Genomic DNA, 144,179 nt, shown 5'->3' with positions numbered 1-144,179 from the left:
GGCTTTGTGAGTCATGCCTCGTCTCGTTCTCTTACCTGGCAAGCAAAGGCAGCACATACCTACCTAGCACGGCAGATAAAATTAAGGTCATTGTGCTCATTTTCAGCTCTTTTACTTTGTTGATCTAATCTTGAGGTTGTGGTTATGGGAGCTGATGGCAACGTTTGACGGATGGTGTGTCAAATGCACAGAAATGTATGTTTAAAAAGCTGAGTTCAGCACCTCGCCGTACATTACACAGGCCAACCACAGCTGCTTACTCTGATAGTTTGCCATAAACTCCAGATGGATACTTAAATATGAGACATCAGGTACTAAAGACGTATCTATTCAGTCATAGATAGAGAGATATGGGAGTCTTGAGATGCAAGCCAGTGTACACACACGGCTGCAGGGCTGTCGAGCGTTTACACTTTCTAATTTACGTCTTAAGTTCGTCGGGTGCTGACAGCGTGTCCAGTTTGGGGAGGGGAGGGGGGTGTTGTGTTAGCAGATAGCCTGTCACTGGATTGAATATGAAGACCACGAGCAGGTGAAGTCTGTTGGATCTTGACTTTCTCACCCCGACTCATTAAGAGCTTTTGGTCTCTCAAAGGGCTGAGACAGATGAAACATGAGAGTCTGGGACTAATGTTTTCTTTGATGATGGATCCTGTGTGATTTGGCTTTTAGTCTGTGTTCTCTTTTTTTCCCCCGTGTCACCCTGTTTGCATGGCTCCTATGCACTTGCATAGCCTTTCTTTGCGTGTGTGTAAGACAGGCAGCACAGGGTCAGTTTGCAGTTTGATTGATTATTATATCAGAGGTGATTATTATTGCTTGGTGGTGGGAATGAATAGCCAGCAGTGCACCCTGCCAGAGGGCTGTATCACTTATCACTGGGCTCTCTTCCAGCCATGCTGTAATGTTTTGGCAACCTGATATTGTTGCCATAATGTTCTCACAATATTATTCTGTCACTTTGTTGTGTGCTCAGTCATGATCAAGGGCCCTATTGCATAGTGAAAACCATGTACTCAGACAGTATACCTCCTGTATCTGTATATGCATGTTACTGTAGTTGCATCTTTATCCTGACAGGAAGCCACTTTTTAGGGAGTCGTGTTCAAACAACATCAAGTGTCTAAGACACACGAATGCTTCATGGAGTTTCTGTATCTGTTGGTGGTCCACGCTTCTCCTCGCAAATAGATTATTGCCCCATAAATATTTAGAGGTGTGAATGATGTGTAGTTCTTCACATGCAAGGATACACTACTGTATTCCCACTTAGTCATGAGAGAGGCTTGTTTTGGCGCTTTAATCTTTACGTTGCAGATTTTGAGCGGGTTGACAGCGACAGGAAGGAGTTTGGTCGTTACAGAGAGAATGCAAATGCAAATGCGACAGCTACCTCTCTTAAAAGTTAATATGCAATAGGGCGTCTCTTATCGCTCTCTCTCTCTCGCTCTCTCTTATTTTCGTTCTATTCTTTCTTTTTCCACTTGCTCCCACTTGCACAGTGTGCTTTGTTTGAGCTCAACTCCATCGATGGTGCAAGCCGAAGTATTTACAGCGTAAATATTAGCAGTGAAAGTCTATACTGATTTACAACTGCTGTGCTGGAAAAGGTGACTAAATCATTCCTAAAGACTCTCCCTCCTTTTCTTCCCCTCCCCTGTTGTCCCTCTGTTCTTGTCCTCCTCTCTTTTGGATTTGTTGCCCTTGTTTTTTTTTATGTTTCTGAACCGAGCGTCTCCTTTTTCTTGTGTTTCAGGCTTACAGAAAATTACAATGGCGGACACTTTTGACTGTGACAACTGCAAGGAGTCCTTGTATGGCCGCAAGTACATCCAGTCGGATGACCGTCCCTACTGCATCCCCTGTTACGACAATCTGTTCTCAAACACATGTGATGAGTGCAAAGAGCTGATCGGCCATGACGCCAGAGTAAGGCATTCATTTTGACATGATCAGACGTGCGATTATCTATCTGCTGCAAAACAGTAACAAGTAGAGTACATACACAAGTTCAATTGAAACATCAGAATTGTTTTGCCTGCGACAGCCGAGGCCAGAGGCGTTATGCTTTTAAGTTGTCCGTCCGTCCCATTCTTGTGAACGCATTAACTTAGGAACGCCCGGAGGGAATTTCTTTTAAATTTGGACTCAAGGACGAACTGATTTAGATTTTTGGGGGTCAAAGGTCAAGGTCACCGTGACCTCTCAAAACACGTTTTGGACCATAACTCTTTCGTGGGGGTTTAAATTTGAATAAAAAGACATTGAGACCTAAATAGTTCTGGTAGCGTTGAATCTTTGTAAACCATGCGCTGGAATATTTAGTCTTTCCGCTCTGTGAGGTAAATATTAATAGTTTAAATAAATATAAAGCACATCAAAGATCTGCCCTAATTAGGTTAAAGCCATTTTACCATGTTTTGACATGGTCTTGGATAACGAAAACAGAAGTTATGTCATGTTAATGACTCATAATTCTTGCTAAATGAGGCTTGTTCTATGTATTTTGTCTGGCAAGACACGGAAAAGGCCAATTTAACGTGCAATTACACAAGCAATTTCCACTAAGTCCACATAGGCCAACAGGCTAATTTTGTCTATGATTGTAAAAATGCAGCATGAGGGAACGTCTCTCTCTTCCCCACAATCAAGTTAATGGAAAAAACTAACATGAAGTGGATCATTTAAGACTGACTTACGCTACTTAGTGGAATTTACAGAATGGGGCATGCTACAGTGTTTGGTAGTTTGCTTAGCTATGGAGGCCAATGAGTTATCAACACCCTCATGGGCAGTGGGTGATAAATAAAGCCAGCACTTTCTTGGCTCAGTGCCCTTCACACTATCAATTTAACTTCCTTGTGAGACTTTTTTTTCAAACAGAAGCATGCTCACAAGCACAGTACAGTCTGCACACGTACGCACAGACGAACCACATACTTGTTGCTGCCTGTGCAGACCTTACATGTGTATGTTTGACTTTGTCTTGCCGTCTTTTCCTTATTTGCCTCCTTTTAGATCATTTATCATTGTGATGTATTTATGAAACGACGTCCAATTCCTTGTTGTCTCCTCTTGTTCTGCTGACAGGAGCTCTTCTATGAGGACCGGCACTATCATGAGCACTGCTTCCGCTGTTTCCGCTGTGATCACTCGCTGGCAGATGAGCCTTTCACCAGCCAGGATGACGCGCTGCTCTGCAACGACTGCTACTGTAATGAGTTCTCCTCCAAGTGTGTCGCCTGCGACAAGGTCGTCATGCCAGGTAAAGACATTTGTGCATGGAGAAATGTGGGAGTTGACATTTAAGGGACTTTCCATCTGTGCTCTCTAAATTATTTTTACATTAACTATCTTAGCTTAAAGTCCAGGAAGAGAGAGTTGATTAAAATGAAATCAAATGAAAGATGGAGTGACACGTGAAATACCTTCCGCATAATTCATTCGACAGTGCCGTATATTATGGCGCTTCACTCGCCCGCTGAGCATTAGTCTTGACGTCCCACATTTTATTTTCCATGAAGTACACAAATTCAAATTTCAAGATGAATAGGCAAATGACTTTGGAAAATTATGACATGACAAATTCCAGGAAGCGAGGACAAATGAAAAGCATAAAGTAACAGATCAAGGAGATATGCAACGAAAGGGGTTTTAGAAAAAAAGAGGGAGAAGAAAAAGAGACGAAGGCGAGGGTCCACCATCGAGCAGCAGCCGCTGCTGGATGTGACAGAGTAATTGTCAGTCTGCTTGACTTGTTGTCTGTAAGCCAGATCCCCAGGGCTGGTGGTCTGCCAGCAGACTGATGATAACAAGAGATAAGCAAGTTAGTTATTCCAGCGCCCCTGTAGCAGCTTACACAGCCCTCACAAAGCAGCAAATGATTCCAGGAAAAGTACAACATTCCCCTTTATTTCCACTGTAGCTAATCTCATGTTATTTTATGAGGATCATACATTTGCATTACAGAGTATAGTGTAATTTACGCTCAAATGCCTTGATAAGGAAAATTTAGAGTATTAAGATTAAAAACAGCTTTCACCTTTTATACTTTATAAAAATGTGTACAACTTTTAAAAAAACAGGCGCACACACTTGTCGTTGTTTGATTGGATGCTTGGCTGAAGTTGTTTATGTTGGCGACAGAAGGAGAAGAAACTTTATACCGACACAGTGTAAATGTGTAAATGTATTTCTCACAAGATGATTTGGTTAAAAAGATTTCTCTGATAAAACTGCTGCAACTGTTCTCCCAATGCATGACCACCATTGGTCACACAGGAAGTTGCATGTCTCCCAGACAACGGTCCTCTTCTCGTCTCTCAGTTTATTCTTTGGAAAATCCTCCTCCTCCTCCTCCTCCTCCTCCTCCTCCTCCTCCTCCTCCTCCTCCGACAGACAGACAGACAGACAGACAGACAGACAGACAGTAAAATTTACATAGAATATGTATATATATATATATATATATATATATATATATATATAGTATGTATAATAATATACAAAGGAAATCCATTGATGAAAGGTCACACTAAAAAACCTACATACTTAAGCAACAAAGTAGCATGTGGGGAAGGACAAGCGGGTACTGAGGTACTTAAATTGAGTATATGAATTTGATAAAATACTTTGAGCATTATAAAATGTAGGCTGTTTTATGAGCCTAAATGTTGTGTCGGCGTCCTACTGTATACTACACCCATTCCATCATTTCAAATAGTTTTTTAAAGCTCTTTAAAAGTGTTGGCATGCTTGTGAAATTGCCCTCCGATATTCAGCTTGTTCACTTTTATTCCATTTGTCAAATACTCCTACTTAACTTCTAATATTTTCGTTGTTGAGCCGCTATAATTCCTGTAAGATTATAACCTAGAGTGTTTTTTCATGGGGCTTTTACAGTAACTGCTGCAGCTCCACAGCACGCAGCCGGAGGCAGTTGGTGTAAAATGTAAAACGTCAGCCCCACACAACCACTGCGTCACCATAGAATAAACCCAACCAGTATAATAAAAAACTCAACAGCCAAGGGATAGAAGATGGATTGGTTGGGGACACGGTGGGGAAAATGGCATTATCCTCTTTCTATACGGCCTGCCGCCAGTTTCCAGCAGTAGGAAAGAAGTGTGGGGCCTGTGGTATTATGATTTAAAATGAAATAAATCTTATTGAAACAAAATGAGTTTTATATGCCTTCAAGCAATTGAAGTGTATCATTTCATAGTTCAATAAAATTACCACCAAAAATACCGTAACAATCCCATGAAGGAGGGTAAAATATGCATTCTACACAGAAAAAGTTACACTAAGTCATTCTTTCCATCCTTCTTTCTCTTTTTCTTCCTCCGCCTCCTGTCATCGCTCTTTCTCTTTGCTAGGTACGAAGAAGTTGGAGTATTCAGGCTCTACATGGCACGAGGGCTGCTTCATCTGTCACAGCTGCGAACAGCCGATTGGCTCGAAGTCCTTCATCCCTGACAAAGATGAACACTACTGCGTGTCCTGCTATGAGGACAAGTTCGCGCCGCGCTGCACACGTTGTAAAAAGGTCAGTAAAGTTATCAAAGAATTCCCACGGACACTTGCACGGTAATTCAAAAAAACAATGGAAACATGGGAAACGTGTGTGGAAGTTATGCGTAGTTATGCAGAAACGTGCACGGGAATATATATTTTAGTTTGTGAATTAAAAGGATCTCCACGTGACCTTTTGACCCCTCACTCATTTCCAGACCCTGGCTAAAGGTGGCGTGACCTATCGGGACGAGCCGTGGCACAAGGAGTGTTTTGTGTGCACCAGCTGCAAGACACAGCTGGCGGGTCAACACTTCACCTCACGGGACGAGAGCCCTTACTGTCTCAAGTGCTTTGGCAGCCTGTACGCCAAGAAGTGCGAGGCCTGCAGCAAACCAATCACAGGCAAGATTACATCACTGTGTTCGACATGATAATATTCATTTGTGCTACTTTTGATTGATTGATTGGATGAGGGTTAAGCACTAAAAACAATATTAATACTTAGATTGACTCTAAAATAGTTTCTGCATTTTGCAATGTGTGCAACCTGGTTTAATGATCTCAAACTCTTAAATAATGATACATACCTGTTCCATTCCAGGAAGCAATATATGTATGGAGAACTCTTCTTTGTAGAAGTGATAGAATAAGCTTCTTTCCCGCATTTGCTTTGTTTTGAAGTATGCATGATCAGGCCCTCAAAGCTCGACATACAGATTAATCTCATTGCTCTTTCTGTCCTAGGTTTTGGAGGAGGAAAGTACATCTCATTTGAGGAACGCCAGTGGCATCAGCCATGTTTCACCTGTTCCCAGTGCTCTGCTTCACTGGTGGGCGCCGGCTTTTTCCCTGACGGCGACAGGATCTTGTGCCGCGACTGCAACACCAACCTATAGAGCCGTCAATCACCACATTCTCGCCCTTTTCTCCCTTGACTTACCGGTCACCCTTCGTCACAGCATTTACAAGAACTCCAAGTTATTACCGAGGAAAGTAACGCAGGCTAACAAATGCTGCCTCTCAGGTTGTTTTTATATAGAGATAAGTTCCTTGTGGTCCCTGTCCGGGTTCGATGTTCATCCAGGAGCTAGTGCTGCATTGTTTGAAATGAACCAACACAAAGATTAACTCTTTAACCAAAAAAAGTTAATGAATTTTGTGAAATAAAGTTTATGGAGTGCCTTTTTAAAAAAAATAATATTGCTAATATGTTATGTACTATTGAACCAAAGAAATGCAAAATGCTCGTCACTTTGCTAAAAGAATCGTTCATATTTTCTATTAAGAAGTTGCCACTTGAGGTAGAGGTCAGGCTCTGAAGAGAAGACACAGAACACTGATGCAGTCGAGTATGTAAACCTCACAATCTATATTTCAAAGTATGGTGGAGGTTCTGTTCCAATGCTCTTATAACTACACTTTTAAGAAATTTAAATTAAAGTATGAACAGAAAGTAAAAACAAGAAGAAAATGTATAAACACTTTGCTGATTATACTTTCAGTAAAATAGTCAGATGATGGTAGTTGTGATCAATAAAGTCATTTGCACTTTTGATAAGATATTCTCTTCAAGTTATGTGCACATAAAGACGCAACTTAAAACACATGGAACACAGAACACTTTTTTTGTCATGTACAGTATTTGCTTTGCAACAACACTTACATAAAGTTCAATCTTATTTCTGTCTTTTTCATTTGTTGTTATGAATCTTTTTTTTTTGTCTTTCTTTTTTTTTATCACCGTTGCTCAAAGAGCCAGCATTTATAACCCAAAAGAAGCTGAAATAAAATGCAATACCGTTCTTGTTTATTGCAGGAGTATGCATGTCTGCTGTTGACGCTGTTACTGTTTTTTGTTTATCATTGTTAGTTTTTAACATGTATGTGAAAAAAATACCTATATTTCATTATTTCAGCTTTGATGCTGGTGAGTCAGAGTTGCCTGATATACATTTAAAAATGGAAAACATGTCATTGAGGCGATAACAGTATGAACTTACTGTAAAAATAAAAAAAGATGATAATTGACACAGCCAAATGCTACATGTTTAGTTTTATTTGTAAAGTCTTATTAAATAAATGTACACTGACTGATCTTTGCTGTGCAGTTTTTTTGTATTATGTGTGTATTTGTGGTTACAGTGAAATATCCATCACTGGTTTATGAGGTCATAGCTTTCTGTTGACTTGTGTTTACTGTCTAAGTCGGAGAAAACCCTTCTGGTGTGCGTGCACCAGGGGAAGGGCATAAAAGTTTGTGAGAAAGTGTTAGAGAGAGAAACCATGTGTGTGTAATAAAAGACAGTGAAAAGTGTTTGTGTGTGTCTGTAGGTTTAAGATCATTTTGTGTGTGAGTGTGTGTGTGTTTGCGATAGAGATAGACCGAGTCAAAGGGAGAGTGACTGCACACTGTGTGTGTGCCCGAAAGTGTGTGTATATATAAATATACACCGTTGTTTATGCTGAGTCGACTGTTTCATCGCCTTGATGAAGCACACATACACACACACTCTCCTGTCGACATTGGTGAAATGTCCTCCTCCCTGCCTGCGTTTGAGATTTTTTCACCAAAAAAGGAAATGGAAAACTCGTAGCTGCATGGGGGAGGAGGGGGGGGGGTGACTGGTGGTGGAAGCGGGAGAGAAAAGAGTGTGGGAGAGAGAGTGGGAGAGGATGTTCACATCTGGAGTTGCTCCATGGCACTTTCACTATGTGTGTGTGTGTGTGTGTGTGTGTGTGTGTGTGTGTGTGTGTGTGTGAGAGTGTGGGGGTCAGCTCCACACACGGCTCCCTTTGGGTTTATTGGAAGTAGGAGGCGGTCGGGGAGGTGGCGGTTAGCAGGAAGGGTCAGAGAAAGAGCTGGAGATGTTAACTGTATCATATGCTACATGCACTCTATAAACAGGTTCAACTTTAAAGGTCTTACTATGAATTTGAAAGCTGCCTCCCCTCTCATAGTCTGCTATATCTTCTCACAAACTCTTTATCCTTGAGTTTGTCTCATGTATTTCTTATCGCTGTCACCCAGAATCAAGTTTACCCGACAGAAGTTCCTGAAAAACAGGACATGTCTGAGAAAGTGTGACCTTTCATTTGGCTTGAAGTGTGCAAACAGAAACATAGCTGGTTTCTCACACTCGCTCACAAGAGGTTGGTCTCTTCACACAAAAGATATTAAGCTCACAATTTTAACATTTCACTAAAACTTTAACCCTTCATGCAAAAAACAAACGGCTTTGAACACGATCTAGCCGGACACTCAGCCATCTATAGTTAACATGCTAGGCTGTCGACCTGTAATGTCCTTTCCAGTTTCACCCAAAAGAGACGTGTGTAATTGAACTTATCTTATCAGCCTTTAAGTGGAACTCCACTACTGAAGGACTCTTAGCTTCCTAATCGCGAGCTCAACAACCTTTGCCCCTCTCTAAGATTATTTAAAGAACTGGAGAAGGAAAACACAAAAATTGGCATTTATCTATTTATAGCCATTAATGGCTCCTGTATTACATAACTAATCAGATTGCTGTTTAGATTTAAATTCATTTATGTTTACAAGTTTAGATTACATTTAAATAAATAGATTTGTGCGTTTGTGACAAACCGTTTGGAGCCTGTTGAACTGATGCCTAATGCGATATGGGAACAATTGTTTGGTTAATCCACGTCTCACATTCTCTTGGTTAGCCTATGCTATTTAATTTAATTAAACTGGATCCATGTGTATGTGTGCAGATTCACCAGATACAGTGCAAATAGATAATGTCCAGTCCATGTAGTTTGGCAGCAGCAGACGAGGTTTGCCACTTTCAAACTTAACATTTCAACCAACAACTGGTGTAGGAGCCATTTTGCATTATTGTTGGCATTTGGTATTGTTTGGTTTAAGCCCGGCAATATTATTTTGGACACTTGGTTTTGGTGATCAAATACACTTGACTGTCTGTATATAAGGGGGCACAGGTGACAGGAAATGGGTGATAGGACACAGGTAGAGGGAGCATACAGTTCTCACCAGCTATAGGCTACAGCTATAAGCTACAACTATAAGCTACAACTATAGATCATGTGCATGTGACGTCACGCTTATGTCCCAACCTCAGCCATGTTGGTTGGAATACACAACCAAGACTGCGCCCGTTCACGTGTGAGTTGCTGCAACGCTTCATAATTTTCTTTGTATTTAAACGTCTAAGATTGAAAGAAAATGCCAATCGTGTGCGCGGTGTATAAATGTGGTAATAACGCTACTCGTGACCCAGAGAAACGGTTCTTTAGATTTCCTTAAATCATCAAAAACAACGATCCACAAAAGAGATATGATTACTGTCTACCGAACGCCGTAAGCTGTGGTTTAGCAACATAACTCGTGAGGATTTAACAGAAGAAAAAGCACAATTCACCCGGCGTCCACTTTATATCTGGTAAGAGCTCATGCTAAAGCTATGTTTTCAATGTTTACATTAAACATTTGTGCTTATGATATACCCGAACACTGTAAGACCTTACTTCTCCATATCGCTATCTCAAGCTCTTTGCAAGTGATTTACACGGGCATGGACGAGCACCCTGTCATCTTTCAGTGGTTTGGTAAGAAGACTACCAACCCAGCCAGAAACAAAGAAATTATAAGCATCTAAGCTCTTGTATGCCTTCATTTGTGCGTTGGTTGTCTACGACGTTTGTAACACAAGGTAGTTCACAATATCCGGATATTCAATCGGCGGTAATGAATCCAAATCCTCAATATAATCCAACGGCTTTAGCGTGTACGGGTCAAGGCCGCAAATTTGGACTTTTTCTCTTTTTTTCTCTTGCCTTTGCAGAGGACTCGAGAGAGTCAAAATACTTTGAAGAAGTCGGAGTTGTATTGCTGTTGTTGTTCGCTTTAGACGCCATTGTTGATTTGTTATCCAACCAACATGGAGTCGCACGCATACGTCACACAGTTTTGTCACGTGTTTGCACACTACCTATAGGCTACAGCTATAAGCTACAGCTATAAGCTACAGCTATAAGCTACAGCTATAAGCTACAGCTATAAGCTACAGCTATAAGCTACAGCTATAGGCTACATCTATAGGCTACATCTAGCTACAGCTAGCTACAGCTATAGGCTACAGCTATAAGTTACAGCTATAGGCTACATCTATAGGCTACAGCTAGCTATACAGCTATTGTGAAGTAAATAAACTCCTGATTGTATTGTGTCACATTTAATGATTATCACATGTACTCGTACACCTCAATCAAAATGTATTGTGTATTGTGTCACATTTAATGATTATCACATGCACTCGTCCACCTCAATCTAAATGTATTATTGCACAACATGTATTTCTGCACAAATGTATAATGAGCACTATATTAGTTATGAATGAAGCACTGTAGGTTCTCTTCAAAGAGTTTCAGGTCCACCTCCATCTCGCCACCTACAAGACGGCCCACCAAGGGGCATAACCGCGCCAACATGGACCAATGAGGGACGACGACACCCTTCTGTAGAGAATATAGCAAAATGATTATGATGTTTTTGTAACACTTTCACTTGTACCAACAGACAGCTAACTGGCTCTTTATTGATTCGGACTGTGGACTTGGTGTGTGAAAGTGTCCTCGGCTGAGGGTATTTTTTGACATTGCTGTCATCATCACTTTAAATAAATAAGTATCTTGATCAACTAGAAGTTTACTGGATTCAATTGAAAGACTATCTCAGCGCCCTTTGGGCCTCAAAACCCAACACTATACAGCTATAGGCTACAGCTATAAGCTACATCTATAGGCTACATCTATAGGCTACAGCTAGCTATACAGCTATACAGCTATAAGCTACAGCTATAGGCTACATCTATAGGCTACAGCTAGCTATACAGCTATAGAGCTATAGGCTACAGCTATAGGCTACAGCTATATGCTACATCTATACGCTACAGCTAGCTATACAGCTATACAGCTATAGGCCTACAGCTAGCTATAGCCTACAGCTATACAGCTATAGCCTACAACTATACAGACTACAACCGAACCAGCTATAGGCCTACAGCTCGACCTCGCCCTCGAACAGATTGTGGACAGACATCCATCGAACTGCAAACCATCCATATCTACAACCGGAACGGCAACAGCTACAACTACGCTACAGCACTGGGAAACCCGGTAGCCTACGTTCACCACCTTTTTTCATTTGCAATAGACCTACAAAAACAACTTCATAGGCTCAAAATCGACCGTAAACTCTATATCTGCGTAAGAACACACACACACACACACACACACACACCTACCTGTGTAGATGGAATAAGAACATTGGAACATTGAAACATTGCCTTTTACAACTAGTGTCAAAATATGCAGCAAACTGTGAGGAAATGTACAAAGTCTAACTTCCTGGGTGGCCATTCTATTAAGAGCTGTGATTATTTACATGTATGGGCATATTGGCAAGAGCCACTGACAGGGTAGTAGCAGTAGGCTAAAGCCTTTTCAAAATTGAGAGGTTAACTGACATATTTTTGCAACTCTTTCTCGTGCCCTCACAGTTGTATTGAGCATGTTTGGACAGGACCAAATTGTTATTATAATTAGTTCATGAAGTTTTGTGACCTCAGATAATTCCCAGCACAGCTTCACCCAGCAGCAAACTGAGCAGAGGTCTAATTAGCAACAGGAAGTGAAAACACCTGTGAGGGTGTGCAGGGCTTTGTGTCTGAATAAGCCTTCTGTTGCAACAAACCTGAATCCTACCTACAAACTTATGTATGTACTAATTGGACTACATTCTGGGTAGGCTATACTATTACCTTAGTACCACCAAATCTCAGATCATTTTCACAACTATCAAACTGAGCTCTAATTTTAGGCCGTTTTTGCTTCACTGCAACATACATCAAATTACATAGTGTCTTTGTTTTGTACTGCATCAGCGTTGACTAGGATTTCTAGTCTGCTTGTGAATTTAGACTTTAATAAAAACCTACTGTATCTTGATTGTCTGGCGAGATAGTCCATTGATTACAAATATAAGTATTTTGTAGTGGTGAGTGTTGCAGCAAGTTGAGGTTATGTACAATGTCTAGACAAGCACACGGTAGCATGAGTCAGTTATACAATGTTATCATCACAGCCTACTGTATCCCATGAACTCCATGCACTGCAGACAACACACCTCATCCGTTTCATTTATCAGGATGAGGGCATAGACAAGAAATTAGTATGATCCCTTTGCATTCGTTGTGCATGGAAAATCTTAAATGCACAATATGCAATTGTTAGTGTCATGAAGTAGCGTGGGATCATGGGAGTTTGTCATAGCAGTTAGCTTCTAGTTAAGATTGTTCATCGTTCAGGGGGTTCTTATCAGAAGACAAATTACCAGCAAAAGGTCTCTTCCTCTTCAAAACAAACGGACACAGTGATTAAAATGGCAGTTTCACGTTAAAAATGTGTGTTTTGTCAAACCTGTTTCGGTGGACATAAGAGGAAGGGGCTCTGAGCTGAGTTGCCACTAATGTTTGCTCAGCTTGTTTCTCTGATAGCTGTTTTTTTGGTTGTTGTTGCTGTTTTAGTTCTTGCCCCATTACTGCAGATACATCCTCTAGTTTATCTTTTAAGTTATTGTTGCTGCTGATTTCCAAACTGAAGATTCAACCAACAGTTTTGCAACTTAAGTTATTTAATTTAGTCCAGAGTTACACATGATTTATTGTTGTGTGCCAATGCTGGTGAATGTTCTATTTTATTGCGAGTCTACCTCAGTGCTGCATTTGATACCGTGACCATAACATTCTTACTCATAGACAAATCAGTGTGTTCTTCAATGGTTTGAGTCTCAAAAAACTCAATAAAACTAATTTTCAGTTTCCATGGGTAATTATGTTTCATCTTCAGCTCCACTGATGGTGGTGTACCACAGGGATCTATTATTGGTCCCATTTTGTTTTCCCCTTTTATATGCTGCAATTAGGAAACATTATCAATCATTTTAATTGGGTCTCCTCTCACTGCCACTCGGACTATACGCAAATCTACTTCTCCTTTTAAGCCAGATAATGTTGGCTGTCTTGGAAGTCTAATGGAGTGCTTATGACTTGCAATGACTTGTAACTAGCTAAACTCAGACAAGACAGAAGCAATAATGTTTGACCCTGATCACCTAGCAAGCAAATTACAACCATTGGTCCACTGGCAAACAATATAAAATCCACATCCAAAGATCTTTGTATGACATTTGATTCTAAACTTAACTTTGAACAGCATTTCAACAATCCCATTAAGTCTTGCTAAGTTGTTTCCTGATTTAGAAAGGATTATTCGTGCCTTTGTCTTTTTACGCCTGTCCTATTGCGGTGCACTATTTGCATGCCACTATATATAGTGCAGAGTGTGTGGCATTGAGGAAGTTCAGTGGAATCAAAACATGTGAATAGATTATTGTCTGAACAAAACATTTTTAGTTGCTCCCGTCCTCCATGTGGTGTTGATGGAGGATATTGAGCAGTACCTGGGAGTTTCCACCAGCGATCAACACCTCAAAGTGTGGTGTGTCGTTAGAACTGTTGAAACTTGGATTCCTTGTGCAAGATTAAAGTCTGGGGCGTGTAGACAAATTGAACATTCAATATTTTAGACCCCAGATGATTTATTGTTGAAAACACATCAACGTCCAAATATGTCATCAATATGTAATTTCCCTCGAACGACAATACACATTTTTATGGTCCTTACCAGAGTTCAAACTTTTATTTTTGTGTTTAACCAACCTTGAATTCCTAAAACAATATTTAATCACTGAAGGTCACTCCCAGAGGAACCATACTTTTCATTCTCACACCTATAAATAAGGAGATTCATATAATCTCTTTGATATTTCCACCACAAATGTGTCTCTACAGCCCAGTTATCAGCAGTGATATCACAAAAGCTGAAAATAGGCAGTGAGGGGGGGGGCAAGATGATCTCCTTTTAAACCAGACACATTGTTTCTGTTTGAGTAGAGACATTGTATGATTTCCACTGTGTTGTTAAATGGATCACCTTCATATCACAATCAAATATTGTCCATAGGATTAAAGAAAGTCATTTTGTGACTATAAGGGGAAAGAACTGTGATTTTATTCAACAAGCAACAGAGGCAGTCAAAAAGTACAGTTTAAATATCAGATCATATTCATTCATGAGATGCATTTAATATATGTAGTGTTCACTGTATGCTGTTTGAGAGACAGAGTATTGACGTTAAATCACTTTTAGAATATTTCCATATTTGAACACGGAGGCTCCCACTGCTGTCAAAAGACAGAAAGTTAAACCCTCTGCCCTCTGGTTTCTTCCTGCTCTCCCCTGGCCTGTGTCATTACTCAGTTTAGCGTTAGGTGTCCACTTGACAAAGTGCACTGGTCCACCGCAGTCATGTCTGTAGTATGTAACCTCAGCAGACGTGGGTTAACCCCAAATGTCTGAAAGATTATACTCTCATTGGTAATGCAGCATACCTCAGTGACTATACTTAACTGCATGTTTGCTACTGGAGAAGCTGGAGGATTGGGTGATGCTGAGTCAGAATGAAATTACGTTACAAAGCATGTCAATTTACAGTTGAACTCAAATACTGAAATGTCTCTGAAATGGCGATTGTTTCTGTATGTTGCACTTTTGTTTGGCTTATTTGAAGCTGTTGTTCTGCACTTAAAGGATTGCACCTATTTGAAGCTAATGTACCTGCAAGATTCTTGCTGTTCGGAATTGTATCCTCATGATTGTTTGCACTTTTTGTAAATTGCTTTGGACAAAAGCGTCAGCTAAATGAACTGTAATGTAATGCAAAACACCAGTTTAAAGAAATATATTGATGTCTGCTTACTGAATGTCTCAGCTTTACTTTCGGTTTGGTGTTAATTTGTAAATGTTCGATGACTAACTTGCTAAACTAAGATGGTAAACATGCATTATATGGGTGGAGGACTTCTTGTTTATCTTAATAATTCCCTTAATAAACATAATTCCCACTGCTAGTTACATATATTTTCTAAATGTGTTCTGTTTCTTCGGCTGAAGTGCCGTACCCCAGCAGAGCAGCTGTAGCAGCTCCCTGCGTACTGAAGGCCTTATGTACTGTGAGATGGAGATAGAAAAGAAACAACATGTGTCCCAAATTGACATTCGCGGGGCTGGTGCTTGTTGGCGAGGTTTGGGAGTCTGTCTCTGTGGCTTGGCCCTATCTATCGTCCTCTCCATTCACTCCCAGCTGAGGTCAAGGAGTTGTGCTTGCTTGTGGGAAGCTCTCATACTGTCTCGTAATGAGCGCTCTCAGCAGGAAAACAAGGCCTTGTTTTTCCACAGTTCAGGGTCGGATGTGTCCACCGCTCTGATCCAACCTCTGCTCAAATCCCTCCTTTCCTGAGGATGACTGATGACAACTGCAACTCTGGACTGCATCCTAGTCAGTGTGCTGTTTGATATTCTCAGAAGGCACACCTGACACCTCGGCTATAGTAACCGACCACATACTTACCCTTGAATATAGGAATGTGATGAATTCTAATAATGCAATTCAGGCCTGAACATCCTGGGGACACAAGAATATTAGTAGCATCTATTGTCTGACTGTGGTTTACAGATCTGCCTTTCTTTGTAATTGCTCTGGCGAACAAAATATAATGTCTGAAATGTACAGTATGTAGTAAAGCTTCTTTGTTCTCTGAAGAGGAAAGCAAGTCGTGTCGGCAGATTATTATCTCAGTTTACGTCTTCTACTTGCTCTTTCAGTTTAGACAGCTGGAATATGTATTTGTTAACTTGTAATGTTGTTCAAACAAACGTTTGGCAGCAGTCAAGGGAATATTCAAGGAGTGACACAAATAAAGATATTTCCTCTGCAAAAACTCTACTTTTTAGGGTTTATTTTTTTACTTTCACCCGACTTGGTGCAGGTGGATTCAACTTGTCAGTAGGTGCAGACATACAGCAGTCACAATCAGGCCGAGTTCATTCAGCGAGGACGATGAAAGACGAATCAAACGAGCCAAAGCTGTCGGGAAATGAGAAACCTCTTGATTACTTCTCTGCTTCAACAGGGTGAAAGGTTGCGATGAAAAACACACTTATACTGCAGGATGTGTTCGAATCCGCATGGGTTTATGAAACCGAGGTGAATTAAGGGTGACCGGCAGTTTGCTGTGCATGCATGCTTTAAAAAAAAACCTTCTCACATTAATATTCGTACAGCTGACTTGCTGGAGCTGCCCAGTATAGCTGCAGTCCTCTGCTGTTGGCAGCTGGGCAGCTCTATTGGAACAGTTGTTTGGAGATGAGATGTTTGGAATGCAAAACATTTGAGGGCTGGATCGACCATGATTGACTGTAATTCAAAATGTCAAGAAAATTTAGCATTGAAATAAAGCAGATAAGCTCTTTCAACGATTTGTAAAGAAATGATCTGATTCCTGTTTAAAAAGAGAAGTTGGAGCGAAAGAGAAAAGTGAGAACATGGAGATTGTCTGTTTGAATTGATTTGATTTGATTTACTTGGACAGGAAAATAATTGAGATGATATATGAGAAGTCGAGACGACGGTTTCTAGATAGATCTAAATAGATAGATGTCATAGATTTCTGCATCAGAGAATGTAGAGAAGAAAAACATTGGAAAATACAAACAGAGATGAATCATAACATAAAGGTTTCTTCTTCGATTGAAGATTCTTCTGATTTAATTATTGTGTTGTTTTTCTTTTGGCTTTGCAACTCTCTTTCCCAGTCCAAAAACTTCCAAAACTCTTTTGACAAACCTCTGGGAAATTAAAAAAAATAAGCTTTTTATTACCTATTTGGATTGACAAATTGCACATACTATGATTTTACGAATAACACAGCAAACCTAGGTTCATATGATAATGATAATGCCATATATTGGTTAGTTATGGCTCATTTGTAGGATGATGTGTTTTATGTTTCTGTAGCCCCCTCTTGTGGTTATTTCTTTCATTGCAATTGTGTTGCACCACGAGTGCACTATAACGCCACAAGCTACAATTATTATTTTGAAATAAAAATGTATTTCATGACATGAAATGTTGCCCACATCTCTACCTCCACCTCCACACTGTGAAATAACTGCCACACCATCACACCCTTCCTCCACCCTCATCCCAAACTAATAATATCACAACATTGTTGATAGAAAGTCATGTTTCTTGGGCTGAGATCCAAAAAGTGAGAAGCAAGAATGTTTTGAATGCAGGTTGTCACTAAATAAAATAAATAAATAAAATGATTACAAATGTACAATGATACCAAATATACATTCTCTCTCCGTTTCCATTTTTACAGCTGTGATTAAATCAAAGTTGTACTACATTTTACAAGCGAAGGTATTGAAAATAAGGTGTGATTATTATACATTTCAATGTTTTAGAAACTACAAAGTACAGTTAAATACATTGCCACACATCCTGTGTTTTTCACATGTAGTACTGATTATTTCCAGAAGGGGGCAGAACATATCAAGTATCATATCTACCGTTCCTTTAAGCATCTTCTAAAATGTTCCTCTCCTGCATCAGGAGTTTCTGACCTTTTCCTGAGCCTCAGACACATTTGGATTAAATTAAACTTTTGTAAATAACAACTAAACCTTGTTAAGCATGCTGCTTGTCTCATGCATACCCCGGGTTTTCCACTTGCTTATTACAAAAATGATTGCTTGATACATCATAGCTTCTCTCTGGGAAATCCTACTTCTCCTTTCTTCCTTCTGCAGTAAGTGTCGAGCGTAGAGTCCGCTACAGAAACGGCACATGATACTGCGGAACATCAGTGAATCTCTCAAGGACATTTGAGCATCTGGCATTACCGATGAAGATTGAACCCTCGTTTGCCAAATTTGTTCTTACTACACCACCCTTAATGCTTTAGTTATGATTTCCATTTCAAGTGACTTATGTCTTTTAACTATCATCAGATGTAGGTTTATCTCTCACAAAAGAGTGTTGGCTTCCCCAAAGCATGAAATAGTTTTATTTTTGATTTAGCAGCCCTATTTTTATAGTTATCTGTTGCTCATCAAACATGCCAGGCCGTCAGCTGTGGACGTACAATCCTTTGGACTATTCTTTTAGAATCGAATCGAAAAGGACATTTTCTCTTTGTAGATCTCCAGATTTAACCTCTCAGATCTCGAGCCACGGAGAGAGGACGGTTGTGGAGCTTCAGATATGGAAATTATCACGGTTCAGTGGGATGGCTGACACGATATCTCCAAAGGCTAATCTTTAAAGAGCTGGAAGTCACTATAGAAGAGTCCAGTAGATGCTACTGGCAGTCACTGAGGGACTCTGGGAGAATCCAGTGGCCTCGTGCACCCATGACCTCTTATTCACACGCCGGCTGATGACAGAACGCCAAGGAGAGATCTCTGCAATGATGTCATTGATGTTGAGCATTATAATGGAACTGAAAACATGAAAAAGATGGAAATGTCTATACATCCAAAGGGTTTTCACATGCATTTTGAATGAGACATTGACTTTAAAAGGTCAAATCACCCAAAAGAATTACCTTGTGGGGGTATTTGCAGAGATTTTGACATTGGAGGTGAATGGAAGTATCCTTTATTTATATTGATTATTTATGGCCCTCGCAGCATTGAACAATTACTTTTGAATAAACAGCAACTTTCCAGAAACAGGCCCTTGTTATTTTATATAAATAAATGATAATTCACAGACTTTCATGTGGACAAATTCCAGCAGTTTCTAAATTTGAAAGGAAATACTTCCTTATGAAAACTTTAGAGGGAAGTCTGGGGATTATCCTGAGGAAGCAATACATCATTCCTGGAAAATGATATTGCAGCTGAAGTGAGCAAAATCAGCATTTGGTATGTTTTTTGTATTATTAAAAATGGAAATTCTGAGAGTTTTTCTTCCACTTTTACTCCTTAAAAGCATTACTGGTACAAACAAACTGTATACACGAGCAGAGAAGTTCATCCTTGACTTTAGTAACAATATGTGTGACACACATTGCTGTCAAAATGGAAGAAGAGGTGCTTGTTTTTGTCTTTTTTTTGCACCATCTTTTCTTAAAGGTCCACTTACTATGTGTGGAGCTTTCAGCTGCATCTTGCAGGTTGCTGTTCCACACTGATGACACCTGAGCCGGCTCTATTCCCTGATGAAGGCTGTGAGATGCAGATGAGAACTAGTATACAGTAATTGAATAATTGAGTTGAGATTATTTTTGTCTGACAAACCATAAACAGGATTGTGCCAATCTTTGTATTTCAGGCTCTGGGTTATGAGTTGTGCTATACGCTTTTTGTTTACGTTTGGATCAGCGATTGTGCATTTAAGTCAAGCAGACATGGATTTGGTGTTTCGCTATTGACGTGATGCTCTCCCTGGGGTCTGCCTTAAAGGCCAAACTAAAGTAATGAAACCATTTAGTGTTATGGATCTTGGCAGATCAAAAGGTACCCATATACTCCATTTCTCTTGGAAAACATGGGAGTTGGGAACAACAGAGTGAAAAAAAGAGAGAGTGGGAGGTGAGGGAGAGCTCCGTCCAATGGAGCCAGGGTAAGAATTTATGGTCAGGAAGAGCGATGAATGTGTAATTTACGGTGCATACTCTACCATTCCCCCTGCCCTCCCTTTTGGTAATGAGAAACGGCTGTTTTGTTGTAGGGCCAAGGCATGGTACCCCCTCCCTTCTGGCTATGACACACCATTAGTTTTTATTTCTGTCTCTACTTTTACGACCCCTGCCCAGGCGCCAGCATTTGGCCGGTGATCGGGACCATCACACCATCGAAGCTCTTCCACCTCCCAAGATGGCCTCCTGTAGCCTGAGGAAGACTATACCATAACTACTGAGGAATCTTAACTGGAGATAGAGGTGTTGATTGATTTCAGGTCAGAGAAGGATACTTAGTCGTGCAGATGTTCCCCATAAAAGTATGATGGCAGCGCGAGTGTGATAAATAGTCCTAATTATTTGAGAGTGTCCTCCCTTGTCGTGTGTGCTTAAGTCTTTTATATGAATAAATTATTACTGTTTTGTTTAATCAATAAGGTTTAATTCCTCTTAAGTGCCACTTGGGTCTTACTTTAACACGTTGGGCCATTATTCTATTGTTTATTTATTGCACTGTTGGTTAAATAATTGCTGACATCTGAGAACATGGTGAAATGTTTCTACTGTTAAATGTGACTGGGCAAAAACACGAGTGGTCAGACGGGCAGTAAACAAGCTTATCCAGATTCTAAACCACTTTTTATGTGGAGGTAAAACCGCAAGTGAGTGCACATGAAACGTTTATAATAATCCCTCTTTGCACAAGAGAGCTGAGCATAAGCAGCCTAAATACAGCAGTTTTATTTTATTGCACTTTATATTAATTTTTTACTAAAGTTGTGTCGCTGGGAACGCCACATATATATACATATATACATATATATATATGTATATATATATAAAACCCAAGAAAAGGATCCACCACATAGGGAAGTCTTTATAAGATTGTGTCCTTATGTGTAAAACATTTCATTCATTAATACAAGTGTATGTTTTTATACCATAAGATAATTTTGGATGACTAACCGATACATCGATTGCAGACAAAATCATGAAAGTCAATCTAACGTAAATCAGACAAACTAATAGCAAAATCAGTGTATGACTGAAGTTTCATCAGCTTCATCTGAACTTTATTTAGGCTTTCACAGAATAAGCTATACATGATGATTCTAATACTTCTTATGTTAGATGATAAACACAATTTGACATATTCAGTATCGCAATCCATAGTATGAATGAGTAATGTAGCGTGTAACTTCTCCTGAAACTAATATCTTGTGTAAAGCAAACAGACACATGGAAAACAATCTAAAGGAAGAAAAACAAAAAGACTTTTCTCTGCATCTGTAACGTCATGAAGCTTTTGGAGTATACATGTGTAAAATGCTATGATTGTTCTGAAACTTGAGCAGTAGGAAACATTATAGTTGTGCAAAATCTTCAGACCCTGTTGCAAACAGACATGATTACTGAGCAGCTGATGATTTGATGGCTTTATATGATAATCAGTGGCTTGTAGTTACTGCATATTCGATATATCACTGTGCATTTACATTTACTTCCTCTTGTTTTCCAGAACCTATTCCTTCAATTCCTACGAGTCCAATATTAACACACATGTGCAAATGTAAACACACATTTACAAACCACTAAGTTCCATTGACAAACAACTTGATTCCGTGCAGAAATGCATACAAAGTACACAAACTTTAGGTAGAGACAAACACACACGCACACGCACAGACACACACACACACACACACGTTTGCATGCACAAAGGCACGCACATGCAACCTTGTACACATGCAAATACTCATGTTTTTTATTCCTCGTTTTCTGTGCAGTTATTTTCTGATACAAACACGAACATTTAATTGGGAACAAACAACTAAGCTATCAAAAGGCAAAAGTTTGAGTCAAGATATGAGCCAGTAATTCTCCTGCATCTTCTCTTAGGCTTGTTTTGTAATAGATTCCCTCCTCAAAATAATATACTGTAAAGAACACCTTCTGTCCTCAACAACCACAAATGATTTCCAGTGCCTTTCTTTTTTTTTGTTCCATCTCACAACAGGCAATGAAGGGACAAAGACTTAATACCGTTCATTGTCTTTACATCACGCACAGCGGCATTTGGGAAAGTCCATCTGCCGCCACGTCTCAAAAACATGAAAACAAATGAAGAACAGATTGTGATTAAAAATCGGAATGGAACAAAATACATCATAGATCAGAGGGGAGGGAAGATAACCTTCATTTTATTATCAGACTTCCAGCTTGAATGCTGCATTTGAAACACAGGAATCTGTTCTTAGTTCAAGAAGCTACATCGGTTCACCAACCACAATCTTCGACATGGCTTTGCTGCTTAGACATGCGGTCCAACAGTGATCCCTCACGGTCGAAAGAAACCCAACAAGTCTTTCTGAACGCCACAAAGACACCAGTATCTTCCAGAAATGTTCATCTATTCAAAACGCTCAGAGAAGCCTTTTGTGTTGCAGCAATCCTCCAGTTCTCTTTGCATCTTCTACAATGCATAGCAGCATTAATGTGTTCCTTCGTCACTTTGAACTGTCTATGGCTGGTGCTGCTGGGTGAGGCATTGTCTCTGTTTTTCTCTCAGCCCCATCCAGCAGGCGATGGAGTTTAGCTGACGGAGCTGGTTGTGATGCTGGGAGCAGTTGTGGTCCTGCTCTGGCCTTTTCTCCTCTTGCCTCCTCCTCCTCCCCCTCCTCCTCCTCCTCCTCCTCCTCCTCCTCCTCCTCCTCCTCCTCTACTGCCACCTTTTCCTTCCCGTCCACGTCCACGTGCGTTCTCCCTCTCTCTCCTGTTTGTGTCATCTTGTCTGTCTCCCTTGCTCTTCCTCTCTGAAATGAGAATGCATAGAAAATCTGATTAATAGTTTATAACACTTCTCAAATAAACTCCCGTAAGACATCTGTCATCATCAGATGTTGTTGTGTGTAGAAGTGCCTCGATTGCCTAAACAGAATAAATAAATTCCTGAAGGACGAGGAAGTGGATGATAGGGTACAACTCAGGGTCGTGACTGCTGTGTGGTTTTCAATACAAGTGTACACCATGACCAGAATTATTCATAAGTGCCAACATAATGTTATGTTTAGCCACACTGACAGGAGAAGTAAAGCAGCGGCAACAAATAATTATCTGAGAGGATAAAATAATACATCAATCATTTGGAAGTCAATCGTTTTTAGCCACGTTAGACTGAAATATCTCAAGAAAGTTTGCACCGACTATCATGTCCCCAGTGGCTGAACCCTAATCAGTTTGGTGAACCCCTTCCTGTATCGCCACTATGAGTTACAAATGTGTACATTAAGCGAAATACCTTGGCAACTGTTGGGACATTTCTGTTCCCAACAGCATCTATTGTTAGAACTTTGATGATCCCTTAACTTCCGCCATCAGGTCACAATGTTAAATAGTCCAAGCTTATGACCAAATACCTGAAACACTAATGACACACCCATTGGTTTGTGGACTACTGTTTTGAAGTCTCCAGTTAGACGTCGCCATATTGTGTTTTTGCAACCAAAAGGTCGAGCAAAGTACAACCCAGCACCGAACAAGATTTACCAAAATGTTAGGGTTAACTTTCAGGATCTGAAAACACACGGTGAAAGGATTAAAGTTGTGAGACGAAGGACTCGGAGAGCACCCTCACCGACAACACTGTGGTAGCGACCTGTCAATCACAAGGTAACCCCGCCTTAAAGCACACGCTGCTTTATCGTCTATTTTGCTCTAAATGGGAACATCATTTACCAAATGAACATCATGCTGTGTTGAAGAGGACTTGAAACTAGCGACTGAGACCATAAACTAGACAGGAAAATGTTTACTGAGGTAATAAATCAAGTTTGAAGTTCAAGGTTATTTTCTCATTGATTTATAAACATGCTGGACACGGGGAAAGAAATGTTAATTTAGGGTACTTCAGCGTCGGCGTCGCTTGTCAGACCCGGAGGTTTCCGCCTGGTACAGCCTCAGAGAGCCGCTAGCGTGACTGCAGACTCTTTGTCTTAATGTCTGTTTCAATAGCTAATCACTTCCTTGTCCCACTAAACACACACATAGGTCTCCCACCCATCTCCTCTCTGCTGGTTGCATTATGATCCACACCTGTCACATATAATTACAGTCAGAGTATAATTGCACTATAAATACAAACATCCATCACGGTGTGGTTAATGTCCACATGTAACCCATTTAGGAGAGGAAAGAGCTTCGTTCTGCTGCTGATTTTAATATGCAGCACATGTAGCGCACTCGGGACAGTCAAGTGACACAATCTTCTGTCACATAAATCACTTTAAAATCACTTCTGGCATAATGAGTTAAACATTGTCAAGGGCCCGATAATGGCCCATAAGAACGTGAAGAGCTGTCACAAAGTGGAAATGGACATTGCGTCTAGTATCAGATAGCTATTGTTTAGGCAGCACTCAAAAGTATTCAGTTTTGTATATCTGAAGGAGAGTAGTTAGGCTGAAGGATGTTTGTTATGAACTTGTGCGTTGAGAGTCTCCGCACATCCTGGAAACTGAGTGAACACATGCCAAGGGCTGGACAGTGTTCACGACGCAGTTGACAACAGCGAGGCTTATGGCGCCACCATGTTTGTCTCCTGCTTTGCAGTTAGAACTATTGGTCTGTGTTTATTTCCCTACTAGCGTTTTTAAACTTGTCGTACAAACAGTTATGATTCTTCGGTTTTAAGCGCAAAGTAGAAAAACTAAAAGTCAAAAGGTGCAATGTTTCTCAAATTTCACCAAAAAACATGTTTCTACATAGCCAGTGAAAATCATTACATGGTGATGGAGTGGATTCAGTGTAGCTGAATGTGGACAGACACAAAACATTTCCTCACCGCAGGCCCATGCAGAGTCACAATTACTTTTCTCAACTGAAAACAAGGCTCAGTCCCACACAGTAGGAATAACTCATCTTTGTCGAGAGCCATTAATGACAAAATCCTGAAAACAATACTTTCATTTGGCTCAAATCACACACGAATATTTTATGATCATCAGTTATGTGCTGTCTTGAATTGATAAACATATTTCTGAGCTTTTATGGCCGCCATTCAAACAAGCACTTAATAGTTTTAATTCCTATCAATGACGCACAATGAGAGAGAGTGAAGCATGAGTGAAGTTAAGAGTCCTCACACACACTCTGCAGCATCTGAGCTGATGTGCTTACTGTGTAAGGACTTAATTACTTCTCTAACAAATCACTAATGGAGCCAAGAGTGGGGAACTCCATCAGTTTATGACAGCCCTGATTGTACCTCCTTTCCATCCAAGCTAAACAATTTTGCCTGACAAATGCAATAACACATCCAGAAAATTCTGTTTCGCGTGAGACCCATTTTTGTGGAACTTTAGGAAAAGGGGAAAAGATTTGCGGCCAAATCAACACAAAGCGTGTGTTCTGCAGACCACTAAATCACTAATGTTATACAATGTCTGCCCCCTGTGTTTTAAATAGCCAGCCTGCCAGCCGACTCCCACAGATGGATCCACAGCTGTGCTCTCTTTTGTTGTTGTGAGTTGTTGTTGTGTTCACCTGAGTCATGGTGCCATCACCCTTGAATTACCTCACAGAGGCCTTTCTGATATGACCTACCAATTTTAGAAATGTGGTTGTTAACGTAGCAGTTTTTCAAGGGAAGTTTATAACATAATTATTCTTCTCAACCAAAGGCTAACATTCTTTCCAGGATGCAGGTGTCAAACAGAGAAACCTTGCTTCTCATTTCTCAAATTGTGCCTGTCTGATGAAGATCCCACTCCTCGCTGAGCAATGAGAAGCCAGCCTCCTTCCCTCTGGACATTACCACAGATCTATATGGGACAATGTCAGATCATGTTCTGTTCTTTAGACTCGGAGCCCTAAAGGAACTGGTCCACAGAAGAGGATGGCGCTTGAATATTGCAAGCGTCCTACATGTTTACTTGCATATAAGCAGGCATATCATCTGTTACATGTTGTAACATGTGTACAATTGCCAACAACGTGCACATACCGTTACGCAATTTGGCTGTTGTTTCTCGAAATGCCCTAAACGTGTCACCGTCCAATAACAGACTTTAAATACTGCTCATTAACGATTTTCTCAGTCCTTGTAAATGAGTGCAAGTTTCTAATTTTGGTTAAAATTGACTCATTATGCAAAGCAGATGAGTATACGGTGACATTTAGAGATAATCACAAAAATCCCTTTGCCGTCGAGGAGAACAAACCGAATAACAACTCCCTGCTATTTCGGTGTTTCTCAAGGCTTATCATCCCAACACCACTGCAGGTAAATATTGTCTCATCACTAAGGACAAAAGGTTTAAAAGCCAATAACCAGGACCATCGTTGTTTTTTGTTGTTGCTCTTTTCATCCAATAAACCTCGGACCAGTTGGCGCGCTCTGTCGTTTATTAGCTGTGATTGAGGCCAAGAGCGACTCATAAGCTGTTGTGAAAGTCGATAATTGCCATTGACTGTTGAGAACGACTGTTAACCTGCTGGAGAGCAAGTTGCTGTGTGGATGATAAGAGCCCAAGCAAACATGTCACGGCCGTGTAAACCTCACGCTTCAATGGTCTTCAGAACAAATAGCCCTTTTTTTTTAGCTCTGATCCTTGTCCAGCTTTGCAGTGCGTAATGCCTGCCCTTCATCTGCTTGGCTCGTAGATGGTGTTTATTGTTTACATGCTGAGAAGTCAAGAGATTTTGTATCCTTCTGTGAGCTCAGCCAAACCAAACCCAATCAACATGCTGCGGGTTACAGACACGCTGGCGGGAACGCAAGCCTTTGGATGTTGAGTAATGGTTCCATCAGTCATCATATTAACATTTCACGATGCACATGGATTTTTATTGCTTGTTCATCTGTAATGGGAGTACTGTCACTAGTTAGTAACTTCACTTTTCAATCAGAAGTCCTTGCTACATATCATTTTCTGCACTATATGTATTTTTGTTTACCTCTCACGCAGGGCGTTTTGGTCACAACGCATCTCCTCCTCTCTGTCTGTGGGGCACAGGTCTGTGAGGGTACAAAGGCCGGGGAGGGGTCTGGGCTGTGGACCTGCAGAAGGGGCACGCGGACCCGAGACTGCGAGCTTTTCTTAAATCCACATGTTTTGTTCTTCTTCATACAGGAACCCCATTGGCTCCACTCTCCCAGTTCGCACTCTGCAGGACGCTGGCCTGGTTAAAAGAAGAAATGGGACTAAAGTAGTGATTGAATGTTCCACAGCTCCAACATCTCACATTTGTTTTGCAGCAAACACGTCTGCTTTTTACAGCTCAGCAGTCTTTGCTCAGAATAATGACTTTAAGTCATTTCCAAATCTGAAAGTAATTTTATCTCTTTTGTTTTTTTTGTACTTAAGGAGGGACAGATTCAGAGGGTTTGCTATGAACCTGAAAATGTACTAAAAGACTAATGTTAGATTTCTAGTCTCGGTGGACCAGCGGGGTCAAGTTAGAACAACAACTGTTAATGCTTTTGTTTCTAACTTACGACAAACAAGTTGAAAAGGAAAAGAACAGAAAGAGATCTTGAGATCTTGTGATTTTTCTCAAGAGTTCACTTCCACTTTTCCAGGCAGAACATAGTTAGCTGCTCAGATGAAGTGATAATAAAGAATTGAGTCAACATGTGGCTCACACCTACAGTACCAGCTGCTTCAGGGAGTGAAAAGCACTGAAAACAAACGTTCTGGTTCATTACAAGAGCATTAAGAGATCCCACAGCTAAAGTTTTGAAATTAGTCAAACAGTTCATGTTAATGGTCAAAGGTCACTCACCGACACACTCCATGGTCTCATTGGCGGTGCGCTGGCCAGGAGGGCAGCTGACATAACATCGCCCACTGTGTGAATACAAGCCCTCCTTACATTTTGTGCAAAAATTGCGATTGAAACACGCTTCACAATTGTCTATTTTACATTCTGAAAGACAAAAAGAGAGGATCAAATGAGAGGATCGAATCAGTTACAGTCACATTGTGTCTGGTGATGGTTCATTTTATTAGATCATTTCTAGTGGAATATTCATTGCACGTTTGGGCTGAAAAAAAAAGCAAATGCTTCTCCAGAGACAGGACATAAGGAACTTATATTTTATTTCCTCTGAGAGATTTATTAGTAATTAAACAACACATTTAGGGGGAGTGACACTCTTCTCTTAAAAACACATGCACCACAGGCCTTGTTTTTTTGGAAAGAATGAGGTGTGAATGAGTACAGCCAGGATCGTATCACTTCACTTCTTGTGGTTCTCTCAAGAGTTTCAGCACACCTCCGGCTCATTAAAATCTCTAACTCTCCAGTCAAACAAACAACTTCACGCAATTTGGATAATTACAAGTATAGGGGGATAAAAACCAAACATCTTAAAAGACTCTAAAACATCTTTGGTCTCTATCTTGAAAGACACATCTTTACTCTCATGGAAGAACAGTGGAGATGTAAATATGTCAATTCCACTTTATGAATATAGGTAAGGTATTCAACTCACTGTATGCATGTGTACTAAGCTTACAGTTTACTCTGCAGATGTTCTTATGCAAGGTCAGACATGATCTAACGCTGATTCCTCGCTTGGTTCAAGCCTCCTGCTCCCAATTACTAGTTTTAAGTCCTTGACAGCTACAGAACTGATGTTTGTTGCCCTGTAATGTAAGATAAATGTTGTGCACGAGACATTCTGGGATGATATGTATAAAGTCAGATGATTGGATAATAGGGGGGGGGGGCTCTGAAAAGAATTTTCTGAGGAAATGTGGACCTCTCTGCAACAAACCTGGACAGTGGAAGAGTGCAAAAATATCCAATAATAATAATAATAATTAAAATTGTGTCATTCGCACTGATGGAACAAACCTCACATGGAAAAATAAGATGCATGTCTAAATATAATCTATAATGTTAAATTAGAATAAAATGGTTTAAGGGCTGTAAAACACAGTCTCATCATTATAGTGTGACAGCTGGAGCAAAACAATTAAAGCTCCTGTTATCGAAACGTAGAAGATAATGCATCATCATAAGCAGAGTATTATTCAGCACATCTGACAGGTATTATGTGATGCAGGAATGAAGAAAAACATCTTTAAAGAAGAATAGCTTGCATTTTTCTAACTGTAGCAGAAAATCACAACAGGCTGATGTGCATTGTAGCTGTCCGCCAAACACCTACACTTACTTGAAGCCACGGATAACTTTGACCATTTGAGTTAATTAAAGTAATAAATGTATTACTGTGCGTAAGAATCATAACCGTAGCCCCGCTCATCCTTAGTTACTTCAGAGGCTGTGTATGATACAGTTAGTAAGAGTGTAAAAGTGAAGTATAACCAACATGTATTGAGGCCTGGCATGAACTTTGCACATGAGGGCTAAATAAAAAAACACAGACATATTCTCAAAAACAGACAAACAACATTTGTGATGTTTTTGTTGGGACTTTGTTCTAATCCTGTTTTCAGGGAAACAGACAACAGACTAAGGTGCTGGCACTCCTCCGCTAAAAATCAGGGATCGGTGCCACCAGAAACAACTAAGTAAGTTTAGTAAGTACTGTGACTGTGCCTCCTCCCCTCCCCCCTTCCACCCACTTTCCAAATAAGCCAAACCTGCCTCTAACCATAATGAAAACCAGTTCAATTAAAAGTTCTACTGACTTTCCTCCAGTTCAGCACATACTTTGCTGGGTTTGGTGCTTTATTCCACAGGGATAAGTAGCAACAACAGAAGGAATTCATCAAGTGGTCATTCGCATTCACTCACAAGCATCGGAGAATAGTAGCACAGATTAGTTCGGAAGAAGGGAAGCAGCATGAAATAACTTAGGGTTGGAAAAATGGTAGGATCGCTGTTTTCTGCATTCATATTTAGGATACAAGTAACATGCTCAAGACAAAGATATTAACAGGGTATCCCTCTGCTCCACCAAATACCCCCATAGTGTACACAAGCTGGAGATGTTGAGCCAAAGATAAACAGATAGTTTACACTTCTGCAGGCTTGATTGGACATCAGCTGTGTGGATTTCTACAGAGTTGGCTTATGCCAAGAAGTTAGCTTGAGCCTGCTCGATTTGGAAGTTTCCAGATGTGTTGCTACAATTCTGTGGATGCACAGTGGGGCTTGCAATGTCCCTTTGGTCAACAGTCTACAACACAAAGTGAAACTTACGGGTGCATCTGTTGTTGCCTTCTGGGTTCCTCATGCCAAAGTATCCCATTGGACAGGAGGCCAGGCACACGCCTATCTGTCGGATGTCATTGCGCTCCAGGAAGATGAAGAGCTTGGGCCTACATTTAATACAGCCGTTGTACTCTGAGCATCGTTCACAGCCTTTGGGGCAAGATGGAGGCCCCTCAGTACTAACTGTGGAAACATACACACAATAAAGAGAGAGGAAAGAACAGTCAGGTTGAGGTATAATAACAGCATGGTGTACTATAACCATAAAAAGATAAATCGTTTCCAGCCAGATATGTATTTTCAAAACTAAATAAAAAGGACATTTGTCAACATTATGCCAAAAGAAAAACATTGTAAAATGTAGCTGGCATCTCCACAGATTCAGCCATAAACCTGAAAGTGCTTTATCACTCCAACAAGCACGGGTTAATGCTCGCAGCTTAATCTAACCTGGGGCCAGGCCAAACATCTTTGTTTGAACAGTTACTCACTGTTTACTTCAAACTGCTTGCCGGAGATCCTTAACAGATTTTCTTTTGGAGAAACCAGGGTAATTGAGGCTGACAGCCTACCAAGAGCCAGTCAAAAATCAGGCAACTAACATCAGACACGGCCTGTACTGGGGTCGGTCAGAAATGTAGGGCATCAGAAAAGTGCAACAAGACGAGGCCAAGAATCAAATCCTGCCAGTGGTTTTCTATAGTGGTATCAAACAGCCAGTATCCCCCTGGCCTGAGTCTGAAAATGGACAGCAGATGCATTTTCTTCACGTCCTTGTAATCCCAGATTCAGACATTTTTTAATTCCCTCATCCTCCAAAAAGGCACAACCGATACACGCAACCACTAATCTAAATCATTTCCAAGAAAAGTGTGTCCAAGTGCAAATCCTTTTTGTAGGAGACGAAACCACAGACTTTGGAGTTGATTTACAGTTCTGTACTGTATCACCTCTAAATATACATACCCTCACACAGCAATCCATCTGTCGTCCTGCCTCCCAGAGATAAATCAGATGGTAAAAGGATTCTCCCATGAACAGATTACACCATGCCTGAGTCACGGTAACCTCGAATGCAACGATTACAGCCAGGTCTTGTTGCTCACTATCGCAAATAAAAGAAACTAATAACGGCCCAGGGGAGTAAGCTTTAGGGGGGGTGGGGAGTGTAGGAATTAGAGAACGTGGTGTTTTAAGTGGTTTGTGACACGTGGAGGATTGAAAAAGAGAGAGTTTGCGCTGTCTGAAGCTACTCTCCTCTCTGATGGTATCAGGTTGATCTCTGCATGATACTAAACTCATTCAGGGAGAGATATCTGATGACATTAAAGATGTAAAAGCTGTAAATCAGAGGTGTGAATTGCAGATCGCTCCCACATCTGAAGCCTCAACTGACTGTGACGCTGTAGAGGCGAGTGACCCACATCCTTCTGTCCTCATTACATTGGCACATGACAAACTGCGACAGCATTTAAGGTCATTGCATATTCATGTGAGTGAATATACTGTAAAAAAATATTCATTTTATGTGATACAAATAACAGTTCTTCCTTCCCAGTATGTGTGGTTTTAATAAAACCACATCTGTTACTGCGGCCAGTCATGGTATTATATGAATTCTGGTTCACAGAGGTTAGGGTGAGCTTGGCATTGGCTGAAAGCTCCTTGTGTGTAAAGGAAGAATTATTTCAAAGCTGACAGTAACACCAGCACTGAGACTCTAAGGCCAGAGATATACTGCAAGCCGGGCCGAGCACCATCTTTGCGGTTGCATGAGGTCAGAAAAATGCTTCCAACAACACTGGCGGCACGGTTCAATTGAGAGCTTAGAACTGTCAGGTACTCATTCCATGATGTGCCCACGGAGCCAGACACAAAAAGAGTGATGGCTTTGAGGGCGAATCCATCAAAACCCTTTCAATAAACAATCCTAATACCCATAAAAGTTTTACATAAACTGAGAGAGGCATAATCTTAAAAAGAGGAAGAAAGACGAGCCATTCAGGGGAAACACTGAACCTAACATAACCCATCTAGGAAAAACAAATAAGAATGATGAGAAAATAAACAAAATGTTATCTTTACTTTGCTTGTTAAATGTTTACAAGACGTCCACCACTGTGACTCAGACGGCAGTAACGAAAGGCAGCAGTGCTACAGAGGAAGATAAATGAGATCAAAACAAACTGAGAAAGAGCGAACTCACCCCGTCTCTGCCTTCTCGCCTTGGAGAGCTTGAGAGCATCGCTGTGACCCATGGAGCTGAGGAAGACCATTGCCAGCGCCACCAGTCCCAGCTGCATAGTCCCTGTTGCCTTCCCGGCCTCGCAGGGTCCCCCCCTGCGACCAGATGGATCAGGTGGGGGGGCCCCCCTTCCTCTGTGGGACAGGTGGATCACTCTGTTGCCGGGACAGTTGATCCCTCCTCTCTCCTGCGGTAACGCTCTCTTTCTGTCTGTCTCTCCCTTTCCTCCCCTTTCTCTCTGTGTCGTTCACTCTAGTGGCTGCTGCGTCTGCAAGTCTGCGTCGTGGAGGATGATGCTGCGGATGCAAGTCTAAACGAGCCCGGGGCACAACAAGCCATCACGCTGGTAGTAGTACTGCCAAAGGGAGTAGACAGCGCGGGGTTGTAGGGTGAAGGCGTGGGGGGTCGGGGGAAGGTTGAGGGGTTGTGCGGAGGATGAAGAAAGTGGAGAGGAGATTGTCGAACTTCTGGTGGTTCAACCCATGAAACTTGGAGTGGGCCGGCAAGGAAGCAGGGAACCCGTTGTTTGAGGAGGGTTTCTGTCAGTAAGTGCCTGAACTCAAAAGCATGTGTCTAAATAAAGATGCTCTAAAGGAGGCACTAAAATCTGAGCTCGACAATTGAAAGAAGGTGGAAGCAGGTTCTCGACTATGTGTGAATCCACATCTGCTTGTAACAGGACCTGCTGAGAAAGAGAGGAGGCAGAGAAGACAGACAGTTTAGGAGAAGGGTTGTTACAGGTAACATTAAAGGAATACTTTCACCTTATTTGTTTTCTTGATGAGAGTTAGATCACATGCTTGATACCTCTGTCACGCCTGCATGATAAACGTAATGCTACAGCTAGCAGCCCGTTAGCTGAGCTTAGCATAAAGACAGGGGGAAACAGCTAGCCGGGCTCTGTCCAAAAGTGACAAAATCTGCGTAGCAGCAACTCTAAAACTCCCCGATGAACATGTGTGTTTGTTTAATCAATACAAAACTGAGGTGTAAAAACAAACAAGTTGCAATTTTACTTGTTTTGAGAGTAACTATTTCTTGGCCAGACCGCGGACGTATAACGAGAACTGGATACAACGTTGGAGCTGTGGTCTTGTTTATTCCTGTTCATTCAAAATAGCTGAGTAACCGTAAGACTGCAGAGTGATACAATTACCCAGCTCTTCTACGTGTGGGGCCCATAGATCTAGCGTTTCCTATAACCCCGCCTCGGCTGGCTCACATGAACGGCAGTTCATTAAAGTTTAGGAAAATAACCCTTGATTCGGCTTTTAGTGAAATAAAACTTTTAGGACATAATGATTTCAATATGGGCTATTTAAGTGTTTATACTTGGTAGTTGATCTGCATTTAAAAAGTATCTTTCCCAATGCCTGTGGGGAAGAAGGTTTTTGGGGCCCAATGGCATAACATGACGGTCCTCGGTTTGGCGACTATGAAAATTAGCTTCCAAGCCTATCGCTGTTCCTGGGTTCTTGGACCAGACGCATCTTCATGGTTATGGCGAGATTCCAAAAGTTAGTGCACCTGACAAAGAAATAATTCAAGAAAGTAAAATTTGTAGGTTTTACCCTTCGATTTAGCTTTGGAATAACGTTACCTTTAGACAGAGCTAGGCTAGCTTTTTCTAGTCTTTGTGCTAAGCTAAGCTAAGCTAGGCAGCTGCTGACTCTATCTTTATAGAGGTATATATATATATATATATATATATATATATATATATATATATCTTTTCATCTTACTCTCAGCAAGAAAACGAAGCATATTTCCAAAAAGTAGAATTATTACTTGAATATGTTTTTCCAATAGTGATAGAATAATATCAGTGTGCTATAAACACATGTACATACTCATAACCAGCGACATTCATTTCTAACCTAATGCAACAAGAATTTATCGTTTGGCCTGAACTGCATTCACTTCGGGGTCACGGCGTTTCAAGCTGCATTTGGACTCGGATGATGACTTGAGCGTGTTCATTCTTTGAAAGTAGAGTGAAGTTAACGCTCTCTGGGAAATGCAACACACACACACTCCGACTGAAGGCCGTTGTCATATTTGGTACTGAGATCTTTTTGAGATAGTGTCATACGCTGCCTGTATTTACAGCTCTTGTGTGAAGAGGACACACAGAACATGTTAGGATCTGAGCAATGGGAGGTCCTCCCTCGCAGCTCAATAAAGAAAAATAGGACCATATTTGGCTGTCGAGTTGGTTGTGGCTCTGAATCACACAAAGGACAATACCATTCAGTGCGTCTAAACATTCCAGCGAGCAACATTGCATTATTTGTTAAAGTATAAATCAAAAAGGAAAAAAATAATCTCATATTTCACCATTTTAACTGGACTGACCCAAAATCATTTGAGCATCCAGAATATGAATTAGACTCTAGAAATAATAATACATTTGTATTTCTAACTGACAGGAACGGGTACAAAAAAAGTCCAGATTGATTTCCAGCATGTGGAAATGATGAGACATCTTGTGAGAAGCTGCACTATATTTCAGTACTGAAATGGAAGAAAAGAAAACCCCTTAGTAAAGAAAATGTCATTACTGTTAAACATTAAGGCGACGTCGCTTCATGTCTTTAGCTAAATGGAGTTTAGTAGCGACGCTTATAAACGCGGGCATCTGTTGAAGCGTGTTGGTGCTGAATGAGTCACAGAATACAGAATGTATTCATCCTAGAGACTAATTTTCTGTTTCTTTTATAATCATCACAATTCCATAGCATTGCTTTACACCTAACAAAGTACAGGGCTAAGTGTATCCTCTCCTAATTGAGAAACACTTCACTCTCTCTTCCCCACCAGTATAGGTTTATTTACATCTTAACACTTAATGACTCACAAATGTCACTGACACCTCTCGGCTGAAGTCATATTTACAGGAATGAGCCAAAAGAGTGGTGCGGCCAGTCTTCTGCAGCACCTGTTACTTGAGAGAGTGGAGAATGGGACATGCTAAGTCTCTAGATCACTCAGAACATAACCTTTCCAGCACTGAGTAACTCAAGACATGTGCCAGAGACTCTTTCATAACCCAGCACTCCCACGGCTCTGTGCAACCTGCCAGAAGCACACCTCAGCCCCTCTATATCTGCTCACACACACACACACACACACACACACACCGTGGAGATAAGAGACCGCGCCGTAAGGTTACTGAGAAAACAGATTGTTGTAGTCTTAGCCCATTTACATTTGCCTGTCATCTCACCAGGCAACTGTGGAGCTTCCGTGGCACCTGTGTGTTTTTGAAAGTTCTCTGTCTCTGCTCCCTCATCCATTAAACTGTGAGCCTTTCCTCTCCATCATCTACATTCAGCTGAGCCCAATGAAACTAAGCCCCTCTCATCAAATAGTCAGGAGATTAAATTGCCTCCTTTGTAAATCCAAAGTTTAATCTATCAATTATTCAAGCACTGAAAGGGAGCTCCCACACTGGGAATGTATTGAATTTGAGAAGGTGCCACAACTCTGAGCTCAGAGTTACAAATGCAACCTGTCGATGAACTTTCTGCCTGTGACTGAACCTACTGGCTATTTAACACATATTTAAGAGCTGAACAAAGATCATCAACACCTATAACGTGGGCCAGAATGCCTCGATCGCACACAAACTGAGAAGGTTATGGGAGGACAGTAATAACGGCACAACAGGAAACACAGAAGGCAAAGAAAGGACAAAAAAAGGCACAAAATTCAGAGATTTCACCGTGAGTCATAATGTCTTTTTCCTCACATCGGAGCCTTGGAGCCAACCTTTCCCTGTTCCCTGCAACATGTGGCCCCACACTAACCTCAAAACTCTCTTGTTTTCTAAATGAAATTATTTTTAAATAGCATCTGCTCCTCCAAAAGTAGAGTTAGTGGTACAAAAAATGTGGTTGTCCTGCCCGTGTGTGAGGCAAAGTTACAGGAATTTGTGGGTGATTTTACGCAGTCATAGTGAACATTCATGTACATTTTCATATGAATACAATCCATGATTTGTACAACCAAGCCATAAACTCTAGCAGTGCTCGCCAATCTAGCCCACAATGAAAAACAGAAAGAGAGGAAGAACGTAAAAATGATGGTGAAGAAATAATAGAGGGATTGGGGAAATGAGGTGTTGACTGAGGCATCATCTGTATGCAGGTACCCGAGCGCTCAACACCTTTTTAATCTACATCTGAAGAAGATTAGCCTGTCCACCTCAGTGTGGAGAAACACCTGGCTGCACCAGCAAGCAGCACCCACAGAAGCCTCAACCATTTTGGTAATCACTTCCTCTGCTCTGCAGCTTAAAGAATTCTGGCAGTAAGAGGTCAACTGAGCATCAGTTGAAAAACACTCAACACTAGGAGCGGAGAAGAGCCTCTTCATCCAATGAAACCACCGCAAAAACTCTCTCTCTTTTTGAGTTTCCATGTCGGACTAAAGCCCTGCACAGCTCCAGCAGTCAGAGAGGCTTGATCTTGTACAGCTCAGTTAAGCACAGTTCAGATCTGCCTCGGAGGCTCGCACACCATGCTGGATTACAGCTGTTTGCATTGCACTGCTGCTCAGAGAGAAGGAAAATCAAGTGCAGATCCCCACCTGTCCCCAGTCCAGCGTTTCTGCCGCATGTCACTGCTCGGTTGTTTTTCTAAATCTCTCCCTGCCTGTCAATTTGACGCTGGGGAGGATGACATGTATGTAGCTGCAGAGAGCAGCAAGGATCTAGTGTTACTTGAGGATACAAGTTACTTTTTTTAAAAGGAAAAATCAGCAGCACTCATGATGGAGCACTTAGAGTTTCACGTTTTAGGAATTAAATCAAGGTATTATGTTCGTCACAGGCATACAGATAATAATGATATTATTTATAGTAACCTATAATAATGATAATGACGATAATGATGCTCAATTAACATGTTAAAAAGAGATCGTTTTCTATTTGTTAAGGGTACAATAAAGTAACAAACACAAATGTAGATTCGTTATAACAAAGTTGAACCCCAAATTAGGATAATTATTCATTTAAAAAAAACGCTTACCAAAGCCTTGAATCAGTTTATCAAAATAGTAAAATGTGAAATAAGAATAACCCACCTGTACAGCGGGGGCTCCGAATAATGCTGTTCATTGAGCGGTCGGGACTCAATTTCCTTTTTTATAAGGGAAAATCCGATACTTGTTTGGTCACAAAGAACTCCTCCTACAGGATACCCCCATGCAACTTTTCTCTGTCATCATTTAAAAAGACATATGATTTCATTTCTTTCACATCTGTCACAATTTCGAGTTCACTTCCTTGCAGGCTGTGCAGAGGATGCACAAGACAGAAGATGTGCAATGGATTAAAAATAAATTCCTCCAGTAAAAGATTATACGCATAAAAATATATATATATTCCGATGAATTTAGTCACTCAGACTTTTTATTTCGTCTTCTTAAGTGAGGACGCATGTTTGCACTGAAGCTCCTGCGATTGCGCTTTTTAAATCCACTTAGGAGCGTCGAAGTGCATCCAACTCAGACAAGTAGTTAGTTACAAAGCCGTGATATTTGCATCCAAACCCCAGCACTGCCAACGGGCATTACAGGCCCCACCCCTCAAATACTCAGTGAGAAATGAAAAACCTGCGGTGGACTTGTGTAAGTGTTGCTAATATTGTGTGCATATTCACATTTATTTTCTTATCTCATGTGATTTGATAAAGATTGTTCTTTCTCTACTGGGCCTTCATCTTGGAAAGAAAGCTTAAATATGACACAAATAAAACTTAAAGTTTAGTTACGAATGGATTAAAATGTCATGATTTCATGGCGCCGTGTATGTTACAGATGAGCCTTTAAATAACCTTCAACACCATAAATTAATTTTTATTTCACCAGTTTCATCCCATTTTGTTTCTGCATATGCAGCTGGAAGTTTCTTACTTCTGATTTAACAACAAAGCAAAACATATATATATATATATATATATATATATATATATATATATATATATATATATATATATATATATATATATATATATATATATATATAAAATACAATATAGTGTAAAGCAGAAAGGGGCAATTAGGTTATTTCATACACACCAAATGATTATGCTATTTGATCTGTGCTTTATAAATGAGTTTTGAACCCACACAGTTACTCAACACAGCATCTCTGGAAATGTTAGATAACTTTAGGTTTCTCTCGGCATAAATCTGAGATGGAAAACAAATTATAGCCAACCAAGCAATGCTTTTGATTCACACATGTAAAGAAGATCATATGTAGATGTTAAGATTAATATAATAGTATTTCTGCCAATACCATCATATGTCCCTGAGAAGACAAATGCAAACTGAAATGCGTTTTGGAAAGTTGATCATGTTAACATATTGTCAGTATATAAATGCATACAGTAAACATTAAATATCAGAAAAGTATCCTTTTCCTTGTTATCCAACAGGGGGCCATAAACAACAATTATTGGACATCATGCAGACCAGCATTCTTTGTTTTGAGACTGCGACATTTATCAGCAGCGTTACGATGAGAGGGACTACTGGATAAACACCAGCCACATTCAGCTACACTTATCCTGCTGAAAGATTTATCCTGAGAATTAAGTTACAGTGCAGGATGTTTGTTTTTTTGCAGAATCGCCAAGAAATAAACAGAGCCAGAACCCTGAAAATGATACATCATTCACATCACTTCATCTTTATGACGGCCTGTGATGCAGTTTGACGTCTGCCATCGTACAAGAACAGAGATATTATTGTTGCTTTAAAGTGAACCGACTTAGTCGAGCATGAGGAAAGATTAAGTTCGATTTATCTTGGGTGTAAAATGCTCCTACGTTGTAACCCCTTGTAAATATTTTAAAGGACTTTTACTGAAGCAACAGAAGGAATATGACCATATAAATGTCCTGTGATGCTAGTATTTGTCATAAAAAAGGTAAATGACAAGTGGCACTTCTGAACTAGGCCAGTCGGACTTTATTCTTTAAGTATTTTTGAGTCACTTTGACAGGCCGTTAAGTCATGAAGACATCCACGGCCTGCCAAGAGACGGCCCAGGGTAGCCCTTAAACAGAGCCAGACAGTCTTTTTGTATCACTTGCAAGATGCTTATGCATGCAAATATTGCACCGTCGACTTTATTAAGGTCATAATTTCTGTCATAGCCTAAAAGCCAAGGGTAGTTATGGCCAATGTAATACCTCCAGGGTAGACTGCAGAGCAGCCAGTTTCATGAGAGACCTGGGGATTAATGATAGGTTTACGACTTTAACATTGTGACTGTGCAGAACAGTGAGACTGTCAGAAAAAGATATATAGATGTTCTTCCTATCCGTCATCCAAAATAATACCACTGTCTGTAAAAGAATTATAAATCCAACAAAAGATGATTTTATAATGCATTGAAATTGGTCATAATTTAAACCACACATCATACGGTTTTTAAACTAAACACAAGCCCATGACAGGTTTGGATTTCCCTTCGCTGCCTATGTATGTGAACATAAATCTCAGATGGGAACTGAGAAGATCATTATTCATCCTGTGTTTCTTTAGATATAAAGGGGAAATATAAAGGCGTCATATTTCATACATAAGTCATGTTAATTTGCTTCTGAAACACTGATCATCTTGAGAGGATGTTCTCACAACAAGGGCACTTATTACCTTCTAAAACTCATGTGAGCAAAGTCTTCAATCGTGATCTCTATTTGCATTCTAAGAACATCTTTGTAGCTCCATTTAAACTGTTTCTGCAAGGCAAAACGTTTTATTTCAAAACATTATACAATTATATTGACTTTGGGAACTAAGTGTCCATGAAATATATTAAAAAACAAACAAACAACCAAAACCCACCCCTCAAAAAGATTCTCAAACAAATGTTCTGTGTTTTTTTTTGAAAGCTTTCTGTGTTGTGGTAAAATTGACTTTGTTCTCAATCCATTAATTACTTCCAACCCATTTTCATGCCCCGTAAAAAATCATTTCAGACTTGGCATTTCCTGCAGGATGTGTCAAACATAAATGGTTGAGGTAAGCAGGGTTATGTGTGTGTGTGTGTGTGTGTGTGTGTGTGTGTGTGTGTGTGTGTGTGTGTGTGTGTGTGTGTGTGTGTGTGTGTGTGTGTGTGTGTGTGCTGTAATGTGTCACAATCTCCTCATCCAACAGCTCTTCACCACATTCAGTTCCTTCCTAATGCCGGACGAAACCACAGCAGAGGCTTGCTCCAAAGGCAATTATCTTCTCTCCCGTCATCTGTGCAGAAGTCCTCATGCCCCCGAGGATATGATGTCCAAAGTGCACACACACTGCAGCTCAGTTACAATACGCAATATGCAAATGGACTGTCGTCAGATGCTTTAAGATAAGGAACAGTTTGGATGAGGTATTGGTTATGATACAATCAAATCTCACAATATAACGTAAGCTATAATACACCCATTAGGAACTGTGTGTACTTTCCAATGTATTCAGTATCTAAGATGACGTTTCATCACTGTTTCATCCTTTTCACAATCTAAATCAAATGTGTTGTTATATTTGACAACCAGTGCCCACTGTCACCAACTGCCCTAATGCATGATGGTCTGGATGAAATTAAAACTTCACACGGTCTTTCCTATTTTTAGAAATTACTTTACTTTTAACTTTCTTTTTCCACAAAACAAAATCCAAAAATACCACGGGCCAACAGTCACACTGTAGCCGATGCTTTTTTGTCATGGTGAATATCAAACTCGGTGCTTAGTGGACAGTAACGCCGCTGCACAACCACCAAATTACATCTTGATATATATTTAGCCATGACACTATTCTTTGCAATACACAAAAAAAAAAGCACAAATTCCATAAAGTAAGAGCTTAAAGTCATAACTGACTCACTTGATTAACCTGATAGATTAGTTTTGGCTGTAAAAAGCCAGAGAAGAAAGGAATGGGATTTAAAACAAAGCATCTGTAATCTGTCTCTCTGTCTCCAGGCGAGTACGAACACTTTATTGGACTGTCAGAAGCACTCAAACAATCACAGGGTTCAGAATGTTCTGTGTTTGACAAACAGGAATATGGAGTTTCAAAATAAGAGGGATGATTACTGCTATGCGGCCCCATTGTAACTTTATAAGTACACACAGAAAGATATTCAGAACTGTTGCCCGTATTTTTTCCACCAGTCTTCTTGTCAACTCTGTCCCGGTGAAGTAAAGACACAATAATCTACCCTGGGAGAACACTCCACCTCTGCCATGGTGTTGATAGATGAATGCTTACATGTTGTAACCCCAGATCTATGAACACAGCTCTTAAGATTGCCCATGAATCTTCAGGGATGTCAGGATCAAGGGGAAATGTCCATGCATCTAGAGAATGATATATATACAATGCATGCATTACAGTTAGCATACATTTACGTGTCATGTCTCTGGCTTTCCGAAGAACTAAACAATACTTACATGCTGCTATTTGGTTCCCACTTCTTTTATTTTTACTTGGACGGTGATGTCACAGCATCATCTGTGAAGTGGATAATGTGAGGAGGTCAATATGGGGAGGCAATACACATGTTAATAGCGCATCAACATGGCGTTAAAAGTTCAGTTAGATTATTACTTATATTCCTGCTGTGCTAGAATCAATGTTTTGACAAATATTCCTCAGAATTCATGCCTCAGGGGTTTATAAAGGAGAGAAAAGACGTCAAATAAAAACCTCTCAGTGCCCGTTGAGTGGTTATGGAGTAGTGGTGGTGTGGGGGGGGGCATACATGTGCAATTGTGATTGGCTGCATCGTTTGTTTCGAAACAAAATGTTAATTTACCGTACACTTAAACTGATGACTGCCCAACTCACAGCTGTATAAGTAACTGTGTGTAGTATTTGTGAAATGTGATGTTTTGTGTACGGTACGGGCTTTTGTTTCAATAATAATTCTCCAGTTGAACCTCGATCTTGACTGCACCAGTGCTACTTCTGCAACCCTATCGCAGCTACGTTCGCTAACGAAGGGAACTCTTCCATCGTTGGGACGTGCAACACATTCATGGGCATCTGAAAAGTCATAAATACCAAGGGCAATTTATCACACCAATGTATTCAACATCAACATCATGTTAAATACAAGCCACACTGTGAAGTGAATAAAAGATGTATGTGTAGATAAAATGCCATTTCTTTGAAACTCTTCCCACTACTTGAAAATAAGGATTGATCACATTTGAAACAACGTGCCCAGAAAGTTAGCCGCTGCCAACATGTGTTTGCCATATTGGTGCTCAAATACACAACCGGAATATCACCTTATTTTTTTTCCTTTGAAAGGATGTGCAATGCCGATCACTCCTTAGTCTTTACAATAGCGTACTGTACATACTGCACATACATAAATCCATATTATAGCATCTCCTCTGTGAAGAAACGTCAAATTCATAGGGTGCCATTTTTGAATAAGAAGAGTGCAGCTTCTATCACAGCTCTGACATGTTCGTCACATTATTTAAACTCAAAGTTAGCATGCAGAATGCAAAGTATGTTTTAGTCTAGGAGGTAAGATCCCCTTTATTCATTTATTTAAAATTACACTTTGGAACGTCTTCTTGGATGACACATAAACATGTGTTGTTCTCAGACAATTTGAACCAGGTGAGCTGCATACTCTGAGATTTTCAACGGAGAAAAAAAAATCCCAAATTAAACAATATAATCTAGTCACTACAAAGGATTCTAAATACTCATCTGTAATTCCATCTTGGTCCGTGTGCTTTGAATTACGGTAAAGACAAGTTTTATTTTTGGGTTATCATTATTGTTAGCTCAGTCCAAGAGTCTCGTGTCATGAAGATTTGAGACATAACATCATTGCGCTCGACTGCAACAGATGTTTGAAGCATCCAGATGTGAAACTTAGACATTGTAGGTGCTCTCTCAAACTCTCCGATTTTAAGTTTAAGTTATTAAAGATTTTCATGATATCTGGCCCTAAATTCAGCCAAACAATGTATTTGTATTCAGTAACTGCCTTTCTATTTGAAACAATGTAATGCGATGAATCCTCTCAGCACACAGTTTGTGTTGGTGCACTGTGAACAGATATTCTTCTTATGTGACATATGTGAGTAGCTGCTTAAAAAGTGGTAAACATAGCAAGAGCATTTGTCAACTAAAGACCTACGTGTAGATATTTTTCTCAGGAATTTCCTAGGAGTTGTTGTGAAGACCAAAATAGAGCTAAAGATAAAAATACATTTGTGAGGTTGACGAAAACATGAGTCACTTTAAAGCAAATGTTGCTGTGTGTCTGCTGCATGTGTTAGTTAACATTCATCTTCAGCTTTATAAGGTTCTTCCTTTACCACCAAGTGTCTAAAAATAAAAAAAATTGATGTATGGATGCACATGGGAGAAGTTCCTTCAGGGCTTTCTGCCAGAAAGGGTCTGTTTTATTAATTAACCAATCAGCAACCTGAAAAATAAAGCCTGTGTGGGAGTTCCAAAAACGGCAGTTTCCCAATTGGCCACTTGAGGCTGGCTCCAACAACGAGTCAATTCCCATAGACCCCCATGTGAAAATGTCCAACTTTACAGCAGAAATAAACATGTTTACAGACGGGTACAGATCTAAGATCCCTGTTCATGACAACTGTACAGATGGTGAAATATTAGTAAATTACATTAAGGCTTAAAGTTAATAAACTTAAACTTGAAATATGTATATAGGCCTAGCGCCGTTTGCCAAAGTTGCAATACAAGGTTCTTAACAATAGATTGCAAATACAACAAGACAAAGAGCAACAGTGTAATTAATGTTATGGCTGCTTTGAGTGACAGGTGGGTGCATCAACAGGTCGCTAGCTGCCTGCTCTGCTGCGCACCTCAGCCAATACGAGTCACTGAACTTGACCTCTCAACCGTGTTTGTGGTGTTGGTGCCTTTTGGAGAATTACTAATGCAAATAATGGTCAAATAATATGGCGTGCTGTGCCGTTTATTGTGCGGAAGTCATCCTGCTGTCCAATGCGCAGGCGTTTGATGACGGGCTGGAGGATCTCCGTTCCCGCATCACCTTCCAACGTGATATCAGGAACTCGGCGACCCAAGGAGGAGGGATGTGCTTTAATCAATGCACAAATCGATTGCATTTCACTGGAGTCAAACCTTGTAAAGTTAAGAATACATGTGACCAAAAGACTGAAGAAGTCTGTGCATTAGCAGTTAGTGTGATCGGTGTCTGTGCTCACTATACCTAGCATGTAAGCTTAGCTTGTTGTACTAAAACTCTAAGAAGTCGGCTGTCCACTAATTATATAGAGTCTACAAACCCTTTAACCCAAACCGTCATCTGTTCCTGAACCTAAATAATATATAATAAATAATCATTTCTCAAAGCAATTATTATTATTAATTCTCTGCTACTAAGAACAGAGGATTACAGGGTGAAGTAGTGTGAGCGAGAACTGCTGGGTGCACCTTTCTGACTGACTCAGCCAAAGAAAAGGCAAAGGTATTTTAAGTTTTGCATGGTCATCGAGGTCAATGCCATAAACCTGCAGTTGTGCTCTGGCAGGTGCACAAGAAGATGATATATAATAGCCAGTGGAACATAAAACAAAAGCTCTCTTGGATTTCATTCAAAATTCATGAAGACATAGCTAATCGCTGATTTTCATTGATCATGAACAGAAAAATCTTTGTGAACCTCACTGTGAGTAAAGGAATCTGAAACTATACACATATTAGGTTCTTAAAAAATAGTGGCATCAGTAAGATGTTAAATTTGACACGGTCAAACTACATATGATATGTGGCCTGCATGCATGTAGAAGAGGACTGTAAATAAGATGCCAACATTTGATCAAATTGAACAGTTCAACCCTAACCATAAAACAAATATGTACGATTAAATATCAACCTTTAATAGTTTTATTGGATGTTTTTTTTTAATATATGTGCCGTGTCATCAAGTGCTGCAGAAATCTCCTTGTTCCTCTTCCATGTTTAGTTGCGATAGCTCTTACAGAGTATCAACCTGGGAATGCTAACATCTGTCCTGTCAGAAAATAATAGACTAATTTGATCCAATAATCTTTAGATAGATGTTCTTTCAATTTGGTTGCAGACAGAACCAGAAATAGTTTTCCTCGTATCTGTGCAATTACATAAATGTGCTACAAATAAATACAACAAGAAATAAGGATGGAAATGGTTATTGTCTGTATTGGATCGTGCAATTTGATGCTTTTGGATTTGGAACAGTGAATGTAGGAAGTGACAAGACAAGTTTCTTTCTTTCTGTATGGACATTTTAACACTAGAACGCTCCGTTCTTCAGTTTAATGGTCGTCCACATCTCAGTTTTGCAAGTATAATCTCCGAAAACATGCATAATGAATATGATCGGTCTAACCAGAATTTGTGGTCCTCCATTGTTGAGACAAAATGCTGTGACAGCAAAAATGACTACTGAATACTAAAATTCCATTATAATAATAATTTCTTGCAATGGTGACACACAAGCAGAACTGTGAATGACTGTGGTGAAATGAAAAGAAAGATGAAAATGTATTCACAACCTCGGATAAAGACTCTAAGTGATGCAGCTGAGAAGGATTTTTAATGAAAGAATGTGTAACTTTACTTTTTGTCAGATAAGAATCCAGGTGCCATGCAGGAAGACATCAATGTAATTGTTTCATTTATTAACACGTAGATAATCATTGTTAAGTCGTGCACTGAAAGCTGAAACATTTTAAGAGCCGCTGAAGCAGAAATTAAGGTTTTATATCTCAGTTGTTGCAAAACTTCTATTCCCTTTTTCTGCCTCTGCTCCTTCACTCTCTCTGCTGTTCTCTCTCATCCCCTTTCCCTGCATGGTGCATGGATTACACAGCTCCAGTCATGCTTCTTCTCTCTGACCGATATTGTTTATGTTTCACTCGACCATGATTCGCCTCCCACAGATGTTCTGGAACTGTCCAGGGTGTTAATCACAAGTAACGTCCTCCGTGGTGTAAAGGAGCCTGGCGTCATTTCAACCTTCCCCAAACGTCTCTATAAGGCCGGTGTGTTTTTCTCATCCAGAGGCTAATGAGTTCATTATCACTTGAAACTGAAAGGGGCCCCTTTAAAGTGTCTAAACCTACCAGACAAAATACTTTAAGTACTGGCATCACTCACTACTGTATAATCTAGTATCTTTCTGCACATTTCTATGTGTACAAAGTAAGACTTGCCAGCACTGTAGGCATGTCTGGGATTTATATTAACACTTTCCATTCAAATGTCTCAATAATGTTAATAGTTGTTGTGTTTTGTCTCTCGTTGCCATCGCTGAAATTAGGTGACATTAATAGTTAATAATATAATCGTATGATTTTCTGTCTGGAATTCATTTATCAATTCCACAGTCCAAGCCATGGACCATTAAAAAAAACATCTGAATGAATGCAGATACGATCAAATTGTATTTAACATGAGTTGTCACTGTCCTCCCAAGTATCTTACAGCAAGTGCGTTACACATTAAAGTAAAAACAATGCATTAGATGTAGAAACTGTGATGCAGTTTTACTTCTCTCCTGAAATGAAATGCAAATGAAATGTTCTGGCATTAGTTCACCTCTTCGATGCTACTCACCCAACTGACGGCTCCATCGTTACAGATGCATGCTATGCAGACAAGCTCTGGTGAAACCAAAGTAAAAACATTTCTAATTCGAGTCAATATTCCCATTTCTTTAAACATATTGTTGGACATAAAATGAACAACCACAATCTTTCTCTTTGAGGGTGCAGCCATATGACACATAACAGAAATATTTAGTAATAACTCACTCAGAATAATCAAATTCAAATAAAACTTTGGAACAATAGAGCATATTTGATTTGAACAAGAATCTTGTTTTTTCATGTAAGAGTCAGTCAAGACAACAATCCCCAATAACACAAAGCCTATAAAAAAACATGTCGTAACATGTGACGTGAACATGAACACTGTTATAAACTGTACTGTAGCACTGATGTGCCCCTCCATCAAAGAACACATTTGGCCTGTAGATCTGACATTTAATGAAAAACGTCCAAATAAATAATCAAAGTTTCAATGTTTGGAGCTCAATGATTGGTTTACAGAGTTAGTCGGGTTGAAAGACACGAGCAGCTGTGATATTTGTGTAGAACTGCGGCTTTACAACTCTGCTCGTTGAGCAACAGACAAGAAGCAACCAGAGTGAAAAGGTTTTAATTAAGATCCTTGATGGCGTGATGATGTCAACACAAAAGACGTTGGATTGCCTTTGCGTGACTTTATAAAAATAGCCCGTCAGTTATGTAACCTCCGCTCCTCTGTTAGCTCGAACGACAAGCAGAAGCCACAGGTCTGGTGCTCACCACGGTTCTGCGAGCCGTGCCCGGAAAAGCTGCTCTCATTAGGGTTCATTTGTGATTTAGGGAGCATCGAGGACAGACGTCATGACTATTGGAATTGTGGTAAGACCCCCACGCACTGTGCGGGTCGACAGAAGGCTAAATGGATCTGCAGAGACACGACGTTTCCAACAGATCGCTTAATAAATAGTTACAACATGCATTTATTTGAATCAGACAAGGGCCGACGTTTCGAAGGTACAGCTGTGATTAAACTGCGCTCAAGAGAAATAAAGCAAAACCACATGTTGACACTGATCTTCAGAAGATACCTAAATATATGTACCAGCAGCAGCAAAGAACACACACACACACACACACACACACACACACACACACACACACACACACACACACACACATTTTTAATGCTTTTGCTAGGTGTGAACTAATGAGAGTCTGGACACGCTGGAGTTTTATACGACACTTTTGTTGGAAGTGAAAATGAATTGTGCTATTTCACAGCGATCGCTGCTGTTTATTGCCTACAAGATAAATCACAGCGGCATGCATCTGTTTGAAGTCAGCTATGGGCCATGCACATTTTCATCCATCATCAAATTGTAAAAACTGTTGACACTCAATAACTCTTTTATAGAAGAGCATCCAGATGGAACAAAAGCATCTGCAGCTATTTAAAGGCTCCAACTTGTCACATGTTGTCAATATCTTTATTGTGGTGGAATACTTCCAGAAGCACCTGCTGCGTGCAGGGTGCCTTTAAATGCATTTATTCGATAGCTTGAGAATGAGGCTTCAGGGACGAATACTACTCAGTGGAATTACGTCGCAAACATTCCCTCTGCTGTATCCTCATTTGCCCTCCGTTTCCAGAAGGACCCTGTTTGTAGACATACTGGGAATCCTGCCACATTGTGTTTTAGTCCCCTACAAAATAAGGAACTGGAGAGGGAGCAGCATCATGATAAAAATAATAGTGTGTCAGCAGTCTTGAGCTCATTTAAGCTTTGGCAGGGGTCGCTGTTGGTGTTCTCAACTGGAGTGTCAGTTTTAACTTCCACAATTTACAACAGTGTCTAGATATGAACAGCTAGTTCTAAGATCTATTTATTGTTTTATGTCCAGAGGATCTTTTTGGACTCAGAGAAGCCGTAACAAAAAGCCTGCCTAATGCAAAAGGCCGCACATGCGCAATATGATGCACATTGATAACCGCAACCGAGATGATTGATGGCTGGGTAGTTTTTGCCAAATGTGTTCAATCGTCATGTGGCGTTAAACAACTCTCTGAAAAACATGAACTGTTATCTTTATTTCTAAAGTGGCTGTAGGTTCAGTCGGTCCACCACTTTAAGCCCAGACTAACGTACAGCGAAACATATTGGATTTACTCTTCTTGTTTCAGTAGGACTTACACATATGACTCCACATTGCACACTTGTTCTTCACATAAAAATATAAATCTAAAAAGCTTTCCTCCCACATTTGTGTGTCGGATCCTTTTGGGCCGAGGGAAACAGAACAATATTTCTTCATTTCTAAACTCAGCTGTTAATCATAGGAAACACTTCCTTTATTCACGCTTTGTTGATAATGTAGTGATAAGGAATGACTAATAGTGATGTGGAAACGGCCCCAGCTCACGGAGCAAAGCGCTCTGCTCTGCTGTGACTCTCACAAATTATTTTCTCCGATAAACCGACATTTCTATTAAATTGTTCCTCTATTGTGGGGCGATTGTGCTCCTTTGTTTTCAGTGCCCACCGATCATCACCGATAACATGCTGAGTTACGTGTTCAAACACACAAAATGAATAACACATTTTAAGATCAGTAGCATTTCCTGCTTTGTTGAGCCAAACTTAAATAAAGTTTCTCTCAACATCAACCAGTTAAACAGTTATTCAAACCAAACAGTACAAATACCTTAAGCACCACAACATTATGTTTATTGTTCTTCTTTGTGTTAACATATCGCACTAAGTGCACTGTCACTCAGTATTGAAATGTTTTCTTCCTACGTTGAGGCATTTTAGGACTTCTAATTTGTAAAAAACTTTTATCTCAGTTTGCAATCCAAGTGAAAACATGTTTCTTATTTCACGCCTGAGATGGCAATCAACGTCTTTGAGCAGGTCCGTAGGCAGCGGTACGCAATTTACCTGCCCATTGGAAATACTTGACAACTTGTTAGGATTGGAAAGGCCATTGAAAACACACTCCAAAATAAACACATTTTTGTAAGTTAAGTCTTTTTTTCTTGGTTGGGCCAGGAACAGATGTCCAATCTGGCTGATGAATCGGAACCACCTGAAACAACTCTTTTATCCATAGTTCAATAAATATACCTTTCAACACGTTCACAGGAAAAACATGTGGAGTCACAATACAGGCTCCGCGCTTGTGTACCTGTAACCTGCGCAGTTGTTATTGAGGAGATCGCTCGCCTATTCACACATAATCCACTTAGTGATAATTGTGTTGTATAATCTTTTTTAAACGTTTGCCTGTAGAAACAGTTTATCTGTTCGTAAGAGAGGAAACGTTTCTTAAGAAACCAATGACACCATTACAGAAAACATGCTTTTAACAGCCTGTTTACAGGATTGTCTCGCCAACTGTTCAACAAGAACATCATTTGGTGTGGCTGTGGTGCAATGGAAGGAGACAAATTGTTATTTTCTGTCTTTTATTTGACATGGATGTCCCTCTTCAGAGCTGTTGACTGTTGCTGTTTTGTCTGTACAAGAGTTACTGCATGTTTAGAGCTTGACTGCTGACTGAATAAGGACGTTTCTTCTTTTTTCTTAACACCAGTATATGAGAAGAGCTTAATAAAGCGAATGGGTCAAGTGCTACAGGTGGCAGCGTGATTTATTTAATTCAGTCAGCAGACCTTCACACCGTCCGTCGCAGACTGAAAACTCACCTGTTTCCAGTGCAAAACAAAAAAACTGTTCTTTGTATGTTGGCTTATTTGAAACTGTTGTTCTGCACTTATACGATTGCACCTATTTGAAGCTAATGTACCTGAAAGATTCTTGCTGCTCGGAGTTGTATCCTCATGATCGTTTGCACTTACTATAAGTCGCTTTGAACAAAAGCGTCGGCTAAATGAACTGTAATGTAATTTAATGTCATTTTAAAAGCATCTACCGGCTTGAAAATGTAAGTATGTACAAATGTGTGTGTTTTTGAGAAAAAATAAATCATGCATATGCTGCAGACCCACTCTTTAAACATGCACGTGTCTCCCATTTAACGTTTGGTAGCAGAAGTCATTAATGGGACTTGTTTCCCATCTGTACAAGTAAAACATAAGAGGTGCTGCGTGTTGGAAATCTGAATGTGCTAGTGATTTAGTGTGTCACTCTGCAATAAACACCATGATTCAAAACCCCACATGACCCCCCTACCGCTCAGAAATCTTAACTCATCACGCATCTACTGCCGACACATGCACCCCCAATGGCCCTTAAATAAACACGCCACATTTGTCCTAACAAATCCTAATTGACCCTCAAAGAATGACTTTGATTTGCTTTGTATGGGATTTTGTAAGTGCGAGGAAGGGAAAAGAAAAAATAAGAAAAGTCTCTGACAAGATTTGGTTTCTCCCGAAGAGCTTGTGAGTCAGTTAAACTGTCGACAAATTGCTCACAGCACAATAATTGAGCTCAAGTGCTGCAGTAGGAGACGAACCCTGCGGAGGATCAAATAACTGATTACTTGGGGAAAAGAAAGTGAAGGTGCCAGTGAAGATTTGTTGGGGGACCAACATATCTGTTTGTGTAACAAAAGACATGGCACAGAATGGAAATTCCTCTAAATCTAATCTTGTGTGTATGAGATAACAATTTCTTTAGGTTTCTTTGATAAATATCTTATTGTCTGCTTTCACTTAAACTTGCTTGAATGGTTTAAGCCGTCGCAAACTACCTGAGAGATGCTCATGACCACTGCAAACCCTGCACGACAATCTCAATAAGTGGTTAACATCAGAATATTGTTCACAGATTAAATATAATGTATTGATTTACATGTTTTTTTAGCATATTAGCTAAGCATATATTTATTTTGGTGAGGCTTTTTGTTTTGCAGATATGATCAATGCAGAAGCTAAGTAAAAGACAAAGAGACCGGGACATGATGACATTCCAGACTTGCACTCAAAAGAACAACAACAAAAAGGACACTCATCTCAGTTTCTCCAAAATTCATCCCAGCTGTCTCGAATGGAACCACTATTTTGTTGCAAAAGACAACATTCAATATCCTGTAACGTGGGTTTGATAGACTGCAAAAGCGTTTCTTACATGTCACATGCGGCGGGCCTTTGACCCTGTGCTTCCTTTAGCATGTGGACCGATGTTATCTGTTGGCCTGCTCATCGTTATGGACTTTACTCTGGTCACTCGTTTTCTTTGAAAGGAAAGCTGTTAATTGGAGATTGGTTGGGGAATAAAGGAACGATGTGGAATAGACATTTTCTTTTTCTGTTTCTTTATTATAGAATATTTATATTTTATATTTTATGACTATAATATAATATAAAAATCAGTGTAATGCAAAAACATGATATTATTAAAGGTTTAAATTGAACTAACTATCTGAAGACACAGATTAACCTGAAGGTTTTAAATAAAGGCATGTCCATCCCACTGTGTTCATATTTCATGGCATAAGATTTAGACATAAACTTGACACATCACACGGAAACAAATGGGCGAGGTTTTTGATATAATAATGTGCAAAGAAAATTAACAATATTTGGCAGATAATAATAAAAGAAGAAGATATTCACAAAGGGAAACGAGGTAAGCCGGGGGAAAGGGAATTAGTTTCATTTTATGGTAAGAAGATGAAGCACTGTGACTGCTTTTTAGAACAAAACCATAAAGGAGCACAAGGAGTGGAGGAAACGAGGGATGCGTGTTCCACAGATTCTCCAGGTCCACATTCCTGCAGTGCAAGGAGGTGTAGTTCACACATCCTATCTGCTCGCTCAATTTAAATATTTTTGCTCTGTTTTAAGCGCTTCTTAATTTTTGCACAGTCTCCAGCCCTTCCAGCTGATCCCTTCCAGATGTGGGTAAGTGGGAGGTGAGTGAGGAAGCAGGGGCAAAGTCACATATATATATAAGCACACACACACACGCCCGCACGCACGCACACACAGTAAAACTAATCCATTTCTGATCTCATATGGGAGTCATGTCCAATGTTTTCCTGGGAATTACAGATACTTGTTTTCAAAAATCACAAAGATGGAGGAGGGAAAATGATCCCTGCAGCGATCGACTAACCACAAACTCTGCCGCACCGGCCAATCACTGTCACGATAAATGCAGACATGCCACGTCTTGATCGTAAACCTCCAGGATTATTTGCTGCAGGGTCAACAGCATTTTGTTTTAATCAAATATATGGTGGGATGTTGCAGAGGAGGTCAGAACCACATAGTCACAAACATGAGGGAATGTCCTCACTCACAAGAAAATATGTTTTTGCGGCTCTTTTTGTTTTGATTGACAATTCATAACCAGTTTCTTCAAATGTTTTGTGAGTTCTACTGCAAGAAACAAATGTGATTAACTGTCAAAATTTGAGAAATTCACACCACCAACCGACATGACCAATTGCTTTTACAGTATATGCAAACCATATCAAATACAGAGCCTGATTTATTTCACTACAGTAATCAAATATATATAGAGAGATAATCTATGCAACTTCACATTATCTTTTTCTCTTCTCACAAATGCATCACCATGCAACCATAACCATAAATAAAGTGACACATGTTCACTCTGATTTATTACCAATATTAAGTCTTTGTACGTTAATATTTTTACATACTGAAAACCAGATTCTGCCTGGAGGGCAAGAAATAAATCAATTATCATTAATACCATTGGCTTATTAGAGTTAAGTGTTCGTTATTTGTTAGAATGGGCTTAAAGAAATCAACAATATGGTCATTTAAATCCCCATTGGGGGTTTAAATGACATCATAACTCTAAAACCCCCAAAGTTTGTGCCTAAATCAACTGCATAATGTTAAGATTACAACTTTTGTCTTTGAGTTTTAACATGTGTAGGTCGAATAATGCAATAAATGAATTGGATTTTTACCCATACATGTCAATATAAAGGGTTTTAAAGCCTCTTTGTCGGATGTACTATAATGAGTAGAGAATGGTATATGTATGTGCCTCTCTACTGAAAATGCCATCATCTTTGTCCTGGTATTCTCCCAACATGTACTATAAATGCAGTGGATGGACAGCTGTATTGACCAGACACTGTCTATAAACGTCTTCACCCAAGTTTTTGTTGATCTTATGTTTGCCTGTGAACATACTGTATGACCACAGAGAAGAAATGCAGTCACAAATGTGTCAAAATTGCATCCAAGATTGGGAGACTGGAAAGAGTGATCTAAGGAATCTCCCATCCATCTACACCAAACTTAATGGTGCACAAATGATGGAATGTTTTTGAAAGTAGGTGAGGCATGAAAGAGCCCATAAATAGGCTACCAGGCCCCGGATTTGGGAGAGGTTCAATGCAACATTACCCCGGTGCAAAACAACACAGGAGCAAGCTGAGTGTCTTCGTCTCTCCTCATCCTCCAGACAGACAGAGTGAAGGGAAAGGCAGATCGACCTCAGTAACACCGAAAATTTCAGCGCAAAATTTATGAGACCCCGCACAGCGAGACAGTCAGGGTGATGCCAAATCCGCCGTTTTTGCCTGCCCAGTTAGAAAACACTATTAGATGCTTCAGTCAATTCATCAAAAAACAGGGGATTTGGGGGAGCTTGTCTAATTTACAGGTCCTCAGGCCCACCATGGAGAGAGTGTTGTGGTTGGCTGGGAAAGCCTGAGCGCCAAAACGGCAGCCAATGGCAAATTGTTCCTTTCTCTTCAGGTCAAAGTGAAACCATTAGAGAGGAAGGGCAACGCAGTAAAATAACTGTGGTCAAAAGTGTTCTTAAAAAACGTCAGGCCAACGTCATGGAAACAGGCTTTTTTTTTGTTTCATCCTCCCGACACATCAAACCAATACTGCAAAAATGCTGAGTCATGTAGTTAATGGACATGAAGCTTTTAAGAGCAGAACCTAATTTCCTCAGCTCAATGGACCCAGGGAGTAGAGTCAGGCACAAAGACGAGTGTGGAGAAGGAAAAGGGGGGTTAGAGGGCATAAGGACTACATGGGAACTAATAATCCCTTCACAATAGTCTGCGCGTCTGGGTTCTGATCTGCACCACAGAAACTCTCTATGGTCTGGAACATTCCTCCAGACTCAGGTTTAGTTCCTCCTGGAGACAGACACAGATTGGCTCTTTATCCTAACTCCCCTGTCGAAGCCAATATTTCAGATCTCATATAGCTCATGGCAGGGGGCCGGCAATCTAACTGCTTATCATTTGGAGATTAATTTTAGACCCCTATTAAAAGGAGATAAGGTGACCAAAGCAGTCCATTAAAATTCAAGTGTAGTTTTCTCGCCATATGTAAGGCAAGAATTAAGCTTCCCCTGAAGACCTTCTCCTAAAAAACTGTCTTGCTAATCTGTCTGGTGCCAGATATTCTTTCCGGCCTCAGGTATAGAGGCCTTGGCTGTACAAATTGTTATTTTTTTTGCAATTCTCTAAGCTCCAGCCAAGCATGCCAAGAAAGTGTTTGTGATATTTTAGATTGCATGTCATTTCTTACTTATTCTGAAAAATTGTGGCCGCTGAATACTAAAAATTAAATTCAAGCAGGCCTCGCAGCTCTAGTGCCACTTAGCACTTGCCATTCAAATTTCATCTGCGGTGTAGTATAAATGTAGTTTACAACAATGATTCTTTTGACTGCATTAATTCCTCGGTGGATTTCCGAAAACAGTACACTCAGTTTGCATTGTCAGTATTTCTTCACCAAGCATGCAACGCCATGAATTGTTGATTGTTGAAAGGCAAACTCATATGTCTTTTTCTTTGGCCCAACTTCACTGTGAGCACAGAAGGACCTGCTTATTGACAGGCCTTAGGGTCTTTGTATCTTTGTTGACTTTTTATTCAGTCCAAATTTGATTAGAATTTTGATTCTTTATAATCCAGCCTCTCATAAAGTGACACATGATCAGCAACCATGTGGCCAAGCGGACCAGGAGGAGGTCAAAGAGTACAGAGCACTTTTTGGGTTCCCAATGAATCTTGTTATTTGATCAGCTGGAAGAAGAGGATCACTACAGTGCAAGAAAAAAAGAGTCTGCACACACGTGCTTCATTAAATTAGACCTGTCCCCTCCAGTGGCGGTTCTGGGGGGAGGGGGAACAGGGGCCAGTGCTCCTGTAACACTGAGCCTGGACCCACCTGTGGCCCCCCCTCCGAACATATACAAAAAGTACTGATTTTTTGCGATGGTCCAGGCAGGGGCGGGACTTTATTTTGATGGGCACACCATGCGGTCAATCACATGCGCGGACAGACTAGGATCATACCATTATGTGAAAGAAGGAAGGGGTGCAGACGCTCCAAAGACAGCAAGTATAGTGGTACAGGCCAGATACACAGAGCGACAGAGAGACGGGAGAAAGTGAAGAAATGAGCGAAGACCGAAAAAGAAGCACTGCACTAAAGACTTGTAATAATAATAATAATAGTAATAATAATAATAATAATAATAATAATAATAATAATAATAATAATAATAATAATAATAATAATATACTACATTAGACTTGTATAGTGCTTTTCTTGTAACTCAAAGACGCTTTTATCTAAAGTGTTAAGTTGTATAATGTTAAGACGTTGGCCTTTATTTATTTGATTTGTTTGCTGTGGTTCTGTGTTAAGTTGTTCATTAAAGGTTTGATTAATGTTAAACTGTGTATTTTTTTGTAACGAAAAAGAAATCTTAAAAATAAGGCTTTTATGAAAACACTGAATGAAAAATTGCTTACCAACACACAAACCATTTATAATTGCTAAATTAGGCTAAAATAAAATGCTCCGAGTGGTACTAAATGAGGAGCCATGTGGGAGCCGTAAGAGCCGTAAGAGCCAAAAGAGCTGAATCATTGAAAAGAGCCGGACCTCCCATCACTAGTATGAACGGTCTGACTAAATAAAAACATGCATGCCATGATTGATCACTGTAGAGATGCTGTAATCAGTCAGGAACATACAAATCATGGTATTGTTTTTGTTGTGCGCGATTATATATACTTAACTAAAAAACCCTTTACACACACTTGCTGCACGTCCAGTGTTTTTTTCAACTGAAATACAGCCTCACTTTGGACCCTTTAGCTTTTGGCATTTTGAACCATGTTTGTAGCTACTAGCCTGGCAACTTCATACCATTAGCCACTGTACGCTACCTGCTGCCATCTGACCGGGTGTATGAAATGTTGTTAACTTCCGTTGCCTGTAACTCAACACTTCAGGCATTTAAGTGGCACAGAAATCTGCGTTGACACCCAACCCTACTCACAAACACGGTGCAAGTGGATGATCTTGTGTTTTATGTGATCGCCGTTCTAAGCCAGAACAACAGCATCATAGTAAGCAGGACCAAGACAGCTCTTTGGTAAACACGTCTGGGAGCTATGTAATAGGGCGCCAATAAAGCCCTTCTGCTTTTTCTTGTCTTGTCTGGTTGCTGCAGGTTAGATACCAGAGAGGTAGGGGGGGGGGGGACGACGACGACACTCACCCTGATGCTGATTGTAAGCTGCTGTCTCCTTTAAAGGTAGCATTTGAACCATAGTGAAACTGTATTGTTGCCAAGGACACATAGTTGGGAAACGATCACATCTAATAATAACATGGGACACAGATCATTAAAAGCCTGAGCTGGTGGAAACAAACATCCCATGTTTGTTTCTGTTGGTAACGTATGAGGATATTAAGCATTTACTTCCGCTGGTGCTCAGTAACACAAACCTAGTTCGCTATCTACCACAGAGTTATGGATGAACGCAATGGCAACAGAAACAAACAAAAACGTTAGGTCTGAGAAATCTCACTTTAACAGTTTGTGTAGACCGACTTTTTCCTGGATACAAATGTGTTGCATTTATAGATTATTGAACTCGCTCTTTTATTGTTTTTGCTGAGCACAATTGTCCCGCATGCAAAGCAACAGACCAAGAACACATTAAACCACAATAACAGGCAATCAATATGTTGTTTGACAGTTTGGTAAGGCCTTAACAAAGCACATAAAATGCATTTTTCATGGTCACGTAAAGACTATGTATACCACTGCCATATGTACAAAACATTCCCAGTAAGCATGTAAAATCAATTTGTGCGTAGACATATTTTCAGACCACTAAGAAAAAATTTTGTACCTCATTCCTTATTTTCCAATGTGCAACTTGTATTTAAAAAGTTCTTGACCATTCACACAGTCAAATGTATTCTGTCTTTTCTGTTGAACTGAGTACACATTTGGGAATGTTTGTCATAGGGTAGAAAGAGGGTAATGTGTCCGCCAAACCACACTACTGGCCAATAGATAGGAATGTAGGAGCTAAATGGTCCAACATTTTACTTACTCTTGTTCATCCCTCTGTTATTTGCAGTATCTTTCCATATTTATTCACAAACACAGCATGTTATGCACTTAGGCGAAATTGCTTTTACTGTTGCAATTATTCTTTCTGAAATGCGATTAAACTGTATGTATTATTGTTGTTATCTGGGTAATGATCACGTACTAAAATGTGTTGCCTAACATGTAGAGAAAAATGAAACCTAAAGCTTATAAAGCGTGAAATATGATTTTTTTTATATTATTATAGTTATTACATTAGACATTTGAGCGCCCTGGGACATTGGTTTGATATGTGGGTACAGTTTCTCTGACTTCACCTGGTCCTAACTTATATATCCAGCTTTCACGTGGGCCCAAGAAGACCTACCAGGGTGTTGAGGCCACAGAGACCAATTGTGGCGACCCACCCCAAAGTACCAAAGTAAAGCCAAGGATATATTATATTTGAATGTGACACTGAATGCTTAGGAAACAATCACATTAGACGCATAGGAGGTTCCTCACTCAAAGAGCCTGTGTTCTCACGAAGATCAGGATGGGAACGAGAGGCACTGGGCTTCTGCGCCTTTTCCCAGAACCTCTCATCCCTCTACAGGCCAAGTCCACTGCCAAGAGAAGTTCCAGGTGGTCTCCAGGAGGCCTTTGATCCTCACCAACCAGGGTCTCTTGGACAGATCAGACAGTGTAATCACTTGTGTTTCAGAGTGCTCAGGGGAAACATTACTGCCCCATTTCCCTTTCATGGCATGACCTCAGCAGTGGCAACCATAGCCTTGAGGTGACACAGACCTCTGTCCAAATAGGCTTCTCTGTTGTCCCTATCTAATTGAAAGGGCAGCAGATAAACGTTAGAGACAAGCTGCCTTGGTGAGACACAGAAAAACAAGCAGAGAGTGGAAGAGGGGTGGTGGTGCCCACCTCCGGTGAACACTATTTCTATTCAAGTGGAGGAGATTGTTGGCGAGATGCACAATGGCGCACAGCCCACCTGAAACTCGCCATGCAATACTTATTTTTAGCTGACCCCTCAAGTTTACATCACGGCCGTACCACGGTCCAGTTACCGACACTCAAAGTGTAGTAGAGGTCTAAACCGTGTTGCACTAACACCCTGTGTTGGCAAGGTGAAGCTGGTGATGCGGACCAGATGCACTGATGCGGTGCAGAGAGCGGCCTGAACTCCATGGCAGCTCATCTTTGGACTTTGGAGCGAGAGGAGTGTGTTTGTCTTGGATGAACTAGAGACAGACCCGCTGCCAGATTCTTTGAGCAAGTGCTCGAGCAGCAACCAAGCGGGTTTGGTACATCAAGATTGCAGGCGGGGGAGCATTCTTGCGTTTCACTTAAGATTAGTGTTAAGTTTCTGAGAAACGCTTGACACACATATTTTTCTTATCGGAAGGTGGTTATTTTATTGTTCCATTAAACACCATGGGATAACTTGAATTCTTGCCTTTCTTGGTGCATTTGATTTGACATGTCAGGCTACAATATTGTTTTAGGCACCAGGAAGAAAGACAGGCTTTAACTTTGCCCTTTAAGCGTGCGGGACAAGTCTTCGTTGATGCTCCGTTGCCATGGAATCTGTAAGACACAAGCCTGTTAGGTCAGTCATGCGCTGTGGTTTACCATTATACAGGCCCTTAACGTTGCTCCATTAAAATCCCTTCAAATTGTGGTTATTTAGACCTTTCAGGTCTATTTCCCTGTAATAGTTTCCACATGTTTCTCAAGAGATATCAATCTCATTCTGAAAAAATGTTTCAGGTAACCAAACAACCTCTGGTAAAACCCCATATTTCCAAAAAACCTCATTAAGTTATTACCTTAAACTGGAGGCTTGACAGTGGGAAAGATTATTTTTACCAACGTCAGAAGTGGCTCACAGTTGCCTGTCAATGATTATATGGAGTGAATTTCCAGAAGGTCAAAAACGTCCACGTTAAAAATTGTTTATGTATTCTAACTTTTTTCTATGTTGAGGTTTTCAGTGACATTTGAAAATACTTTACATTGATCTAACCTGTGAGTCAAGTTCAGTGAGTTTGCAGCCTGCACTGAGCACACTTTGGAATCAATTTTCACCCTATTGTGGCTTATCCCAACCCAAAATGGTGGTTTACATGCCACAGATTAGCACTCATAAACACCATTCATTAGAGGGCTCTGTGAACGCCTCCCAAAGGTCCTCGCCAACAGATGATGCTATGATTTATGTGGTGTGAAACTTGTGGCCACGACAAGCTGTGAACTAAATACGTGGAAGATTAAGGTTTGGTGAAAATAAACACAGAGAATATTGCACATTTGTGAAACATATTCTGTTGAAAAACAACATATTCCATCATTACATCTCCAGCTGGGATTTTCCAGGTGTGGTTTTCATTTGTTTCATGATTCATGGCTCATACTTCTCATTATTCTCTTTTTTTGCCTCAATATACAGTCATTTCAAATCTATCTTATCCCTTCTTGAAACTGGCAATAATATCTCTATATTTTCAGTAAATGAGGTGTGGCTGCTATTTGAAGACAGGAGCTCCTGGCAACAGTTCTTCAGTCTTTCACTGCTTCAGTGCGTTGAGATGGGAGAGAGTGGCGTCAAAGACACAAGAGTCCAATATTTGTAATAAATACATTAGTATTTCCAAATGTCTTCTGAGTCTAAATTAAAAAAAACTTAATGTCTGGGAAATATTTAGTCTTAGGTCTGTCAAGACATTTTATACCCAGACATTTGTGTCCCCGTTGGAAATAATTGTAATGACTTACTAATCCCTTAAACCTTACATCCAGCACCATCATCAAATCGAAATATCAGCTTGCAATACTTTGGTTTATGATAGAATACTTCAAACTAATGACATAGCCTATCTATCAGCCTCTACTGTAGGCCTACTGTGTTTAGTGCTATTAGGAAAATGTTAGCATGTTAACACACAAAGCTAAGATGGTAAAAATGATAAAGATTATACTTCTTTAACAGCTGCATCTTAGCACTGTCGTTTTGAGGATAGCTGATGTTAGCATTTAGCTCAAAGCACCTTAGGACTGAACTGCTAGCATAGCTGTAAACAGTTAGCCTTGTTTCCATCTGAAAATGATCTCTAATATGTTCCTGTATTAACAAACCCTTGTTGCAGCAGTGAGCTCTGAGTAAGACAGAAGAACTTGATGAAATGTCTCACGGCACAACAGTGACCATCATCCTTCAGCACTTCGGTAGCCCATCAGGAAGGAACATGAAGCGCTCTCAGCAGAACTGTAAGCTTACTTTTCAAACCTTCTCAAAAGTGACGCTATGAGGAGGAGCGACCTTCAGGCCTTCGTCAATTTTTCTCTTTTTGTTTAGTCAGGCCGGCTGCAGGCTGCTCTCCGTCATCTAGCTGGTGTTCCAATTTTGATTCAAAGCAGAGCCACGGCAAGTGAGCCAAGCTGAAACACACACACACACACACACACACACACACACACAAATGCACACAATCACATGAACAGTTATGGGGAGCTTCAACACACTGTCACTGACTTGGGAAGCAGCATCCGTCACACTAACGCCATTTTACTTATTCCTGTCTCACTGCGTAATGTAGATAAAAACACGGAAAACATTTTTTTAAACTTTAGTACCCACTGAAATACTCTGCATCTGGTATTTCTGAATGGGGGGTGTAAGGGTGGGCAAAGGTTTTTAAAGCAAGCCACAGCATAATACAGCCTGGCTAAGCAACAGTTGGAAAGTCGCTTAATTTGATGGTTTTTGATGAAACAGTGTACTTTTACAGTAAATGTGTTACTGTTGTAAGATGTTAAATCTTTTCATAGTCTTTCCATTAAATAAAACTTTTCTTTTGCAAGATTTGTTTCATTTCAACTGAGCAGGGTCAAAGTAACAGGTATTCCTAGGATAAACGTCATCACAATACAGGTCTCTGTTAGGTCTATTCCCCATTTAAAAGTTAAAACATCTCCTCTCTATTAATCTATTTGAAAGAATGTGTCAGTTTTTCAAACAGTCGACATCTCATCAGTTATTTTCACTTTGGAATGAACCTCTTTAACTGAATATGTCAAATACGCAAATACACACACTGGGAGTGAAATATCCATCTGTGCAAGCTTCTGTCACATCCTTATCAAACACAGGCGTAGTGCTGACTGTTGACGCTGCACTCCCTTCAACTCCTTCGGCCGTCAGTCACAAATGGTGGAGACTGATCATCTGAATGAATATCTTCCTGAAAGATAAATGCTGTGACTTCAAAGGTCGGCTCTGCACGCGGTTACCTCTACCTGCCATGCTCCACGGCTAGAAGACCAGTCAAGCGTTCTCCCTTCTCACTCCTGCACCCTGATGGGAGTCCAACATGAAGCTGTCTGTTTTCAACCTGTTCTCTGAAATCTGTATAACCTTCTGACATTGTGTGTGGTGATACAAAAACGGCTCCTTAAATATGCTATTCATCGTAGTCGTGTCATTTTGTTCTATTTGTTTTATGGTGGGTTTTTATGTCGGTGTGAGATGACGACTGCTGATGAACTATGATAATATTTTTCCTTTCCATGTTGTCTTCTAACTTCCTGGCAAGCAAAGTTGTTTTTTGTTTAAGCAGCTCGTGTACCCTGTCAAGAGTATTATTGGTTTGAAATTGCTTGTACGCCTTGTTCAAGTTTGGTGTTTTCTTCAACAGCTGAGGGCATTAATCATAAATTGTGGTCACTCTGATTCATGCTTATCAATCAATTCCTTTTATTTTTGTGGTGGCAGCGGCTTGCCTAATTACATGCTTTCATGCAAATCAAGGTCACGTGAAGGTCAGCCAACCTGTTGGTTCAGTAGCTGTAAAATGCACAACCGCTGAATACAGACGTGAGGACAGACGTGAGGACAGACAAACTATACCTTACATTCATTCTGATGAAAGAATGACTAAAAATACACTACTAGAGGTTAACTGGCAGGGGCTTTTCATGACGGGCAACACAACAACCAGATGATTCAACCAGTGCGTCAAATAAACTCTCATACGATGTGTTGGATTTCAAGGCACTATATGTAAGGACGATGATTTATGGAGAGAGAGAGACGTACAACAGAGTGCATCATGCCAGTACATTTTAATACAACACTCTTCAAGGCACAGCAAGGGATCCCACCACTTAAGTGCTGTGAATGAAAACCAGAAGGTTGTGTTTTAGGTATGATATTGAGAATGGTTTCATACTAATTTAATAATAAAATTGGAAGGGTCCATGATCTCTTTTCGTAACTGTAACCATAACAGTTTGGGTTTAAATGAAGTTGGTTTGAAATAAAAAAGGATTTGACAGTATTTGTTTCTCCCGTCTGCGTTAATAATAGAACTTTTCTATCGTTAATAATAAAATAAATCCTACTGTTCTGATTGAAAAGAAATCATTTATTGCAGTGGATTGCTGATGCAGTGAGTTCCAATTTCATCTGTATGAAAATGAACAGAGAACATTCCTTGGTCTCCCTGCTGTATAAACTGAATACTGGATGGCGCCTCTCCAGACTGGAGTCTCTACGAACTTGTCTACCTTGGCTCTGAGCCACACTTGTGTAACATATCGTACACACTGTGAAGGCAGCATCATCACAACCAGACAAAACTTGGTCTTTTGTACTTTCTGGTATCAAATGGGCCGGCTGAAGGTCTGCATCAGTTCTTCGTTAATGAAAATCATAGTGTCCTCATCTATTGAGTATTTTTCTTTTTCTTTTGCAGATTGCCTCCCAGGCAGAGTGACTCTTAAAAAAATGCTTTAAGATTAATATAAAGCAACACAATAAAACTATCTGTACCTTTCTTTTAATATTTGCATGTGTATTTGTATTCTTGTTTTTAATATGTTTGCATTTCATAAGTATGGCTGTTTGAGGACGCTGAGATCATGTCCTTATACTTTTACGACAACAAAAGATAAAAGTATTACCCGACCAGAATGTAAGTACAGAGAAGGCTTTGAATGACTAACAATCACTGGTGAACTGGGGAAACTTGGCCTCATGACCTCAGTGTTTCTAAAAATCAGCCAAAACATGTTTATTCAAACACCCGGCCTCTTTTATCATGCAAAACACATTTTGCTTTCAAGTCTTATTGTTCACTTCAAATTGCATAAAGCAGCCACTCAGGTAATGAAGGGCTAAAGTCAGCATGACAGACTAAGGATATTCAGTAGGGCATGTTGGCATATTACAATACCCTAATAGAAACTGTATTGCACCCTCTTCTGGAATAAAAAGAGTATAGCAACATAATCATAAAGGGCAGTAATTGAGCTCCAGATTCTGTTACATTATCCTATAGCTGCTCTATGTAATGCACTTTTACACATTTATCTGCTATATCTGCATATAGTTTAGATGCAGTTTATTTTAGAATATATCCTAATATTACTTAAAGTTTAGATGAACCCATTTTACATAAATTACTGTTAAGATTTATACACAAGGTATTTTATACAATATATTTACAATTAAAACCTTCGGGCAGCCTCTGTAGTTGCTGGAGCGCTCTCATTATTATTCTTTTTTTGTATCAGTTAACCAATAATACAAATAAACAATAGTATTTCTAATTAAAGAGATACATATGTATATATATGTATATCAAACCAAATGAAGGAATACAAAAAAAAATACATAAAATGAAATAAAATAGTCAAATAAAAGCTTTTTAAATAATTATTTTCTTTCTCGCTCTTCTTGTCGCTGTCGCTTCTTTGATGACGTCCTTCCTGTTTCACCGTAACAACACGTGTACGGTGTACAGTTTCGAGCTGAAGGGAATAACAGCAACTAAACCTCAGTTTTGAGACGCCGTCGTGTGTTCTCTTGGTTTTTTATTCTTGGAGGCTTTGCCAACTAAGCGGTCAACATGGTGAAACCTCAGTTCAAGGGGAAAAGCTCCATAAACCCTGGCGCGTCCAGCAGCAACCCTGGTGAGCTAAACTCCACCGTTTGTTTACTCCCAATGCTAACCGTTGCTAGCTGGGTGATATTGTGCTCTGGAAAATAAATGTCTTGTGTTATTTTCCTTTTGTTAAAACTATTCATTGACATTAAGTGTGCTTTGTGGCAAAAGGAAACATAATTAGATTTTTACGAAAAGTCTGGCCACTGCTATAATACGGAGGAGTTAACAGTTAGGCTTTTTAAATGTGACATATTCAACTTTGATTACAGATTACAGGTCATTTAGCAGAAATAATTTACAGTGAACTGACTACAGGGACAGTCTCCCTGGAGCAACTCAGGGTTAAGTGCCTTGCTCAGGGGCACAATGGTGGCAGCCCTGGTGTTGAACTCACAACCATCTGGTGTTGTATTTGGAAGTCGTACCACTAGGTCACCAGATACGAATTGTTCCTAAAACTGCATACACCTGCTAATATTAACATGTCTGGTCATAAAATGGCCCCCGAAGGAACACTGGTGTTCCTTGTAAAGCAAATATAATCTGATAACAGGTGTGTGTGTGTGTGTGTGTGTTGTTGTTGTTGTTGTTGTTGAACAGATGAAACTTCAAAGTAACTAAATTACATGTATTTCACAGATCGAGTCAAAGGGGCTGGAGGGAACAACATGAGGGACCGAGCCACTATCAAACGTCTGAATATGTACAGACAGACGAAGAGATGGTAATTGACGATAAAGATTTATTATTATTATTCTTATAATCCGTTGATTGGCAGAGAAATCTAACAATAATATTCCCACTGATGTTCTGTTCCCAGTAATGACCGTGGGAAAGTCATCAGACCTCTACAGTTCCAGTCCACGGTGTCTCCAGGGACTGTAGCCAGAGTGGAACCCAACATCAAATGGTTTGGTAAGTGTGCTTTCTTACCTTTGTGTATGCTGTTGTATGTAACAGCAGTGTCTGCTGACAATTACAGAGACGAGGACAAAGTGTTGCTGCTCTCGCAGTGTGTGTGTGTGTGTGTGTTTGAGAGAGAGAGAGTGATGGAAGAGAAGGTGGAATATTGCACGCAATGCTTTTATAACTGATTAATCATTTGAATGTCAACGTTATGACTGAAGCTTAGAACTATTTTGTACCACCCTATGCAGATCAGGATTGTATTAATGATCTTACAGAAAGATGGAGGTTACAGTTGATACTGGTAGCATCGTCTCCACCATGTAACCAGTTACAAGCTTGTGAAAAATGAGAACTAACGTGTAATTAGCCTTCATTAATGTAGCCTAATCATGCACGATGTTCCTTCATTTGTTCTGCCTGTTTCGCTTGAGTAATCAGCGCATGTTACTGTATGCAGTGCAGTTGCGTTTTACAAAGTGAGCGAGCACCCTCGACTTTATCTACGATGTTTCCATCTTTGGCATCAAATCCAAAAATGGGTAGTCGCATTAGTTCTTAGAAGGTTTGGTAAAGATGATACGTTCATCACCATTCACTAGTTCTCTCCATTTTGTACTCGCAGTAACAATACCCTTGTGTACTAATACGGCAGCTTGAGTACCCTGATATAACTAATCAGTGACTGTGGGGGGGGGTCGGGTAGGTAGAGACCTATAAGACAAAGGGTTCAGAAATGGGAAACTGAAGTAAGCGGTTTGAATGTACACATTCTGTATTTCAGCAAATACTCGTGTGATCAAGCAGTCGTCCCTCCAGAAGTTCCAAGAGGAGATGGGAGCCGTGCAGAAGGATCCATATCGTGTCGTGATGAAACAAAGCAAACTCCCCATGTCCCTCTTGCACGATAGAGTCAAAGCACATGTGAGTATAAAGAGCAGACAGCTCTTCTTACTGTAAAAGAGTTCTGTTTTTATGAAATGTGTTATGCGTACACTGGCCTATAAAGCTATTGTTTTACCTGGCTTGTATTATTCGATCCAGAAGAGAATGATACCTGTTTTATTCAATGGCTTGTTTCTTTGGATTTTATGATGTGAGAAGAACATGAGGTCTCACTTTAATCCTCGTTCAATTCTCAATCTGCCCCACTGAGACCCTGAGTGTCCTGGCACCGCGCTTGGCTTGGGAGAGTTGCACTCTGCCAGGCTTTAACTTGTCCAACACATTCTACTTCTACTTGTTCTTTTCCAACATATTGGCTCCGTTTCAGCCTTTTAAATGTGTTTCTATACACTGGAGACCCTCATGGATGTGAGACCTTTCTCTGAGATCGAAGCCGTTAAAGATACTCATTTCTTTCCTTTACATTTTCTAATTATTGATTGACATGTTGCCATGACAGCACCTGTTATATTGCGATCACCATCTTATCATTAATAACATTCAGTTGTCCAGGGAAATGTTTTTTTGTTGTTTTTTTAAAGAACCGGGAGCCCTTTAATAGATCCTGGCAGATAGTCGAGCAAGCTGAAGTCATAGACGCCATTGTTTCAGACAAACCCTGTAAACTGTTTGTCCCCCTTCACCCCTCACGCCAGTGTTGCAACAGAGGAATGACTCGTGATGAAAACTCATCGGAACACTTAATGAGCACTGGCTTGGCTGTTTCATTGGCTTAGTTGGTGCATATTTGGGTGTTTTGTTTACTTAACTTGTTTCCTGATTTATGTCTGAAACCCCTGGAACGACTGCATCACTTTGACTCTATTAAAAGTAGTTGTAACACAGACAAAACAATGTTCCTCCTGTTGCCCTTATGTCTCAATACAACATTACTGTATTGTGTCTCATCGGCTATCACTTTAGAAATCCATAGGTAACTTGTGGCCTCGTGTTGTCGATGAAGAGATGTTGCCCAAACCCTCAAGTCACAAAGATCCACTGATAGTATCCACCATACTAAAGAACACTAATATATAAGAGAGTCTTAATATATTCGTAATGACGGAACAATTCAACTTCAAGCACGTCATTTCTAATAGTTTATTTGGATGTAGGTCTGCTCTAGGCTGAATATGCACTATGCTGCTTTATTATGCAGGAACAGAAAAGTTACGTAACATCCTGAATGAAAGATCTCTTCAAATCACTTTCCCTAATCTCTTAACAGAACTGGTCTCTCGTGTGGCTTACTGCCACAGCTGTCAGTCTAATCTTTGTCTTTGTTTCTCCACCTGCAGAACTCCAAGGTGCACATTCTGGACACGGAGGGTTTTGAGACCACATTTGGGCCCAAGGCTCAGAGGAAGAGGCCCAGTCTCATGGTGGAGGATATGAAGGATCTCTTAGAACACGCCGAGTCCTCAGGCCTGACCTACAATTCAGAGAAGGACAAAGACCTGGTGACGGAGGACACAGGGGTCCGGTAAGACCCTCTGAAGATACTATAGTCAATTAGCGCTGCTACGAACAATCATTTTCATTATGGATTAATCAGCCGTTCGTTCTATAAAGTGTCAGATAGAAATTCTGAAAAAGTCCACGGTGATGTCTTGTAGTGTCACGTCACTCCAAAACCCAAAGATATTCCGTTTATATGATATGAAACGGAGAAAAGAAGGAAATCTCCAATTTTGAGATGCTGAAAACAGAATTTACTGCCGTTTTTGCATGAAATTAATCGATGATCAAAAATATTTGGCAATTATTTTCCTGTCGATCCACTGACCGTTCATTACGTTCTACAATCAATTTACTCTCCTGGCGGCTCTAACTGATGGTTAAAGGTAGAAATGTTTATTTTTTCCTTCTCATTTTTGCAACAGGGACGAAGTACGTGATGACATCTTCAAAAAGGGTCAGTCCAAGAGGATCTGGGGAGAACTGTACAAGGTAATGTTTCCATCCTCCTCCCCGCACTGTGATAATGAGTCGGTAACCTGAAGTGTTACGGGGTCGTTCTGCATTCCTGACTGTTTTATTGTAACAGGTCATCGACTCGTCTGATGTCGTCATCCAAGTGCTGGATGCCCGAGACCCCATGGGAACGCGCTCCAAAAGCATCGAGAATTATATGAAGAAAGAGAAATCCTGGAAACACCTGATCTTTGTTCTAAACAAGTGTGACCTCATCCCCTCCTGGGTCACGGTAAGACATTCCTAACATGTTTATTTTTGGTTGGAGTGGTTGTATCTGTTTTTATATTTATATTAATACTGTGTGTCTTTGTCTCCCTTCATGTTGAAACAGAAACGGTGGGTGGCGCTTTTATCCCAGGAGCACCCGACTCTGGCGTTCCATGCCAGCCTCACCAACTCGTTTGGTAAAGGCTCCCTCATCCAGCTGCTCAGGCAGTTTGGAAAGGTGAGCTCAGGCCTCAAACTCAAAATCTTCAAAGCCATCTTTCATTTGTCATGAGCAGAAAAAGCATTTACCGACTCAATAACAATCCCACATACCATACTTGGATATTCAAAGTGCACCACCTTGTGATTTGTTGACAGCACCAGCTATCATTTAGGAGGTTAGTGTTTGGGGTTCCGTTCTCTGACGTCCTTATCTTTTGCCAAATCCAAAAGTAAATGTAGTGTAATGGATTGAGATGGTTTATACAGTATATTCATTTATACAGTATTATTAATTACATAGATTTGACTTTAATGACAATTCATTAGTTCTTAATACTGTGTACAAGGACATGTTTATATCAAAGCTGCTTGTTCTCTTTATACATGAACCAGAAGAGGGTTGAGCATTGTGACCACATGCAAGATACTCTGGAAGCTGTCATTTTCTATCTCTGGCTATATTAGGCCACATGCTGCAATGTACAAACATTGTTAGAATATATGCATCAATGTGATGAAGATTGTCACATAATTAAATGTCAAATAACATTTCTTTGAGATATTTCATCTAAAAATAGTTCCGTAATCAAATTTCTTCCAAAGCCCTCACTACATTATAATGTATGTATATATGTATGTGTACACTTGCACTACACTTGCACTACACCTGAACTACACTTGCACTACACTTGCACTACACTTGAACTACACCTGCACTACACCTGCACTACACTTGCACTACACTTGCACTACACTTGCACTACACTTGCACTACACTTGCACTACACTTGCACTACACTTGCACTACACCTGAACTACACTTGAACTACACTTGCACTACACCTGAACTACACCTGCACTACACTTGCACTACACCTGAACTACACTTGCACTACACTTGCACTACACCTGCACTACACCTGCACTACACTTGCACTACACTTGCACTACACTTGCACTACACCTGCACTACACCTGCACTACACCTGCACTACACCTGCACTACACCTGCACTACACTTGCACTACACCTGCACTACACTTGCACTACACTTGCACTACACTTGCACTACACTTGCACTACACCTGAACTACACTTGAACTACACTTGCACTACACCTGAACTACACCTGCACTACACTTGTACTACACCTGAACTACACTTGCACTACACTTGCACTACACTTGCACTACACCTGAACTACACCTGCACTACACTTGCACTACACTTGCACTACACTTGCACTACACCTGCACTACACCTGCACTACACCTGCACTACACTTGCACTACACCTGAACTACACCTGCACTACACTTGCACTACACCTGAACTACACCTGCACTACACCTGCACTACACTTGCACTACACTTGCACTACACCTGCACTACACTTGCACTACACCTGAACTACACCTGAACTACACTTGAACTACACTTGCACTACACCTGAACTACACCTGCACTACACCTGCACTACACTTGCACTACACCTGAACTACACTTGAACTACACTTGCACTACACCTGAACTACACTTGCACTACACCTGCACTACACCTGCACTACACCTGAACTACACCTGCATATGGAACATGTTTATGAAAGCGTGGCTTAAAAGAGCTGAAAAGTCAAGAAATCAAAAGGATTATTAATTACATAGATTTGACTTTAATCACAATTCATTAGACATTTGATATTCCAATGGTTTGTTCTTGCTAGATGTAATATTGGAGAAAGATTCAGGATTTGCAAACTTTTTTCTCTGTTGGATCACATTCACCAACAGTTGTTCCAAAACAGCCGTCAGAGTTTATAAATAAATATCTCTTGTTTTAAAAGGTTTGGTGACACATTCCTGTGTTTTGAACAAACATTGTAGTTCTGGAGTGAGGACCAGTTCACTTGATTAATTGCTAATGGCAACAAGGCCCCGTCTGAAATGACCTCCATGGAAACACAATGTTCTGACTTTATTTGTCGACTCCCACAGCTCCACGCAGACAAGAAACAGATAAGTGTGGGTTTCATTGGCTACCCTAATGTGGGAAAGAGCTCAGTCATCAACACACTGCGGTCTAAGAAGGTCTGCAACGTGGCCCCCCTGGCTGGAGAAACAAAGGTAAGATTCAAGTGTCATCCCAGCCGTGCAAATACTTGTAAACCTGTGACGTTTGCATTTACACTTAAGACGATGTAACGCCGAGAATATAGAACATGAAAAGAAAAGCTCCGACCGGTAGTAGTGGGGAGGTGAGGTGAGGTGAGGTGAAAAGATGCACCTTCCTCTCCTTAACTTTATAATTGCTGATCGCTGCACCAACAGAAGTAGTTGGCTCAGAGTGTAACTATATAACTGAAAGTCTAAGGGGAGGTCTAACGAAAGAACAACAACCACGTTATCCTTCATTTCCTCTCTGGGGCGGCTCATCCTGTTTGGAAACGAACAAGCGGTCTGAAAACCCCCAGTGTCCACAAAAAGGGTCAAAGGCAGAGGGAGACTTTCTTTTTGCACACTCAGCCAATGAATCTGATGGGCCTGTGGCCAACACTACTTTATTTCCCACCTTGACGTCACCGCGTACTCAACGCTGTTTGAAAGCAAAACAATCTCCTGATCCGCAGCATCGCTGTGACCCTCGCTCATCCTTTTCTTATCATGTGTGTTTATGTGAAAAGTTACATTACAGTCCCTCTGATGAACCAAACATGGGAGACAAGAAAGGAAGCTTTGCTCTGACAAAAGATTCTTCTCTTTCTCTCTTTTCTTGTATAGTTAACTTCTCTTTGTACGTCATTAAGTTCAAAACGAGGTTTAACATCTGATGTGAAGCTGAAATAACTCGATCATGCAGACAACATTAACCTCTTTCCTCTTTCAGGTGTGGCAGTACATCACTTTGATGAGGCGCATCTTCCTCATCGACTGTCCTGGCGTTGTCTACCCTTCAGACGACAGTGAATCTGATATCGTCTTGAAAGGAGTGGTAAGTCTTTCATTTTCTTCCTTTGTGTCTCATCTGTTTCACATACTTCTGCTACCGCCCCGATACAATGGAGGTGAATTAAATTTCATTTGTGCTCCTCGTAGCACCGAGAAACGGCATCTGACAGCTCGAGTGCGATGAACAAAGAGTTGGAAGTGGATTGCTATTGCTAAGACCCGGCTGTTTAAAGAAATGCTGCAATCAGCTGTTTTATTCTGATCCTTCAGATCCTTGGTTTAACACGTAGGCCGAGCTGTCCCCGTAACTGAAAAGGTTGCAGGTCCGTATCTTAAATTGCCTGCCTTGTGTATCTTTCGCCTCTTCATAAAGGTTCAAGTGGAGAAAATCAGGAACCCTGAGGAGCACATTGAGGCCGTACTGGAGCGGGCCAAGCCAGAATACATTCGGAAGACCTACCGCATTCCCACTTGGACCTCTGCTGAAGACTTCCTTGAGAAGCTGGCAATGCGCACTGGGAAACTTATGAAGGTCTGAATGCTAAATATTTCATGAAGTGCAACAGAAAATCCCTAAGTAATGCATATTGTCTACTTTTGGCTTCTTGCTAAATAGCAAAGTGAACCGCTAGTTTTAAATCCTAAACTGGATCCATGTATTGTTGGTGTTGTACAGGGCGGGGAGCCAGATCTCTCCACCGTCTCCAAGATGGTGTTGAATGATTGGCAGAGAGGACGTATCCCCTTCTTTGTGAAACCCCCTGGACCGGAGGGGGATCAACAGGTAAGAGTTTACTGAACTCTCCACCTCTGGGTTGTTATGTTCTTCTTTCAGTAAATGATGTTTTTTCTCCACACCACCCTGTGCCTTATGTCGTCGACCTGTGTTTCTTGTTTCGGTCATTTTTCTAGGACAAGGAGCCTTTGCCAGTTAAAGTACCCTCAGAGGTAGTTGAGAGTGTGCAGGAGGAACAGCCAGACCATCCGGGGGCCGTCTCAGGAGGAACACGAGGAACAGCAGCGGCAGCAGCAGCGGCAGCAGAGACAGAAGGAGCAGGTCCAGAAGATTCTGTCTAATGTGCGACAGAACTTTGGCAAGATCAATGTGGCACCTGAGTTCACCGAGGAAGACTTGGTTCCTGTGGAGATGCCGGACCTAGAACTGTCTGACCTCTCTGGCTCTGACGGCGAGGAAGACTGTGAAGAAGAAGAAGAAGAAGAAGAAGAAGAAGAAGAAGAAGAGGCAGCAGCAGCAGCAGCAGGAGGAGGAGGGTGGGGAAGAAGACGGGACCCAGGTTGAACCAGCCGATGGGGAGACCAAGGACCCTGAGACCACGGACCCCGAGCCCACAACCGCTCAGACTGGCAAAGCAAAGCAGAGTCCCCGTGAGGTGATTCGTCAGCTGGATGAGAAGATCTCTAAGTACAAGCATTTCCTGGACCGGGCCAAATTCAAACGCTTCTCTGCAATCCGGTCCGTCTACACTCACGCAAACCTCACTTACATATTTCCTTTGTGTATTGCCCCAATTCCTTTTATTCAGTAAAGTAACATGAAGTTGTCGGGCAGAGAGATGCCGTGCATTGTAGGCGCTCAGCGCTAACCGGCCTTGAAGCCCCTGAGGACGAGCCGTCATCAGTTTTACTCTCGGATCAGCTGTTTACATAGCGTTTGCATGTTATCGTGTTCTTTTAATCTCTTGTTGAATTTCAGCCCACACACACTGAAGAACAGAGTCATAGATACTCTGAGCCAAACTAGTTTTGCTCTGCTGGGTAATGATCCATGCTTTTCTTCTGTCCACAGGATACCGAAGGCACTTTCTGACAAAGCGTTCACAGACATCAAGACTAAACAAGCGGCAACAGCAAAGCAAGCCCAGAATAAAGGTAGTCAATCAACGTGTTCGTCTCTTTTAGTGCTCAATGTTTCCTTTTTTTTTACTTTTGTATTTGTATCAGAGTTGGTTAGGGTTCAAGAAAACTTTCAAGGTTTCTCAGAAAACAAAGCACAAGTATGCCATCACACTGGTTTTATGATGTATTTCCCCGTGTTTTATACAGAAACACATGAATACTGATTTGTACGGTATTTGCCTGTAGCCATACAAATTGGACGGGTCAGGTTGATGTTGAAATCCAGCCAGGCACTGACAACACATTTGTCAATTTTTGTTTGAAATCAGATGCAAACCAGAGGAGCAATAAGAGGAAAGCTGAGGAGGAAGATCAGTCCACCCAATCCCGCAAACTGACGTCCAAACAGGTACGCAGTGTTTGTTTTTAGATCTCTCCGGCTCGACGCATTAGGCGAAAGATTCCTCTTAATGATGTAACGGCAACGGAGATGGAAAGCTAATTGTTTTCCCTCCCCTCTGTTCTCTTTATCTATCTCCACAGAGAAGAGCGATAGATCGTGCTCAGAAGACGAAGAAAGTCGGCGTGCGCTATTACGAAACGCACAATGTCAAGAACAAGAACAAGAACAGAAAGATCCCGGGGTCAGCCGCAGAAGGCCAAAGGTCCAAAAGATCAAAGCATTAGACTGGAGTCGTAAAACACAACATTTGTAATAAACTTTATTTAAACTAGCTAGGAAGGCCAAGTTTTTATTGAGAGTGTAGTTGATGGAAGGGGGGAACGCTAACGAAGCGTTACATGGTCTTCATCAAGCGGCCACTTTGATGCCTTGTCTTAATGACTTTCTTTTCCTGTTTAACCCAGAACTGCTTTTGAATGACATTGCATTCATCATTTACAGGTGTAATGTTCTCTTGATGTTCAAGAGAAATGTACAGTCACTGTTTGAACTGTACCCGTCATGCCATGCTGTAATAAAAACACTCGCTAATTACACTCACTCAAGTTTACTTTGTCTAATCTCATTTAGAACCAAACAAAAGACACATTCTGTCACGGGGGAAATAGAAAGTCAGTTCTTGTTTGGCGAAGTTACTTCCTTGGCGTAATGATTCCTTCCAGTTGGGTCTGAATAGGAAACAAAAATATTAGAATCTTAGAAAGGGAACAAAGCTACTATTGGTGAAGAGATTTGTCTTTGTCATTATGAACCCTCACCTTAAGCTGCAGGTTAGTTTTCTTCAGGAACTGAATCTCATCAGTGTGCTTCTTCTCCTCCACCTGTCGCTTCTCAGCTTCTCTCTTTTCAATTGCATCACATTTAGCTTTCTCCACATTCCGTTGCTTCTTCAGTTCTTGTTTCTCATCCTCCAGATCAGAAATCTAGGTATGTGATGAGACACACTTGTAAGTTTGTTCCAGACGCAGGACCAATTATGTAAAGAGCACTAGCACTCTTACAGAGCAATGGTGCTCTCTGCTGGATATATCTCTTACTGAACTATAACTATTCCTCTGTCTTTAGATGAGTGGAAAAGTCTAAATATTAAATCTCTTATCTATGAGTTGTTGTAAAACAAGTCAGATTTGTGGCTCCTGGTTTCCATCGGTTGTTGTAAGTCATAACAAATAAGTAAATGTTCTTACTCTTTTCTCCATGTCAGCCTTGCCCTGCTCGACCTGCAGTGCTTTCCTCATTCCAAAAGCCACGCTGCTCTCGTACAGTGTCTGGTAGGCAGCAATAGTCATTTGAATCTCATCTCTGACCCTCAGCAGCACCAGACCCCTCTCAGCACAGTTGATGGTCACCTGTCTGATTAGCTCATCTTAAAGAAATGGGAGGATCAGACAGTTGAGTGGATGTTGGTCGGTGAAAATGTGCCATAATTGGAATATTGGAACATTGTTCCATCAGAAGAAAGCTTAATGAAGATATAAACACAGCCATGTTGATCACAAGCTTACTATAATACGTGGCCTTTAGGTCTGTTTATGTCTGTATGTATCATCATTGTAACCTCAGTGATCACCAGTCCTGCCTCATCCTTACCAAAGCACTGGGAATAGAGCTCCCTGCGGACAGGGCAGATTCCTGTTTCTCTGGCCTGCCTTTGCTGCAGCTTTATGTCCAGCTGTTCCTCAAGGTGAATAACATCTGCTCTTGTACACGGTGCGCTGGACACTTGCTGCACCCACAGTTGGGTTCCCTCCATCCATTCCCTGCAACAATAATAATAAGAGATAAATGAGAGTGTGGTTTGAACTATTTGAGCAATATGTTGTTTATGGGGAGAGCTATACCTGGGTGGAAGGATGTTGCTCAGGATCTCATCATTTTCCTGCTTGGTGGCTTCAGTAGTGGTTGATTTGGGTTTAGGGGGTGGTGGAACCGGGAGAGTGTTCTCAGGCTGCTGAGGGCTGACTCTCAAAGGCCGTCCCTATAGTGAAAAAATAGTTTTATTTGTAGTTTATGTTACACGTTGTATTTTGCAGGTACTTAATGTTCCTGATCATAATTCAATTATATATTTTTTACGACTGACAGTATTAACGTCAGTAGTACAGTCATGATGATGTTGCCACACAGAAAATGTCCATGCTTCTGCAGGCAATGAGTGCCCCAAATGTTTTTTCCCCCTGTTTTTTCCAGAGTTTCCAGATAGATAGATCCTTTATTGATCCCGAGGGAAATGTAGGAATCCAGTAGCTTAAAAGACATGACATTACACATCTGCCCTCCCTCCATTAAAAAGTAAGTAAAAATAAGAGATAAAGGCTGTAAATTATAAATACAAAAGTAAAAATACAGACGGTTGTAAATAAATACAAAAATACACTGATACAGACTTGCATCACCTTTTTAAATAAAACTAAATGTGAATAAAATCGAGCTCGTTGCTGTAAAACACCTATTGGCTTTTGAAGGTTTTGTAAATTAATATATAACATTTTTAGACATTAATCACTCAGGTCTAACATTAAGTTTTTTCTGACTCGTTTGTAAATAATATATTCTTTTCTGTTTTTGATGTTCTGTATTTCTCCTCCTTGCCTGCCTCGCACCACTTCAACCCTTAATCCGACGTTACTTTGACCAGGTAACTTTAACTCATTTGTGGGTGGTGTTACTTGGTAAACTCACCTTTTGCGATTTTCTGTCTGAGCTTTTGCTGACCAACACTGGATTGTCGTATTTCAGGAGAGACTCGGCTGGTGGAATCATTGTGTGTTTACGATGGAAAATAATAATAAAAAATATATACATTCAACCAGAAGCTCCTTGCTGTGGGTTTCAGTTAAAGAAATATCCGTGTTGTTGCTGAAAAAAGTTCATGCTCGCTGTTTGGGTTGTCGTGACAACAGCGTCCCGGCGTTCCATTTTAGTTTGTCCGACTAGGATCAGCGGTTTGGTTTACACATACACAGTTTCTTTTTGGTGACTTGTTATAAATATATTATAATTAGGCTTAACGTTAATTAACAAAACACAAGAAGACACCTGAAGCGCTGCTGGGTTTTTAACTTGGTGTGAGTTTAATTGTACGACTTACAATGTGTTTAAAGAGAGTTGGGTGTTTTAACGGAAATATTTATAATAATTAAAACAAAACATCACAGGCTTTATTCACGATACCGTCAATGAAAGACGCAGTCATACGGAACTAAAGGAACAAGTAGGTAGCGACCCTACCGACATAAATTCTCGGTACACCACAGGAAACGGATGTGTGTAAATTGAGCGTAACAGTCGAAGTTTGTAATAGCTAAATTTTTGAGTTAGCTTTTGTTTTGTACATGCTTTTTGACGGATGGCGACGTCTGTTTAGTTACATATCGATTGGATTAATATATATATATTAGAATGACCAAAGAAAAGCGACACAGAAGAAGGGAATCTCCGGAGCGGGAGCCTAAAGTTAAGATAAAGCAGGAGCAAGTGAGCCCTGTTAGGCCACAGAGATCACGCCGCTCCAGATCGAGATCCAGCGGCACCTCAAGTCCACAGAGGAGAAGAACCAGCAGGTATTTTCGATATTTTATCGTCTTATCACTTTGCTTTTGCCACGGGTTTTATTTTTTTGGGATTTTGACAAACAAAACATACGCGTTGGCCAGTGAGCTAAAACATGTTTTGTCCGCTAGCATCTAACAAAAGCAGCTAACGATACAGCACATATGAGCTGCATCTAAACGGCAGTAATTTGTCCGTTTGTAATTCAAATGTCTTTAGAAAGTGATTTAAGGGCCTATTTTTGTGTTCTTCATGTAGATCACCCGCCAGGACAAGAGACCGTTCACCAGGTAGAAGAGAGCCATCTCCCGTCAGACGAGGTAGCAAATCTCCCGTCAGACGAGGCAGCAAATCTCCCGTCAGACGAGGCAGCAGATCACCCAGAAACAGTGGCACTCCTCCCCAACGTAGTGCTGATGTCAACATAAAGCGGGTGATTATGTTCTTAATGATTAGAAATGATGCTATACACCTTTCAACATCGAAAAGTGGCGATAGGGGTATATCTATACCCGTTTTGTTCTTGCACGTGTCACATAAAAAGTGGATGCTAGCGTCTATGTTATTATGTGCACCTTAGACTGCTGCTGGACTGACACTTCTCACTGGCATACACTCATTTAGACACTAGTTATACAATGGCTATTGTTGTGTATTTAAAAACTTTCGGAACCATAACATGCCAATTTGCTACTTCTATATAAATTAATAAATACACATATAATACGGTTTAACAATTTAAAGCTTTTGACATTACTTGGTCTGACTGTGACAGGTTCTGCTTGATATGTAGAGAGCCAATATTTATTTGGCCACAGACATTGGGCCAGCATAGCTACCACAAAGGTATTAGGATATGACAACTGCCTACAAAAGGTAATTATCAGCAAGTATAAAGGTCTCATGATTACCCGTTTGAAACAGTGTTTTTCTGTGGGATGTGGTAGCTATTATTGTAACTACAGTAACTTACCATTTGTAAGTGGCATAAGCCAGTAGAACAACATAGTCATCAGCGTCAGATGCAACAGTTGCATAACAATAACAACTTTTCCATCTTGTCTGTTTGAATGTAATATAATATGACTTCAGTAATAGTACTTGTAACAGTTACAAAGTACATAAAACAGGGTCAATTACACACACGCACAGTATATATATATTATATAACAATATATATAACAATATATATATATATATATATATATATATATATATATATATATATATATACATTTAAAAAATATATATGTTTGAGTAACCTCATTGTTTATAAGGTGATGGAGATATTTTTGGGAGAGACGTGTGTTCAGGGAGTTGTAATAGTCGACATGTGACGAGTAAAAAACCCTCCAGATCAGGGAATGACACAAGATTTGATTTTAGTAATATTTCGTCACTGATTTAAAAACAGGATTGGACAACATTGTTACATGGAGGTCTAGTTTAAGGTTTGGGTTGAATATTACACCAAGATTTCACAATTGTATCTACACAAGTTTGTCCTGGACTAATACTTTTTCTTTAACTGTCTCATTACCAACAATCTCACAGGAGCGGGAAGAGCAACGGGCTAGTGGTGATGAGCGGAGGAGAAGAAACGAGCAGCCAGAAGAGAGGCGGAGCAGGTGGGAATCAGACAGACCAGACAGACCGCGGGAGAGAGACCGCGGCAGAGACCGACACCGAGAGCGAGACGCACTTGCCTCCCAACAAGATGAGAGGCAGCAGCACGACGAGCGGCGCAGAGAAAACCGCCAGCGGCGCGAAGAAAACCAAGAACAGGATTTTGGACCGTCTGAAGGAGGGATCGACGACCCAAATGACCCACCCGCTGACAAAGAGAAGCCCAACTTTGCACTGTCGGGGGCTCTCACAGAAGATACAAACACATTCCGGGGGGTTGTGATCAAGTACAATGAGCCACCCGAGGCTCGCATACCCAAGCGGAGATGGCGTCTGTACCCTTTCAAGAATGATGAACCCCTTCCAGTCATGTACATTCACAGACAGAGTGCCTATTTGTTGGGGCGGCAGAGAAAAATTGCTGATATCCCCATTGACCACCCATCCTGCTCCAAGCAACATGCAGTGTTTCAGTACAGGTAAGAATAACAAGCAGAATAATAGTAATGCAGCGTTACACTTGGATGATGTTGTTGTTGTTGCACGAGTTATAACTTGACTACCTTTCTGTCTGCGTTTCTGTAGACTGATGGCGTTTACACGCGCAGACGGCACCGGTGGCCGCCGGGTAAGGCCTTACATCATCGACCTGGGTTCCGGCAACGGCACCTACCTGAACAACCAGCGCATCGAAGCTCAGCGCTATTACGAGCTCAAAGAAAAAGACGTTATCAAGTTTGGCTTCAGCAGCCGCGAGTACGTCCTCCTGCACGAGTTCTCAGACACAAGCGAGGTGGACGTCAAGGGGGAGGAGGAGGAGGAGGACGATGAGGGCCTTGATGCGTAAATTGTTCCCATCAATAGTATTGTCCGGGTTTATTAAGGTTGATAAACATCACCATCAATGTTCAATAAATGGCCGTTTCTGCAGGGAAGGGAGCGATTAATGGATGTGGTAAATGTGGGACTTTATTACAATAATGGAACAACGCTGGTTTGTATATTCTGTAATTACCGAACTGTTGCTTAAACCTGCCACAACTGTCTCAAAGAAGACTTCCTATTCTCAGGTTGTTTGTGTAATGTCTGTGTGACGCATGACTGATCTCACATCTGACAGTGCTCTCTATACAAAGTGCTCGGTGCCAGATAAAGATTCTTGCTAAATACAATAGTTAATTATATATTTTTGGATCACAGCACTCAGTACAAAGTTTAGCAGAAGACTAATCTCTCGTCTATGTTCAGGCTGTATATGTCGATGTACGATACGTGGAATGTGAACTCTAGATTCATGTTAAATAAGCGTTGCTTATTGTCAGAGTAAAAAACATTACAGACATACAACTTGTAATGGTATTGCCTTTTCTTTTCTTTTTTTGCTTTGTAGCGCAGGGGAAAACTAGTGGATGCGTTTATGTTTCCTTGCTCCAATGCTGTGTATTTACATACTTCCCATTTTTATTTTTTGTCTATTCTGAAGCCGACAGCATTCATAGTAAATTTCCATCTATGTACTTTAAATAAAGACCGTCAAAATTTGGATTGTCTCAAGAGTTTTAATGTCGACGCCTCATCAGAGTTGTGTATATAAAAAAAAATATTTGACTTTTTTTATTTAAAGATGATCAAACATTAAGATTAAGCATTTGTTTAGTGGAAGTAAATATTTACAGAACACGTGTTTATTATTGTCTGCATATCTACTTTTTATTTATTTGGCCTTAAATGTCCCCCAGGTTAGAACCTTCTATGAGCTCTACGCTCTCAAGTGTTTGTTCTTTTCATTTATGGGTCATTACATTAATAATAAAAAAATAAAGAAGAGACATGGCAACAGGTGAAGCACAGCAATGGAAATGACAAAAATAACATGACTCCCACTCCCGCATGTCCAACTGCAGCTCTGACTTGAATAACCTTTTTTATAAACTGGTATAAAGACATAATTAGGAAGAACAAATATAATGTCTTAATAAGGTGGCATTCAGCTTGGGGAGTGTTCACCGCAAATGTAACTAGCTAAATTGAATAATAGCTTTTCACTGCAGAGGTCATGCGAGGCTCGAGGCTGGGCGGAGTACAGTTTCAGTCTGAAAATGTCTGCTGGCGGAGCAGGCGGGTGGAGAGGAGGGTGGAGAGGAGGCGGGTCGAGTGGAGAGGAGTCCCGCGAATGATAGTGGATACGTGCTGTGAGCGGGGGCGGCGACACACCTGGGGAATTACAAGAACAAGCAACCATGTTAGGGTTTTTAATGCAAGTTGTCCAAGACATGCTTTGACTTTCAGCTGCTCAATAAAGTAGAACATGTACACGACAGAGCGCAGGCGAATGAGCCTGCACGAAATGAAGAGGAAAGATCCAGTGTGGGTGTCAGCTGGAAGTTTGTGGCAGGACTCTGTGGCAGTGGAGCTGAGCGCCAGCGGCTCCGGTAAACAGATCGTCTCTCCACGGAGTCGAACCAGAGCTGTATCCGTGGCACACATTGTGAACGAGGACGCGACAGTGCCGCAGACTGAGGGGAACTTATCCCTGAAATGTCTGAAGGAAGCCTGCGCGGACGCACAGGCTGTTTTCAAAACCTTCTCATTGGAGAGAATATCCCTGGGCACCACGGACATCCTGGATAGTTTCTACAATGCAGGCAAGTGCAGGCATGCTGACTGGAGGGTCATTTGGATGACACGCAACACTTCCCAATCACGCAAACTAACCCTCCCTATTGAATCCCCAACACAGATGTAGCAGTGGTGGAGATGAGTGATTCTTTCTGCCAGTCTTCCGTTTTCTATCACCTGGGAGTGAGAGAAAGTTTCAGCATGACCAATAACATAATCCTATACTGTTACAAGCAAGATAGTGATCTACTTGCTATCAAGGTAACTTAAAAGCAACACATACTTGTGTTTATTATTATGGCTGCAGCCACGGATTACAAACTGCCCCCCCCCTCCCCCTCCCCTCCCTCTATGTATCTGATGAGTGTATTTCTGCCTTCAGGAGCAGTGTGGAAGTTACACGTTCATCCCTTACGTAGTGTCACCTCAGGGCAAAGTGTTTGCCTGTGATGCCACAATGATGAATGGTATCAATGAGTTGATGCAGCCTAGTTTCCAGCTGGAGCCCCTGCTGACCCCGCTGGTGGAGAAACTGGTGCATCTGTTGAACAATGTACACATTCAGTCCAGGTCAGAAATCAACTGCCGGGCTTTGTTTGCTTTGCCAAAACACATTATCATCTCAGATGTACACATGCATTTTCTTCCGTTGTTACTCACAGACAGTGGAATATTATGACTCCTCTGCTCTTTGTGCTGACAGTGAGTACTTCCGAGAGTCAATCAGGCATGAGATCCGGATGGCACGGGAGCGGTTCAGCGGCCAAGCCCTGAGTGAAGAGTTGAGCCGCATTCAGCAACGCCTGGACAGTGTGGAGTTGCTCACCCCTGATATAGTCACCAATCTGCTGTTGTCATACAGGGACAATCAGGTGTGTGTGTGTGTGTGTGTGTGTGTGTGTGTGTGTGTGTGTGTGTGTGTGTGTGTGTGTGTGTGTGTGTGTGTGTGTGTGTGTGTGTGTGTGTGTGTGTGTGTGTGTGTGTGTGTGTGTGTGTGTGTGTGTGGTTATTTTTTTGTTTATTAAAATGTTCAATTATTTTCAGATTGATTGCAGAACACATTTCATTTTTATAATGACTTAAAATATTAACAATAATAAAAAGGATTAAAATCTTCACTTTATCAGAACCTAGAAATATTTGGGATTTTTTATTATAAAAAACGATCTATGGATCAACTAATTGATAAAAAAAAAGACTAAAATTAATTTAGATAGAAACATGAATAAGCCTGTTTTTTTTATTATTAAAATATTATTGTTTGATGACATTTAAGGCCCTCCCACATGCCGGTAGAAGTCTGCTGCATGACGCGTAATGATGCGTTTAAACATGGTTTATTTACACAGACATTGTAGCGATCATTGTAAAATCGTCAAAGTTTCTCTTTAATCAAACAGATGTGGGAGACTGCAAGAGTCATGATGAACCTGAACCCACAATTCAGGAAAAGTGTTACATATGGATGTAATTAAAAAAACATAATTAAGATTTAATTGATTATTTAACATTAATGTCGTAATATATTATTAAATGTCATCGGATGCGAGCATGGTGAATAATACATTGTAATTCTGCCCCCTCTCTCAGGACTATGATGCCATAATCAAACTGGTGGAGACTCTGAATGACCTGCCCATGTGTCTGGTAGCAAGACACCAGAATATCAAGTTTAACTACATATTTGCTCTAAACAGGTACCCAGATGGCCCCTACTGCATTCATAATTAGATTTACAAGTGAACACAATCAAACCATCTCTTGTTCCAGCTTAGTGTTGTTTGTGCCGTTCTCAGCCAAAACGTTTTGTTAAAGCTCATCACTGATGTGATCAAATCTTCCAGGAGGAATCGCCCCGGAGATCGCGCTAAAGCTCTGGAGGCAATTCTGCCTATTGTGGATTCGGGGGTGAAGGTGGCGTCGGACATCTACTGCCTGTGTGGACGGATCTACAAAGACATGTTCATGAGCTCTGGGTTCACGGATGAGCGCAGCAGAGACCAGTCCTGCTATTGGTACAACCGCAGTCGGACAAACTGGTCCACATCTAATGAGAAGTTTCAGTTTGTCACAGACTCTACTTGACTTGTTTGTTGCATCAGTATGTTACTGAATCTCCCCCATGTGTTCTAGTATAATCCATCAGTGCTCTCTTTATATTATTTGTCAGGTATGGTAAAGCTTTTGAGACGGAGCCAACTCTTCACTCCGGCATCAACAACGTGGTCCTCCTGATGTCAGCTGGACATGAATTTGACACTTCTATCGAGCTGCGCAAAATAGGTGCTTCGAAGCTTCCTGCTTTTCTTTACCAGAGACACTCGATGACAAATACGTGCTTTGATCATTTGGCGAGAATACAAGTTTATGATCTACAGATTGCGTGCGTCATTAAGTTTATACTAAGTGCATTACACTTTATGTTGTAGGGGTATAAACCTGAGGCTTTGCTACGATGCAATACATCATTTACATGTGAAAGGCCATAATTCTGGCTAGATTTTAAAATACTAATATGCAAAAAAAGCAATTGTTTTAAAGCTAATTTCATCGGCTCTAAGTACCTAGTACATGCAGGAGAGTGTTTTTTATACATACAGTACATGAGCTGCATTTTTACAATGCACACCGTGATATGTTCTTTGCATTGATACAAGTACGTAAACATTTTTTATTTATCAATTACATCCCTATTTGCTCTTTTTGTGCCAGTGATGCACACAGTATGTCCGCACATAATAGCCTAACACTGCTACATTGTTCCTGTTCCACTATCATCTGTTGATGCACATATGAACCTATTGGTTTGGAAATATATTGTATATGTATTTGTTAATGAATTGTTTCGCCTCGTGTTGTTATGTTGGTGTTCAGGTGTGACTCTAAGCACCCTGCTCGGTAGAAAGGGCAGTTTGGAGAAGATGAAGGACTACTGGGATGTTGGCTTCTACCTCGGAGCAAACATCCTCGCTAATGAACATCGCAAAGTCATCGTGGCCTCTGATAAACTCTACAGACTCGACGCCCCTGTCTGGTGAGGCTTAAGCATCAATTCTTGATTAGTAGTAATCACAGATCAACGCTTTTAATCATCAACAGGATGATTTGTGTGTTTGATGAAATGAATTGGAAAGCATTTAGAGGGATTTTGGTTTTATTTCCATAACAATTTAATACGGATTAATGAGTTTTAGCAGCGTCTTTCAGGTATGTGGCATCTATTATGGAGACGTACATCCTGTACCGTCAATTTTCCAAGAGTCCTGAGGTGAAATCGTCTAAACAGGACACTTTTGACTTCTGGATGGAGCTGCTTCTGCAAACCTGTAAACCCACTGACTCCACAGGACGCTGCCCAGTAAGTCCACACTGATCATCTCCACACTAACTGTAACAGTAAAGCCCTGTCCACTTCCACCGTACGGTTAACACGCGCTGCTGTAATACGGAGGGATATGGTCAGGAAACAATGGAGGAAGTGGACAGTTTTTACATGTGGCTGTTATCAAATAATGGTGATACATGAGATTTGTTTTGCTGTTCAGGTGCTCATTCTGGAGCCGAGTAAAGTCCTCCAACCAGCTATTGTGTGTGTGAGCGAGGAGGACGAAAGTCGCACTGTTCATTTGAAACACATCACACCCTTAAAGGTATGTTTCCCCTCCCCCCCAGAGCCAGATCGTTATCTCAATCCAACATTATGACTTCCTGCATTACATACAGAATGCTAAATAAATTGCATAATAAAAAAAAGTTCTACACTGATTCATGATCCAGTAAATGTTTAATCAGATGTGTGTGTGTGTGGGGGGGGGTGTGTGGGTGTGTTCTTTGAGCGTCACTGTGTTTTGAAAAAATACTTCATACATCCGGACTGTTTACTTTGCTTCTCTTGCACGTCTACGTGAATGCAAACAAAGCTGCATGTGTAACGCTCGGTGTGTTAGCAGTTCAAACTGTTTATTCTTCATCCTTGGTTCTACAGAAAGGCTTACACCAGTGGACTTTCCCAGCCTCTGCAATTCGGGGAGTGAGGTAAAGTACAGCACAGTATGTGCTAACATCTCTCAAGTATCCGCTCTGAGTTCTGGGAGTGTTCAAGCCCGCAGCAACGCCAGACGACCCAAAACATGAAGGTTGTCTAGGAAACCTTGGCTGTGTGTCAGATTTCTGTTCTGTCAATATGGTTTCAGGCTTCACCTCTTTTGTTGGTTGGAGGCTTTTTTTGTTGTTGATTCCTCTACTGGCTACTGATCAGTGTCACTTTGTACTTTAGCCTTGCATTGTCTGCCAATTGGGCAATTTTCAGCTGATACACAGAACAGTCCGCTGATAGGTCACTTAAGAGCAGCAAACAAACAACTTTATCAGATTGTAAAAGATTTAGGTATTCTTTGGTACAGGGTGTTGCTCAACAGCATTCATCAAAATAATCATTTCCCCCTCATTTGTTTACTCAAAGCTGATGCCCTTTGTAATGCAAATATTGGTTCCCTAGAACAGAAAAGGGGTTGATGGAGTTTGTTTTATTCGGTGTCAACATCCTTTATGCTCAGAAGAATTCGATATAAATGTTTTAACATTTCAACAAATAAATTAGGGATTATAAATAGTTAAAATATTCATTTGCTTTTTCCTTAAGTGCTTCAAAGATTGATGAGCGAAGCTGCTTCCTGTATGTCCACTACAACTCAGATGACTTCCAGCTCTGCTTCCCCTCTGAGATTCACTGTAAAGGGTGAGTGACTAATGCATTGGCAAAGTGTGTGTGTGTGTGTGTGTGTGTGTGGGTGTGTGTGTGTGTGTGTGTGGTGTGTGTGTGTGTGTGTGTGTGGGGGTGTGTGTGTGTGTGTGTGTGTGTAATTTACTTGCTCACTGACCAACTGACTAGAGACAAACAAACATCATTACAGGGCGAACACACATAATCAACGGTAAATAGGTAAACTAGCTTTGCAGACTAAAGTCTAGTAGGTGGCCTAAATGAGTGTGATGTAATCACATTGTATGACCCAGATCAACTTAAAGAGTCCAAATGACATTTCCTTCTAACCTCTTGTGGTATCTACCACTGCAGATAGATTCAGTTTTGAGAAACTTCTGCTGCCACCTTGATATATAATGGAAGTGAACTCACAGAACTACTGGATCCTGATACAATATCCCAGCTGCTCAGGACTGTAGATAGTTTGCAACTTCTTAGCAAAGAAGTAAAACTTGTGCTTTCTGCATAGCTGTATGCTATGGAAATATTGTTGGAAATCATTTTTGGTAATTTGGGTCAACTGATCCCTTAAGAGACAAAGACTCAAACATTTTACTTTAAATAGTTTTATACTTTTCAAATTTCAAATTGAACATGCAAAATCTGTTATTCATGTACACTTGCAGTGTTTTTTGTTCACTAAACCTCTAAAATCAAATTCCGTTGTTGTGTTTCTCTTCATTTGAAACTGTTATTACTCTTTTAACATGCAATAAATTATAAATAACTGCCAGATATTGAAAGTTCCAGGTATTCTTGAAAAATGCGCAAAAGCACTTACTCACAGGATAATACAAAGCAAAACAAAGTCCAGGTGGACATCTTGAGGTTTAGGTGTTAAAGGGTTAAAGGTGCCCTGTTGTGTTTACATTCAGTGTTTCTCACCAATACTCATTGTGTATTCATGAGGTCTAAAGCTAACAATATTATAAAAACATGCATTGCAAACATTCATGCTTTGTTGACGCAATGTTTCTTTGTGCATTAAAGAACAGCTGTTGACCGGTGTGAAAACGCGGCAGGACTGTGTATGTTGTCGACCGCATACTTGCACTCGTGCATGTCCGTCTTTGTGTGCGCTGTAGAAACAAAATGGGAAACCATTGATAAAGATTGCCCTGTGGTCAGAGCCACTTCTGTGAACTCAGTGGATTCTATTCACAAAGGTGACGTTATCTTCCACATTCTGGGTGGATCCCTTCTGGGGGAAAGGATTTGGCAAACGTCTCCAGACATGTCTGATGTTGTTAGCGTTCTCTTTCCTTTTTAATGGAAATTCACTGAAACTTCATTTAACCACATGAGAGCATATTGTCATCTACATTAACAATGTTCTCTCACTAGCTTCTGCGAGCTGGTAAACTCTCTGGTTCAGCAGGCTGAAGACCCCGCTCAGGACCTGAACCATCAAGCGGGGGGGATACTGGAGGTCAGTCTCAGTTCTCCATTCCTCTGACGCATGTGTGCTCTATTTTAGGTCTCACTTGCCTCAACAAGTAGAAAAGAACTGCAATTGCTGGGCGGAAATCTCCAACGACAGAAACATTCCTGTAACATAGTGTCATATTCTCCATGTAATTTGGCTTTCTGTGTGGTAACTATTTACTTTCATATTTCATTTTAGATTCATTCTCTGGATTTTCTGGAACATCTGTTCTCTCCCCTCTTCACATTTCTCTCTTCTGCTTGTGAAATTCCTCTGGTGCTCATACGTACTGATTCACGCCGTGTTTGTGTCTCTCTGCAGTTCATCTATGAGACCAATGAGAACGGGGACAAGGTGGTTCTGGGTAGAGGGACGTACGGTGTGGTGTACGCTGGGAGGGACCTGAGCAACCAAGTACGCATCGCCATCAAGGAAATTCCCGAGAAGGACCGCACGTATGAGAAACCAACACTCGCACTTCTTCCCTTTCTGGGAGACATTAAGCTGTTCTTTTTCCTCAAAAGAATGTTTTTTCCATAATAACCTTAATGGGAAAGGATCTGGCAGAGATACTCACTGGCATGCTCTGGATCCCCAGTGCTCTTTAGGAATCCTAGGGGAGATTAATGACTGTTCAGATTTCTCATTCTTTGTTTGTTACTCTGCACAAAAAGCTCAGGCCCGTGTCATGTGGAAATACAAAATTAAAAATGTGCATTTGTGTCCAAAGCACAGCACCGTATTTATGTTTGTACTTATCAAACTGTAGCATCGTCAATGACAAAATACTCAAATGGAGAAATAATGTGTCAAATAAGCAGGTGTAGCAGTGATGATCCAGATTAGGGGTTTTTACCAACCATATACAAGACTTTTAGTTCTGCATCTCCCGAACTTAATGTTCTCTCTAACCAATATTAAACAGGTTAGACGTAGACAGCGTTGTTTATCCTGCAACCACAGTGTGTCGATTTAGTTTGTGCTATGTACAGTACATGACCCAACATGATCTCTATCACTATCATATTGGATGTTGTATTGTAGACCTAGTAAAATAAGGAAAACCCTCACAGTCACTTGTATTTATCTGTCTCCCCCAGGTACTCGCAGCCCCTCCATGAGGAGATAGCTCTGCACAAGAGGCTGAAACACAGAAACATTGTCCAGTACCTGGGCTCCGTCAGTCAGGATGGTTTCATTAAGATCTTCATGGAGGAAGTACCTGGAGGTATGGAACGGAAACTTTGTCTTTAAAGAGCAGTACAGGGTAACCTTAGCTAAATCCACGCACACATACACTGTCTAAAGGATGTCTAAAATAAGGTAATACAAATGGTTTAACTCAAATGAGTTGTTGGCTACATTAAATTTAAAAAATCAGTGTTGCACTGTTTTAATGTAATCTGCAAACTAATACTTCTACATGAATGAATCAGTGTGAGGTCACCAGATAATACAATGTTGTTTGGAACTTAGACTGGAATGAAAATGGACTCTCCTTGGTTCCTTAAAAAGTGGCAACATAAGGAAGCCCTGCCCCGGCTTTTAAAGTCTGCATTTCCTCTAGTTACCGTGTGACTTTGTTACAGGATGATGCCTTTATTAAGCATCAAGGAAGTTGAGCGTCTGCCTTGAGGTCAAGTTGGACAGCGGCGTTGTTCATTGTGTAACATGTACTGGAAGCCAGTTTTAAGAAAGTGGGTGTTTCCTACATCCTGCTCATTGAACCACAAATCTCTGCCAACAATGGCGTGATTGTTAGAAAAACATCTGAAGATATGGGAGCAATTCCAATCCATAGCTCGGTTTGATATTGCCACGTGCAGCTGAGAAATAACAAATGACAAAAACAGAGAATTGCATTTTCCAACAGTAGAAATGATGTTTTGTTCTCATCTTTGCCTTCATGGACATGCGAGAAATAACATAACATTTGACATTTACTGCTTTTGTAGGAAGTTTGTCATCTCTCCTCCGCTCTAAATGGGGTCCCCTGAAAGACAACGAGGCCACCATCATCTTCTACACCAAGCAGGTCCTCGAGGGGCTCAAGTACCTTCATGACAACCAAATAGTCCACAGAGACATTAAGGTGAGCGGCGCACTCTGGGGGACAAATGGCAAATAATGAATCTACTTTCTTGAATGATTCCATCCTAGCTTTATGGTGTAAGATAATAGTGTTGGTGTAACATCTCAGTGTGCGTAATCTGTTTTTGCTGCAGGGCGACAATGTATTGATCAACACCTATAGTGGTGTGTTGAAGATCTCTGACTTTGGAACCTCCAAACGGTTAGCAGGGATCAACCCCTGCACTGAGACCTTCGCTGGTACGATGCTCTATACTTGTTTTAATATGTAAACTGATTACAGTAGTTGCATTTTAATCACTTGTATGATTATTTTCAATAGGAACTCTGCAGTACATGGCCCCAGAGATTATAGACCAAGGGCCTCGGGGTTATGGGAAGCCGGCTGACATCTGGTCCCTCGGGTGCACTATTATAGAAATGGCAACAGGCAAACCACCCTTCCATGAGCTGGGAAGTCCTCAGGCAGCCATGTTCAAGGTAAATAAGAGAAAGTTGTTAATACTTACAGATAGTTCTACATGTTAGTGGGGCTTTGAGTAAAAAGTCCCTCTTTATGGGTTTGAACTGAAATATCTAATAACTATGAGATGGACTTCCATGAAATGTGGTGCTTTAATGTCGCTCTGAGGATGAATTGTAACTTTTCATCTCGTGCCATCATCACCTCAAAATAAATTAGAATTTGCACAAAGCATCACCTGTACTGTGTTTAGTGCCAATTGTCAAATGTTAGCATGTTTACACGTTAAACTAAGAAGGTGACAAAGGTTAGCATGTTAGCATTGTTACTGTTAGCATGGTGATGCTAGCTTATAACGCATAGCACTGCTGTGCATAAAGCCTTGTTCATGTCACACGGGATGGCTGGTAGTGATGGGAAATATTCCCTTGAGCCACCATATCCATTGAGTTGTTCGGCTTGGATTATATTAAATGAATGAAAGTCTATTTCTGATGTAATATTTAATACCTATTTGTTTGTTTTTTCGCCACTTAACCAATTTGGATATATTGGAGCTTACATGAAAAGTGATCATAATTAGAACTTGGATTCTGACCTGCTTTTTACAAAGGAAAGTCGTAAATACCATAACATGAACATCGCATCAGTACAGCATCACCGAGCCTCTCAAAAATACTCACAACTTCCGTCGTTTCTCTTTTAAAACACACAATCTCATAGTCAAGACGTTTGAATGAACCTAAACAAATTCCTTTTAATTGTAAATGATGTAATCTTTGGTCACCTTTTCTTCAAGGTGGGCATGTTTAAGATCCACCCCAAGGTTCCAGAGTGCATGTCAGACGAGGCTAAGGTCTTCATCATGAGCTGTTTCTTGCCGGACCCCGACGGCAGAGCCACGGCCACAGCGCTGCTGAAGGACACCTTCCTCAGGTCGTCCCCCCGGAAGAAGGCCAGGGCTCCGCAGGAGGAACCTAAAGACTACCTTTCTACCAGTGAGCCTTAAGTACACCTACAATACACCTACTGCTCTTCTTTCTCACATGTGTTGTCAGTTTTTCATCAGCCAGTTTATATAAATTGATTTGGTTCATACTGAAACCTGGTTAATGTCAGAGATTTTGAACACTTGCTCGCATCTAACCGCAATCTCGCCGCGTTTTGCAGTTGACTACCAACGCAGTCTGTCTGTACCCATTTCCATCCTTGTGGAAGACACCGATTCATTCTCGGGTGCAATCGACCTGTCCTGTTCCCTGGACTTCAGGAGGCACCAGTCCCCCCTCATACCAGATGAAATCTCTGACAGCCCTTCCAGCACCGGCAGCTTCCTGTCGTGAGTTACATTATTGCTGAACAGAAGATTAAAAAAACCTCATGATCTCTGCTTCAGGCATGGTTATACAGGATCTTACATCAGTGGCAAACCACACTGAGCTTTTAGATAGTCTTGTGAGGCTACATCCTGTGTAGGTGTCACTATATCAAATACCAGAGTCTACAGACAACCACGTGTTACTTACCTAGTGAATTATTGATATCCGTATCTTCTTCGTTTATCTTTTCCATTTCCGTACATGCAATACTTGTTTTTCCTCTTTCTCTCTTGATCTGGTGTGATGTATGTCTTTATTGCCCCCCCCCCCCCCCCCCCCCCCCCCCCCTTCTGTCCAGAATACCAGAAGACTCTCTATTAGACATGAGCAGTCCGGCCGCATCAGATGAGAACATCGGTCTCTTTATGCTGAGAAAGGACAGCGAGAGGAGAGCCACACTGCACCGAGTCCTCACTGACTACATCAGCCACGTCGTCTTTAACATACAGGAATCTGTGCCTCAGGTCGGTAAAGAAAAGTCACAACATCGTGAAATCTCTTAACTGCATGGCTTCCTACATAACATATACACATAGTAGAACAATCGTTTTAATTAGATACATTGTTGCTTCACCAATAACTAATGGGCAGTTATTATATTCCACAGAAGCAGTTCATCAGATTGTGCAAAGTGCTAGCTCAAAGGCATTATTGTGTAAATGACAAAGTCCACATAATAAGCCCTACGTCTCTGGATCCCATCCCAGTTTGATATTACACAAATTGTCTAGACTTGTTGTTGCACTGTTGGCATTGCCAAAAACCAAAAATATGTGATCCATCAATTCAATATATTTCATTAAGTTGGCTTGTGAGATAACTATCTTGAGCCTAAAGGCATCTCTGCCGTTTTATTAACATTAGGTTTGGCATTTTGTTTTCCACTTTTCAAAAGCTGTTATGTCCTATGAAAGGAAGAATTTCCCTCAGAACAATTGTAGGCTTTGGTAGTTTCTCCCAAATGTATTTGATGTCAAACAGTAACTTAATGTTTATATAATTATTTTCCTTGTGTAATTGTATTTTATGAAAATTTAAGAGACAATAGCTGGATTGAATTTTTTAGGAATCTTCCATATCATACTGATTAAAAGGTTAGAATATAAAATGTTTTTGTGCTGCTGTGACTTCAGAGGCTAAATATATAGAAACGAAGGTGATTGTAAATGATATTACTGATTAATATTGTTATTAGTGTCGCACCTAAAGAGTTTGAATTTGTCTATCACTAATGAGCTGGAAAAATTAAACTGCTACTATCCAAGCGAAGAGCACTATTGTGAGATAAAAAGTCTTTAAATGATTCCAGAATGAGAACTGTCCCGTACTGTACTGTGATTATTCGTCTGCAAACAAACAGCTAAATGTAATAGTGCCCTCTGTTGACACTGTTTTACTGTTTAATAGGAAACCTAGAAGGTCCTAAGTTATTCAGGGCATGTAGACGTACTCTATCCTGATTTTTCCTATTTTAAAGCATGGCGAGGGAACACCGCTAACTGCACTCCACATCACTGAGCTCATTAGCTACCTGGGAGACAACATCCGCTCCCCGGACAGGAAGCAGCTGACCAGCAGCCTGCTGCACCTTCGAGCCACCCTGCTCTCTGCCGAAGTATCACTGAACCACCTGCAGGCGGTGCTGTTCAGCTTTCAAGATGCAGTAAGTTACTTCGGAGTCGCTGTCAGCTGTAGGCTTAGTGAGATGTCAATCATGTTAAACTATCTGCTCTGTGTGCAGGTGAAGAAGGTGTTGAGGCAACAGCAAGTGAAACCTCACTGGATGTTTGCTCTGGACAATCTGCTGAGACAGGCAGTACAGGACGCCATAACTGTGCTCCTTCCAGGTAGAGCTTCATCTTACACTGTATAAACTCAGTAGTTTGGGATACCTGTTATTTATTTACTCATTATCTATGCTTCTTCCATTCCTCCCCACCACTCCCCTCTCAGAGCTGAAACTCGAGCTGCAGGACGGCACTACTGAAGAGCAATGTGCTGACCCAGACACTCCTGTAGTTATTGTCCCTGACCAGTTTTTTGCGCCAGCAGACACGCAGTACACAGCATCCTCCATATTTGAGATTCTGCCTACTGCAAGGCCCAACTCCCCGACAGACCTCGCCCTTAACGGCAACTGTCTCCTCAGTGAGAAACTGAGAGACCTGCGACTGGAGACCAGCAGGTAGCATTTAGTGGTATTCTAAATCACGTTCATGTTCATGTTACATTTAATTGTGATGGTTTGATGGTCTGCATTACTGTCGTGTCTGTGGACTGTTCTGTTATCAAAGCTACATAAAGTGACATTTGGATTGTAAATGAAAACATTTTGCAGTGGAAATATAAAATCACATCTCTGTTAGGAAGCACACATTGATGAAGAAGACTTTTGAGTTGCACTGTTTTCTGCTGAGTAATGATGGATGTTTGTGTTTCAGCCTGCTGAGTCAGCTCAATGAGAAGGAGAGAGAATATCAGGAGCTACTGAGGAACTCTGTCCAGAGGAAGCAGGAACAGATCGATGCACTGAGGAAAGCAGCGGTCACTGAAGGTAATGCTTTTGTAGATATTATAGTATTATAGTAGTATAGTATATGTGTCACATGTGTGTTGAGAGAGTTATGGGTCAAGGAATTAGGATAGAGTAAAGTAAACCTGTTTTATGTTTCTCCTGCTGTAATATTTGGTTAAAATCTTTAAAATTCTAATTATTATCTAAGAGTTGTTAACAGCTCTGCTTATAGTCTGATGATTAACCGCACAAGCTGCAGCATGACCAGTATTGCATGAAGGGACCAAGCCCTCTTTGGATTATCACTACACTTGCTGATTCCCATCACTGTTTCTTAACACTTGTACCAGTCGAGCCCGACCACGCCTCCGCTTCAAGCTCTGACAGACTGGTTCTCGTCGGAGGCGTGGATCATCAGAGCTAATGTGCTCAAACTTGACTTGGCGGTTTGGATAATGATTATACAGCCTTGCGTGTGAAAACACAACGAGTGTTTTTGTTGTGTCTAACGGTGAGATACAGTAATTTGCACCAGACAGTCTGAATGGTTGTAATCTCTGTACATTATAGATGGTGGATTGGCTGCGCAGAAAGGCTCGAGAACAGAAGTGAGGGCTTTGGTGCGCTGGCTCGAGTCCGTCCCCGTTGATCAAGACACTATAAATAAGGTAAACTCAATTTAAGATCAGCTTTTTTCTTTTTAATCCTGAGGTTGATTGTTATAACTAATCTACACACGGTTAATCCAAAAACCTTTGTGATCCTTTTTCTAGTTGCTCTCCCATGAGTTCACCTTGGACTGTCTCTTCTACATGGCCTCCAGGGATGACCTGATGTACTGTGGAATAAGGTGAGCTGCCGCCACACATCACCCTCACTCCATCTTGTCCATGCAGAAACGTAAGAGGGGATTTCCCTCAGAGATGGTGCTGCAGAAAAGATGCAGTCTACCTCGTTAGTTCGAGTTTCATCAAAGAATCCCCCAGTGGTGTTTGAGATGGCTTGTTATATAACACTGTTTTATTCTGTCCTTTCAGAGGTGGCATGCTGTGTCGAATCTGGGCTGCCATCACAACTCGCAGGAAGATCAGAAAACAGAATGAGGACAGCGAGGACACTCTTCTTTAATGGCTGCTGATGTTGTACATCAAAGGACAGATTAATTGCCGGGCTGGTCCTGTGTCGTCTGGAGGAAGGGAAGCAGTGGTGAACATAACATATCCTGCTTTAAAGTGATGTAAAGCGGGATAGATTTTTAAGTTACTATGCCAGTTATCTTGCCAGCATTTATTTTTACATCTTCTCAGGGTTTTGGCAAGTGGGACTATAATTATGCCTTTAAAAGAAGCTGCCTAGTAGAGTATTTATTGCAAACAAACACGCTAAATATATTTTAATGGTGCCTTCTGATGATGCTGTTTTACAGAAAACTTAGCAGGACCTGAGTTATTAAGTGCACACTGTATTTAAGATGAATGTCTGGGGAGGGAAACCCAGATCGTTTGTACTGTATATCCTGTTAAAACTCATGCACATAATAAACGGGAACCTTTTAAATCTCTCAGTCTGGCTTGTTATCTGCATGCAGCCATTTGTTTCTTACAGCGAGGGACGTTTTTTGAGGGAGTGACGTAGACTGGAAGAAGTGATGAAGTGGTGATCAGTCTTAAAATTCCACATGTGTTCGCTCATCTGTTTTCACATTGTTGACATCTCCTTAGAAACAGCGCGTGTGTGTGTGTGTGTGTGTGTGTGATTGTTTAGCTGTGCTTCTGTGTAGGTCTGCTGTGTTTTAAACTTCATTTTTTTCCTCCATTAATCATTTTTGTTTAGTCTTTACTTCCTCAAGGTACAAGTAAAGTGTTGTGTTTAGACTTAGCTTGAGTAATATAAGGAATGGAAATAAAGGTAGGAGGGAAAGGTCTGGATCAGACCGTTCCAGTGTGCCATCATTACCTAGTGAGATCAGAGGATGTCCATTGTTTCAATAAGCTCAACAGAGACTTGTTAAATGACACATGCATGTTAACTCTGGTGCTTTGTCAATAGGGATATGACTTTATTGAAAGACAAGGCTTGGCTCCTAATAACCTTTGTACTCACTGAAGGTATTAGTAATACTATTAGTAATTGTTTTTTTCTGGCTAGGTGTGTTCATATTCTTTTTACATGGCCTTGTGTGAGTAATAATGTTCAGTATCCCTCACCCTACATGCTGTCAAGAAAGTCATTATAATCAGCTCCAGTGTGTTACAGCCCGTATACAACAGCAACTATAATTTAAAACAGCAATTTCCCTTTCCTGTCTTCATAGATTTATGACATTATGAAGGTTAAAAAAACCAAAACACCTCTCAATTCATTTTTGGCCCAAATACTGATCAGGCGTCTCACAGTGACGATGACAGTCTTTGAATTACCTCTGCAATAATCCAAACAAAAGCAGAAGGTACAGGGTTAATAAATCAAGCTAGTCTCCTCTGTCCTTGGATGATGTCAGAGAGGAAATTAATACTCAGATTTTATCAACTAAATTCAATTTGGCACCACTCTTGTCTCCTCACTCCACTACCCTGCCTCCCTGTAATTTGTGTAATAAATTAATCGTCAAGTGATAAATACAAGAAATAATGTCTTGATGTATGACATTAAAGAAATGTTCCAGTGTGAGATTTATTCATGCTAAAGATGTACATGTTAAAGATTATGCAATATATTGTGCTATATTCATCCAGCATTTTAAGGTGAGCCCTACACGCAAACCTACTGCAGGTAATGTAACTGATTCCTTCTTCTCTGATTAAAACTTCTAATAACTGAGATCAACTGTAATACTGTTATCCAAGTGGCTCTCTATAGCACATGGTTGGACCTCACTGATGTGCTTTTTGAATGCAATCTTTAAAATAAAGACAATTTATCTTTTTAAGAGAAAGCAGATTTCTTCTACAAGCTGGCATAAAGTGACTGTTGCCATGTTTAGCATGCTAATGCTATTGCGCTACGTTAACTGTGAGTCGCAGTGCCTTACAGCTACAGTGCAGGCAGCAGCTGTCACTTCAAACTCATTTCCTATTGCCAATAATTTAATGTAATGTGAGTGCAACCCCCCCCCCCCCCCCCCAAGTCTCCCTCATTCTAATAAGCTTTATAACACAATAGCATTAGGATTGTCCGGCTAATAGGATGCAAACTTTTAGCTTTGATCAGACATAATGGTGCGAGCCACTGAGTCGGTGTCAACATGGCTCATGTAGAAACACTGATCTATTTACAATGGCGAGAGTACAGTCAAGGTTACGGTGTCTTCTCACCGTTCACACTGACGCTTTAAGTTGTACCCTGAGGCTCCCATTCATCCTGTTATCATCATCATGATAATAGTCACATTCTCTAATTCCCTCTGTTCTGTCTGGGGGGGGGGGGGGGGGGGGGTGAGGCTAAGCCACTGATAGGCAAATAAAGAGGACTGCTGTCAGGGGGATTTTGGCAGGCTCTTGGGGGGATTGAGGACGCCACACAGGGAGGCCCAGGACCTCGGGGATTACTGAGCTCACCCTCTTCCTTGCCAGATCTCATAGGATAGGTCACCCCACTGTCCTGGTCTCAACTTGTGTCAACACACCCCGGGGGGAAAGCTACATTTGGCCATTTCTTGCGCTTATTTGATGAAAAATGCAGCAGTGAGGCTGCAGCATGAATCAGGCTTTTATTTCCGCTCTGAAGAGTAAATCGTGTCTCAGGTCTTGAGTGCACCACCGCTTAAAGAGCTGGTTAATTACCAATGCATTATTTGTTCTTTTTATGGTATCGTTAACAGCAGAGCTCACTAACAAGCTGGCTGCTGTGCTTCTATTACTGAGGTCTGTATAAAGTGTGCACTCGCTTACATGCCTGCAGGTGATCGCATACGTTTACTACATGTACACACACATCACGTAAGGGTCATTCTCCTCATTATTTCATTGCTAAATTGGTACACCTCTCTCCTACCATACACATGTTTGTTACCATGCATTAGAAGCGTGCAACATGATCACATGACGGCAGATAATGAACACATTCTTTGCATTGAGGTCACTCAGTGCTGATGACACTTTGCTGTGTTGGAATTTGACTTGTACATAAATAGTATGAGTTTGTCTTGGATTACTTCACAGACACTTGAGACTGGTTAGTATTTGTATACATACAGTGATTGTCATTCACAGATTTGTTTTAGGAAATATATATATCACATACACTGCTGCGGTATTTGTCTCCCTTGTCAGGAATTTTGTTATCTTTATGACCCTCAGGAGGAGGAAGGAATAATCTTACAAGCGATCAACTGAAAGCCAATAATATTATCTCTTCTGTTACTCTCAGGCTAATGTTTTTAAAGAATAGCCTGTAAATATCAGCTAGTTATAGAACAGGCCAGACACAGCACTGACATAATTAATCGACAGCTATGATGGTTATAGCTGGACAGAAATATTCCCTCACCAGTATTTAGACATATAGAATTAATCCTGGCTGTAATCCAGGGAGTTGAATTAAAACTAATCTGATGTGTACGTGCATATGCATGTGTAAAGAGCATGTGTGTGTACGTGTGTGTGTGTGACAAAGCTTCACTGGTGCTTGACCTCAAGACCTTTCACCCTTTGTTTGTCTCTGTTGTGTTTGTGTCACTCTGAATGCCACCCATCCATATGACACTGAATCAATGGTTTCTGCAACAGAGGACTGAACTGTGACCTTTCTAGTATTAATGACATCTTTCCAAAGGTAACAAAGAAAAGTTAAACCGGCTAAAAACGGGAATTGCAATGACTTTTATTCTGCAATTTGGTCCAGATAGAAATATCTCAAGACTTTTTTGGTTTGATTGCCATGAACGTTTGAGCAGACATTCATGGTCCCCCCTGGATGAAAGCTACAGACTTTGGTAATGCTCTCACTTTTTTACAAATATCTTTGGTGTCCAGTCAGATGATGCCTCCTATTGATTTTGGTGATCCCTTCCCTTTTCATCCAGCTCCACCAGTTGGTCAAACTTTACACTCATCCAGTGAAATATGTCAACATCTACTTCAGGGATAGACTCAACATTCGAAACAGACATTCGTGGTTCTCAGAGGATTTACTGTAATTACTTTAGGGATCCCTGAGTGCCATCATCAGGTTGACATTAATGGCTTCGAGTGAAATGTGGATTTTTCTATGAAATTTGGTACAGACATTCATATCCCCCTCAGGGTGAATTGTGATTACTTTGGTGATCTCTTCATCTACTGACATTATCAGGTCAACAATTGTATGTGTTCAACACTTAAAGACATTCCCATCAGCTATACTTTATATTTAGTGCTAATTATCAAATGTTGAAATGCTAACATGCTAAACTAAGACATTGAACACGCTTTACATTATACCTGCTAAATACTAACATATTAGCATTGTCATTGTGAGCATGTTAGCATGCTGACATTAGCATTTAGCTGCCTTAATACAGCCAGAGACGGTTTAGAAAGTTAGTTATGGAGCATCTTTGATGCAGACTCACTCAGCTAGCGTGACTGCACATTTGATGTTGATGTTTTCTTTATTCTTTTTCTTTGTGTGCTCCGGTAAAAGCACTTTCTAACTTCCTTTTTTGAGCATTAAGTTAGCTTGCTTGTTCAAGAGGCACCTTGCATGATGGCTGAGCAGTGCTGCTGCTGGTGCCCTCATGTTTGGCCAGTTTAACCTCACTGAAACACACTGAAGGTTTCCCTCCTTACAAATGAAACCAGAGGTCAAGGAAAGGCACTCTTACCCTCTCATTCACATTTTTTCCTGCCTCTGCTATTTCTCTCTCTCTCTCTCTCTCTCTCTCTCTCTCTCTCTCTCTCTCTCTCTCTCTCTCCCTCTCTCCCTCTCTCTCCTCATTGTGGGTTGTCATGGAAATGAAAGCTCAGGGAGGGGGGACTTCTATTATTGAAGCAGTTGTGGGATTGGTAGTAGGCTGGGAGTTGGGTATAGTGAAATGGAGCGATTCATGCACTCATAAACAGAGAGTGCGGTGGAGCAGAAGGGAGGTGGAGGGGCTAGGGGGTGAGGGAGGGAGAGAGAGACGAGGAAAAGGAGAATAGAGAGGGGCCCCGGGGGTGAGCGGAGAGAGGAGCCAACTCCACGTGTTTTGGCCCCGCTTCTAACTGATAGCACGTTTTAGGCCATTACGTCAGGGTCTGCTGTTTGAGACATACTGCTGCGGAATCACATTCCTCATGGAAGACGGCGCAATAGGCCGCTGGCAATGCCACCTGTTGTTGGAGAGGCCTGGAAAAACTGTTCAAGGAAGATCAGTGCAGGAGGCGTTTATGAGCAGTGCTGGGCTGTGTTAATTACCGGCTGTGTTGAGTGCCTTATGGAGAACAGTTTAAAGTAATTCACCTTAAAAATAGACTTGACAAATCCATGGACAGACTGAGTTATGTTATTTATTGGTTGACCTTTGACCATACAGACTTTGACACAGCGAATGCTTTCTGCTGTTTAGCTAGTGGTTTTGGATAGCTAGTCAGTTCCCTTTTTATCAAAGGGGAACTGTTTTTACACATCAAGTTCACTGGGAGTACTATTAAGCATGTGAACAACTGTGTAATGTCTCCTTTGGCTCTGGTGGGAGCTCTTCAAAGACCAGTTAGACCCTGATGGTCATTATGGTTGCATTATGGAAAACATAGGATCCAATGTTTTGGGAGCTTGACCCATACTAGGGATGAAAAGTCAGGATATCTTATTCTCTGCTGCTACTCTGCTACTCAAGTCCAAATCCCAGTCGATAATGAGAGGCAGTCTGACTTCATGTGATTCAGACTAAACAGTGCTCTTTTTCCCAGCACCCTAGAGAGAAACACAAAGAAACAGTGAACGCTCCCACACTCTATCTCCCTACCTCGCTGTCTGTGCTTGCACACACATTTTTCCAGTGTGACATGTGATTAAATCACACTACAGGAAACAAAAGATACGATGATCGTAAATTATATGACTGCTACAGGCCCCCTACAGGTGCAGGTGACCTTTCACCCTGCTGAGTTGAGACAGTGATGCGGTAACTAAAATAGTGTTGCTTTCTGAAACCAGCAACGGTGCAAGTCACCTAAAAACTCTACCGACGATGTCAATGAAATGGTATGTGCAAAACTAAGCTAAGCTAAATGTCTTCGCTAGAATAGATTAAGCAAGTGCAAACAAACACATTTCAACAGTAAATCCATCAGAGTTAATTAGCCTTGTATCCACCCTTCCCTGATGCTACACCACCCCTGCTGCTTCAATGCTACCATTTGCTAAAGGCAGAGATAGTGTATTCAGAAGTCTATAACATAGGCTGGGTCTATGTTCTCTGGGGACATTCTGAACATTCCTGCTATTGTTGTGTCATTACCAGGCTGAGGGTTACCCTGGCCATTCACAGTGGCTGACCTCTAGAGTCACTAGCAGTGCTGTTGGTGATAGTAGATCTTTCTTTTGGAGAAGTGATGGTGCAAAAAAGGTTTTGCTGGCAAATTAGTTGCTTATACTTACTTCCTTCGAAAGGCAGAGCTCCGACATAATAAAGCCACTGGCTGTGAGCACAGTTGTAGCTTCTTTTTCCTGGTGGTGGTGGTGGGTGAAGCTGTTGCTGTGGATTTGGTTAAATGTCTGCGTTTGTGATTGAATCTATGATGCTATTGATATGACTATGGCAGCTGTTCTGGGACTTCTCTTTATGGCTGCTATCAATATTAGTCAAGAAAGCATTGGGCTCTCGGGGGATGAAGTCTTCTGACTTTGGGGATCCCCTGTAGCGCTACCATGAAGTTGACATGTTTGGTTTTGAGTAAAATATCTCAACAACTATTGGATGGATTGTCATAATATGTGTTATAGCCATTCTTATTACACTCACAATGAATTTGAATAAACTAAAATAAGACTGTTAGCATGACAGTCATTAAACATTGGCATTTTAGCGTTCTCGTTGTGCGCATGTTAGCTTGTTGGTGTTAGCATTTAGCTGCAGTTGTAATGCCCTTTTCACTTCTAATGGGGCTTCAAAAAGGTTTTTGTTTATTTCATAGTGTTGAACTTCCTGCTAAAACAGCTCAGTACTTCTCAGACATCAGGCTACAGAATACTATCTTTACACAGATAAGCCCTCAGCTGCAGCGCTCTGTACTGCGGTATCAGTTGTCCCATAGAGTCTGTTACTGGATCCAAACTCCCTCTTCCTTTACCTTTGAGCTTTCTTCTTCTGCTTTCTTATCTCTGCAGATGGTTCCCCTCGTTGTTGGGATGTATATTTACTGATGTAATCAGGTCCTTTCTAGCAGTAATGATTTGTTTTTACTCTCTTATTAACTTTATTTCAAAGCATGAACTGATTACAGCGATTAGTGGCAGTTTAATGAGTGTGTGTGTGTGTGTGTGTGTGTGTGTGTGTGTGTGTGTGTGTGTGTGTGTGTGTGTGTGTGTGTGTGTGTGTGTGTGTGTGTGTGTGTATGGGGGATCTGTTATAAGTGAGTAGTGCAGCTGCAGCTCCAAAATCAAGTCCTTTCTTGAGCACTGAGGGATGGATAGAGGAGGAGGGGGTCCTCCACTTCCTGTATGCAGTGAGGTCCCACAGGTGGTTCACAAATGGAAATGACAAAGGTTCACAGGTCGCTTACAGAACTTGCCATGAATTCTAGGCAATAAATGGAGAGAGAGAGATGTTAGAGTAAAGAGATATATATATATATATATATATATATATATATATATATATATAGAGAGAGAGAGAAAGAGAGAGAGAGAGATAGACAGAGAGAGAGAGATAGGCCCTATAATGCTGAGGTGTATCTTCATCATGGACCGTTTCAGTCTGCAGAACTTTGAAAAGACATTCAACATCTTTCGGATGTAAATCTAAAATGCAGCTAATGGAGGCCGACTGTGCTATGTTCTCCTATTTGCATCCACCTTACCTTGAAGGGCTCATTAGCACAGCACGGTACGGTGATGTACACACGCCTCCTGACTTTGAGGCATGCTTTTATCCAGAGCCCTTTCATTTTCCTATCAGACTGCTGGCTCAAGCACCTAGTCTACTGTCTAGTGTCTAGTGTGCGAGGTTGAATCATAATGGTTTATTTAACACCTGCGCATGTTCTTGAAAGTGCTAAGTTACCTTCTTTTTGATAAAACCCCATGGATGGTATATTACAAAATGTGCCCAGTTTGGTATTTGTTATATCCCCTCAATCATATTAAATCTATTCCATTTTTATATATGGTTTGCTTCATATATTCATAGGTATCCTGTGTTACATCAGTATGACTGCTCAAAAATCTAATAAATGCACAATTCTTCTTCAAACATTCTGCAAACGTGTTGTATTTTTTATATTTTGTGGAAAGTAAATGGAGTTGTTTGTATCCAATTTTGGACGTTAGTTTATCTGTTTTTAAGAAATAGTCAGAGACTCTTATTTCTCACAAAAGCTTAATACCTAGCAAAGCAAAAAGTATCTCCTCCCTGCAAGAAATATAAGACAGCAAGCTCACTAATATTAGTATGACATATACTGTTGATTCAAAATACTTTTTTGTGTGCACAGGTGTTCGTGTGCGAGTGTGTGCACGCGTTGGCTCAAGAGCTGGGTATAGAGATGAGGATGAAAGGATGAAAGGATAGGGGGTTTAAATACGTTGGCTAATGAAGCAGCACAAAAGATCTAAAAACATGCGTCTGCAGAGCACTTGAAACGTTAAGGTAAAGTATATGACTTCTGCATTTGTGTATTTTCCATAGTATGTGCAAACTTAATAACAGGAAGCCGTAAAAGCATTTTCTAAGATTTAAAGTAGTTCAATCGAACTTAATTAAAGTTTATTATCGTACGGGTTTTTGTGTACTGTACTCAGTACTGACTCGAATGAGAGATACTTCACTGTTCTCCACATGTCGGCTCCAAACTGAATAAATCAAGGATGTTACAGTCTCTATACTGAGTACAGTACCACAACAGATGTATTTATTTTGCCAACATATTCCAATATATTCTGTTATTTCCCGTTTATAATGCAGCCTGTAGAGTTTGAGACATGAAATAATTTAATAAAGGCTTAATAATCTGTAGCCTTAATTCTGGTGTTTACTAAAAACAACAACAAGGAAGAAACATGGCTTTTTTTGTTGTTGTGTTTTGCGTGAGATATGAAGCCATGGATCTTTCGTTGACACTCAAAGATGCTTCCTGCTCTCCTTCAATCTTTTCTTGACTTGATAGGAGTGGAAATGAACTCTTAATTACTCATTTTTGCATTAAATGAATTACCACACTGAACTGTGATTCAATTACAGATAGTTCTTGAAACAACACACTGTAATGACTTTAGGCGGACTGGGATCGTTGTCGAAAGCACTTATTTGAGTCATGGCGTGAATTCATCAAGGACAATTAATAAGAATGTGATAACAAGTACAAGTAGACTTTGAGACTTGCACATTAAACAGTCACTCTTTTGGCTTTAATTTCTGAAAAACCTACCAACCACACACTCGTGCACCCAACCCCCACCTCCTTCAACATCCCCCACTTTCCAGTTGTAGTGACAGGTGGCTCTTGGGGGTTTGGGGTGAACACGACTCAACAGCTGCACAAAAGAGCCCAACTGGGGTCCTTTTGACGGGGTGTCCCCTCTCAAGCGTGCCGATCAGCCCCTGGCCCAGCCCCCACCTTGGCAGATGCTCGAACAGATCCACAGGTGGTAGATGAGGAGACCCTCTGCCGTACGTAAAACACACATATTGTTAGGTTTCATGTTTTGAACTGGGTTGTGTTGTCTCTTATTAAAAGTCAAAATATGTGATTCTACAGTCGCTCTATCTTGGGTGGAGTAACTTGTTTAATTCCTCCATCATCCAAAACAAAACCTGACTGACAGGAAAATCTAGTGTTCTCTTTACACTGAAATAACATACAAGTACAAATCATTAACAGTACATATAGGTGAGTCTCAGTGGCAGACTGTGTGAAACTCAATATGCAAGCATGCTGACATGCACACTGAAATGCAAGCATGCAAGTAGGCTAGTAGAGGGAACCTTTAGTAATTCTTCTTCTCTTGACACAGTGTAGAAGCAGTCAAACATTTATTTTCTTTTTTAATGACTGAAGAATCCTCATGAAAGTGCCCTTAAAGGTTTTATGGTAGTCTTTTCTGTTGTCTGTATTTATGTGAAGGAACATTAGAGGTTAAACTGAGTTTAACATGCTCCCGCACACCTTTTGAAGCAAAACCTGAAGATTGTTTTCACTTTAATGTTTTCACATTTGGCTGGTGAGGTTTGAGACTTGACAGTTGTTTTGTTTTTTGTAATCCTGTCACCCTTACGTGCTTCTGGTTACATTTGCGTGGTAGGCTACTTGATTTTCCTCTGAAGTAGCAATAAACACACATTTTACTGCACACCACAACAACTTTAAGCTGCAGACAGTGCATGAGTAATTGCAATGTGTCTCTTAGATCCTAAAATCCAGACTCCTTACTTTGAAAAATGAAACTGGGTAGAACAGTTAGAACAATCCTGTTTTAAAAGACCTTAAAGGTTTAAACATGGCCTCAAAATATATATTTTTGGGAGGTTGCATTATTCATTGTCTCCTTTTTCCTTTTTCCTTTTTATGCTGCTTTTGTTCTGCACCTGTACCCACTTGGAGTTAGATGTGCAGTTGAAAAAACATGTATATTATTAAATAAATAAATGCACAGCAACTATCCAGAGTTAGGGTAATGTTTGTTATCATATTATTTCCCCAACAAAAATATGTAAAATCCTGGTATGCTGGTGTTTTTAGTTGACTGCAGTGAAAGGTTTCAGCAATCTCATGTTATGATAGTTTGCCATATTGATAGACCTACTAAACTTTGAATATAATAGATTGTTAAATTGATCAACCAACTAATCTTTACTACTTACTGCATTTTAATCAGATGTTAAAGAGTACTTTAACATACTGACGGCTACTATAAGCAGCTAGGCAATGACAAAAAGATCTCGGACAATATAGCAAGCATGCTGGTCCAAGGCATGTTTTTCAAGGGAAAGAATTATATTGAGTGTGAACTGTGAACTGGTTGGGTGTGAGTGTATTGTAGTTTTTTTTAGGCGAGGAGGAACCGCTCAGACCGGAGGGGGACAACTAATTTATTCAAAGTAAAACTAAAAGTTTATATCTGTAAAATCTGCCATAATATTATAATATAGGCGCGTTAGGAATGATGCATTACTGTATCTGTCTTCCATAACGTTAAACCTAGCTAGTATCCAACGATAAATGATACAGGTATGTGCCGCTCCCCCCTCTTGGTAATGGTATAGTCCGACTCTGAGGCCAGCGAGGGACCATACGCACGAGCAGAGCATCAGCTGTGGTGTGTCGGAGAGTGAGAAACTTCCCTCACTCCTCCTCTGCTTTCTTTCTCCCAAATCCCCTTCGACACATTTTATGTAACTTCTCTCAGAAGCTGCAGCAGCTACCGGTGCCTCCATCAACAGGCGGGTACTGGCTGGCTTTGTTTTAGTCCAACCTCTGGTCTATCCGGACGCTCAGGAGGGTTTCCTGTCGGCTCGTCCAGGACACCGGGTGCAACTGGAGTGACTCCACCAAGTTTCTCCCCCATTCTGCCTGAGGAATGAGAGGACTGCCTGAGAGGAAGAGCCCAAACTCGCATGTTTGAATGAACAAAAGCACAGAAAGAAAGGATATTGCCGCCGAAATGGAGGAAAATACTCTACCAGCAGCAACATGTAAGTCTTTTATTCCACTATAGTTCAATCTACCTTAGAGTTGAATCTGTCTTCTTTTCTTTTATTTATTTTTACATGCATTGTCATTCATGTCCTTTATCACGTTATAACACAAATCATTCAAAACGTTGTGTTGCTGGTGTTAACCTTACAGTTGCCTGGCTCATTTAGAGGTTGACAAACACTGTTGCAGCTAAGGTAAAGCAATGCAGAGTGTGTTGGGGGGGGGGGGGGGGATGCATTTGTCTGATGAGTTATGAATAATCCAGTAGTAGGTGCGGATACATCTCCACACATCATAAAGCTAATGCAACCTTGTTGTTGTCCACAAGATTAACACCAAAACCTCAATTCAGATTTTAATCTGAGTGACATTAAAAGATGAAAGTTGACGATGACAAGTTTGCAGACCTTTTTTATGATGAGGAAAGCAAAACACCGGTATGATCATTAGCTGACTGCTGATGTCTGTCTCTTAAAAAACATGTTGCCATTTCTTTAGCACAGAGCTCAGTCATCAGTGTTATAACAACACAATTTGCGCTAGATGAGGTAATCTGACTAGTACCACCCCATCCCCCTCCGTATGTTATGCTCACTACTAACATGATGCAGTCATAGGCGGCCTGGCATCCCTTCCCATCTCCTCTTTGCTGCTACTTTACCAGAGGATGTTTTTTTTTCCAAATGCAGTGAATAGTTGTTGTATGCACAGATGTAGTCGTTTTCTGCTGGTGCAGAGCTGCATCAAAACACTTCTGAAATCAAGAACATTTTAATGAGAGGCTCAGGGCCAAAGTGCAGGATAAAGAGTCCATCACACTCCGGCCAGATCCGGCTTAGTTACTGTTTTACGTGCAATTACAAATATGTGATCCTGTGATCATGCAGTTTTAAGGCCAATGTCATGTCTGCTCCACTCGGTTATAACAAATGTCTCAGTTTGGGACACGAGGTGGAAACATGCCAATGTAGAGTTGACACGCAACATTGGGCTCGTTGGTTTGAAAGTTTTGAATCTCCATGAAAGCATTGTGTGTCGGCATGTTGCCTGCGTCTGGAAATAGAAGGGGACACAGAGTGTGGCCTCCTCCTTCTGACAACAGAAAACTTCCTTCCTGCTGACAGGGGGGCTTCGTGGGGGGAGGTCGACTTGTTTTGGCTCTGCATCAAGCAGGAGGAAAGAAGTCCTCCACCCTTTTCGTGGGAATCTTGACCAGTAGACTGGAGAGTCTTAAACAGCCACATTCTGAATAACAATGTATATATGACTGTAAAGTTAGGAGGGGCTGTCTGTGTTGTGACTCATGGCAGAAGCACTGACATCAGCCAGACCGGTGTGCTTCCCATGCGTACTGAGAATAATCAAAAGTTGTGTTTCTATCTCTAATGAGTCATCAGTGGTGTTATCAGTCATCAAATGGTGATAAGAGCTCCAACACACCTCCGGCATAACTCAAAGCTCAAAGAGCGACATTTGTCTCCGGCTTGTTATTACTCTGTGATCCCGTGTTTATTCCCACAGTTGTATCAGTTGAAGTTCTGAATGCCAGGATGCATCGGGGCGTGACGCTCTCTTACGAAGGGGAAGATGAGTATGTCCATCAAATCCAATTCCCTGATAAAAGATGTGTTTTCTTGGAATATCGGCTCCCAAGAATCAAATAATCTAAATATGTAAACAACACCTGGAAGCAGCAGGACAGCTGGAAAAGTCTTCACATTTTTATTTTAAAAGAAAGCTCGCTTGATCGGTCCCGCTTAAAAACTAGCCCTTGGACTGGAGCTGTTGAAAGCCTGGCCCGGCATTGTGTAAATGTGCTGTCAGGACGTATGGAGAAGATCTTTTTCTAATCCCTTTATGCATGCTTTCTCTCTCTCTCTCCATTCTGCCACTCTTTCACAGTCGGCTCTGTTTGGTCTTCCTCTTTAATCTCCGTACCTGAACAGATAAGCTGCGACCAGCTGAGATGAATAGAAACTCTGCTTTTCCTTTTTTAAGATTAGCCTTTTCTTGCATATTCAGACCCCCTGAGGGAATTACACTGCACCTATTTCTGACATTCTTACAGGAGGAGCAGGATGTAGAAGAGACTGAGGCGATGCTTTCAATTGTTAATGTGTCATTATGCAAACTTTATTTTAAGCAACATACTGCTTCACCACAGCCACAGTGATGATAGAGAGCATCGGCAGACTGACGGGGAAACACATCAGTGTTGTCCTTGTCTATTGTGAAACATGAGAGAATCCACTAGCTTCGGCTGTCGAGCCTGCTCTGTCAGCTACACATCTTCAGCTGCAAGAGTTGTTATGTAATCAGGGGATACGTGCAAACCACGTCCCATTTTTTGGAGACAGAGCTGCATGTCTTTGTAAATTAGCAGTGGGCTGGATCCCATGAGTCCTCCTAAATTCACTGTCTAATAATGGAGCCTGATAACAGCACACACCGACATTGTTTTTGCACAGGATTCATTTTGAGCAATGCAGTGGTAAGTGAGTGTTGCCATGCTCCATGTTCTACAGGAGAGATATTAACGTTATAACAGTTTGAAAACCACTCGTGTTTGAAAGGATTCACCATATAATTGAATATGAGCAGAGAAATGTGTTTCCATTGAGTGCATTAATGTTGCTAACAGCTACTGTAACTGTAGATATGAGTATTACTGTACAGGTCGAGCAAAGGTCTTGAATCTTCAAGACCGTTTATGCAGTGACATGAAGTATTAAATATCTCTGTATCAGAGAGAGAAAAGAACTGCACAACTATTGCTGGGTGGTGCAAACAAAGGGGGACCAACCTATGTATGAGCTACATCCTGCATAATCTATTTAATTCAGTGTATTTGGCTGCAATCAAGGATTACTTTGTCAATCAAATAGCTTTTTCCAGGCAGGCATGGCTAAAAGGATTACAGTAGCAAACTGAGAATCATTATACTTTACCACACTCTTTCAACTTTTCTTTTGGTGTATAGATTATTTGATTATTCCTCTAAAGCTACTTCAGGCACTGTTGGTGGTGTAGGAGACTGGGGGCTTTCCAGCTCCTACATGTTCAGATATATTCAAAGTCCACATTCAGCACATTTTACAGAAGGGACTTGCCTTGTGCCTTTGGAGAGAGAAGGGAAAAGAACAGAAACATCTGAGTCGCAAAGAGCCGACTGAAGTCGTGCCATCACTGTGGCGTTGAGGTCTGCTTTTGAAACTACGGCGCATTTGTTTTTCGACAGTGTCACATTTTCAGTTGTTTTGGCTCCTCTGTGCTCCAGCTCATTAGATTTAAAATGAAACACTGATTGGGGTTGAAGAGCTGAGTTGCAGCTTCAAGGGTGTTTGAGGGTCACATTGAACAGTTGGAATCATATTCTTTTTGTTTTAGACATAACTGCTGTTATTATTATGCAATTCCTATACTGGTCACCCAGTATGGATGTGAACATCTTCAGTCTCAAGCTGATAGTTGACACTTAAACTGCCTAGTCACTGTTTCATTCAGAAACGGTGCCTAAAATGACGTCGCTGTCCAATACTCAAGACGTGCACTTAATAAGCAAGCATGTTCATATTACCCCTGTGCTAATAATTAGATTTTATTGTGTATAGATAGGAGTTCTCAAAGGATTATCCATATATATGTGCAAGCTTTTGTACGTATATGTTTTGTATCTAGCAGAATCGTGATGTAAGGCAGGATCCTACTTTCCTCTTAGTGGCAGATGGTCAAGAAATAAGAAATGCAAACGAAAGAAGATTAGCTTTATATATAATGAAGACAGACAGACCAGAAGAAGGCGACATGCTGTAATGGTTAAAAAAACTCATTGTACTACCGTCTCTATATTTCAACTCCCCACATAGAGGAGACATCACGTCAGTGCCGCTCCACTCTGTAGCACCCAGATGGTGTAAATCACACTGACCTCTCATGAGGTAATAGAGGAAGGCTCGATCTCTAACCCAGCACTCTGGACAGGCAAATAATGTAGTGTACTTAAAGTACTCAATACGTGCATGCATCTTCTGAATGTGTGTGAGGTCCTGGACCTCCCATTTGTAATATATCATGGACAAATACAGTGTTTGTTCTGGAAACATGGATTAAGGTAGGATTAGAGTTAAACCACCTCTAACCAACTCAAACCACAAGGTAGCTCAAGTACGACAAACAATGTTTGGGTGGTTTTTCCTTGCCATATGTTCTGGCTAATGTCACTCGTATGCAGATGAATGACAATTAATTGCTACAAGCTCATGTTTTCTAGGCCTTGTGCATTATGCATTGTGATAATGACTATAGTCATTCATTCACTTTCAATAGCCCCATTACTCGTGTTATTAGTCACACTTTAAATGGCTGGGGGCTACGGTAGCCTCTAAAATAGGCCAAAGACACTTGTAACTTCACATTTTGCCCCAAGAATGTTTCTGGCAGAGAACGTTTCTTTTTAGAGAATGCGTTTGAAGGATGCCTTTATGATGTATGACCTGTCTTCAGCTCTTTAGTTCCTTTGGTGTTTTTCCTATAACAAGACCATTTGATATATAATACAGTTGATCATTCAGAAAGCTATGACTTTGACTATGACACCACCTGTGATTACTGAACTAAAGGACTTCAAGCTAGTAGCAGAGTTATTTGGTGATTAGGTGTTAAGAAGTGTGTGTGTTATAGGATACGTGACTAATGTGATTAAAAGAATATTGGGATATTTTGCGACACTTTGTTTTTTTTTATACGGATATGAGATGTAAGGTGTTAGTGAGCGTTAGAGGTGCCTCTTGGCATTTTTTGTTTCCTTTTTAGACGATCTTTATGCCAAGCTCAGCTAATTGGCTTCCCTTCTAACTCTCAGTAAGCAAGCAAATGATGAGCTATTCCTTTAATAATAAAGAAGGGGGCAGATTGCTTTTATGACCAATACAACCAAAGCTAAATGAAACCAGAATACGACGAAGAGGTGGTTCAGATGATTGGAACATGGGAAGGCGAGCTTATTAAAAGCACACTCAATTCACAAAGGCAATTGAAAGTGCTTTATATAATGCATGTCCAAGATGCTGCAGCTGCTGTGAAATAATACAGGGACTGAATGCCAAAGAAACATGCCGTTCTTACTGCTAACCCTTCGAAAAAGCCCTTGAAATGTTCTAATGTGCTATGTGGAAGGCATCTGCTTTTCCTAACCCCTTTCTGCCTTTTAAGTGTCGACTGTGCCACACAGAGAGAAGCTTGATGCAGTGTTATGGCCTACATTTATTATCAGTCAGATGTACTGCCCTTCTCCCTGGGACCTTAGAGGAAGGACGAGAGAAGGGAAGTCTTGATTTGGACTATGTCGCTTGTTCCACCTCCACCAAGTCTGAAAATATCCCAGACTGGCGGCTCTGTGATCTCTGAGTCTGAAAGTAACAGTCACCAGACCCATCCGCTAATATTAGACCAATCCCTGTTCAGCTAAAGGGCACGCTTTTTACAATGTAAACACATCTTCATCTGCCCTACACATTGCATGGCAGGTGTACTGTATGTCTATTGGATCCATTGTGTGACCCATTTTCACAATTATTTTAGTTATCGTGCCTGCTTTCGAGGAACTGTTAAGATCACTGCAGTTTCAGGTCTTTGTTGACGGGTTTGAACCTCGTGGCTGAAGGGAGTGAACATTTGGCATCGTCATAGTTACCTGTGATTTTGAAACCTATGATGGGAAGCTGTTCTGGGTTTTGTGTGGGAAGACAAACATCCAGTTAATGATAACTGTTGGGTGTAATTGTATGTTGAACAGTCACAAGATTACTGCCTGGGCCTGATTTTTGCTTTAGGCAATGTTTACGAAAATAACCATTTTCGAGCAAAACAACAAACAACGACTCTGTGAGCTACCTTTAGACAACGACACACACACACACACACACACACACACACACACACACACACACACACACACACACACACACACACACACACACACACACACACACACACAGATACCTGAGATCTTTGCAGTGGCCTCGATGAGCAGTCAGACGAAGCTTTGTGAGTGCTTACCTGCTTACCTAACCCATTCTATGTATTAACCTGATGTGCATTTTTCAGTTGACCATGTTGCTTATGAGCAAGGTTACGTGATGCGTTGTCCTTCTTGTCAACAGAATTTGTCATATTGTTTGGGGGGGGGGGGTGCAAACTAAATTGCAAAACATTCAACTCAAATGGTTTACATCCTATTCTGACAAAGAATGGTCCTTGACAGGTACCCAGAAAACCCCCGCCATTGAGACCAGTGAGAATTAGATCACGCTGTCACTTCCCAACCCCCCCAAAAGGGATGTGAGGCAGGTTGCCAGGAGCAACTGTCTGGCATGTCAATATACTGATTCAAGTTCTGAATGGCAACTTGTGCGGCCTAGACATCCCTCCTCGGCCTATGATGTCATTGAGAAAGGCTGGAGTTTGTCGGTTTCTTGACACCCCCCCCCCCCCCCACCACTGGTCAGACTGTCTCGGTTACTTAGAATCTCTCTTTGTGTTGGAGCATGCTGGTGGCAGCAGCAGATGCAGGGTCCCCAGCGAGCTGCTGCTAGGTCAGATAAGTGGAGCCTTTCATCAGCGCGGGGGCTTCGGTGCATACGCCGGTGCAGGAGAGAGCAGCAGCAGCTAAATGCCGGGTGTTGTTCTCAGCCTGGGCCAGGTGATGGGATGAAAGCTGTTGCAGTCACTGACGGAGACATCAGTATTCACCGGCTGATTTGGCATGCAGTGAAGGAATGCAGCTCTGTTGGTTGGTATGCAGAACCACTTTTGACAGTAGACGGCCGACATCAGCTGTAGCCTGATGAGTGTGTTCACCAGTCTGACTCTTTGACCCGTTCTTACTTGATTCAAATCGATTAGTCGTTAGAAAGAAAACAAATGTGCAGCTATATTGATAATTGATTAGTTCTTAAAGTCATTTTTCAAGCTTCCCCATTGTTAGGATTCGGTGTTAATGTGATAGTTAATAGAGACATTTTATCGTTCTGGACTGTTGGTCCAATAAAACAAGACGCTTGAAGATAACATATTTTGGCATTTTATAGGATAAATTAAGTTATAAATGATTAATCAAGTAAATAGATAGACAGATGGAACGATAATCAAAATATTCATTAGTTTTCTTAGTTGTATCATACCATAATGACAACAGCCATACAATCAATCAAGAATTGTGTTATTCCATCAAACATTTAAGTTGTTCATCGGGTAAAAGATGACTTTTAAACATAATCAATACAATAACAGATAATAAAAATGATCCAACCCCCTGGTTAAAAGTAGCCCGGTGGTATTTAAGTGCAGTTTGTGTGCAGTTGAATGTAATGTTGTTTATCTCAGTTATCCTTTAAAGTTGTAGTCCTCAGTTGAAAGCACATCTAATGAAAACGTTGGTCTCTAAACACACACACTGGGCCTAGTTTGGCATGAAGTCAGTGCTTGTTGTTTACACTGCACTCCCTGTGTGTCTGGGCCCCTCTTACATCATCCTATTCGGTGCAAGAGGGACGCAGCAGGGTGAAGGGGCGACGGGTTAGGGGGGTAAGCGATGAGGTAGTTCATTAGTCCCCTGGCTCATCCCAAATGAGATGCAGATCCATTCTCTGTGTGTTTCCCCGAGTTCCTCTTTTTACGAGCTGCCGCCCTTTCCCCTTTCCAGTCTTTTGATTTCACATTCTGGGTCTCTATACCGTTTCCTCGCCTCTTGTTTGCCTCATTTCCATTTTTTTCTGGAGAATGTGCTGCATTTCCCCACCCTGTTCATCAAGTGTTTTAAGATTAGGCCTATTTAGATTGTGCATTTATTCTGTATCGTAGACAGTTTTAGTTATTCTCGTCGGTGCGTCCGCCACTTTGCCTCGTCTTATGTGTTTAGTAGGAGACAGAGTGAAAGAGTGAAGCTCTTAGCTTCATAAATATTCCATGTCTTGCCCTATATTTCTATACCCTGCACAGTATCTTGGCGAGACAATGGCAGTTCTCTGGATGTTGCATTGGGACTGAACAGCAGTCATGACCTGTCACTATGATGTCGCCAAGATCATTATAAATCGTCTGTGTGTTCACTTCACACTTGGAATGTCTTGGCTGTTTTTGTATCGAGTAGCTTCACACTGTTGTTGCTTTTTGCGGCTCCTCTCAACCGAAAGTATCCTCCCTAAGCTGTTACTGTGCAAACACTATCATAAGAATGTGCTGTCAATGTTTGCTGATTCTGTCATACAGTGAGTCATGTGTTTTGCTGTGCTGTGGCAGACACAAGCTTTTCTTACCCTGATTCACCGGTCCCCCGTGAGGTTTGACGATCAAGTTGGAAAACAGCAGTGCCGTACATTTCCTGAACCCTGTCAGAGCCCAAAGCCTGTATAGCTGTGTCGAGATACAAAGTTCTTCCATTATAATGTGGGCACATGCTGTTCCGAGGACATCCTCCCATACCTCTGCTTCCTTGTGTTTTATAAATGCAATGCTTTTTGGCTTGGATATAAATATTCATACTGTGTTGTTATTAAAATATTTAAACTGGAAAGGCTTTGGTGCCCTGCAGTTTTGGAGGTGACTAAGTCTATTTAAGTGGCACTGGGGCAGCGCTGTGACTATTTATAACCTGCTCTAACAAAATAATATGCTGTGAAATTGGATTTCTACTAAATCACATTTTGTGTGGCAGAATTACCAGTTGTCCTAGTTTTTAACGTGGCTCTTTACTCACAATGTCATCAGCCTAACTGTAAAGTACTAACCTTTTGTGCTTGCACTTAGGGAGTGAATGAGCTTTGCAGAGCCAGTGCTACATCTTTCCAAACCAACATTTGAAACATTATATATATATTTATATTTCCAATTTAACATGCTTCTAACTAGGAAATGGCGCTGAGTCTGTGCTAATTACCTGCTGAGTCTCAACCTGCCACTCTGCTCCCACACTGTGCTCATGCATGCATGCGTGCACCCACTTCAGCACGGGTTCCTTTGCTATTTCTGCTGACTAGATCTTATTCCATTGTATCACTTGTGAATGTAAAAGGAGTCAGCCGGGTGCCTCAGGCTTTGTTTGACACCTGCAGCTAGAGAGGCCCCATAGAGAGACATTGTGAGGGACAACCAAGCAGTGGTGCAAGGTGACAGTGAGATGTTCAACCAATGATGACGCACAGCATGCTGAAGATTCCTGAACCTCCAATGACCCACTTTGTAGGGTCTCAAAGCTGCTGAATACCCATTCGATATTCAGTAGGAAGATAAAACAAAGCAACCATGCGATGGCATTACTGCTTTTAGATGCTCTACCGTTTGATTTACTTACTACCACCAGATTAGTAAGAGATTATGCTAATACAGGGCTCAACAATAAGGATTGCCAGCTTGCCTGGGGCAAATAAAATGCCATGTTGGGTTAGTAAATCAAGCGGCTAACTTACCCGATTGGGGAACATTTTTTTAAACGCATCTCTTTTTCCTGGACTTGGTGATGGAAGTAGCTAAGGAGCGAGCCACCTCGTGTAAACAAAATATATTAACGTTGAACCCGATAATGCATATAGTGGCAGTATACTTTAAATGTAAGTGATGCTACAAAAGGGTAGTCTAATGGAGTCGTTGCCCTGGGTGCAGTGCCTCCGGGAGGCTGCAGTGTAAATATGGTAAGGATGTGATACACGTGATAGACCCCCCCTATGCTGTGAGGGTTGTATAAATACAGTAATGGAAATAGACTCATATTCCTGTGTCTGCAATGACTTCACACATAAACACACCACGTGCTCCGTTACATACAACCTGGATCATTGTATTAGCTCGGCTCAGGTCTGGCTCATTATGTCTTTCTCTGTGACAACAGCCAGGACACAGAGTTCATGGATTCATGGAACACATTTTGTCATTGCATTCAGTAAATCTGTGCAAATATTACTTAAGCATTCTCCTCAAAGCGCCGCATGAGTATGTCACAATCTTGTTTGCTGTGAGGGGTCACTGCGTAGCCTCTATCACTATGTCAGCCCAGGACAGGCACAGGTCCCTGAATCAGAGCCACTACACTTAGCAAACTTCTTTTTTTTGTTCTTTTAATGTTAACGGAGCTCCGGGGAGGTTTCTTGTGAACAAACAGAGTTATGTTTACGTTCAGTGCTCCTCACTAAAATGTCACCGTGGGCTCTCTACAGTTTGTAGACTAAACAATTAATCAACTAATCAAAAAACAATCTTCAGCAGATGAATCAATAATGCAAATAGAAGTTAGTCGTAGCTCAAACTTTCTCTTACATTCGAAGAATTTCCCAATTTAACTTTCTGTCATCTATCGTACACTCTGTTCTCCCAGTTGTCTCGTAGCCCAGACGGAGCGCTGCATCAATCAGCCCTTGTTTCGCTCCCTCGCTACGCAGCAGCAAACCCTCTCCCTCAGCTCCCATCCCATTTTCTCCAGAGAGCTTCAGGTTTCATTGGTATTCATTGTCAGTGCCACCAACATAACAGAGCATGTTACATTCTCCTTCTCTCCATCATTGACGGTGTAGATCAGTGATCCGACCAGTCGCCCACAGTGCTGACAGCCAGCCGATTCTTTGTGGCTCCAGTTCTCAGGTGTATGGGGAACTTTCACAGACTGTGAGGCGACACAATACCTGTCTGTCAGAACTGCACATGCTCCTGTCACCTATGGTAGCCTAGTTATCATATCTGCCCTAAGGGATTTGTAAGAAACTGTACTGTAGGATGATAAATTCAGAGACAAGGGTTGTCTGAGTCATCACCTGAGCAGTCCTACCTGGGGCTGTGTGCAGCATCATTGGTTTGCATGAATGTTGTAAGGATTTGGTTGATAATTGCATAATAAATCACCAGTAACATGGACGCATGGAGGAGGAAAAGCCAACAACAGGCAGTTTTACTGGATTAAATCAGGTTTAAATGGAGTTAGTTGTAAGTCCTGGGTGCTGTGTTCTTATATGGCATTCCATTTTCTTCTGTGGTCGAAACAATTCAAATGTAATCCCTCTTTTTCACCACAAAGTTGCATTTTGTTACAAAATTGCACCTCCTCTACTTTCCGTTTATCTCACTACCATCCCCCCTCCTTCCTCCCCGCTCTCACTGTCATTGCAGTGTTTTGGCCGCTGTCCCGTTGCCACGAAGAGACCACAACAATGGCCCCTCTCTGTCAGAGCACATCGCTGCCCGAGGAATGCTTGTTTAATAGTGGCATGCTTCGACATGGGGAAACACAATGTCTTGTCTCCCAGCTGCACTCTTTTATAGACTCGTACTGCTGCTCTCTCTGATCGACAGGCGTCGTCCAACTCAGGGTCATCAGTAACCATTTGCCAGACTGATGACCGAGCCGAGCTCAGACGATCTGTGTCGGTAGTAAGACATTGACCATTTGGCCTCAGCTATTCATACAGATCTTTTTTTTTCCCAGCTCTGTGCCTGTTTTAGGTTTTACAATAATCATAGTTTTACTCTCAAGGTAGCAGCACGTCTGAATTGATTTTCTTATGGCTAAAGAGGCACACTGGAGCTGCATACTCTATAGAAAGCTATAATCCATTCTCTTGTAAGTTGCATAGCATTGGTCTCGCTGCTCATTGGTGCTCTTCTATGCAAACTGTTGAATAGCGCAGCATTTGTGGAGTAAATCTTCAGCGCATTCACGGCCTCAGTTTGACAGCCCCCTACCGTCGGTGTTGTTTTTAGCCAAAGTCTGAATAATTTACAGCATGTTGCCCCAGTGTTTACCTTCGGAGACTCTGCAGAAGAATTGCTCCAACATGCTTCCACAGGGAGCGCAGGGGTACAGTGCTGAGTGGACAAAGCAAAGAGTCCCTCCCATGAGGGTCTTTGTCTGGCCATCAAAGCCTGCGCAAACTAATGTTTGAGTAGGAGATTCAAGTTCAGCAGCGTGCCAAATGTGAGTCATGGTGCTGTGAGTGGAGCTGCTGTCCCAACAAAACGGGCCCAGCTATTCATCAAAAACACTTTTAAAATCTCAGAGCGTACAGATGACTCAGGGACCTGAACTGACTCCTGTATCGAGTAGTTTTCATCAAAAAGAAGTTTGAATCCTTCTCGGAAGATGATCACTCATTTCATCTCAATAAAAATCATCAGGATGCCAAATAGCAATTACTGCGTCTGCTCTGCCAGGGAGTCAGGTCGTTTGCTCAGGCCAGGCTGTCGATAAATCAGACGGGCAGAGTAGAAAATGGTATTAGGCGTTTGAGGAGCCGACTTGAGGCCTATTATCTTGTGCTTCTGAACACATTGTGTAATCTCTGCAGCAGATGATGTTGCTCAACAACTGAAAGAAACATTGTACAGAAGCACAGGAGCTTAGATAGTTTCTCTGGAGGTGTTCGCTTTCATTACCTTGTTACACTGCTGATATGTGTGATGTCAACAATGAACAATTCCTCTAAGAAAGCAGTCTCCTCCTTGTTATAGCCACGGACTCCACGCCTCACACTTGATACATCTCTTGAGGAAGTTGACGTCACGCACAGTGAACTTACTTCATAGGCCCCGTGGTGAAAGGAATGAAGACCAACTGGTTGGGTTCCATCTCTGCGCTTGTCTTACCTTTTGTACCTCACTCACTTGTGTTTATTGTGTGTCTTTCTCGTCGACCAGCTCCCCTCTCAGATCTCAACACAAACCCCGCCAGGCCTGACCCAGAGGGGGAGAGCAGCCCCCCGAAGATGGACACCACCGAGACAATGGAGTCTCCAGCGAAGAAAGACACAGACCGGAGACTGACTACACCCATAAAATCTGACGTCATCCCTCGATCACCCGGGTCACCTGCATCTCCTGTCCCCAGGTTGAAAGGGGGTAAAGGTAAATAGACATTTCACCCGTAAAGTATTTGTTTACTTGTATATACATCAGTTTCTTAAAAGTAAAGGCTGGCCAGACACAAAGCAGGGTTTCTTCTTTTATAATGGTGCAATAACATCTGATATCTGCTGCAGTTAGGTCAGCTCTCTTGAGGCAAAGTAATGCTTCAGTATCTGAGTAATGGTGACCACATGCTTTCAGACGTGAAGCCAAATCCAATAGAGCTGCTGCAGTCGCTGGAACAATCGGGGAACAGAAGCTGTTACGTGAGAATATCTCAGATTTTGGGCACAAAGATTTAAATTAGAGAATTAAATGAGTTTTTTTTGGACAAATGAGCTTTCTCGTTAACTGGACAACTAATGCTGATCGCTGCCACGCACTGGTCCCCAATGAAAGGTGGGCAACCTGACGAGGAATCCCATTTCAGAGTGCGATGCCAAGAGGGCATTTAGTTTGACCTGTCCGTTGCACCATAGCCGTTTCAACAATGCCACCGCTTGAAGTCCTCGCAGCCACTGGCTAACAGCACATGCAGACTCTAAGGACCATGTTTCAGGGTTTTTGGAGTGTAAGCCTCTTTTCTCTCTCTCCTTTATTCTTTATCCATTAATCCATTCCACTGTGGTCGTGGTTTTTTATTCCCTTAGCGTGAGGTGATGGGGATAAACCCCCCCCCCCCCCCCCCCCCTCCAAAAGCTCCAAACAGCTCCAAAAACTATAACAATACTTCCAGTTTGGAAGCCTTGTTATGACCCACGTCGGTGATATCATGACTTCTGTGATATTCTATGTTTACTTGCAAAAGTCGCATTTATTTAGAGAAATATGCAGTTGAGTCCTTCGTCTGCTGATTCCTAAAAATGACCCACACTTCCCTTTTTGTCCTTCCTTTTCTGCTGGTTTTTTACTAAAGCTCATTACTTGTGTGGTTTTGCACCACCCAGAGGGGCATGATGAAGATGAAAAGCACTTTGTGGGCCCTTAATTAGTCAAATGAAATGTTGAGGCGTGTAGTTCAGTCGGGAGCTGCTGCTTCTGGTACTCGTCTGCCTGGTTGTATTTCAACACATTTCTTTTCTGTGATTTGCTTGTGTCCACAAAGGCCTGCTCGTGTAGGTGGTGTCGAGGGTTGTTCTGATTGAGTGCGGTGAGTCAGGTTTTGCCTGAGAAATGTGAAAGAAGTCTGTAAACGTGTTCTTTCTTGTTTCTTATGCGCGTCTATAGAATTTTGCACAATGAGGCTCGCACTATACCGTATACCCTGCGCGGCTCCTATTGTACGCCAATTTACAGAATCACACAGCGATGACAGTTTGTGTGTGTGCACACTCTGGAGCCCAAACACTGCACCTCGCGGTACACTCAGTCTTTGTCCGAAAGCTTTGTGCATGTGCCGATATGATTAACTTGATGGTGAGTTGCAAACAGGAGTACATCACACTGACCGACACCGTGCGACATGGGCCACAGTCCTATAAATATCACAAAGTGGGTCAGAGGTTGTTCTTAGGGGAAGCTGCATAGCGGGTTGTTTTCGTGTTTGTCATTCACGCCTCCTCCTATTAGACATTACTGAAGGATGAGATCCTTTGTAGTTTGATGTTTGAACATCTGCTGTGTGAAGATCGAGGGGGATGATGTAGCAGGAAGGCTCAAGAAAGATCAAGACTGCAGTCTGTGCCAGAGTTTCCCAGTGGTGTCACACATTACAATGTATATACCATGTATGATGCCACGGGGTATATGCTTTGATTAATACACATTTCAAACTGCTGCAGAAATATTGCCAGCGTATATATATATATATATATATATATATATGGAAACACTGTCTTAAAACATCCTATGATTTAAAAACAGGAGTGACAGTGCAGAATGTTTAGGATTATGTTGTCCAGCTGCTATTTTGTATTATGAAATGAGCTATTAATGAGTAATGAATTCATTTGCCGTCATCTTATTTGTGTTATATGTTTGACAAACATATTTATTATTAATTATTTCAGCTCTAGTAGTAGAATATTTCCACTGATTCTTAGTAGAACATACGAAAACAAAGTTTGCCTTTTGGAAAGTAAAACAAATGTCCCAGGAAGTAGAACCAGCTGTCACGAGAGGATGCCGTTTAATTTCTTGAAATGGCACAGCTCAGTGTTTGCTTGCTGTCCCCCCCCCCCCCCGTGCGAGGGGAATATTATACGAGCAGACATCAAGGATGTCACAGAGCGAAGAGATATATGCAAGTGCCGCCCCCCCTGTAGTCATACACCCACATCCACACGGCATAGGAGATTTAGTGAGCCTGCCACATGCTGCAGCTTTTATTTGGAGAAGATTCTGAACGTTTGCTCTTTCTGCTTCTTTTTCATCCACAAAACATATCACACACATCAGCTTTAGCATCAGTGGTGAAACGTTGACATGTTTCCTGTCATCATCTTGTGGCGTGCATTTCCTTGTGGAGACCTTTTAATAGTTAAAAGCCTTCTGATGCTGCAGCACTGACGTATGTTTGTCGCAGCGCAGGCATCGCTGTTGCCTCAGGTCACTGTTGGGTCGAGGGACCTGTTATGATCAAATGGCACAAAACATAATGTGATACATTTACAGAACTTTGAATTCCAGGTATTACCGGATGACTTTAGTGCCATGTTTGTATTTGAGTTGCTTTTTTAAATGAATATATGTTATCGTCTCATATCGATTGAATCGAATCGTGCCAGACTTTGTGATATCGGCAAACATTGTATCACTGTCCAAAGGATCGATATAATATCGTACCGTGATGAAACTTATACAGCTCTAGTATATTATGCCCTTTTCACCCCTTAGTGGAAATGTACTTAATTATATAATCTCTGCATAACACAAGTCATCCTCAAGGAATGATTCCAATTAAGGTGAGCTTGACTAACCAGCTTTAATTGAGTTCTGAGTTAGAACTTTTTAATTGCTCATTTATATGCAAGTATGTCATGAGATACACGGCTGAAAGTACTCGTATATTGAATTTCTCTCGGGATGTGTTGCTGATCAAATTAAATGGTGTTCAAGCAAACGTCAAGAAATGTCAAGATTTATGAACTTTAAAAAATAAATATATGCTGTGCGTCTGAGATCTGATGTGGACACTATGACACCTTTTTAACTTACACATCCTCTCCCTGTTTTCCCTCCCCCTCCATTCTCCCCACAGACATCATGAAGTCAGAGGACAGGCAGAAGCTTGCCAAGGAGCGGAGAGAGGAAAAGGCCAAATATCTTGGTAAGTAGAAACAAAGGGGCGGGAGGAGAAGCCCATTACATATGAAGACAGCTCCCCCTAGTGGTGGGGTGGAAGTGGTTGTTGTTTTACATCTGCAGTTGCTCCTGGGTCGGCTCCTGGGTCGGCTCCAGGGTCGGCTCCAGGCTGCAGACGGCACGAGTAGCACAGAGAAGATAAAAGGGCAGTTTGGGCTTCTGAACAAAAGTGACTGAAATGAGCAAAAGCCAAACAACCATTTTACCAAAGACGAGCGAACCTGCATGTAGAATTTCAATAAGCTGTTTGCTTATTGTATGTTTGTTTGACACAGTGCGTGAGCTCACCTCTGCACTAAAATGTGCTGATACAATTTAAATTGAATAGAGATATTCCTCACAGTGACAAAGATTAAATTTTTATCCATTTGTGTTAATAAAGTAATCACTTTTGCCAATGTTTTGCAGTGTGATGAATATCTGTTATGACTTGACATGATTTGAAACCTTCTATATTTTACCCCCACTTGAATTGTTTTATTATGATCAATATGCGCAAACGTTCCCTCAGTGCCTTTCACTTGGGCTGTACTTTCTTCGTGTCGGTTATTATTGCATCTCTCTGCCCGAGTCCTTATTTTCTGTTCAACACACGGCTGTCACTTTGTCACCTGGCTACACGCTGGTCGTGCACTGCTTTGCATGACTGACAGTTGCCTCTGTCTTCTCTCTCTCACTCCTTTCCCTCCTGCAGAAGAGCTCAGCATGTTACAAGGTAAGCCACCTATGTGTATGTGGTGGTGGTGGTGGTGGTGTTGGTGGTGGTGGTGACCATTTCAATCATTGTGTTACATTTGGATGTCTCAGATGGATTTCAGTAGTTTTAACTAGAGTTGGGCAATAAACCAAAAACATACGAATATACAGACATTAGGAGTCATTTGTAACCTAATAACACACATTTATTCACATGCTTTGGCCCCATCTCTCCTTCATCCCACTTATTATTGTATACTTCCACTGCTTATGCTTCACTAGTTGTGCTCAGTTATCAGGGAGCCCTGATGGAAGTTAATATAAAAATGTTTTTTCTTATCAAGCAGATATACATATATATATATAATATGTATATATATATATATACATAAATATAATACAGAGAGATTATATATATATGTATATATATATATATATATATATACCGGACATGAGCGATACGCGTATATGAGTATATATATATATATATATATATATATATATATATATATATATATATCTATTATATATATATACACATATATATATATATATATACACACATATATATATATATATATATATATATATATATATATATATATATATATATATATATATATATATGTCCCTATGTCATGAAAAGATGTGGCAAAAAATAAAAATGAATGCAAAATGAAAAAGGATATTTAATTTTGGAGCAAACTAGTGAAGCCTCGCCGCTACTTGCTAGTGGCTAAACATCCGAATAACAAACTACACCCCAGAGGTTTCACATTTAGACCACGACGCAGTTTTAATGTCAAAGATCTGTTGTCTCTTCATCTGGGAGCTGACAGTTTTATAGCATCACTGCCAATCAGCACACAGAGGACAAGCAGCTTCAATTTTGCCAGCTTGCACTCTTGGTTATTTTCAGTTCATGGGATAACTGCGAATTAATCCCTGTTGCACGCCCGCTGCCAGAAAGGGCCATTGGATAGTTTTCTTTTTGTTCCATTTGGAAGGAAAACTCTAAAACGGGAGGGCTCATGAGGAATAAGGAGCCAAGTATGTTTAAAGCAGAAAGGGGATCCTCTCTGGCGTTGGCCTGCGTTAGTATTGGCTCAGTAAAGTAGAACTCCTATAGATGATTTCTCATACTGTTGCACTGGCACCACCTGTAGTGTCTAGTGTCTCTATGAAGTATATCTTCACTCCACTAATATGTTGTGCATGGTTGCTGTGACACGGGGGAATATCACAGCCACAGAAAATAGCCGCACTCACTCGTCTTTTTTCCATCGTAAATTTCTATCAGTCTGATATAATTTTGGAAGACTTTCTCAAATGTAAAGTAGCTTTGGAATTAGGCCGCGTTTTCTGACGAGAGCAAAAGTTATGACCCTCATGACAAGAACTTAAAATGTCCAAGGCTATAAATTTATTTTATATTGCGAGGAAAACATCTACATGGGAGGGATTGACATTTTGAGATTGCGTTCGATTGTTGTCACGTCGTTAAGGAGGTTGTAAGCGGGTGCCTGGATGTCTCTCTGCGTGGTTGTGGGTGTGTGAGAGACAAACATACAGAGAAGGAATGTGTGTGAATTTGTATTTGCATTCCCACAATTCTGTTTGCATATGCATTCATGTGTAAGTGCACATGCTGAATGTGGTTGTTAAGTTGAGTGTGTGTGTGTGTGTGTGTGTGTGAGGAAGAGGTAGCAAGCAAGTGTGTTTGCATGACACATGAGAGCAGCCGTTCGGGACCCTGGAGAGCTGAGGGAGCAGAGAAAGGGGCGGGGGTGGCCGAAACTACCATCCGCCCGGCGACAGTAGCCCTGAGTTGTCAACGCTATCTGAGTGAAAGCACACGGGTAGTGGAAGGAAAGTTAAAAAAAACAAAACAGTGACACATTTGTGCCACACCACACTGGGTCAAAGATCAGTCTCACTTAGACAAAGTGGTGGAAGCATTAGTGAGAAAAGAGACTGAGAATTAAAAGACATTTACATAAACTGCTGTTAAAGACGAGGTGAGAAAAATAAAAGGCTGTTTAATGAGCCTGAACGACCACATGTATTTAATGCACTTTTCTTCATATGCGATGCTTTCGCATGGTGTGACCTTCATCAGTGTGTTTTCGTAGTTTCTTCTCACAGGGATACAGAAATAGAGACGGCCTTCTATAGAAAGTGTGAATAAACGTTTGAGAGCTCTTGTATAGTTCAACTACTTTATCAGAAATGTGTCTTGTAATTGTAAAAACAAAAAAAAAAGTATCAGGTAAAAAATGTTTGTTAATGAATCATCTAATTAAAAATAATTACAATTAATTAATGTGTTTTGTGAGGTTTGTTGTAATCTCACTTATATCCACTACATCTCAAGTTCAGGTAGGTAAACAAGTAAATAAAAAATATTATATTATGAATAATACAGTCCAATAACAGCTCAATTATAAGTCATTCGTTGTTCTTTCGCTCTAAAAGTTACTTCTGAGATTTGCTTTATGAACTCTTCTGGGGGAGAACAGTGAGTACCACCTTTAGGAGAAAGAAGGAGGTTATTGATATTTTCCATCATTCTTCAAACTAAGCTTTCTGCAAAACACAGGAAATACTTAACAGCTGTGTTTCTGAGACTAATATAAAACAAAAATGTGTATAAAAGTCTACCTGTGTGATTCAGCTGCAGACATTTAAAAGGTATCATGACGAGTTTGATCCAGTTAATATGCACACGTTTAACAAACACTAAATAATCTTATCATGCGTGTGTTACTACGCTATCATGATATGGAGTCTTTTTCATCCACTGATCTGTGAAGACACCAATCACTGTCCTGATTTGCTGAACATGTTTCAGTGGGGGACGTCAGGCGCAGCTGCTTCTCACTCTGATCACTGGAAAGTCCCCTTTTTAGCGCATCATTGTGTTCATCCCTTTTTTCAGTTTTCTTGCTCTTTCCTTCGCGCATGCGGGAGGAAACAAGCTCGCCAGCAGTGTCAACTGTCTGGGTTTCTGGTTTATGTGTGGCTGGGTGTGACGTGGCCGAGCCTTTCACTGAAAATATCTCTCTGTGCTGATAACTGAAAAGGTGATGGATGTTTTCCGGAGGTGTCTGACCCACACATTAAAAGTCATGGGCTTCTCTCAGAAGGACAAATCAAGAAATTGCATAATCCTTTATGCCATACTATATTATAGTGCTTTGTTACATTATATTATAATGTAAAGTTTTTTTTTTTTTTTTTTACTTATATTCAAATATTTGTTTAATTTACCTTTTTTTTTTTTTTTTTTACTTTCTCTATTGATCTGTTATTTCCCCTCCGGGGATCAATAATGACTTATCTTAAGTTTATATATTTCAGAAGTAATCCCATATAATTATTTCAAGTAGGACTGCAGTTGAAACTTAATTCAAAACAGATGCTATCAGCCAAAAACATTCCCCTTACCCTGTGTGCCCTCACTCTGCAAGTCCCCTCTCTGCATGTCTTTGGGTTCAGGAATGGAACAAAAGGGGAAATCAGGATAAGATTCGCTTTTTGAAGTCTGAACTAAGAACATCTTTCAAGTCTGTCCCAAACATATTGTGAACATACAGGATAGATGGACATAGTATACTTTTTTTTTAATCATAACCACATGGTGCTGATCGGAGTGACATGCTTGAGACATACAGGCTGTAATGTTGTCTCCCATGTATTCTTCACTACCCAGCTGCGTGTGCATCTCCTCACAAATGTAGAAATTCAAAACACATTTCTAGAGTCATGCTAGCAGCTCTGTGAGACATTTATTGCTAAGCTGCAATGTAAAGTACGGCGGATGGTAATGTCATTAGTTCTGCAGGTATTTGGCCATAAATCTAAATATATGTATATGATAGGACATGTCATGTGTGCAGCACGAGTCCCAGACAAGACACATTTCCCTATTAGGACAATAAAGTTTATCATATTGTATTGCATTATATTCTATCGCATAGGTATTCAACAGGGGGTCCACGACCCCCGGGGGGGTCGCAAAATAGTTTGTAGATAAAGCAATTTCATTATTTTTTAATTATCTATTATCTTGCTTTGCGCATTCACATTACCTCCTCCACTGTGTTTCGGGAAGGGCGGGACTTCGCTCCCGACACACACACACCTACAGTCAGAGACAGAGCGGAGGAAAGGAGAGGGGTGAACTAAAAGAAATTCGCGCCACGTGGTCCTTGGCCTGAAAAACGTTGAAGACCCCGGTTCTATCGCATGATCTGATGATGCCGCTACATGGAAAGTCACGGGACTTGATGATATTATCCTTATGGGGACATATTGTTTGTATTACATTCAATTCTTGTTGAGACATTTCACTATAATAGTTGCGATTTGTGATATATTATAAATTAAATCGACTTGACTTCGCAACCACTAATGTGGACCTCGTGGTGGCGCTAGAGATAAGGTCAGGATATCACTGAAATCAGTAGGATGCATCGTCTGGAAACCATGAATGTGTGTACAACATTTCATCGCAAGCGATCTGAGAGTTATTGAGATGTTCCGGTCTTGACAGACCATTGCCATCCCTGAGACATGCCGATAGCACGGTTAGGAGACAGTCAGGAGAGTTAGAGCTCCTTCGCAGTGAAACCTGAGGTCATTCTTCTCCTCCATCCTCTCAGACCATCACTAATTAAAAATAAACAGCAGCTGTCTGCAGGACAGGGTCATTCAGGGTCATGGGGCTACACATTTCTTTCTACCATCATGAAGGAAACAAATTGCCTCCACTGTCATTTCATATTTTAAACTTAGCTAGTAGAGGCGTGTTTTTCTCATACAAACATCACAAGAAGCCCCACACCAGGGTTGTGACCTGGAGTCATCCATTAGCTCGCCGCCTCTGTCAGCACCCGGCCCTTCTGCTCCGTCTTCTCAGACTCTCGTTTTGGTGTTTGGTCAGCAATTTTGCAGCTGACCCAAAGGCTACAGAAGTCGACGTTCCTTCTCCACCATGTTTAAGCCATAAGGCTCCATTTCTGCTTAGCAAATTAATGTCAGCTTGCTTAATACCTAATCACTTCCAGTGGCTCCAGACTGCTTGGGTTGAAACAGTCCTGATGTTGTTCTCCCGCTGATATCGCCAAACAAGGAAATGCTTACTGATGGTTGGCATCAATAAAACCATGGGGTTCGCATGGAAGAGAGCAAGCAAAAACTCAGATCCAAAAACAATCGGTGCAGCCAAGACAGGCTGCAGTGTGCCAGAGAACTGGTGCCACACACACACACACACACACACACACACACACACACACACACACACACACACACACACACACACACACACACACACACACACACACACACACACACATATATACGTGTGTATATGTGTGTCACCAGTTCGCTGGTCTGTACAACTACATATACATGTTTTCATGGCGTTTTTGTCATCAATTAAGACCGGGGTACACAAGCGTTGAGATAAGAATTATGTTTTGCTTTGTTAAAAAGTGAAGGGTGCAACATGCGGTGCACATATTTTGTGTGGATGGTGAACATTGCAGTGGAACACGATGAAGAGCACAGTGTGTTCCCATATGCATCCAATTCAACACCAAATTAAAAGCAAGAAGCAGCTGATTAAAGGTTATGCAAGACTCTAGCATGTTTTTACTTTGGGTTCAGAGAAGAGCTAAAAATGCAGATATGGAAGATTATATATTTTGGTATAATTACCAACACACTCGCATGGTGTCATACATCAAAGTCTGAAGGACCTTGTCAGGAAATGATGCCGGCGTTTTATTTGGCACCCCGTTGCCTTTCTTAGAAGGAAGTCCAAATAACTTTATTGATGTTTATTTATTCCCTTATAAATGGACGGTAAAGCTATTTGCACAAAATAGAATTGTCCTCCGTCTAATTAAAATTTTCCATTAGAAAAAAAGCCATGGAAAGAGGAACCCCACAACCAAAAGGCCTCTACATGTGTTTTTCATCTGGTGTGTAAAGGCCCTAAATCAACATAAATAAAATGAAGACAATCTCAGTTGGAGCTGTGGGAGGGTAAAACTATGAGAACAGTTTGATGGGTCCAGTGCCAGGGTACTTCTTTATTATGCAAAGCCAAGCATCTTTGCACACAATGATCATAAAAAGACACTTCACAAAGACTTGCATAACGCGTGTACGAACGCAGTCCAACTTGTGCAACATCTTGGGTTTTATTTGGGACTGAGGCAAAAAGATAAAGTCAGAACTGGAGGAAGACCAGCATCATGTTGATCTGCACATTTTACAAAACCAGATCTCTCAAGATACGTTCACAGTGATTGACTAAAAGTACGGTCAAGTTTTACACGGCAGTTGACCATTGCATTACATTACAATACATCACAGGTCATTTAGCAGACGCTCTTATCCAGAGCAACTTACAGCAAACTAACTACAGGGACAGTCTCCCTGGAGCAACTCGGGGTTAAGGACCTTGCTCAGGGGCACAATGGTGGCAGCCCTGGTATTGAACTCACAACCTTCGGTTTGGATGGCGTACCACCAGGCCACTAGACCATTGCATGTGTTGGCTCCTCTTGGCCAAATGTGAATTCCAACACACTGTTGCATAATATAATGACAATCAAAGATTTAATAACTTTGCTATAGAACTACAAATGCTTTACTTACAAAGTTGAGCAACAGTTGACTGTACTTATGTGCTGCTTTGAGGTCCTAGACAAAAAGGGTATTTTAATAAGTGCAGGAGTGAGACCATTTAAGAAAGTCTGTGGCCTTTCAATGAACCTGATATGATTTCATCATTGAACGCTTTAGGTTGTTTATGAGAGGAACAATTTCAGAGTGCCTTGCGAGTTTACAAAAGGTGTAGTATGTCACCGTTGCTATTCCTGAAAGCCAAAAGCTTTCGGAGCCCTACAGCCTTGGATGTAATGCTGCCCCTGCAACAGCCACTCCTCCGAGCAGCTAGGAAACTGTAAATGCCCTGGCCAGTTGTGTTTGTGAGCTTGAGGATGTTGCTTGAGTGTCAACAGGAGTTAGAGAGTGATGGAACATGTGTGACATGAGGCTGCTCTTTGCATTATATGTGAAAGCGTGTACATACAGACTGTGCATGCGTCTGCAGCACAGATCAGACAGAGAAGGGGAAAAGGGGGGAAATACAGCATAGCTGAGTCTTGGAACAGAACCAAAAGCCACAAAAGTAGGTCTGGATCCAGCATCCTTGAGCCCTGTAGAGACGTGTAGCAGAACAGAACAGAGCAGAACAGAGGGTCTATTCAAACCAAACCATTTTTTTCCCTGGCACCGGTTTGAATGGGTATAAAATGAGATCACTCTTTGTTTTTGCCGTCACAGAAATGTCAGGAAAACATTAAAGAAAGCATTTTTCCACCTTCCAAAACAGGAGATGAGCCTTACTTGCCTTGTAGTTAAATGCAATGAAGTTTCACCGTATAACTATGAAAGTGCAACTGAAAATGTGTTCCGGTTGAAGCTTGTGCGGCCTCATTTTTTCCTAGCGAAGTTGTTTCTTTTTGTAAATGGAGGGGACTGGAAATATTTCGCTCACCAGAGTAAGTGAGGAAGAATAACTGCACAGTATGATTCCACTTTGACCCCGTTTACACACCACTCCTGTTCTTTTAAATGTCTTTCCAAATATTTTTTTGTTTATGTTCGACTCTGAGAAAATTAGTTTGAACAAAAAACAAAAACAACTACCGAGGAAGCCTAACCAGCACATTTTCCTGATTAAACTGATCCCATGAGAAAAAACAGGTGTGCTGGCTCAACGCAACCTTCACATACTCACTGATCTTAGTCAGAAAATGGATTGACTTCCAGGTGTTCAAGCTACTTATGATGTGCTCGAAAAACCAGAATGAAATGTAAATCATTTTATTTTCCTCATGCAGAAAACAAATACGGCCCACAAATGCTTGCAATAAATGAGAACCACAGATAAGTTGGTGAATGGACAAACCACATGCAACACTTACATGTGATTATACCTATAAACACATCCACACTGAATACTGTACATTTAGTCCCTGTAGATACTTGAGAAGGCACATTATGGCTTTCAATGTTATAAATATGTGGTTCTGTAGTTATAAAGATGTGGTTTTATGGTTATAAAGATGTGGTTCTATGGTTATAAATATGTGGTTCTGTAGTTATAAAGATGTGGTTTTATGGTTATAAAGATGTGGTTCTATGGTTATAAAGATGAGGTTCTGTAGTTATAAAGATGTGGTTCTCTAGTTATAAAGATGTGGTTCTATGGTTATAAAGATGAGGTTCTGTAGTTATAAAGATGTGGTTCTATGGTTATAAAGATGAGGTTCTATGGTTATAAAGATGAGGTTCTGTAGTTATAAAGATGTGGTTCTATGGTTATAAAGATGAGGTTCTGTAGTTATAAAGATAAGGTTCTGTAGTTATAAAGATGTGGTTCTGTGGTTATAAAGATGTGGTTCTGTAGTTATAAAGATGTGGTTCTGTAGTTATAAAGATGTGGTTCTGTAGTTATAAAGATGTGGTTCTGTGGTTATAAATATGTGGTTCTGTAGTTATAAAGATGAGGTTCTGTAGTTATAAAGATGTGGTTCTATGGTTATAAAGATGTGGTTCTATGGTTATAAAGATGAGGTTCTGTAGTTATAAAGATGTGGTTCTCTAGTTATAAAGATGTGGTTCTATGGTTATAAAGATGAGGTTCTGTAGTTATAAAGATGTGGTTCTATGGTTATAAAGATGAGGTTCTGTAGTTATAAAGATAAGGTTCTGTAGTTATAAAGATGTGGTTCTGTGGTTATAAAGATGTGGTTCTGTAGTTATAAAGATGTGGTTCTGTAGTTATAAAGATGTGGTTCTGTAGTTATAAAGATGTGGTTCTATGGTTATAAAGATGTGGTTCTATGGTTATAAAGATGAGGTTCTGTGGTTATAAAGATGTGGTTCTATGGTTATAAACATGTGGTTATAAAGATGTGGTTCTGTGGTTATAAAGATGTGGTTCTGTGGTTATAAATATGTGGTTCTGTAGTTATAAAGATGTGGTTCTGTGGTTATAAATATGTAATTCTGTAGTTATAAAGATGTGGTTATAAATATGTGGTTCTGTAGTTATGAAGATGTGGTTCTGTGGTTATAAATATGTGGTTCTGTAGTTATAAAGATGTGGTTCTGTGGTTATAAAGATGTGGTTCTGTTGTTATAAAGATGTGGTTCTATGGTTATAAATATGTGGTTCTGTAGTTATAAGGATGTGGTTCTATGGTTATAAAGATGTGGTTCTATGGTTATAAATATGTGGTTCTGTTGTTATAAAGATGTGGTTCTGTGGTTATAAGGATGTGGTTCTATGGTTATAAAGATGTGGTTCTATGGTTATAAATATGTGGTTCTGTAGTTATAAGGATGTGGTTCTATGGTTATAAAGATGTGGTTCTATGGTTATAAATATGTGGTTCTGTTGTTATAAAGATGTGGTTCTATGGTTATAAATATGTGGTTCTGTAGTTATAAAGATGTGGTTCTATGGTTATAAAGATGCAAGAATGAGAATTGAGAAGAATTGAGAAATGCAAAAAGGTATAAGGCCGCAATGAGAGTCAGGAGATATGAGGACATCCAAAGTCTTCTGCGGTTCAATGAGCAGGGCAATGCGACAGAACAGAGTTTTAATCAGTAAAGTTAATTAAAAGTTCAAAAAGTAATTAGTTTGTGCTCTCAGTGCAACAGAGCCATGTGCAAGGATCACAGCGACAAAGACAACGTGGTTAATCGTCCATGATGAGACAACAACAAAGGAAGATACAAGTTTAGAGGTTTTTAAAAAAAATCTGAATTGTTTACGACTTAATGGGTATGATAATTGACATCCAGATCCAGTGGTCTGAAGGGCACGGGCGAAAACAAAATAAAAAGGGCATCAGCTGCATGGAAAATAGGCCCAGTAAATGCTGACTGGATGAACTGTTGCATAACAAAAACAAAAACCTGAAATGCATTTTGTTGTCATGTGCTAAATTATACCACACATATTTGTTGGGACTTGCAAGGCCGTGGGAAGCTTCTGATCTTTAGATAACCAAAGCAATATGCAAGAAAGGCTCAGAAAATAAACATGTCATCAATACTGGTGTAATAACGGAACTCGAAAGTGTTTTCAGCACCAAAACTAAATCAGATGCTTTAACATGCTCATGGAAGAACATCTGTGTTTCCTTTTTTGTTTAAAAAAACATCCCTACTTGTCTTCACAGTTCACAGTAAACATGTGAGGGACAACATTAGCTCTCACTCAATAATGTCATTCAACACCTGGGAATTGCAGTAAAAGTTAGTAGAATGCAGCTCATTAGGACATTAAGCCCATCAGGTAATGTTCACACACAGATTCTGCTTGCAATAAACTGCAGAGACAAAAAGGTTAGTGATTATGTGATTGAGGGTAAAGGTACATAATAATATTTAAGGGATTTATGTCTTTAGGAGTATAATACTGCATTTTATTCTGTCATTAAAGTTATATATTTAAATTTTAAAAATATTATTCATTCAATTTAAGTTTAATATTTGCAGATGTGTTGCTGCTTAGTATCAAGAAAAATAGTCCGTCAGGTGTGATCTTTTGCATTCCTCGATACAGGCTTTCAGTATTCACTTGTTTCTTTTGAGCAGTATCCGAACTTCTCCTTTAAATCTTTCCTTCAGCCATTTTCCGTCAAGGTCAAAAGTTACTTTTCAACTTAATGCTTGAATGAAGTTTGTTTGACTGCTCCATACAATTCAGGAAATACCTCAAATTAGCGTTATTTCAGTTCAGCCAACTCGCGTGGGACAAACCGACTCTTTGCATCGAATACACAAATATGTTCATATTTTCCAAAAAGGTCTCTGCAGCTGAATCCCTTCTTCCTACTCCTCTTTCTGTTTGCAATCAACAAACAACTGTGTAACACAGACACCAGAGACATTTTCATCAACATTTATCTAATGTATGTTTTTTCCTCTTCCAATGTAGCTATTGTCCATGCCAAGAAAGATTTCTGAAACCAAGAGAACCAGGAAGTGAGTCACATTTAAACCTCCAAATTGACCTAAAATTTGATCAAGACTCAGAAGGAAACTAAACAACTCGACTGCAAGCGGATAGTGTTCCACCATTAGCTGCCAAATTAGGTGTTAATAAGTCTAAAATTCAATTGCAATTCATAAGAATGTTGTAATTACAATACATCTGATCCAACTTAATGTTTTTTTTGGTCGTTTGTATATACCTTCAGTGAATGCTCTAGTTCTCTGGGAAACAATTATTTTGGGTTAAGTAACAGTGTAAGAGGGAATCAAACCCAGATGGCATTCTGGCACATCCCAGTGGATGGGAGCACTTCCAGGAAAAAGAACTGATCACCAAACTGAATACTTATGGCTCTTCTGTATTTGTCAGATGCCCTGCCCGCTCTAAATTCAAAAAGAGCTTCCACCATTGCAGTTTATGAAGTTAAAGCACTTTTGATTGTCATGACCGTTAGGAGTGTGAAGATGGAAAGATATGGAAACAAACTGAGCTTCTGTTTCTCCACTAACATGTTCATCTACTTGGCTTTGTAATGGTTTGTTTTTTTAACTAATGTCAAGCAGTCGAGTTTTGGATTTCTGTTTCATAACGTCAAAAAATAATTTTGTCCAGACAGACAACTTTAGAGCACACAGTAATCTTTAAAAAAAACACACTTCTGAAAACATCAAGATCTCCTGGGATCTATTTATATAACGATATATGTCTGGATATTAAATTATTTTGGGAGTTGCTCCATTGAACGACGGCTTAATGCATTTGATTAAGTCATATGAGGGTCAAAAACTTAATAATGACTGGCCAGACGTGACATATACATATATATTATGAAAAGGTTAAAGTGCGTTTATGGTCTCTCAATGGTCGTGGAGAAAGGACATCCCAATTAAACACATATAATAAGAACACATTATGCAAACATCAGCCTGAGATAAAATACAACCAGGCAATATATCACAAGCCACTCTGTTAAAAGATGCAGAAATTCAAAGCATACATCTAAAAAAGTACATAAATAACACACAACCAATCACGTCTCACTCTACATGTTTTCAAGCCTCCATGAGTCGCCCATAGATCAGTTTAACTGACTGATGAATGAGTGTTTATGACAATTGTGCTTACACAAGGGGACCCTGTAGCTCCCTGCAGAATTCATTACTCAGAGTTCAACAGTTGAGAGGGGTCAGATAAACCTGTTGGTCTGCTGAATAGTAGACCGCTCAAAAATGTCTTGTAGGGAGGGGTGAGGGGTGTGGATGTTCCTATAATCTTCCCTGCCGTCTTAACCTGCACAAGTGAAGGTTAAAGTGGCCACAAAAGAAACGTCTATGTGTATGTATGTCATTTCGCTGTAGTTGGTGTGTGTGTGTGTGTGTGTGTGTGTGACACGTTTACAGACATGATGATTTCCCCACAGACCTCACTCATTAAATGTACGTCCTGAGCTGTGGTGCTTCTCCCCCGGGGTCGAACACACTGAAAAACAATTACAAGTCTGCTCGTCTTGACACTTACAAACTACGCCCCTCAGCTGATGTTTGTTTGAACATTGCATTTTTAAAAAAGATCATCTCCTTCTTGTCAGTCACCACAACTATTCGTGTTGCGTGTCTGAACTTTGCTCTCACTTCAAAAGCTCTGCTCACTAAAATGATGTACAACATAACCAGAATAACCATACATGTGGAGTATTTGCTACACACCCATTTCAGCCACACTTTGAGATATTCCAGTGAAACACTCAGCCACGTGGCATTAATTAAAGTTACTGCTTTCCTTCCCTCTTAACAAACCACAACTAGGGCCTCGTTAGTGATTCCTGTCATCAGCAACAAAAAGGTCACACGAGGCCGAGAGGAGTCGGAGTACAGTTACTCTCGGAAAAACAAATAAAGATGCAGCACTGTACCGCCAAACATCAACTTGAAAAAATATATGATATACGATAAACACAGGAAATCTCCCATTTTTATTTATTTTGCTGAGGCTTTACAACATAGGAGCTGCGTTGTAGTTCCTCTCCCAAGGAGATTATTCAGACCACATTTAGTTTCCCTTGCTAAATTGTCTCCAACTACATTTAGTTGTAATTTAAGGAGGCATTTGTCTTGTATAATATGTATTTTTAACTACAATACCAAGAATTACAATGAACTCACTGAAAATAACACAATTCCTCCACTGACACCAGAAATGCACAAATGCAACATTATAGGGACGGAGATGGATGTTCTGTCTGTTTTAACCTTGTACTTAAATGTAGCTTGAGGGCAACGCAGTTACAAATCCAGTCAGCTGCAACTAATGTCTCTGTGGTTGCAGTCGCAGGTTGTGCTCTGGCATATCTTTGCAAATCACACAGCACCCCATCGGGGCCTCTGAGTTCGAGAAGTGGGCTTGTGACCAGCTGGTAACTGCTTTTAATATTCAAACCGGCTGCCAACAACCAGGCAGACCTTTTTCCGCTTCTTCACCCGCTACTGTTGACATGTTTTTAAGAAAAGAGCTTAACTGCACCGGTAGAGATGATGAGCAGGAAACAGTCAAAAGTCGTTGGACAGCCTCTGAATACGTTGCTGTATATTCAAAAAGTAGGACATGACTTGAAAAGGAGCCCAAACTAGTCTTCACGTGAACAGATGTATGTAAAAATCTGCGAACGGTAGCAGTAGAGAGGCACAAACTTAAGTAGACTTAACACAGACGTCATTTAATATGCGAGTTAAAGGCTAAGTTGGCTCGTACCTTCCTATTCATTCCACTTTATTTTGGTTGTGAAATAGTTGCTGAGGTCCACAACTGCTGAAACAAGCCTCACTTTTATCTTCATGTCACAGTTTGTCCTTACTGAGCGGCCACATGCAACATTCACGTAGCCAAAGTAAATGGAACAGCAACACCGAAGACTAATAATGAGAGCGGAAAAAGTCGAAAATGAGTTTGAGCTCAAAGGCGAGTTCCAATGCATACAGCGTGCAGACAGAAGCAACGTATTTGTGATGTTACAGGTGAATGAAAGGGTTCACCTAAATTACAAAACATTATATTCATATATTCTTAGTTAGCCATGCAGATTTAGATTGATCCGCCTATATTTTGCCAATACACTGGAGGCGAATTGTATTTTGGTCCAAGAAAGAAACGACATTAAGAAAGCACATAGAACCGTATATCTGCTATCCACATGGCTACATAACACTCGAGGTAAGTCATGGTTTTGTAGTCTGGCTGTACCTCGCCTGTAAATGCATATTCTCCTAGTACAGTAGCTGTTGATGGATTAACAAAATACCTGCTCGCTGAGAAAGTTAAAGGATTTGTGAGGCGAGACCCGGCTTAACTGAAGCTGACACAATCATGAAGAAGTGTATGATGGGGGCTTTCAGCCTGACCTTCTTTCATCCACCCATTTCATGTTGAGTGGGAAAAATGTAGTCGCCCGTCAGCAACTGTAGGCTTTAAAAGGCCTACAGTTCACCACTCTTATAGCCGGGGGGGGGGGGCCAATGACAGGCATCTTGTGTCCAGACAGTGGCGAAACACATCACGCCTTTGTCAGACGAAACTTTCAAAAAGTCATCGTGTTCTGGCCACAAGTATTACGACCATTTCTGCCGCAAGCTAAATGGATCCACACGGTTTCGGCAACAGAAGCTCAGGACAACAAGCGAGCGCGTGAGAGTCTCTGGTGTCGACACGCCCAGACACCCAAGGTGCAAATTTTTTTTTAAACATGTATACAAAAAAACTTTTTAAGCTCGTGCCAGAAAAAGAAATGCAAGTCATACTTTTCAGTTTTCTGTCTCTACACAAGTAGTGTTGGCGGAGAATTTCTGTGACTCACTGTGGTCGTCCAAAAGCATTCCTCTGTTGCCCTCCATTTCCTGAAGGACTTTTGTTTTTTGTTGCAGTCAGTTCAATGCAAGTGAATTGTGTTTGTATCTATCTAATTCTGTGGAATTTATTACTTTTATTAGTTTTCACTTTCACTGTGAATCATTTGTTCCTTCCCCTCACACTGGTAGTAGTGCGAGGCATCAGGAGGCATCTGCCTTCACTTAATGAACCAAGGATTCAATTAAATTTACTCCAAAGAGGGAGTCTTCTTCTCAAACAGAACAGAGGGAGTAAAGTCCTTAAGCTTTGAATCATTTGATCGGCTCGAGTCTTTCCAAGTGCAGAACTCAAGGTACTGGCAAATGCAATAACATGTGCTCCCATTAAAATGACCACTTTTAACTATAAATTCAATTAATTATGCGATCAAATGGAGCATTCGTTGATAATACTGTATAACAATTCGCACATGCTGGACTATTTTTGACATCTCTTTAAGAGAAAAAGTATTTTTCATGGAAGTAAATCCCTGTGGGCTGTTTTGTCTACTCGTGGACGGCTGCAGTTTAAGTAAGCTTTGATTTAGCAATCTGGACCGTGGTGTCAAACTCACTATGTTACGCAGTTGCAAATGTGATCTCAAAGGTCTGGCGAGAGTCTACCTCTAGGACATAACATATGCCATCCATTCATTGCTATGATTAAGTTTCAGCTAAAGAGATGACCCCATGCAGCCCCATAAATGCCAGCAGGGAAAAGATCAACAAATAAATATAATTTATATGATGTCAAGCACACCGTATATATATCACACTTGTAAAAACAATATGCCTAGAGCTATGACGGCCATTAAATAAATTTCACTTCTGAATGAATAAAATAAGCTTAACAGATGCTTATTTGCACTATATTTGATCACTATTGTTGCATAAGCTCCTCTTTAAGTATTATTGTATTTTTGCAGCAGAAGTAAAAATGCACATGATGTATAACTCCCGGGTCACCACCGGGTGAAAATAACGTAAAAGGAGCAAGCCGAGTAGCCTCTCAGGTGTCCGGATGCCACATGCACGTTTTATGGTGGAATCTGCAGCCTCATTCTCTGCTGACTGTCTCCTGATTATGTTCTCGGGTTACCGGTGATCCATTGGAACGCTAACTGTAAGTGAAACCGATGACAAGCCTGTAACACTGAGTGACAACTCAGATAGACGAGGCACCAAAAGGTTGGGTGGATTTGTACAGGCACTAATTTTATCCATGCAAGACCACCGATAGAAGGAACGCAGCGTGAGAGTGCACCTGTGTTAGCATCTTTGAGAAAATGAAAGCGTGTGTGTGTGTGTGTGTGTGTGTGTGCGTGAGTGTGAAAGCAGGTCAGCTCGTCGTCTTCTCACCTCGCACAGCCCTGTTGACTGCAGCTGGGGGAGAAGAGCTTGTAATGTTTTTTTATTGATGTAGCAGATCACGGCGTGCTCTCCACGGGACTGAGGCGGTGGAGAGAGTGGCAGCCTCAGCTGTTCCCTGTGATGAAGTCCATCCTCTGGGCATCTAGCTGCCTTTGGGTATGAGATGGTGCAGCTGTGATGGAAGCGAACGTGTTTTTCCCTTATGCACCATGAACTCCCATGTGTATTTTACACACACACACACACACAAACAAATACATGTGGTGTAGAGGGTTGCACACACACACTGTACACTTTTACAGGAAACGTTACCTTGGCAACTGAAGAACTCTGCTATAGCTCAAGCTCTTATACTTCACAGATCTTCGTCTTGTATCTGGGAGGGAAAGGAAGCAACTCAACTGATAAGTTTATCATTTAGTAGAGGACACTTCCTCCTGATGTGATCACTTGTATCGGAGTTTAATTCAAGATCAACTTGAAACGCGTGCAAAGTGTGATGGCACGGCATGGATGGAAATTTCACGTGTCAGCTGCTACAAGTGCTGAATCCCACCACAACATCTGTTTTATAGTATCTCTGTGGCAAAGTGTTCTCAGACCTGCCAACGTGTTGCCATAGTCACCTACTACACCTAGAGCATAATAAGCACCTCGATCCCAGGCCGCCAGGCTCACTGCTCTCACCCTCAGTAGGCTGATAGAATATCAAACCCTAGAAGCCTTAAAGCAGCACGGGGCCAATTGACAAACTGGATCCAGTTCCTCAGTTTGCAAAAGTATTTGGGGAGGTGCCACTAAGGGGTGTCGTGTGGCCCGGGCTTAGTTCACTTTACTGTCATTTATAAGTCATCATTAGCTGTGTGTGTACGGCGTTACCACCTGCCGTCCCGTTCCTCCTGGGTCGAATTAAAAAAGGATCCATCATAAATTAGAGAGAAATTACACCATCGCAGTCGCCCCACTAACGCTGCTTGGGCAGTTCAAACCAGTCGTGTATTTGGCTTAAATTTAAGCACAACATATTCCAAGTCCCCCAGGTTCTGATTCATCAAAAGCTCATACATGGAAACCTTGAGCCGAGCCCCCCCCCCCAAACCCACAAACAATCCCCCACTTGACGCAGACTGTTCTCAACTGTAACTCCAACTGACCCAGCTGCCGGGCTGCGTGTGTGAGCAACATGCACAGGGAGAGTTCCTTTTTTTTTATGAGACTGCTCCGCTGCATCATATAGGGTAGTCTATTTAGGTCTAGGCTGCTGGCTTGGACTCTAAGTAGGGGCTTAAGAACCACATTTAGTTGAAAGAAGAAGCCCTGCAGGGAAAACTGAACAGTAGAGTGGGCCGGCCATTTGCCTTTTGGTGGTTTTTTATTTTTTTTATTCTGTATTGAGACAGTGGGAGGAGACGGTGAAGACACAGCAGAGAATGTTCTGGTGGGATCTGATCCGAGGCCAGAAGGGGTTCTGTTCCAGAAACCAAAAAGCAACTATCTCTTGAAACAAAAGAGAGAAAGAAATCACTGATCTCCATGCTGTATTTAAGTAACTGACACTGAAATATGGACATGCATGGAGAAGTTGTGTTTTTTTTTAATACTGGTAGCTGGGAAAAACCTACGAGTGACTCACGATAGGAAAGTTGAGCAACTCCCAACCTTTTGCAGCTCATTTCTGGTTGATATGGTAATTGCATATGTCTAATAATTCATAATGTTGCCAGTCACGATACTTATGTTACGTACACTATGTACTTTAAAACTCAAATGTGCTAAATAAATCCCAGGAAGAGTAGCTGGAGTTTTCCTCTCTGTGCCTGACATGTGCTTCCAATGCTAAAAGGTATCTTTCAAACACACTGGCCTCTTTGTTCCAAAGCTCTTTTTTTCCTTTCTTGCTCTGCTGTTTATTTGTAGTTCTAGTAGCTTTATCATGATCCCCTAATATAAAACAGAAGTATAATTGCTAACTTGACTTTTCCATGTAGATTAACAACATTAAAGGATGTTTCAGCAGAGTCAAAGCCCACTGAATGTTTTCTCTTCTGTCTTTTAAACTGGACAGTATAAAGAATAATTGCCTATTTTGTAGCACCATGTGCTGATATAATCTGTCGGCGAGCGATGACGTGGATAGGACCTGCATTACATTAAAGATAAATTCAATAAAGTATAAAAAAAATGATTTAATACACTAAAGTCTCCATTTTAATTGCATAATGTTGAGCAAGAACATGAACACAAGTGATAAGACAGTACTGAAGTCTCCGGTTCCACTTTTCAGTGTCCAATAAAGCAAATGAACCCTAACCCTGAAATAAACAGAGCCTTTGTGTCCATATGGTCATAATGTTTGATTTATATGTATGATAACTCTCATTGTGCCTAATGTGTTGCTCCTCGACTCTCCATCGTTGTATTTGCACTTTGTGTGTCCACACCCTTTTATAAAAGCAGATACTAAAGCAAACAGATTCATCCCGTTAGACATCCTCTTAGCAGTTTGTACGAGTTCATAAGCACGGCAAACGATATGTAAATCTGGCCTTTTAAAAACAAAGAAAAGATGTTGATCACGCGCACACACAATGGCCGCTCTTCTGCTTGGTGAACGACGGGGAAATGACTTCTATCTGGTACTTCGACATGTTAGAGACACATTGTATCAGGGACAGGCTGTTCTTGCTCTTTGCTTTAAAACAGCCGCTCACTTGT

The 144,179-nt window shown here is 40.9% G+C and overlaps 7 protein-coding genes across 8 annotated transcripts in view; 5 read left to right on the top strand and 2 right to left on the bottom strand.

Annotated features, from left to right (window-relative positions):
- fhl3a (four and a half LIM domains 3a) overlaps window positions 1-7,831 on the top strand; it is a 27,707-nt gene extending 19,876 nt beyond the window's left edge. Inside the window, exons 1-6 of one of the 2 annotated variants that reach the window (XM_029452221.1) lie at window positions 1,504-1,610; window positions 1,757-1,929; window positions 3,091-3,265; window positions 5,379-5,548; window positions 5,733-5,919; window positions 6,262-7,831. In XM_029452221.1, coding sequence (XP_029308081.1) covers window positions 1,774-1,929; window positions 3,091-3,265; window positions 5,379-5,548; window positions 5,733-5,919; window positions 6,262-6,413 — 840 coding nt within the window. In that variant the 5' untranslated portion in view covers window positions 1,504-1,610; window positions 1,757-1,773 and the 3' untranslated portion in view covers window positions 6,414-7,831. Of the gene's footprint in view, window positions 1-1,503; window positions 1,611-1,756; window positions 1,930-3,090; window positions 3,266-5,378; window positions 5,549-5,732; window positions 5,920-6,261 lie in introns of those variants that run through there. The other variant, XM_029452220.1, reaches the window with a different exon arrangement.
- A 13,686-nt stretch (window positions 7,832-21,517) lies between these two features.
- Window positions 21,518-37,935, bottom strand: rspo1 (R-spondin 1). Its single transcript, XM_029452443.1, has 6 exons — window positions 37,669-37,935; window positions 32,545-33,265; window positions 30,327-30,521; window positions 27,936-28,079; window positions 27,108-27,332; window positions 21,518-22,966 (listed from the first exon to the last, which is right to left on the bottom strand). Exons 2-6 carry the CDS (start codon window positions 32,639-32,641, stop codon window positions 22,746-22,748), a joined length of 882 nt encoding a protein of 293 aa, XP_029308303.1. The 5' UTR covers window positions 32,642-33,265; window positions 37,669-37,935; the 3' UTR covers window positions 21,518-22,745.
- Window positions 37,936-65,265: 27,330 nt separating this feature from the next.
- On the top strand, window positions 65,266-75,528 carry gnl2 (G protein nucleolar 2). Its single transcript, XM_029451350.1, is given in 18 exon segments — window positions 65,266-65,494; window positions 66,109-66,193; window positions 66,290-66,384; window positions 67,160-67,299; window positions 68,619-68,803; window positions 69,204-69,270; window positions 69,368-69,526; window positions 69,629-69,742; window positions 71,718-71,846; window positions 72,607-72,711; window positions 73,042-73,200; window positions 73,345-73,452; window positions 73,581-73,667; window positions 73,669-73,870; window positions 73,929-74,142; window positions 74,476-74,558; window positions 74,855-74,934; window positions 75,069-75,528. Coding segments are annotated over 18 exon segments (2,220 nt in total). The 5' UTR covers window positions 65,266-65,430; the 3' UTR covers window positions 75,213-75,528.
- dnali1 (dynein, axonemal, light intermediate chain 1) lies at window positions 75,232-78,172 on the bottom strand. The gene is made up of 6 exons (XM_029451349.1): window positions 77,671-78,172; window positions 76,830-76,966; window positions 76,579-76,748; window positions 76,176-76,354; window positions 75,747-75,911; window positions 75,232-75,656 (listed from the first exon to the last, which is right to left on the bottom strand). Exons 1-6 carry the CDS (start codon window positions 77,791-77,793, stop codon window positions 75,621-75,623), a joined length of 810 nt encoding a protein of 269 aa, XP_029307209.1. The 5' UTR covers window positions 77,794-78,172; the 3' UTR covers window positions 75,232-75,620.
- A 64-nt stretch (window positions 78,173-78,236) lies between these two features.
- Window positions 78,237-81,709, top strand: snip1 (Smad nuclear interacting protein). Its single transcript, XM_029451347.1, has 4 exons — window positions 78,237-78,551; window positions 78,799-78,973; window positions 80,095-80,645; window positions 80,752-81,709. Exons 1-4 carry the CDS (start codon window positions 78,391-78,393, stop codon window positions 81,011-81,013), a joined length of 1,149 nt encoding a protein of 382 aa, XP_029307207.1. The 5' UTR covers window positions 78,237-78,390; the 3' UTR covers window positions 81,014-81,709.
- Window positions 81,710-82,323: 614 nt separating this feature from the next.
- LOC115021489 (mitogen-activated protein kinase kinase kinase 5) lies at window positions 82,324-96,985 on the top strand. Its single transcript, XM_029451983.1, has 28 exons — window positions 82,324-82,811; window positions 82,907-83,046; window positions 83,168-83,355; window positions 83,489-83,657; window positions 84,376-84,482; window positions 84,630-84,800; window positions 84,956-85,068; window positions 85,660-85,819; window positions 85,993-86,143; window positions 86,331-86,435; window positions 86,771-86,820; window positions 87,428-87,523; window positions 88,895-88,979; window positions 89,298-89,431; window positions 90,077-90,204; window positions 90,932-91,068; window positions 91,202-91,307; window positions 91,390-91,547; window positions 92,330-92,528; window positions 92,701-92,869; window positions 93,208-93,373; window positions 94,387-94,572; window positions 94,651-94,756; window positions 94,863-95,094; window positions 95,351-95,463; window positions 95,995-96,092; window positions 96,198-96,274; window positions 96,462-96,985. The coding sequence occupies exons 1-28, from the start codon at window positions 82,475-82,477 to the stop codon at window positions 96,550-96,552; spliced, it is 3,972 nt and encodes a 1,323-aa protein (XP_029307843.1). The 5' UTR covers window positions 82,324-82,474; the 3' UTR covers window positions 96,553-96,985.
- A 10,884-nt stretch (window positions 96,986-107,869) lies between these two features.
- map7d1a (MAP7 domain containing 1a) lies at window positions 107,870-126,103 on the top strand. The gene is made up of 5 exons (XM_029451098.1): window positions 107,870-108,235; window positions 120,915-121,121; window positions 124,321-124,389; window positions 125,119-125,139; window positions 126,087-126,103. The coding sequence occupies exons 1-5, from the start codon at window positions 108,166-108,168 to the stop codon at window positions 126,101-126,103; spliced, it is 384 nt and encodes a 127-aa protein (XP_029306958.1). The 5' UTR covers window positions 107,870-108,165.
- The last annotated feature ends 18,076 nt before the right edge of the window (window positions 126,104-144,179 follow it).

This window comes from Cottoperca gobio, chromosome 16, assembly GCF_900634415.1.
Source record: "Cottoperca gobio chromosome 16, fCotGob3.1, whole genome shotgun sequence".
NCBI lineage: Eukaryota > Metazoa > Chordata > Actinopteri > Perciformes > Bovichtidae > Cottoperca > Cottoperca gobio.
This window is presented reverse-complemented; position numbering and strand designations above follow the sequence as displayed.

Coding starts and splice junctions, on each gene's coding strand:
- snip1 (XM_029451347.1), top strand. CDS start 78,391: ATGACCAAAGAAAAGCGACACAGAAGAAGGGAATCTCCGGAGCGGGAG. Junction 78,552..78,798: donor CAGAGGAGAAGAACCAGCAG/GTATTTTCGATA, acceptor TTCTTCATGTAG/ATCACCCGCCAGGACAAGAG. Junction 80,646..80,751: donor CATGCAGTGTTTCAGTACAG/GTAAGAATAACA, acceptor GCGTTTCTGTAG/ACTGATGGCGTTTACACGCG.
- map7d1a (XM_029451098.1), top strand. CDS start 108,166: ATGAACAAAAGCACAGAAAGAAAGGATATTGCCGCCGAAATGGAGGAA. Junction 108,236..120,914: donor TACTCTACCAGCAGCAACAT/GTAAGTCTTTTA, acceptor CTCGTCGACCAG/CTCCCCTCTCAGATCTCAAC. Junction 124,390..125,118: donor GGAAAAGGCCAAATATCTTG/GTAAGTAGAAAC, acceptor TCCCTCCTGCAG/AAGAGCTCAGCATGTTACAA.
- dnali1 (XM_029451349.1), bottom strand. CDS start 77,793: ATGTATATATTTTTTATTATTATTTTCCATCGTAAACACACAATGATT. Junction 76,355..76,578: donor GCTCTATTCCCAGTGCTTTG/GTAAGGATGAGG, acceptor CATTTCTTTAAG/ATGAGCTAATCAGACAGGTG. Junction 75,657..75,746: donor AAACTAACCTGCAGCTTAAG/GTGAGGGTTCAT, acceptor TTTCCTATTCAG/ACCCAACTGGAAGGAATCAT.
- LOC115021489 (XM_029451983.1), top strand. CDS start 82,475: ATGTACACGACAGAGCGCAGGCGAATGAGCCTGCACGAAATGAAGAGG. Junction 83,356..83,488: donor AATGTACACATTCAGTCCAG/GTCAGAAATCAA, acceptor TTGTGCTGACAG/TGAGTACTTCCGAGAGTCAA. Junction 92,870..93,207: donor AGCACCGGCAGCTTCCTGTC/GTGAGTTACATT, acceptor CCTTCTGTCCAG/AATACCAGAAGACTCTCTAT.
- rspo1 (XM_029452443.1), bottom strand. CDS start 32,641: ATGCAGCTGGGACTGGTGGCGCTGGCAATGGTCTTCCTCAGCTCCATG. Junction 30,522..32,544: donor GGCGAGAAGGCAGAGACGGG/GTGAGTTCGCTC, acceptor ATGTTTCCACAG/TTAGTACTGAGGGGCCTCCA. Junction 27,333..27,935: donor TGAGACCATGGAGTGTGTCG/GTGAGTGACCTT, acceptor TCTTTTAACCAG/GCCAGCGTCCTGCAGAGTGC.